Below are 133,041 nucleotides of genomic sequence, written 5' to 3' on the forward strand. Positions count from 1 at the left end.
TCCAATTTAAAGGAGCAGCTAGCTTTATTATTTCATTTCCAATTTAAAGGAGCAGCTAGATTTATTATTTAATTGCCAATTTAAAGGAGCAGCTAGCTTTATAATTTCATTGCCAATTTAAAGGAGCAGCTAGCTTTATTATTTAATTGCCAATTTAAAGGAGCAGCTAGCTTTATTATTTAATTGCAAATTTAAAGGAGCAGCTAGATTTATTATTGCATTGCCAATTTAAAGGAGCAGCTAGATTTATTATTTAATTGCCAATTTAAAGGAGCAGCTAGCTTTATTATTTCATTTCCAATTTAAAGGAGCAGCTAGCTTTATTATTTCATTTCCAATTTAAAGGAGCAGCTAGATTTATTATTGCATTGCCAATTTAAAGGAGCAGCTAGATTTATTATTTAATTGCCCATTTAAAGGAGCAGCTAGCTTTATTATTTCATTTCCAATTTAAAGGAGCAGCTAGCTTTATTATTTCATTTCCAATTTAAAGGAGCAGCTAGCTTTATTATTTAATTGCCAATTTAAAGGAGCAGCTAGCTTTATAATTTCATTGCCAATTTAAAGGAGCAGCTAGCTTTATTATTTAATTGCCAATTTAAAGGAGCAGCTAGCTTTATTATTTAATTGCAAATTTAAAGGAGCAGCTAGCTTTATTATTGCATTGCCAATTTAAAGGAGCAGCTAGCTTTATTATTGCATTGCCAATTTAAAGGAGCAGCTAGCTTTATTATTTCTTTTCCAATTTAAAGGAGCAGCTAGCTTTATTATTTCATTTCCAATTTAAAGGAGCAGCTAGTTTTATTATTTAATTTCCAATTTAAAGGAGCAGCTAGCTTTATTATTTCATTTCCAATTTAAAGGAGCAGCTAGCTTTATTATTGCATTGCCAATTTAAAGGAGCAGCTAGCTTTATTATTGCATTGCCAATTTAAAGGAGCAGCTAGCTTTATTATTGCATTGCCAATTTAAAGGAGCAGCTAGCTTTATTATTTAATTGCCAATTTAAAGGAGCAGCTAGCTTTATTATTGCATTGCCAATTTAAAGGAGCAGCTAGCTTTATTATTGCATTGCCAATTTAAAGGAGCAGCTAGCTTTATTATTTCATTGCCAATTTAAAGGAGCGGATAACTTTATTATTTCATTGCCAATTTAAAGGAGCAGCTAGCTTTATTATTTAATTGCCATTTTAAAGGAGCAGCTAGCTATATTATTTAATTGCCAATTTAAAGGAGCAGCTAGCTTTATTATTTAATTGCCAATTTAAAGGAGCAGCTAGCTTTATAATTTCATTGCCAATTTAAAGGAGCAGCTAGCTTTATTATTTAATTGCAAATTTAAAGGAGCAGCTAGATTTATTATTGCATTGCCAATTTAAAGGAGCAGCTAGATTTATTATTTAATTGCCAATTTAAAGGAGCAGCTAGCTTTATTATTTCATTTCCAATTTAAAGGAGCAGCTAGCTTTATTATTTCATTTCCAATTTAAAGGAGCAGCTAGATTTATTATTGCATTGCCAATTTAAAGGAGCAGCTAGATTTATTATTTAATTGCCAATTTAAAGGAGCAGCTAGCTTTATTATTTCATTTCCAATTTAAAGGAGCAGCTAGCTTTATTATTTCATTTCCAATTTAAAGGAGCAGCTAGCTTTATTATTTAATTGCCAATTTAAAGGAGCAGCTAGCTTTATAATTTCATTTCCAATTTAAAGGAGCAGCTAGCTTTATTATTGCATTGCCAATTTAAAGGAGCAGCTAGCTTTATTATTGCATTGCCAATTTAAAGGAGCAGCTAGCTTTATTATTGCATTGCCAATTTAAAGGAGCAGCTAGCTTTATTATTTAATTGCCAATTTAAAGGAGCAGCTAGCTTTATTATTTCATTTCCAATTTAAAGGAGCAGCTAGCTTTATTATTGCATTGCCAATTTAAAGGAGCAGCTAGCTTTATTATTGCATTGCCAATTTAAAGGAGCAGCTAGCTTTATTATTTAATTGCCAATTTAAAGGAGCAGCTAGCTTTATTATTTCATTTCCAATTTAAAGGAGCAGCTAGCTTTATTATTTCATTTCCAATTTAAAGGAGCAGCTAGCTTTATTATTTCATTTCCAATTTAAAGGAGCAGCTAGCTTTATTATTGCATTGCCAATTTAAAGGAGCAGCTAGCTTTATTATTTCATTTCCAATTTAAAGGAGCAGCTAGCTTTATTATTGCATTGCCAATTTAAAGGAGCAGCTAGCTTTATTATTGCATTGCCAATTTAAAGGAGCAGCTAGCTTTATTATTGCATTGCCAATTTAAAGGAGCAGCTAGCTTTATTATTTCATTGCCAATTTAAAGGAGCGGATAGCTTTATTATTTCATTGCCAATTTAAAGGAGCAGCTAGCTTTATTATTTCATTGCCATTTTAAAGGAGCAGCTAGCTATATTATTTAATTGCAAATTTAAAGGAGCAGCTAGATTTATTATTGCATTGCCAATTTAAAGGAGCAGCTAGATTTATTATTAAATTGCCAATTTAAAGGAGCAGCTAGCTTTATTATTTAATTGCCAATTTAAAGGAGCAGCTAGCTATATTATTTAATTGCCAATTTAAAGGAGCAGCTAGCTTTATTATTTAATTGCCAATTTAAAGTAGCAGCTAGCTTTATTATTTAATTGCCAATTTAAAGGAGCAGCTAGCTTTATTATTTCATTGTCAATTTAAAGGAGCAGCTAGCTTTATTATTTTATTGCCAATTTAAAGGAGCAGCTAGCTTTATTATTTCATTGTCAATTTAAAGGAGCAGCTAGCTTTATTATTTAATTGCCAATTTAAAGGAGCAGCTAGCTTTATTATTTCATTTCCAATTTAAAGGAGCAGCTAGCTTTATTATTTCATTGTCAATTTAAAGGAGCAGCTAGCTTTATTATTTTATTGCCAATTTAAAGGAGCAGCTAGCTTTATTATTTCATTGTCAATTTAAAGGAGCAGCTAGCTTTATTATTTAATTGCCAATTTAAAGGAGCAGCTAGCTTTATTATTTCATTTCCAATTTAAAGGAGCAGCTAGCTTTATTATTTCATTGTCAATTTAAAGGAGCAGCTAGCTTTATTATTTCATTGCCAATTTAAAGGAGCAGCTAGCTTTATTATTTCATTTCCAATTTAAAGGAGCAGCTAGCTTTATTATTTAATTGCCAATTTAAAGGAGCAGCTAGCTTTATAATTTCATTGCCAATTTAAAGGAGCAGCTAGCTTTATTATTTAATTGCCAATTTAAAGGAGCAGCTAGCTTTATTATTTAATTGCCAATTTAAAGGAGCAGCTAGCTTTATAATTTCATTGCCAATTTAAAGGAGCAGCTAGCTTTATTATTTAATTGCAAATTTAAAGGAGCAGCTAGATTTATTATTGCATTGCCAATTTAAAGGAGCAGCTAGATTTATTATTTAATTGCCAATTTAAATGAGCAGCTAGCTTTATTATTTCATTTCCAATTTAAAGGAGCAGCTAGCTTTATTATTTCATTTCCAATTTAAAGGAGCAGCTAGCTTTATTATTTAATTGCCAATTTAAAGGAGCAGCTAGCTTTATAATTTCATTGCCAATTTAAAGGAGCAGCTAGCTTTATTATTTAATTGCCAATTTAAAGGAGCAGCTAGCTTTATTATTTAATTGCAAATTTAAAGGAGCAGCTAGATTTATTATTGCATTGCCAATTTAAAGGAGCAGCTAGATTTATTATTTAATTGCCAATTTAAAGGAGCAGCTAGCTTTATTATTTCATTTCCAATTTAAAGGAGCAGCTAGCTTTATTATTTCATTTCCAATTTAAAGGAGCAGCTAGCTTTATAATTTCATTGCCAATTTAAAGGAGCAGCTAGCTTTATTATTTAATTGCCAATTTAAAGGAGCAGCTAGCTTTATTATTTAATTGCAAATTTAAAGGAGCAGCTAGCTTTATTATTGCATTGCCAATTTAAAGGAGCAGCTAGCTTTATTATTGCATTGCCAATTTAAAGGAGCAGCTAGCTTTATTATTTCTTTTCCAATTTAAAGGAGCAGCTAGCTTTATTATTTCATTTCCAATTTAAAGGAGCAGCTAGTTTTATTATTTAATTTCCAATTTAAAGGAGCAGCTAGCTTTATTATTTCATTTCCAATTTAAAGGAGCAGCTAGCTTTATTATTGCATTGCCAATTTAAAGGAGCAGCTAGCTTTATTATTGCATTGCCAATTTAAAGGAGCAGCTAGCTTTATTATTGCATTGCCAATTTAAAGGAGCAGCTAGCTTTATTATTTAATTGCCAATTTAAAGGAGCAGCTAGCTTTATTATTGCATTGCCAATTTAAAGGAGCAGCTAGCTTTATTATTGCATTGCCAATTTAAAGGAGCAGCTAGCTTTATTATTTCATTGCCAATTTAAAGGAGCGGATAGCTTTATTATTTCATTGCCAATTTAAAGGAGCAGCTAGCTTTATTATTTAATTGCCATTTTAAAGGAGCAGCTAGCTATATTATTTAATTGCCAATTTAAAGGAGCAGCTAGCTTTATTATTTAATTGCCAATTTAAAGGAGCAGCTAGCTTTATAATTTCATTGCCAATTTAAAGGAGCAGCTAGCTTTATTATTTAATTGCAAATTTAAAGGAGCAGCTAGATTTATTATTGCATTGCCAATTTAAAGGAGCAGCTAGATTTATTATTTAATTGCCAATTTAAAGGAGCAGCTAGCTTTATTATTTCATTTCCAATTTAAAGGAGCAGCTAGCTTTATTATTTCATTTCCAATTTAAAGGAGCAGCTAGATTTATTATTGCATTGCCAATTTAAAGGAGCAGCTAGATTTATTATTTAATTGCCAATTTAAAGGAGCAGCTAGCTTTATTATTTCATTTCCAATTTAAAGGAGCAGCTAGCTTTATTATTTCATTTCCAATTTAAAGGAGCAGCTAGCTTTATTATTTAATTGCCAATTTAAAGGAGCAGCTAGCTTTATAATTTCATTGCCAATTTAAAGGAGCAGCTAGTTTTATTATTTAATTGCCAATTTAAAGGAGCAGCTAGCTTTATTATTTAATTGCAAATTTAAAGGAGCAGCTAGCTTTATTATTGCATTGCCAATTTAAAGGAGCAGCTAGCTTTATTATTGCATTGCCAATTTAAAGGAGCAGCTAGCTTTATTATTTCATTTCCAATTTAAAGGAGCAGCTAGCTTTATTATTTCATTTCCAATTTAAAGGAGCAGCTGGCTTTATTATTTAATTTCCAATTTAAAGGAGCAGCTAGCTTTATTATTTCATTTCCAATTTAAAGGAGCAGCTAGCTTTATTATTGCATTGCCAATTTAAAGGAGCAGCTAGCTTTATTATTGCATTGCCAATTTAAAGGAGCAGCTAGCTTTATTATTGCATTGCCAATTTAAAGGAGCAGCTAGCTTTATTATTTAATTGCCAATTTAAAGGAGCAGCTAGCTTTATTATTTCATTTCCAATTTAAAGGAGCAGCTAGCTTTATTATTTCATTTCCAATTTAAAGGAGCAGCTAGCTTTATTATTTCATTTCCAATTTAAAGGAGCAGCTAGCTTTATTATTGCATTGCCAATTTAAAGGAGCAGCTAGCTTTATTATTTCATTTCCAATTTAAAGGAGCAGCTAGCTTTATTATTGCATTGCCAATTTAAAGGAGCAGCTAGCTTTATTATTGCATTGCCAATTTAAAGGAGCAGCTAGCTTTATTATTGCATTGCCAATTTAAAGGAGCAGCTAGCTTTATTATTTCATTGCCAATTTAAAGGAGCGGATAGCTTTATTATTTCATTGCCAATTTAAAGGAGCAGCTAGCTTTATTATTTAATTGCCATTTTAAAGGAGCAGCTAGCTATATTATTTAATTGCAAATTTAAAGGAGCAGCTAGATTTATTATTGCATTGCCAATTTAAAGGAGCAGCTAGATTTATTATTAAATTGCCAATTTAAAGGAGCAGCTAGCTTTATTATTTAATTGCCAATTTAAAGGAGCAGCTAGCTATATTATTTAATTGCCAATTTAAAGGAGCAGCTAGCTTTATTATTTAATTGCCAATTTAAAGTAGCAGCTAGCTTTATTATTTAATTGCCAATTTAAAGGAGCAGCTAGCTTTATTATTTCATTGTCAATTTAAAGGAGCAGCTAGCTTTATTATTTTATTGCCAATTTAAAGGAGCAGCTAGCTTTATTATTTCATTGTCAATTTAAAGGAGCAGCTAGCTTTATTATTTAATTGCCAATTTAAAGGAGCAGCTAGCTTTATTATTTCATTTCCAATTTAAAGGAGCAGCTAGCTTTATTATTTCATTGTCAATTTAAAGGAGCAGCTAGCTTTATTATTTCATTGCCAATTTAAAGGAGCAGCTAGCTTTATTATTTCATTTCCAATTTAAAGGAGCAGCTAGCTTTATTATTTAATTGCCAATTTAAAGGAGCAGCTAGCTTTATAATTTCATTGCCAATTTAAAGGAGCAGCTAGCTTTTATTATTTAATTGCCAATTTAAAGGAGCAGCTAGCTTTATTATTTAATTGCCAATTTAAAGGAGCAGCTAGCTTTATAATTTCATTGCCAATTTAAAGGAGCAGCTAGCTTTATTATTTAATTGCAAATTTAAAGGAGCAGCTAGATTTATTATTGCATTGCCAATTTAAAGGAGCAGCTAGATTTATTATTTAATTGCCAATTTAAATGAGCAGCTAGCTTTATTATTTCATTTCCAATTTAAAGGAGCAGCTAGCTTTATTATTGCATTGCCAATTTAAAGGAGCAGCTAGCTTTATTATTGCATTGCCAATTTAAAGGAGCAGCTAGCTTTATTATTTAATTGCCAATTTAAAGGAGCAGCTAGCTTTATTATTTCATTTCCAATTTAAAGGAGCAGCTAGCTTTATAATTTCATTTCCAATTTAAAGGAGCAGCTAGCTTTATTATTTCATTTCCAATTTAAAGGAGCAGCTAGCTTTATTATTGCATTGCCAATTTAAAGGAGCAGCTAGCTTTATTATTTCATTTCCAATTTAAAGGAGCAGCTAGCTTTATTATTGCATTGCCAATTTAAAGGAGCAGCTAGCTTTATTATTGCATTGCCAATTTAAAGGAGCAGCTAGCTTTATTATTGCATTGCCAATTTAAAGGAGCAGCTAGCTTTATTATTTCATTGCCAATTTAAAGGAGCGGATAGCTTTATTATTTCATTGCCAATTTAAAGGAGCAGCTAGCTTTATTATTTAATTGCCATTTTAAAGGAGCAGCTAGCTATATTATTTAATTGCAAATTTAAAGGAGCAGCTAGATTTATTATTGCATTGCCAATTTAAAGGAGCAGCTAGATTTATTATTAAATTGCCAATTTAAAGGAGCAGCTAGCTTTATTATTTAATTGCCAATTTAAAGGAGCAGCTAGCTATATTATTTAATTGCCAATTTAAAGGAGCAGCTAGCTTTATTATTTAATTGCCAATTTAAAGTAGCAGCTAGCTTTATTATTTAATTGCCAATTTAAAGGAGCAGCTAGCTTTATTATTTCATTGTCAATTTAAAGGAGCAGCTAGCTTTATTATTTTATTGCCAATTTAAAGGAGCAGCTAGCTTTATTATTTCATTGTCAATTTAAAGGAGCAGCTAGCTTTATTATTTAATTGCCAATTTAAAGGAGCAGCTAGCTTTATTATTTCATTTCCAATTTAAAGGAGCAGCTAGCTTTATTATTTCATTGTCAATTTAAAGGAGCAGCTAGCTTTATTATTTCATTGCCAATTTAAAGGAGCAGCTAGCTTTATTATTTCATTTCCAATTTAAAGGAGCAGCTAGCTTTATTATTTAATTGCCAATTTAAAGGAGCAGCTAGCTTTATAATTTCATTGCCAATTTAAAGGAGCAGCTAGCTTTTATTATTTAATTGCCAATTTAAAGGAGCAGCTAGCTTTATTATTTAATTGCCAATTTAAAGGAGCAGCTAGCTTTATAATTTCATTGCCAATTTAAAGGAGCAGCTAGCTTTATTATTTAATTGCAAATTTAAAGGAGCAGCTAGATTTATTATTGCATTGCCAATTTAAAGGAGCAGCTAGATTTATTATTTAATTGCCAATTTAAATGAGCAGCTAGCTTTATTATTTCATTTCCAATTTAAAGGAGCAGCTAGCTTTATTATTTCATTTCCAATTTAAAGGAGCAGCTAGCTTTATTATTTAATTGCCAATTTAAAGGAGCAGCTAGCTTTATAATTTCATTGCCAATTTAAAGGAGCAGCTAGCTTTATTATTTAATTGCCAATTTAAAGGAGCAGCTAGATTTATTATTGCATTGCCAATTTAAAGGAGCAGCTAGATTTATTATTTAATTGCCAATTTAAATGAGCAGCTAGCTTTATTATTTCATTTCCAATTTAAAGGAGCAGCTAGCTTTATTATTTCATTTCCAATTTAAAGGAGCAGCTAGCTTTATTATTTAATTGCCAATTTAAAGGAGCAGCTAGCTTTATAATTTCATTGCCAATTTAAAGGAGCAGCTAGCTTTATTATTTAATTGCCAATTTAAAGGAGCAGCTAGCTTTATTATTTAATTGCAAATTTAAAGGAGCAGCTAGATTTATTATTGCATTGCCAATTTAAAGGAGCAGCTAGATTTATTATTTAATTGCCAATTTAAAGGAGCAGCTAGCTTTATTATTTCATTTCCAATTTAAAGGAGCAGCTAGCTTTATTATTTCATTTCCAATTTAAAGGAGCAGCTAGATTTATTATTGCATTGCCAATTTAAAGGAGCAGCTAGATTTATTATTTAATTGCCAATTTAAAGGAGCAGCTAGCTTTATTATTTCATTTCCAATTTAAAGGAGCAGCTAGCTTTATTATTTCATTTCCAATTTAAAGGAGCAGCTAGCTTTATTATTTAATTGCCAATTTAAAGGAGCAGCTAGCTTTATAATTTCATTGCCAATTTAAAGGAGCAGCTAGCTTTTATTATTTAATTGCCAATTTAAAGGAGCAGCTAGCTTTATTATTTAATTGCCAATTTAAAGGAGCAGCTAGCTTTATAATTTCATTGCCAATTTAAAGGAGCAGCTAGCTTTATTATTTAATTGCAAATTTAAAGGAGCAGCTAGATTTATTATTGCATTGCCAATTTAAAGGAGCAGCTAGATTTATTATTTAATTGCCAATTTAAATGAGCAGCTAGCTTTATTATTTCATTTCCAATTTAAAGGAGCAGCTAGCTTTATTATTTCATTTCCAATTTAAAGGAGCAGCTAGCTTTATTATTTCATTTCCAATTTAAAGGAGCAGCTAGCTTTATTATTTAATTGCCAATTTAAAGGAGCAGCTAGCTTTATAATTTCATTGCCAATTTAAAGGAGCAGCTAGCTTTATTATTTAATTGCCAATTTAAATGAGCAGCTAGCTTTATTATTTCATTTCCAATTTAAAGGAGCAGCTAGCTTTATTATTTCATTTCCAATTTAAAGGAGCAGCTAGCTTTATTATTTAATTGCCAATTTAAAGGAGCAGCTAGCTTTATAATTTCATTGCCAATTTAAAGGAGCAGCTAGATTTATTATTTAATTGCCAATTTAAATGAGCAGCTAGCTTTATTATTTCATTTCCAATTTAAAGGAGCAGCTAGCTTTATTATTTCATTTCCAATTTAAAGGAGCAGCTAGCTTTATTATTTAATTGCCAATTTAAAGGAGCAGCTAGCTTTATAATTTCATTGCCAATTTAAAGGAGCAGCTAGCTTTATTATTTAATTGCCAATTTAAAGGAGCAGCTAGATTTATTATTGCATTGCCAATTTAAAGGAGCAGCTAGATTTATTATTTAATTGCCAATTTAAATGAGCAGCTAGCTTTATTATTTCATTTCCAATTTAAAGGAGCAGCTAGCTTTATTATTTCATTTCCAATTTAAAGGAGCAGCTAGCTTTATTATTTAATTGCCAATTTAAAGGAGCAGCTAGCTTTATAATTTCATTGCCAATTTAAAGGAGCAGCTAGCTTTATTATTTCATTTCCAATTTAAAGGAGCAGCTAGCTTTATTATTTAATTGCCAATTTAAAGGAGCAGCTAGCTTTATAATTTCATTGCCAATTTAAAGGAGCAGCTAGCTTTTATTATTTAATTGCCAATTTAAAGGAGCAGCTAGCTTTATTATTTAATTGCCAATTTAAAGGAGCAGCTAGCTTTATAATTTCATTGCCAATTTAAAGGAGCAGCTAGCTTTATTATTTAATTGCAAATTTAAAGGAGCAGCTAGATTTATTATTGCATTGCCAATTTAAAGGAGCAGCTAGATTTATTATTTAATTGCCAATTTAAATGAGCAGCTAGCTTTATTATTTCATTTCCAATTTAAAGGAGCAGCTAGCTTTATTATTTCATTTCCAATTTAAAGGAGCAGCTAGCTTTATTATTTCATTTCCAATTTAAAGGAGCAGCTAGCTTTATTATTTAATTGCCAATTTAAAGGAGCAGCTAGCTTTATAATTTCATTGCCAATTTAAAGGAGCAGCTAGCTTTATTATTTAATTGCCAATTTAAATGAGCAGCTAGCTTTATTATTTCATTTCCAATTTAAAGGAGCAGCTAGCTTTATTATTTCATTTCCAATTTAAAGGAGCAGCTAGCTTTATTATTTAATTGCCAATTTAAAGGAGCAGCTAGCTTTATAATTTCATTGCCAATTTAAAGGAGCAGCTAGATTTATTATTTAATTGCCAATTTAAATGAGCAGCTAGCTTTATTATTTCATTTCCAATTTAAAGGAGCAGCTAGCTTTATTATTTCATTTCCAATTTAAAGGAGCAGCTAGCTTTATTATTTAATTGCCAATTTAAAGGAGCAGCTAGCTTTATTATTTAATTGCAAATTTAAAGGAGCAGCTAGATTTATTATTGCATTGCCAATTTAAAGGAGCAGCTAGATTTATTATTTAATTGCCAATTTAAAGGAGCAGCTAGCTTTATTATTTCATTTCCAATTTAAAGGAGCAGCTAGCTTTATTATTTCATTTCCAATTTAAAGGAGCAGCTAGATTTATTATTGCATTGCCAATTTAAAGGAGCAGCTAGATTTATTATTTAATTGCCAATTTAAAGGAGCAGCTAGCTTTATTATTTCATTTCCAATTTAAAGGAGCAGCTAGCTTTATTATTTCATTTCCAATTTAAAGGAGCAGCTAGCTTTATTATTTAATTGCCAATTTAAAGGAGCAGCTAGCTTTATAATTTCATTGCCAATTTAAAGGAGCAGCTAGCTTTATTATTTAATTGCCAATTTAAAGGAGCAGCTAGCTTTATTATTTAATTGCAAATTTAAAGGAGCAGCTAGCTTTATTATTGCATTGCCAATTTAAAGGAGCAGCTAGCTTTATTATTGCATTGCCAATTTAAAGGAGCAGCTAGCTTTATTATTTCATTTCCAATTTAAAGGAGCAGCTAGCTTTATTATTTCATTTCCAATTTAAAGGAGCAGCTAGCTTTATTATTTAATTTCCAATTTAAAGGAGCAGCTAGCTTTATTATTTCATTTCCAATTTAAAGGAGCAGCTAGCTTTATTATTGCATTGCCAATTTAAAGGAGCAGCTAGCTTTATTATTGCATTGCCAATTTAAAGGAGCAGCTAGCTTTATTATTGCATTGCCAATTTAAAGGAGCAGCTAGCTTTATTATAAAATTGCCAATTTAAAGGAGCAGCTAGCTTTATTATTTCATTTCCAATTTAAAGGAGCAGCTAGCTTTATTATTTAATTTCCAATTTAAAGGAGCAGCTAGCTTTATTATTTCATTTCCAATTTAAAGGAGCAGCTAGCTTTATTATTGCATTGCCAATTTAAAGGAGCAGCTAGCTTTATCATTTCATTTCCAATTTAAAGGAGCAGCTAGCTTTATTATTGCATTGCCAATTTAAAGGAGCAGCTAGCTTTATTATTGCATTGCCAATTTAAAGGAGCAGCTAGCTTTATTATTGCATTGCCAATTTAAAGGAGCAGCTAGCTTTATTATTGCATTGCCAATTTAAAGGAGCAGCTAGCTTTATTATTGCATTGCCAATTTAAAGGAGCAGCTAGCTTTATAATTTCATTGCCAATTTAAAGGAGCAGCTAGCTTTATTATTTAATTGCCAATTTAAAGGAGCAGCTAGCTTTATTATTTCCTTGCCAATTTAAAGGAGCAGCTAGCTTTATTATAGGAGCAGCTAGCTTTATTATTTAATTGCCAAATTTAAAGGAGCAGCTAGCTTTATTATTTCATTTCCAATTTAAAGGAGCAGCTAGCTTTATTATCTAATTGCCAATTTAAAGGAGCAGCTAGCTTTATAATTTCATTGCCAATTTAAAGGAGCAGCTAGCTTTATAATTTCATTGCCAATTTAAAGGAGCAGCTAGCTTTATTATTTCATTGCCAATTTAAAGGAGCGGATAGCTTTATTATTTCATTGCCAATTTAAAGGAGCAGCTAGCTTTATTATTTCATTGCCAATTTAAAGGAACGGATAGCTTTATTATTTCATTGCCAATTTAAAGGAGCGGATAGCTTTATTATTTCATTGCCAATTTAAAGGAGCAGCTAGCTTTATTATTTCATTGTCAATTTAAAGGAGCAGCTAGCTTTATTATTTAATTGCCAAATTTAAAGGAGCAGCTAGCTTTATTATTTCATTTCCAATTTAAAGGAGCAGCTAGCTTTATTATTTAATTGCCAATTTAAAGGAGCGGATAGCTTTATTATTTCATTGCCAATTTAAAGGAGCAGCTAGCTTTATTATTTCATTGCCAATTTAAAGGAGCGGATAGCTTTATTATTTCATTGCCAATTTAAAGGAGCAGCTAGCTTTATTATTTCATTGCCAATTTAAAGGAGCGGATAGCTTTATTATTTCATTGCCAATTTAAAGGAGCAGCTAGCTTTATTATTTAATTGCCAATTTAAAGGAGCAGCTAGCTTTATTATTTAATTGCAAATTTAAAGGAGCAGCTAGATTTATTATTGCATTGCCAATTTAAAGGAGCAGCTAGATTTATTATTTAATTGCCAATTTAAAGGAGCAGCTAGCTTTATTATTTAATTGCCAATTTAAAGGAGCAGCTAGCTTTATTATTTAATTGCCAATTTAAAGGAGCAGCTAGCTTTATTATTTAATTGCCAATTTAAAGTAGCAGCTAGCTTTATTATTTAATTGCCAATTTAAAGGAGCAGCTAGCTTTATTATTTCATTGTCAATTTAAAGGAGCAGCTAGCTTTATTATTTTATTGCCAATTTAAAGGAGCAGCTAGCTTTATTATTTCATTGTCAATTTAAAGGAGCAGCTAGCTTTATTATTTAATTGCCAATTTAAAGGAGCAGCTAGCTTTATTATTTCATTTCCAATTTAAAGGAGCAGCTAGCTTTATTATTTCATTGTCAATTTAAAGGAGCAGCTAGCTTTATTATTTCATTGCCAATTTAAAGGAGCAGCTAGCTTTATTATTTCATTTCCAATTTAAAGGAGCAGCTAGCTTTATTATTTAATTGCCAATTTAAAGGAGCAGCTAGCTTTATAATTTCATTGCCAATTTAAAGGAGCAGCTAGCTTTATTATTTAATTGCCAATTTAAAGGAGCAGCTAGCTTTATTATTTAATTGCCAATTTAAAGGAGCAGCTAGCTTTATAATTTCATTGCCAATTTAAAGGAGCAGCTAGCTTTATTATTTAATTGCAAATTTAAAGGAGCAGCTAGATTTATTATTGCATTGCCAATTTAAAGGAGCAGCTAGATTTATTATTTAATTGCCAATTTAAATGAGCAGCTAGCTTTATTATTTCATTTCCAATTTAAAGGAGCAGCTAGCTTTATTATTTCATTTCCAATTTAAAGGAGCAGCTAGCTTTATTATTTAATTGCAAATTTAAAGGAGCAGCTAGATTTATTATTGCATTGCCAATTTAAAGGAGCAGCTAGATTTATTATTTAATTGCCAATTTAAATGAGCAGCTAGCTTTATTATTTCATTTCCAATTTAAAGGAGCAGCTAGCTTTATTATTTCATTTCCAATTTAAAGGAGCAGCTAGCTTTATTATTTAATTGCCAATTTAAAGGAGCAGCTAGCTTTATAATTTCATTGCCAATTTAAAGGAGCAGCTAGCTTTATTATTTAATTGCCAATTTAAAGGAGCAGCTAGCTTTATTATTTAATTGCAAATTTAAAGGAGCAGCTAGATTTATTATTGCATTGCCAATTTAAAGGAGCAGCTAGATTTATTATTTAATTGACAATTTAAAGGAGCAGCTAGCTTTATTATTTCATTTCCAATTAAAAGGAGCAGCTAGCTTTATTATTTCATTTCCAATTTAAAGGAGCAGCTAGATTTATTATTGCATTGCCAATTTAAAGGAGCAGCTAGATTTATTATTTAATTGCCAATTTAAAGGAGCAGCTAGCTTTATTATTTCATTTCCAATTTAAAGGAGCAGCTAGCTTTATTATTTCATTTCCAATTTAAAGGAGCAGCTAGCTTTATTATTTAATTGCCAATTTAAAGGAGCAGCTAGCTTTATAATTTCATTGCCAATTTAAAGGAGCAGCTAGCTTTATTATTTAATTGCCAATTTAAAGGAGCAGCTAGCTTTATTATTTAATTGCAAATTTAAAGGAGCAGCTAGCTTTATTATTGCATTGCCAATTTAAAGGAGCAGCTAGCTTTATTATTGCATTGCCAATTTAAAGGAGCAGCTAGCTTTATTATTTCATTTCCAATTTAAAGGAGCAGCTAGCTTTATTATTTCATTTCCAATTTAAAGGAGCAGCTAGCTTTATTATTTAATTTCCAATTTAAAGGAGCAGCTAGCTTTATTATTTCATTTCCAATTTAAAGGAGCAGCTAGCTTTATTATTGCATTGCCAATTTAAAGGAGCAGCTAGCTTTATTATTGCATTGCCAATTTAAAGGAGCAGCTAGCTTTATTATTGCATTGCCAATTTAAAGGAGCAGCTAGCTTTATTATTTAATTGCCAATTTAAAGGAGCAGCTAGCTTTATTATTTCATTTCCAATTTAAAGGAGCAGCTAGCTTTATTATTTAATTTCCAATTTAAAGGAACAGCTAGCTTTATTATTTCATTTCCAATTTAAAGGAGCAGCTAGCTTTATTATTGCATTGCCAATTTAAAGGAGCAGCTAGCTTTATTATTGCATTGCCAATTTAAAGGAGCAGCTAGCTTTATTATTGCATTGCCAATTTAAAGGAGCAGCTAGCTTTATTATTGCATTGCCAATTTAAAGGAGCAGCTAGCTTTATTATTTAATTGCCAATTTAAAGGAGCAGCTAGCTTTATTATTTCATTTCCAATTTAAAGGAGCAGCTAGCTTTATTATTTAATTGCCAATTTAAAGGAGCAGCTAGCTTTATTATTTCATTTCCAATTTAAAGGAGCAGCTAGCTTTATTATTTAATTTCCAATTTAAAGGAGCAGCTAGCTTTATTATTTCATTTCCAATTTAAAGGAGCAGCTAGCTTTATTATTGCATTGCCAATTTAAAGGAGCAGCTAGCTTTATTATTGCATTGCCAATTTAAAGGAGCAGCTAGCTTTATTATTGCATTGCCAATTTAAAGGAGCAGCTAGCTTTATTATTGCATTGCCAATTTAAAGGAGCAGCTTACATCATTACGGAGTCGTTGAAAGATTTTTTTTTTAATAATATTGGTACATCCTTCAGAACCAGGAAAATTTTGGAAAGGTAATCGTTTTCCAATTTTGGTGAAATTGACTAGACATATTGGATCGTGAAATAGACGTTCGCTAACCCTTGAGGGCCATTTTCTACATTCTTAACGCTATCGGGAAGACAAAAACTGTACGGAGTGTGGAAAAAATACTAGACAAATGACGGGTTTTATCTAACAGCTGCTCCAACGAGCGCGGAAAGAAAAGCCTTTGGCTATAGCGCTGATATTTATGAAACACATCCGTTTCTTGGCAACTGAGGAACGTCTCTGTCCTGGCTTCCGCGCGAACTTCGCCACCTCTCGTTGAAGTCGCGTCGATCCGCTGAAGGAATTGAGCTAGTGTCCGTCATCGGGGTGAGTCCCGGAGAGGCAGGTGCAACGTCTTCTCGCTGGCAAATGTAAATGTATACTCGGTTGGGGCCCCAAAGGCGCCAAATAAATGGCGAAGAAATTCGGGCGCTTCGCCGTTCGGTGAGATACGGCGGTATTACCACTCCATTCCGGGGGGAAATGTGATAAATTGGACCACACAGACCATTGCTGGAGGAGCGAAATAGATAGCAGTTTATCCTTTTTCATTCGACGACCCTTTAAGTTAGCTGATCGTTTTAAATCCATAACGCGCCGGCCGTTCGACAACGTGGCGTGGCCCTACGTCGTTGGTCGTTGTCGAAGTTGCGACGTACGGCGATCGGCGACGCCAAGAGCTTTAGTCTCTCGCGGGAGAAGACTGAGTTACGATTGTCTTTCGCTTGTTGTGTCTTCCTTAACCAAGTATATAGTTTACGGTTTATCGTGGTCAGTTGTTTATGACTATAACCTTTCAAGTTTTTTAATGAAATAAAAAAAAAATCTAATTTCTAACTACCGGATTTTCGTCTACTAAGCACACGCTTCGCGATTTCTCGTCTACAAACATTTTCTGTCTTCTTAGCAGACGATAAATCCAGCTGTAAATCGAAAAGGCTAATTAAAGACTAGCACTTCATTTAATCCTCACAAATTTTTCAATAAAAGGGTATTTAAAATAAAATTAAATGCACTGTCACGTTTATTTAAATGATTGGTTCTTACGATTCTCTTAAAAATTAAAAAAATCTTTAATTTTTTTATAAATTTGATAATTATAATATCGTAACTTACTAATTAAACTTTTAGGAAATTCCACCTTTTGAAAGTCTTTAGAAAAATCTCAAAGTTAGGGTATTCTTATTTTGTATGATGAAATCGTGGACAGTAAATTAAGAGGACAGGTTTTCGATACCCTTCCACAGTGCATTTTATTTCTCCCCGCGTATCAATCAGCTCGAGAGACTCCGAGGGAGTCTTACAAGGTCGTTTGTACCACGTGATCTTAAAATTTCAAAATGGAAATCTAACGCGGTTGATATTGTTACGTAATTTTTTGCGCTTTATATTTTAGAAATTTTTAATTTTGGTTTTTTAATTCAATAAAAACTATCAACTGATATTTAATATATCATATTTAATCTATGAAAACGTGAAAAAATACCTTTTGGCGTAAAAATGTACTTCGTCTTTATCTTTTTTCTATTTTCGAACAGTATCGTCCACTCTTAGCGATACTTGTTTTTTTCAAATAACCTTGGACGACTCCCTTAGTGTGATTGGTTTACGGGGGCTAAAAACCAGGCTTTTTACCGATCCTCTAAAATCTACTATCCATGATGAAATAGAGTGTATTATGGGCTCAATTTAAGATAAATTTCGAGTTACGACATTATTATTCTCGGATTACGATCTGTGAAAACCTTTTATATTGGACTATTTTAAGGTACGCTACTCTCTTTTCTCGGTCTCCACATGGAACTCATTTCCCGTCGTAAACCCGCAATAATTAGCCTCAGATTAAAAAAGTTCCGACCAAGTTTTTTTCCCATCTTCCGCTTTTCCTCTTTTTAAACTTGGAAAGCACTTTCAAAATTAATAATAAATATCGGAGTTTCCATTTCTCAGAGCTAAACTTTAAAGAGAAAAGCCAGTAAGGAGTTGCTTTTGCTAAGGCGCTTAATTTTTTAGAAAATGGGAAATTTTCTTCTCCATTTAGAACGTCCGCTAGCCGGCTGGAACTTGCATTTACATTTTTCTAGTTTATTTTTTATTCTCTAACTTTTGAATATTTAAGTAACGCGTTGTTATAAACTGCGAGTAAAGATTGTAAGATTCATCTTTTACATATTTTGAAAAGGGTACACGTGTTGAATCTTTATATCGAGAACGTATTTATGTTAACTAAGAACATGTTTGTTGTATTGTTGCTATATTCCACACAAATCATTTAAAATCCAAATTTAAAACATTAAACTATGTCTCCAAGACGCGATAGACTATAATTACGTAATTTAATTTGAACCTCTATGAATAGACAGGTTAAGCTACTTCGCGAAACGTGCAGAGGAAACTTGTAACTGATTGGTGTTTTTAATTTTCCGGAAAAATTCCCGGAAACTTTTTCGTAAATCGGAAAAATAAAAAATTGAAACATAAATTCCTTTTTAAGGGTTTTTAATTTGTTTAAATTTTTATCGATATAAAATGTCTAACATACTCCAAAACATTAATAGTGTTACATTGTTAATCAGTTTAAAGCTAGTCTAGAGGTTCAGTTTTATTTTAGATTCGAAAAAATTAGGCAAAAATGCCGCTTAAATATTTAAATTTGCAAACAATACTAGACTAATCATAGAATAAAAATTTTCCGACTTACAACACTATAACCTGTCTAATGTAATAATTATATCTGTATTTTATCGTTATTTTCAAATTACATAGCTCGAACGAGATCCGGTAGATGGCGATAGCTTCTCAGTGCAACATCGTTTAAGCCGCTCGAAACTTTAAATCAAGACGGATTTGACCCAAGTTCTCGTTAAGCGTAAATATGTTCTTGACTATTTGAAGGCGAGGTTCGTAGAAAAGGTTTTCGCTTAAAATATCGAAACAAAATGTCCCCTCGTTATTGGTATTCTTAGCCACGCATCTTTCTGTAGAGGGTAGTTTTTCATTATATTTCCGAATGCTCATTTGATCCGGTGAACGCTTAGCTCTGATTGGCTAACGAGTATTTCGCGTGATAGCTACGATTACAGTGAGCCGTTACGAAATCAATTTAGCGTAATACGCGCTGTGCCTTAATTCAAAAAGTAACTTTAAATAACGTATCTCTCTCGTTTGTTCACTAATAGTTCTGGCGATCATTTAGGGCCCGCAAAAAATTTAGACTCCAGTTTCCTTCGCTAAACCGCCTGTGATCCTTCAAATTAAACGACAGATCATTTGTTTCCGAACAGCGCCGCACTCGGGACGTTTTGGAAAGGGGGCGGGGGCGGTTGATCCCAAATCTCGGAAGCCTAATCGGATCTACGTGACTAAATTGTTTCACGAAATAAAAAATAAAAAAAGCTTCAAATCGGGGGGGGGGGGGGGGGGCTTGTGAGATTTTTTTCAATAATGGTAAGATTTATTATTTACTCTATGTAGGAATGGTAAGAACTATTGTTTATTTTAGCAAGAATGGTAAGAACTATTGTTTATTTTAGCAAGAATGGTAAGAACTATTGTTTATTTTAGCAAGTATGTTAATAATTTTGTTTTACTCTTGCAATAATGATAAGTTAGTGTAGGGGGCTGTTGGCTCGTACGCGTGGTATGCAGGGCTTGCTACCACCCTCCTACGCATTGTAACCCGGCCACCTGAATTAATGGATTCAAAAGTCGCTTGATGACTTAGGCCAAAGGTGGTGCCTTGGGTTTGAGCCTAGCTGATTATGATTATGATTAGAACTATTCTTCACTCTATGTAAGAATGGTAAGAATTATTTTTTATTCTTGCAAGAATGATAAGAATTATTGTTTATGCTTGCAAGAATGATAAGAATTATTGTTTATTCTTGCAAGAATTATAAGAATTATTGTTTATTCTTGCAAGAATGATTTGAATAATTGTTTATTCTGGCAAGAATGATTTGAACTATTGTGCACTCGTGCAAGAATTATTTGGATTATCGTGTAGTCTTGCAAGAATGATTTGAATTATCGTGTATTCTGGCAAGAATGATTTGAATTATTGTTTATTCTGGCAAAAATGATTTGAATTATTGTTTATTCTGGCAAGAATGATTTGAATTACTGTTTATTCTGGCAAGAATGATTTGAATTATTGTTTATTCTGGCAAGAATGATTTGAATTACTGTTTATTCTGGCAAGAATGATTTTAATTATTGTTTATTCTTGCAAGATTGATTTTAATTACTGTTTATTCTTGCAAGAATGATTTTAATTATTGTTTATTCTTGCAAGAATGATTTGAATTATTGTTTATTCTGGAAAGAATGATTTGAACAATTGTAAGAATTCTTACCGACTTTACGCACCCTTAAATACATATCAAAGTGTGTTTTATGTTTCCGTATTGCGACTTCCGATGTTAAAATTTTAACATCGCGCTTGATAAAACCTTTCACTATTAAAGTTACGCAATTTCATACAGTCTTACACCACTTAATCTTAACATCCGCAACAATTCTGTCTCTTTTTCGAAGTTCCCTTTGAAATCAATTAATTACACAGTCAGCGCGAGCGACCAAATAAGAAATCATTCAATTTCAGCTGCGTGCCGAGCTTGTTAAGAGCCGGAAATTTAAAAGTTAGTCGAACGCCACGGCGCTTTTAAAGTGCCCATAATTTGAAATACTCGCTGGGCTCAGGTATATTTCAGCGACCAATATTTTTAACGTCGTCTCCGTTGGGGTCTTCTTATCTAAAGGATGTATATGTATATATATATTTCGCGAAATTGTCAAACGCTTCCTCGAAGCCCGTCATGATCGATTGGCGAAATATCCCCCACAATGAAAAAAGAAGCAAAGTAGGAACCCCAATTCCCCCCTCCCTTACGTACGTTCCCCTTCGTTCGTAAAATTCCGACGTCAAAAACCACTCTCGAATGATAGCGCCTTATATGTCATCACGACAGTATGGCTTCTCGTACCCGGTATAGTTGAAATCCCGCGTTCGAAATTCGCCTTCATTTCAACCTATCATTGTAGCGTTGGCGACTGAACGGCCAGTTGGTTGGTACGGTTCGATTGGAAGCTAGCGACTCGTTTCGCGATGGTTGTTTTAATCGATTTTTAATCGATTATTTAGGTTTTTCTTATCTACTACGAGTGGAGGGGACGCGAATGGTTTTCTATACGGTTCATCGTGGTCCCCCACCCCTATTTATAACTGTGAATTGGTGAATTGCATTGGGTGGTGTCTGATTTCATTCGGTCGGTGTGTCTGTCTTATGTTAGGCTATTAGGATTCATTCGAAAAATATAACTGGCCGAGCGAAGCAACTTCTACGACTAGACACGAAATCATTTTTGGCAGTGTGTGTCTCAACCTTGAAATTTGCACCGCAGATCGGTTGATGTAAGTTGTTTAGGTACAGAAACGTACCCCACCAAACAGGGCCGTGCAGAGGCAAAATCCCCGGGGAAAAGGGCCAACGAGCGTGCTTTTTAAGGGCCCAGTATGATAAGGGCCCATCGCGTTGCTCTTCACCAGCAACTTTCAATTAGAAGGCCCGTGACGAGGTAATTTGCTCCGGGACCTGAAATATCTCGGCATGGCCCCGCCAATAAATTTGGTCACTTGGAAAAATGAACTACAGCTAGCATCATGAACCTTTTGACCACATTTATTTTTAGAAAATACTTATTTAAAGAAAAATTCTTAAAAATATTTTTTCGAGTGATAAAATGAAGTTTCTCCCCTTCAAATTCGAAATGAACGCTTCGCGAAAAACAAATCCCCCCTCCCTTTCCCACATTTCCTCCGTAACGTAGATCTTTTGAAAAAAAATTAATCAATGGATTGAAATCAGTCAGCCGCGAGTCATGGCGCTCGATACGAATTTTCATTTGCCCCATTTGGAGCAGCCCACGCTTCCCCTTAATACACGAGTGTATTGTAAGTTGTGGGGGAATAGAGTATTCCAGTACGGACGAAGGGGGCAAACAAACCAGAGGATCTGTGATTGGGGGGTGAATATTCGACGGGAATAGTGCGGGGGGGGGGGGGCGATCAACGAAATTCTGTTTTCCCCCAAAACTTGCAATACACCCGCGTGTTACTGGGAAACACGAGCTGGTCCTAGTCAGCAATGCGGCACCCACTGCAAAACATTTCAACATATTTCTAGTTTTACCATATGCACAAGTACGTTCTTAATTTCCAGTCTAGCAGTAGCTCTCGCTTCGCTTGGCCAATGAGAGTTCTAATTGATTAACTCGCTGACTTAACCTTCTCTTTTAATATTCTTACCGAAGGCTAAACTGGCCTTTGTATAAAGTAACATTGGCTTTCTTGTTTAGATGTATCGGGCACGTCACTCGTGACGTGGAAGTGACGTTTCACTATGACAGCCAATTGACACTAGCATAAACTCTATTTATGTCTTTTTCAACATGTTTAAAGTTCCACGCGCGCGTCTTGATATTTTAGCGTAAATGGGCTCGAGCGATCTCGCGCGTGCTCCGTGAGAAAAAAAAAATGCACGAGCCTTTTACGCTAAAATATTGAAGAGCGCGTGTAACATTTTAACCAGTTGAACTAGACATGAATTAAAATTCCACGAGCCACCCTTTTTATAAAGATCTAACCTTCAAAACCGAACTGAGCTCCTACGTATCTTGTGACGAAAACGATACAATAATACAAGTTGGGTGAGCGTAATGGCCATTGGGTTGGGAATATTAATCTAGAGGTCCAACCAAAACGTCGGATTTCAGTATTTCGCGAAACAAGTTTTTAAAAAATATTAATACTGCCGTCTGCTCCCAAATGACGAGAAAATTTTATCATTCTACCCGTGGTGCCGTCTATCTGTCAATGGTTCGTTCAAATAAGACGCGTTTTCCGGCAAAAATATTTTTTTTCTTCAAAAATAATGGATGGCGCCACGAGTCATATGATAACGTTTTCTCGTCATTTTAGAGGAGACGACACATTCGTAATTTTCAAAAACTTGTTTCGTGGGGAGCAGATTTGATTGGATCTCTAGATTAATATTCCCAACTCAATGGTAATGACTTTATAGAAAGGATTAATATATATTGCTTAGTTTTAAATCTCTGATCAAATCACGTAGAGCAGGTCGTACTTTTTACAGGACTTTTCTAGCTAAGCCTAACAAACAAATATTTATATTTTTTTCAGTTAAATATGTTTAGTCGCAAATTTATTTATTTTGATATTTTACAATACTTTAATTAAAAAAATATCTAGCGCTGTGTTGCCATCTCGATTCAAGCTTTGAATACAATCGATTGAAAAGTTTAGGCGGAGTTTCGGCGGTTTAAAACATCCCCTTCCCGCTCTAGTTGAAAGCGATACCATTTTGAGCAGGCATTCGAATCTAGAATGGGGAATACAGCTTTCATCCCCAATTTTAGAACCTCTTGGGGGACCACGAAACCTCTCTCCCCAAAAATCCATTAATTTTAAAACTAAACTTCATTAATTATTTGAAAGACTCGAGGCATTCTCTTTCAACTTTAATTAAATGTAAATATCGAAAAATACGACCTAGGCATTTTTAGCCTAAATCTATCACGCCAGAAGCTGTTAAACTTTTAAAAATGACTTGGTGAATAAGGACTGAACATTATGACGTCATAGAACGTCACCCGTGCTTTATATCAACATGGGAGCCATGGCTAAAGCTAAGAAGTGCTATTACCCTTTTGTATAAAGCTGTCTTTCCATTGAAATATTTATATATTAAAAGTTAACTTTTAATTTCTATATACACTATTTTATAAGCCTCGTTAAAATTATTTTGATAATAGAGTAAATAAATATGGTAATAAACCATATCCAATTAAAAATACAGTGTGAGTTGAGAAGTATACCTGTTTATGTCCCATTTTCCTACGATGAGATAAAAGAGCGCCAGAAAGCTTCAAAGTGTGGCTTACTAGCCCCTGGAAGTAGGCTGCAACAAGCGCAAAACCAAGCAGCAGGGACTTTAAATACTGCTTAGGTTTACTTTTTTACGCTGGTTACCTCGATTTGTTTACAAAGTCCATTTTTACCTATCACACGCGTTTCCCCGCTGCTTGGTTTTGCGCTTGTCAAACTTGGAGACAGACATAAATATAAAGCTAAAACCGCTGAAGACATCTGATTTCCGACTTAGGCGGTAAACCCGTCGTCCGTTGCCAAACTGGTTTCCGACTAGTCATTGATTGCGTTTTGTAGAGTCTTGAGGGAAAACGTACGTTCCGTTTCTAAGCCGGGAAAATATTGGAATAACCGGAGTAAGATCAAACTACAATAATACATTTATTTTATTTTAACGACTATGGCCGAATTTTCCCGGGCATGAGAGGGGGGAGGGAAAACGTCACAGACGCGTGCTTCAATCGCGACGGCAGCTTTACGAAACCAATGAGTTATCTGCCTGATTTGATTTTTTAGGGGGAAGGAGATTACGTAATTACACGTTCATTCTAATGTTGTAAGTCGGAAAATTTTCCGGAAAATGTTCCATATTTTTTTGTAAAAAATAAAAACGTTTTCATTCCAGGATTAGTGTAATATATTGTTTGCAAATTTAAATGAAGCGGCATTTTCGCCTCATTTTTTCGAATCTAAAAGTAAAATTAAACCTCTAGACTAGTTTAAACTGATTAACAATGTAACACTATTAATGTTTCGTAGTATGTTTACTGATATTATACATTTTATATCGATAAAAAGTTAAAAACATTAAAAACCCCTAAAAAGTAATTTATGTTTCAATTTTTTAATTTTTCCGATTTGCGGATAATTTCCGGGAACTTTTTATTTTTACGGAAAATTAACAACACTAGAACATTATCTCTTAAATTTAAATAAATTCTTGTCCCAAACAAATAAAAACTTGATAAAATACGCGAAAAAGTTGATTAGTCCATAATTAAAAGGGATAATATAGCTAAATCCTAAACAAAATTGATGAAATTAAAAAACTTACTAATAACTCGTACCAATAGGTCTTCGAGCAAACCAAAAACGCGAAACTCTGATCAAATAGATCTTCGAGTAATAAACAAAATTAAAAATAAATAAAATAGCCAGAAATTCCAACAGTAGACCGGTTTCGTTCTATTTGGAACTCATCAGTACCGTGCGGGAAATCTGGCTGGCGACTGTTTAGGATTTAGCTATATTATCCCTTTTAATTATGGACTAATCTACTTTTTCGCGTATTTTATCATCCTTCTCACAGATAAAAACTTACTTTCCACGAATTGGATCTTTCCCAAATTACCCAGAATGTGTCAAATTTCGTATAACTATTTCGTAAATAATGAAAAAAAAACTATTTTTGGTATATTACACTTTTTATTAGACGAAATTTGGTTTGAATATATTTATAAAAACATTCTGTTTCCTCAACTTGACTCGTGAAGCCAGTTGCTGCTTATACATTTTACACGGCCTATCTTTGGTCAGTTTTAAAACGTATACGGTATAACCCCGATATCTTTCGTCAATACATTCATATTTAGGAGGAACTTAGTTTTTTCATTTTTGTAATATTCTTTTTTTTTGGAAATACATTTTTTTTATTTATGAATACAAAAAACGAACGGGGGTTTTATAATTACCTTTTTATTATACACATTCACAAAGAGGAAAAATTATTTTTTTTTGGTTTTTTATAAATTTAGCTTTCGAAATACCCTGTTTTGAGGCTTTGCGTACAAAAAAGCACGGTGTACAAACATACTTGGACTATTATTTACACAAACGCAAACTTATATTTGTTATTTAAATCTTTTTTGTAAAAACTATACTTATAACTTCGTTATTGGTCTCCTTCGAAATGGCTGTCAGTTACCGGACGCTATTTAGTTTTGTTTCGTGAAAAATTGAACGTAGTTTACGTCAGTTTAATTACATTTTCGAATCGCATCCATCGAAGAATATTGATACTAATATCTTTAGCTTACGTTAATTTAAAATATTTCTAAATTCTTGATATAAACTGTCAGGTTAAATCCGCGTCAAATGTTTCGTCAGCGCCTTTGGTAAGCAAATTTACTTTCTTATCTGTTGTAATTAATTAAGTCGTTTTAAATGGAAATTAATGGTTTTAAACCTAAAATAAAGAAATTATTATAATAATAGGGAATTTTGAAACGTACGGAGGTATATAACAACTTTTAAAATTTACTCACGTCAACTTTTACTCTTTGCAAAATGACAAACAATAAGAACTTGTTAGGCGAACCGCGCTAATTCTCAAAGCGCAAAGATACCTTTTAAATCTCCATACATACTGTCAGACGTGTAGCTACGGAAGGCGTTAACTTACGAGCGAGTACTTTAGACGGTTGAAGTTTCGATTAGCAAACGGTAATTATCATAATGGGAAAGGATTTAAGATACGCCCGAAAACTTCCGAGATGAAGACAGTATTAATGAGAAGCCATTTAGACAATCGAAGACAACGGAGGAGATAAGATTGAGATTGAGAGGAACTGATTACGTAGTTATAAATATGATTATACGATATAACACATCTTAGCAATTTATATTAATATTGAAGCAAATACCCTGTTTCGAAAAATAGTTGAAATTCATCGCTTTCTACATTGGGCGAAAAAACATGTTCGCGTAACGAATTTACAATCGGAATTAAGTAGTATTACTCTGTCTATATATATATATATACGTACCAATCTTATTAAAGAAATATTATTCTCACAGCGACATAAGCCTAGACTCAAATCTGATTAACGCAACTTGAAATATAAATACATTTATAGTACCTAAGCCTGCGGACGCTTAAAAGTCTTCAAATGATTTTCGTCAAATTTCATCTAAATAAGTTAGCAACTTACTCGTTCCGTTGGTCGGCTGGTTGTCTCTTACAGTTGAAGTGATTGCTAATATGATTTCGAAAAATCTAATGTAGAATCTAAAATATCAATCCGGCTTATTTGACCGATTTAAGCCCCCATTTCAATCACCTAAGTATTTACATAATTAAAATTAAATATGAAACAGTTTCTATTTAAATCGCTAACTTATTCAGATAGTTTTTGATCACATTTATAACGCAACTAAGAAGCTAACTGGCATCATTTGAAAACGGGGTTCATTTGGCACGGGTTTATTAACTATAATTTGTTTTTTTTTAAACTATTTTACAATATTATTACTGTTTATACACAAAAAAAAACACAATATATATATTTTTTGGTCGTAACGCAACTAGTGACTTTTATAATTATGTTATTATTTTACACATTTTCTAAATATTAAAGGGGTAAAATGTACAATTTTTGCGTATAAAACACAGTTACAGTTTGAATACAAACAAATAAATAGGGAAATGTACAATTTATACGTATATTCGTGTTCTTACGTGCCTCGTTGATCTTACACAAAAGTTCGTTCTTGGGCCCTTACGGTAGAAATTACAAAATTATAAATTTCAATAATAATAATTCCTTTTTTTTTATCTCCGTTAAATTTATACATGATATATGTCGAGCTGCGTATATCGACTTCGATTTCGATGATTCGTTCCGTTTCAGAAAGACTACTCGAGTAAAATATAAGTACTATCTAAAAACCAAAATGGGCTTGTTTCAGATTTCATCGATTCTGGCCATTATGATAAACATCGCGGTGCCGCACTTTTTCCAAACAGCGAAGCGAAATGAGTCATGGCTCCGCGTTCTTCTATTTCATCAATTTTTCGGGATTCGGTGCCGCGGTTAGCGTAGTTCGGCGTTCATTGTCTTAGTGTCCTTTTGGTTGGTGAATGATTGTTTAAAGGTTCGACGAGAAGTCCCGCGCGTCAATCTCGTGATATTGCGTCTCGATATGTTTCGAATGTCGGTGTCGTGATTACGAAGATAAATGAACTGTCGCGACCGTAACCGTATCTCAGACGTGAGACAGCGGCATGTGTTTACCGTGGCTGGAGGGTACCTGCCCTACGTGACTCACGGGACTCATGGGCTTAAACGCCCTGATTTGAGATCCACTTTGCGGATCCGTCATCATGACGGCCGACGGAGTGCAGCCCAGAACGCCTCCAACCGGGATCAACCCGGACCCGGGCATTCCAACCGCGCCCATCACCGCGTGGTGGTGATGTCGATGGTCGTCGTCGATGCCCCGACGGCACAGTCGAGCGTGGAATCGTCGCCACGAGTCCAGCGTCTTCCCGGACCAGATCCAAAAACCGGACGTGATGCCGACGACCAGACACATGAAGTACTTGAGCATGAAGACGGAGTAGTCCGGCTTGACGTCGAGAGTGGTGCAAGGACAGTTCGTTTTCCGCTCCCAAAGCGGTCTGAAATGTTGCTCGTAAAAGTAGCAACCTATGACGATGGTAGCTGGCAGGGTGTAGAGAACGCTAAAGACGCCAATTCGAATCATCAACTTCTCCAGCTTGTCCGCCTTGGCTCTGGCTTGCTGTCGGATTACGTTGCGTATGCGAAATAGAGCCACGAAGCCCGCTAGTAGGAAGGATGTCCCCAGCAACAAGTAGACGCACAGCGGCGCCAAGACGAAGCCTCGCAAGTGTCTCAAGTCTTGGTTCCCTACCGAGCATATCCCGGCAACTGGGTCGCCGTCCACGGCGCCAATGGCCAGTATAACTATACTCTTGACGGTAGGTACTAGCCAAGCGGCTAAGTGGAAATATTGGGAATACCCAGCGATGGCTTCGTTGCCCCATTTCAGACCCGCAGCCAAGAGCCACGTCAAGGTTAGGATGACCCACCATAAGGAACTGGCCATGCCGAAAAAGTAAATTAACAGGAATACGACCGTGCACGAATCTTGGCGACCGGTGACGTGATAGCTGATGACGGGTCCGTCGCAAGCCACGGCTTCGTGTCCTAAGCCGAGTCGGACCAAGTATCCGATCGATATCATCAAATAGCAGCCCGATAAAAATATAATCGGCCTTTCGGGGTATCGGAATCGTTGCATATCTATCAGAAACGTTAAAACGGTCATGCTAGTGCTGACGCAACATAGCACGGCCCAGAGTCCGATCCAGAAGGTCGCGAAAGCCTGCTCGTCTTTGTTGAAGAACTTGCCTCGACACGGCACGGCGCAGTTCATGATCGTCCCCGTTTCAACCTTATTGTAGTAGCGATAATCGCTGTGGTCGGTGATCATGACGTTGGGAAGGCGACATTCGCAAGCGCATTCGTCCAGGATTCCCGACAGACCAGGAAGGCCCGGAACTTGAGGGATGTTCGGGTTGTTGCTGGGAACGAGCCGGTCTTGCCTACGAGAGAGATCAGAACGTGAGTGGCTGCTATTTCGCGACGAAGTTTGATTAGTGTCATACCGTTCGCGTCCTCGAAAGGGTCTTCCTCTGAACGCGGGTCGCCTCTCCTTACTGTCCTTGATACGTGGACGATGGGACGAGCCGGACCCTGGACCGGACCCCGTTATTCCGGGATCCGGATTTTCCGGTTCGGCTCCGTTTTTGGCATCCATACACAGCCTTTCCTGGTCGCCGAATTCCGGCAGTTCCTCGCAGCTCATTCGTTCGGGCCAAGCGAATCCGTACTGCAGCATTATAGGAGCGCATCCGGCTCTGGCCCGTTCGCAAACAGACCTGTCGGAAGAAAAGAAAATAGGAAACCATTAGCGTCTGTCGGCGGCTAAAGCGCTCGATCCCAATCTCGAACTTCGAGGTTTGCCAGCCGCGCGACCTCTTCGCGTCTCGACAATAACTTTTAAATAAAACTCCCTAAATTGAAAGAGATCGTCGCCTTCGACTAATTTCGAAAGGCGAGGTTGACCCGTCCTTTAAATAAACAGCTCCGAGAAGCGGGGTTTCGACGATAAAGTTATTAGAGAAGCATTTTCGGGGGTCCTAGGGGAACGCTCTCCCGGCCCGTTTCGGAGGTGGCTCGAGTCGCGACGTTCGTAACTCTCAATTTGGCCTAAATCTAACGCGTCTTGACTAGCGAGCTCGGAACGCATTAGCGGGCACCGGCTCGAGCCGGGATAAATTTAGGGGCCCTACGAATTTAACGGAAGCGACCTCCGCCTTTCAACGTGGAACGGTGGCTTTTAATGGAAGAGAGCCCCCGCGAGGTCTCGAGGGATCGCTACGAGAGGGCGCGCTTTGAAATCGATTCGTCAAAAGAGAATTTCGCGAGCGGAGCACTTCTCCTACTCTAAACATCGCGTTGTCGGGGGACCCGCTGCTGCCTTTGAAGTAAACAAACCCAAGAGCAGTCTACTTAAAAGATCGTCTAAGAGCGTCGCGGCTCTTTTTCTCTCCCGCTTTCTTATATTTCGGCCAAGATTGGAAAGCTTTCTTTACTCCTCGGATTATCTTCACCATCAGGCTAATTAGAGGCTAATCGCCATTAGACTCAGTCTCCGACTGCGGATAATGTACAATCAATTACTGGCTGCTATCACGCTCAGTCTAACCTTTCCAATAATAACAAGTCGCGTTGACGGATATTCGTAACAATTTTAAGTACATTTCGCAAATAAATGACAAAATGGTTTCATAAATCTTCTAGCGGCGAGGAGTCGTATTTGCCAAAGTAGTTTTATTAAAAGTATGGCTTTGAAGAAAAACAACTTGCGCGATATTAATAACGTATTGTCTAAAGTTTAATCGCTTTAATTAAGATTAATTTGAATTCTCAATTGTTTAATACAAAGAACTCAAAAGGTTTACAAAATTAAAATGTAATTTTACGAGTTTTCCATAAATTAAGCCGGATAAAGTAAATTAATTATCTATTTATCCCTTTTTTTACGGAGACTAATATAAATAATAGCGAAATTACAAAAGAATATTAGAAATTTAAACGATCCATATAGCAATGTGACACGCGATTTTGTATTCATTTGGGTACGTGTATTTTGTTTCCCCGAGTCTGATACATAATTTACAAGCAAAGCTGCATTTTCTTTTTATTCGTTTTTAAATCGCTATTTCACGTGACGGCTTTTCTTTCCTGTTATTCCCCGGGTCGGATAATACTCACGAAAATGAGTTGTGCATTTTTGCATTAATACTCGAATAAGGAAGGAACTATGAGAGGAGTGGGGGCGGCAGCCGTGCGGGAAAGTCCGACTCGTTACGCGGGAAATATTTTCTGTCGGCTGCAAATTTAGGGGAGCGTTTTCAATCAAAGTGGAAACGCGTGAAAAGTCAGAGCACGCTTTGGAAGAGCGAGATTCTCGAGCTGAGAGGCTGAGGCGTGATTGAAAAGAAGCAGAGAGGCGCGTTGTGGACGTCGCTGTTTTTAAGGGCCCGTCACGCTTGGTTTACGTCCAAATTTATTCCCCCTCGCGCCACTCATCAATTACCCGGAGCCGACGAAGCCGACTTGGGGCTAAAAGTTTACTTTTTTAGCAACAAATTGGGCTTGAAGATGTATTTAAAGAAGCACCCTAAACCTCGCCGCCCGTAAACTAACGACATCTATGGGCGTACGGGCGAATTAAGGAAGCCATTCCTCCGTCCCCCCCCCCTCAACCCGGGAAACCCTCTCTCTTAAGTCCTCGTTACACTCCGTCGCCGGCTTTCAGCGTGACGTCATCTTATCCCTTTCCCTGACCTCCGTCACGTCCGTGACCCTCATCTTGACCAAATACCTTTCAACACATTTCGGGTTAGTATTCTTACATTTTTAGGAAAACATGTGTCAAGGAAAAACTATAGGTAAGACCAAAAGTAACATAATACGAATAACAGGGTGACCAGGGAAAAGTTTTGGAAATTTTATAGGAAAAATAGGAATTTTAGGGGCGAATTATAGAAAAATACAGGAAACTAAATAGAGTGCTAGCAGTTGATGCGTTTTTAAAAGTTAGTGACGTCACAGCCGTAGCTTCGGTAGCGGTTGTCATGAAAACTCGCGTTTTTTCTCAATAGACGTTTAACATTGGTGACGTCGCAGGGTTTCAAGCTGCTGACTCTCTATAGGCGAATTATAGGAAAATATAGGAAACTAAATAGGCTAAATATAAAATAGGTGAATTATAGGAAACTAAATAGGCTAATAAAAATATGGGAAAAATAATAAGGTAATTATTGCATATCGGTATACTTTGACTCGAATCACCTAGAATATTGATAATGTTTTGTACACTGCATTATTGGATCAATTAGCGGATTTACAAAGCTCGTATATTTGAAGATTTTGTTCGAAAATGGCAGTATTTACAGTAGATGATGACACGTACAAAAAGTTCTTTCATTTTCAAAAGACCGTGAAATTATAGGAAAATATAGGAACAGGGTTGCCACAAAATTTTCAGATTCAAATTCCCTGACTATTCCCTGTTTTCCCTGACCATTTTAAGAGATTTTCCCTGACTTATTAAAGCCAAAATTTTTCTTTTATATTTTATTTTTATCAGAAGTTAATAAATTTGATGGACTTATATTTCAGTAAAAACGTTATTGCAATGTTGAAAAAATTAGCCAAACATTCATGGAAATAAATTATAATCGTGGAATTTGTCATAGATCTAGAGTTAAATTACCTTCAAAAAGTGCCAAGATAAAATTGAATTCCCTGACTTTTCCCTGAATTTTTACCAATTCTTAAAATTCCCAGACTTTATAGGCCTATTTTTAAAGTCCCTGACTTTTCCCTGATTTCCCTGTTTTCCCTGACGTGTGGCAACCCTGAGGAAAATAGGTAAGAATAAAGGAAATTATAGGAAGGCATTAAAAATATAGGAAAATATAGGAAATATAGGAAGTCTGGTCACTCTGGAATAAGTATGATACTCCATATTCTAACAACGCTAAGTTCTTTAATGATAGTCTGTTTCGAAAATGACCATATAAATCATTGTGGCTAAGGACCTACAATGCAATTGACCATTGAATTTACGATTATATTAAAGGGGAACGGCCAAGCTTTTCCAAATATGGCCTTATTTGCGTATCAAACGATCAACAAGATGTTCAATATACTTACACGTACCTTATTTTGTCTTGCAAAATAGTTTTTGGCCCATAAAGTTGAAACGAAAAATAACGCCAAGAATTTGGGTTTGAATTTTCGCCGCCATTTTAAGGTATATCGCCAGCGCCAGCAGGACCTTAGTGAGCGATTGGCAAACTATCCTAACTTTTAAAATCGCGCAATTTAGGCTTAGGTCTCGTATAACTGGAGCGCATCGCGCGTGCAAAACAAATCTTTCGCGTCTTCAGCAGCGCGCGCTTTTACGTTGTTTTTCTGTCTCACCGACTTCTCACCAGGTGTCGTGGCGGACGCGCGCTTTTCAATTTCCCGAAATTTTTTTATTTTATTAAAAATTAACCACTCAATATTTTTTTATGCGGTTTTCGCCATAAATTTTAGTTTTTAACAAGCTATAGGGCTATATCTAACTGGTTAAAGCTTGACCGTTCCCATTTAATTAGTTAGTTATCGAACATTATTTTTCATAACACATTACAAGATATTTCAATTATTATATTTATTTCTATACATATTTCTTTAAGGACATTATTTAGAGTACAGTAGATTATGGTTTTACAAAACTTTCCACGTAATTGTTTGGCCAAATTTCTCGCTTTCTTTACAAGGAAAATAGGTATAAAAAAACCTTAATTTTGATCACACTATCGGACGACGGAAGGCTAACAAAGACTGTTACACCCGATTCTGATGAATAGAATTATTTACTAATTTCCAGTCATTGCCTGTTTTATTAGTATAGAAATATAAAAATAGTCGAAGAAATGTGGAAATATTTCCCATTTTGAAAACGAAAAATATCCAGAAGTAAATATTTTCGGTTGTAGATGTAAATGAAACGTTCTACGCTTTTTTTTTGTCAATAGAAAGTTAAAAGTTTTGAGACCACCCCGAAATTTCGACGAATCGACTTTCCAACCTTACTTCGAGATTTGAAAAGTTACAACACAAGCTACTTCGATCAGCCACGCACTACGCGTGTAGGTACCTTTTTCCATATATTTTATCTCGAATCAAAGAGTGGGACGGCCGCCCTCTGGAAAAGGCCCCTGTCCGAATCTTTTGAAAGGGGCGTCTGTAATCCGTCTCTTCCGTCTTTTTCAGCGCGCTGGAAAGTTTTCTCGCGACCCAAAAGACGCCGGGGGGAAACATTTCTAAAACGAGAAGAAGGTACGCCAGGGAAGATAAACGGGACCCTTCCTGTTTTTGTCCCTTTGATTCCATTCTTTCGCTTCTGCAGGCGCCGTGAAAGAGAATGATAGTCCCCTCTACCCTGACAAAAGAGGTCTCATTATCGCTACCTAAAAAGCGCGGTTTCTGGGCGACCAATCTTAAGACGCAGTGAGGAGGACGCTGGGGCACTATCGGACGCGTCGCGTTAAGTTTCCGCTTTTAAAGAATGACATCCGATTAGTGCCGAGGTTTCTAGCTTGAAAGGGTGATTTGCAGTTCCATTAGTTACACTCAACTCTTTCCTCGCCGGACAAGACGATACCCGTCTTTGTACGGCGAAAGCGAAGTTCTTCTCCTTATGGCGTACTAGCAGCGTTGCCAGGTCCCAAAACTGAAATTTTAGTATCGAAGCCCAAAAATTATCGAATTTTCTAGAAAATTATAGTACACAAGTACGGCCAGCTTTGATTACTCGCTATACCATGGTAGCACTTTATCATAGTTGGCCGTTACTAACATATTTCGTTTTCGATAGGCTACAACACGCTTGATTAGTCAAGTCAGCCGTATTTTCGAGAACAAACCAAACACTCCGAGTATAATATTTCAATTCTTAGCCTAATTAAGAAACTGGAAACGCCGTTCTTATGTAAACAAAAAGGAACTTTCTAATATTTCTTAAATTATCGCACAAACTATAATACAATTATCGCAAAAAGCGTACTATATAGTACGCGATTGAAATTGTAGTACGGAAAAATTCGAAAGGTATAATTATCGAAATGTACTATAATTATAGTACGGTTGGCAACGCTGCGTACTAGGCAGAAGACGCTCCGTTGGAATGGGGTTTGTCATTCTTATCGTTGGACGCGTTCCACCTCCAGGCTCGGATGGATATTTGGGTTTATCGCGAATCGCCATCAACGAGAGTTAAAATTAATTGGCGGCGTACCGGTCTATCTTCGGCATTTAGAAATAGAGCTAAGACGCGCGTAGTTAGTTCTACTCGGAATGTCCTATCTCGGCAAAATTCGTCATCTCGGTTCTGGGTCACTAACTAGGAATGCGCGCCGTCAAAGACAATTTGAAGAGCAGCTTGCTCGTCTCCTCGCGCCGTATCTGATTATCTACCGAGACTCGACGTTTCGTTGCAAATTGCTGATTCGACTCGAAATGTCAAAAGACGCGGAATTTTCGATCAATTTGGCGATATTAGAGATTAAGCCGTGTACGTTAAAACGAGGAGAGAAAACGCGTGGAAAGATTTCACCGCGTCAGCGAATTGCCTCGCGATCATTAATTGGTTTAAAACTCGACGTATAAGGTTATTTAAATGAAATTTCACTAGAAATTGGGTTTCCTACACGTATTTTCTAACCAAGGGGTTGATCACTACAGACTATACAGCGGTGGTTAGCCCTTCGTTGGTAACGGACTTCGGGTATATTAATTAGCCATTTTTCTCGTTTGGGCTTTAAAGACCGTATCTTTACAACTCGCAATATACTTTTAACTTAGTTCATTATCGTCTCTAGATTCTCGTGTTTTAAACTAAACTACTAGTGTGTATAACTGCCATGTTAGCGAGCAAACTGTAACGCAGCGAATTCTATTCGGATTATTTGAAATCACAGAGTTAATCGTTTGGATGGATTAAAATATCGACTAATTACACGAACGCAAACTCCCCAAATTCTAACGTCGCTTTAATAATAATAATCAGCTAGGCTAATACCCAAGGCACCACCGAGAGCCTATATATACCGTAATCAAATTTGAATCTAAATCAAGCGTTTGAAAATCCGTAAAAGTAATTACCTGCAAGCCGGTAATCTCTCTTGGTAATCCTCCATACAAATGGGCGCGTACATGGAGCACAGAAAGAATCTCAGGTCGTCGGAGCATTGGATCTCGACGAGCGGCCAGAACTGGTGCACTTCCAAGCCGGCTTCTTCTTGGGTGTCGTGGTGAAACTGGTTGGGCATCGAGGTGAAGTTGTAGCCGATGCCGCGGCACATGGGGATGGTGATCTCTTCGCATCGTTCTCGAGTGGCGAGGCCTCCGCCGTCGGTGCCGCTGACGGCGGCTCGACCGCGAGCCGCCAACAACAAGGGGAGAAGCCGAAAGAACAGGGACGACGCCAGCCGGTACAGACCGTGCCCGGAATTCATCGCCGAGTGCGGGTGAAATTCGCGAACCAGTTATTACATCGGCGGTTCCTTTTAGCGCGCCACCGTATTCCAATTATTCCGAAGAGAATATCTCGAATTCCTATCGCGGATGACGCGAGCGCGCGTGTCGCTACTTCATCTTCCGAGCCAGTATTGATGCCAAAAATGAGAACGATTCTCTTCTCCGCGCTCGTTGTCTACTTTGGCGCTCGCCGACCGAGTTCCCTCTCTCGCCAGGAATCGAACTCGGAGGGGGGGGGAAGTCGTTTCGTCCAATGAAAAAAAGGGGATCCGGGGGGTCGCGAGGGGGACTTGAGGCGTTACCGTCGGGGTTCGAACCCGGGTTCCCCCTAAACCTTATCCCCAATCAATTGTCCGAGCTAGGTATTATTCCGGTGTATCGCGAAGCTGGTGGCCACCGTGGTTGGGTCGCTGGTGTCAGCTCCTGTCTCGCTCTTCCAGGGATTTACCACGTTCGCTACCTGAGCAAAAAACAAATCATAGAAAGAAAAAATGAATATTTTACAATGGATTCGTTACAAACGTGCTTTCGGAAGGTTTTTTTTGGGAGGGATTAGGATGAAGGGCCAAGCCTTCCTGAGAATGTTGGAATTATAGAAAAAAAAGCCACATTTTTCAATTGCCATATAATTAAATTGAAGTTTCAAAAAATTTTAGAATTTATAATGATATTTTAGCAACCTTAGTTTAAAAAAGTCGTAACTCTACCTTTAATGTAGCCCAAGTTACGGCTTTTTTAAAACTAAGGTAATGATTTTACAGGGGTCGTACAAAATTTCCGGAATTAAATTCCCTGACATTTCCAGGTGTTCCCTGACCAAATTGACAAATTTTCCCTGACCATTTTTGTAGAATAAATGAATGGTTTGAGGTAAAAATCTTGAAAATATTTTCTTTCAAATATTTATTTGCCTATTTTTTTTACTTTTCCCTGACATTTTGGAATAATTTTAAAATTCCCTGATTTTTCCCTGACCTTTTGGAAATCTTTTCCAGGTTTTCATGGTCGTGTACGAACCCTGTTTTACCTTAACGGGAGTAAGAAGTAAATCGAAAAATCGTCTTCTTACACCCACCCCGACTTCAATCTATCTAGCGCCAATCTACCTTAGCTTTTGTTAAACCTGGTGGAGAAAATGTGAAATTCGTTGAACGGTATAAATGTTCATATTCCCTTTCATCATCATTAAAATGGTTTTTTTTTCCGAGAATTAGCTTTTAGATCCAACTTGACATTATATTGAAATATTACCAGTATAAGATTTTCTGTTAAAATAAGTAGATACTCTTGTCAACATTCCGTGGTTAACTTAATCTTCGAGTATTAATATTTACTTATTCACGGCATCGGAAGGTATCGAGACATTGTAAGCCCCGCTGCTAAGCTACGCGACAAACGTAATAAAATCTAAAATCGCGGGTGTTCTCGAAAGTGTAGAGAATGGAAGCGCCATATATAAATTCACCGTTCTGACAGCACCGACCCGACTGCAGCGTGGAACGAGGGTCCGAGTTAGAGTGTCTTCCCACTATTACAGTAGGCCCGGAACAATTTCCGAGTGTGTCGAGCGGGGCTCCCCCTGGTGGGAGCCAAAGTAAACACGAATCAGGGGCAAATAGCGCCCCCCCCCCCGCCGTTATATTCGGGTGGAAACGCGCCTTTCCAGGGAGTTTTATACATGTATTTCGCTAATATAAGTGCAAATATAAGGGACGATGCTGGGATATTCTGATTGTTTGTCTTACAGCAGTTGTTATTCCTGGGGCTTTCGGAGTCCCAATTTCGCGTCGGCGCCGTAGTGTCCTAGTCTTTCAGATTAACTCGGAGCGCCCTCTTTACGCGAATATTGGTAATACCTTTTGTTTGGCCGTTGATGTCTTATATTAGCTTTACTCGTTGTTGCCAGACGCTCGAAACGCTTCGAAACACTCGGGATATTCAGTTAGAAGGCATTGTTCCAGGATAAAAATATCGAGACTGTACGGAAATTACGTTTCCTTTCATTTTTCGACGAAAACCGATGTAATTTATTTATAAATACAATTGGATTATACCTTGAAAAATTAGTCGAATAAACGAAACAAGATTTAACCAAAATAATAAATGGACCGTCTCTTTATGAACATTCTCCGAGAATAAATACCGGGTTCATACACCTAATGACAACCTTATTTTCCTGATATTTCCCTGAATTTTCCTTCCCGATTGCAAGATGACCACAATTAAAATTAAGATTTACAGAGTAACTCATTTCATGATTATCAGATTGTCATTTAAGCTAAATTGATTCCATGTTGTCATATAAAAGATTTATTATAAGTATTATTAGTGTAAAAAGGTAAATACATTTTTACAAGAAATCTTATTGCTGTAAATTGATATTCATTAGGGAAAAGTATCTGAACTCTCATAAAATTCCCCGACTGCCCTGATGTTTACAAAAGAATGGGAAAATCCCTGATATTTCCCTGATTTTTCTGTCGACAATCGAATTCCCTGATATTCCCAGGTTTTCAAGGTTTTCCAGGTCTGTAAGAAATTTGAAATACCTATTCCGAATTGTTTCTTAGGCCTATATTCTGATAATCGTTATGGTTGAACTATCGACGAAACGACAAATGATGTACAAGATTTTAGGGCCTATATACTGATAATGTTTATTGTTGAACTATCGACGAAAATGTCAATTTGAAAAGAATATTTTGATTGCTAAATGTAAATTAAAAACTGAGACTGACAAGGAGAGTACCCGAGGTGTGTTTATTGCCGATTTTGTTCAAAGTCGGGCGTAATGTAGATCTATATGAGATTTGAAATTTCCCAAAAGGAGACGCGGCACTACCCATTCGATTTGTCATGGCGACCGTAAATGTTTTTGACCACTTACAACAAAAATAAGATTTTTTTCTTATGTTCCCAAAAATTTCCAATTTACTCAGCTAAATGTTGTCCAAATAACCCATTTCGTGATTTTCAAATTTTTAAAATCCGAGAAAATCCCATGCTTTTTTAAATGAAGATTTTTAGTTTTAAGTGGTCAAAAACATTTTCGGTTGCCATGGCAAATCGAATGGGTAGCGCAACGTCTACTTTTTTGAAATTTGATATATCATATAGGTCTACAGTTACGCCCGACGTTGATCAAAATCGGCAATAAACACCTCGGGTACTCTCCTGTGAGTGAAAATAGATTTTGGAATATTTTAAGCACTAATAATCAAGATTTTCCTCTTGATTTAAATACTTTTGGGCTGATGTTAATCATCTTCGATTTGATTATAAGACTGTTAAGGTTGGTTTTCACTAGGTCAGAAACGCGACGAAGGCGAGGGCGGACGCAAAAATATTGTAATATTTTTGCGTCCGCCCTCGCCTTCGTCGCGTTTCTGACCTAGTGAAAACCAACCTTAACAGTCTAAGGCCTAACGGGGATTTTTTGCGTCGAAGCTAATCGTCGTGGCGTTTTTGGCCTAGTGAAAACTAGCCCTTAAGGAAATTGGTAAATTTTGAGGAATATATCGCGAAACATTCGGCGTAAATTGGAATAGTTTTTGCGCATCGCAATTGATTATCGTCCTAGGGATCTTGCCAGCACCCTGAAGAATATCGTTCTCGTCTAAGAAAACATAAGAGTCTCGGGGAATTGGGGTTGAAATATGGAAAAACGCGACGGCCACGCCGTAAATGGAGATATTTGCGTCAAAAAAGATGTATTTTTAAGGCTCGCGTCGGCAGTTACGATAAGGCGTCTTTACGAGCGACAAACGCCTTCGGATTATGAAGTAGCCGAGCCGCGAGAGCAGCCCGTAAGCGGTTCATCAGCCCCATCCAACCCCGCGCCAGCCCGGCCTAGGCCTATGACGGGGTCCCCCGGAGGCAGCCACAGCGCCACCGCCGAGAGCCAGGATCCTCCGGTTGGCATCGAAGCCTCTTCCGAAAGTGATGAGTTGTAAATTTCCCAAAGAGCTCCAGACATTTACGACTGGCTGCGGTTGTTTTGTGTTTATACGTTTCGACTCCGCAATCGGTGAAAGGGAGCCGGGGTTAACGGCTAACTAATGACCCCGTAAAAGAAGGAGGAACACCCCTCCTTCTTTCGTAAGTTTCCTCGTCTTTCTTCGATGGCTCATCGATATCCCTTCTTTTGGCTCTGTTCGAAAGCGAGATTGTTTGATTCTTCTAGAATACCTTCAATTGACCGAACACTATCACGATGGTCAAAAAATAGCCATTTTAAGATATTCTTCACGCGACTTCGTATTTTAGAAATGGTATAGCTTCGTGACGATGCTTATCTATGGTATTTTGTTTTGGGCGCTTCCAGAGGTAATGGAAGTAGCCGGTCCCGCTCACCCCTCCAGAAGCTGTCAGAATTGGACCAAGTCCTCGTCAAGCGCCAGTCGAGGGTCTAAAAGCTATACGAGCCCGGAGATTTGGCGAGGGGGGGGGGGTGGAGCCGGGAGGGCTCGAGTGACAGAATGGAGGGCTGCGAGGGGATGGAGGGAACCTCTACAAAAATCCAGAGAGAGCCCTCTTCCACTTTTTTTGCCTGAAAAAAGGACCCCCTTGGATTTGAGATCAGCTGGGTTCAATCGGGCGAGAGATTTTTAGATTTTACCCGAAAACGCGGCTACCTTCCTGCCCCTTCTTCGCTTTAGAACGAATAGGTTTTTTTACAATTTTGCTTTAAAATTGGAATTTCGAATCTGAATCTCTCTTTTGGAGGATTATCTGACTACAAACCTTACTGGAAATTCAATTTCAACGCGAGGCTTCTGTTTTGGATACGTCTCCTTTATTATTCCACAATTTGGTTCGCCAGAGTTGATCCTAATATCGTACTTCTTTTCGATCACTTCCACAATCGGAACTACAATTGGGGCCGGAACATTGTTTGGTGTAACCCCAATCTTTTTGCTAAATTACATAAATTTGAAGAATTATTTGAACTAAAATTATTAAAAATTAAATTATTAAATATTTAACCAATTAGTTACTGTATTTATTACGAAACCAAAACTCTTGGGTCTTAAGCAATAGCTAAAATCATATAGGTTGTAAGCTAAAATCTAATTCATCTTTCGATTAGCTAATTTAACTGTCAAAAATTGAAAATTATACGAAAATTTGTATAAGCAGAATGAAATAGCTAAACTCGGGATAATAGTAAATAAATATTGTAGACTTTCGCTAATGGGCCGTCGCGAACCAAGAAGGAACACACCTGACTGGAAGTAACCTTAATACGGATCAGCTCGGGGACAACAGTAAACTCGTGACATTTACGCTCGGAGTTTCGAGGTTTCAACCCAAAACGTCTTTCCAGAAAAATAGTTGTTCCTTCTACAAAGACCGTTATCAATAGGAATTCCACGGAGCGTAGAAACGACCCTTTTTAAAGCGCATTCTACGCCAGCAAAGAATTAGAAGGATCTGTCAATTCACCCCGATCTGGCTGGCCCATCTCTACCGAGAAAGCTTCTCCGCATTTTCCACCTGGAAGAGCGATCGCCTACCCCGAACCATGGAAGAAGTTACTGCCACAGCGAGACCCGCTTCGGACATTAGTCGTACCCGTTGACGGTCATCGCTTATTTTGACAGCGCCACGGTATTTCGTTCCTTTTCAGCGCGTCCAAATAACGCCGACCGCGCCATACAGATCGACACAATGAAATAGACTTCGAAAATACCCATTGTGCCAAACAAGAAGCCGCGTACAGCGTGTCCTAGCGTCGGTTCCATTCGAATAAGGAGTAGCCGAAATTTTTTAAACAAACTTATACGTAACCTCCAACTGATTCTATCAAACGGTTAATCATGAAACTAAAATTTCCCTAGCATTTCTTAAATTTCCTAAATAACTAAGAAAAGTGACTCTGTTGATATCGCGCTGGCTACTTTCGAAGACAGACACGAATTGTCCCACTAGTCGGACAGTCGCTATGATGGCACCGTTAAAAAGGTTTAATATTTTCAAGAATGCTAACTCTGAGCAATAAGGGAGTCCAAAATTCGTGGATGGAACGCTCGAAGTACTGGTATAAAGGGGGAGGGGGCAAGAAGTAAGATGGGGTGGGTAAGGATGTCGCGCTAATAACCCAGAGGATTGTCCTCCCGACACGAGTGCGTTAATTGAACCATTAGCGAGGAGCCGGCTCCATGCGCGGAAATTCTCTCAATTTACTGGCGAGGTACTTGAGAAGAGTCAACGTAGTTTGGTGGCAGGGCCATTGCAGCCCGCGGCGTGTCTGTTGGGTGTCGCTGTCTAGAAATCGAGAAACGGGACTCACGTACGAGATGCGCCGGTGCCGGAGTATCGCCGCTGCTTATTTATTAATGAGAATGGCTCGGAATCTTTGGCCCCCCTCGGGCCCCTATCCACTCCGCTTTTGTATAGTTTCCGGAGCGCGATAATTACTAGGCGGGATGATTAAACTAATTCGGAAAGGCCAGCTCTCTTCCGAATTATAAAGCGACGCTAAATTTGCTCGCCTTCTACGGAGAACATTAAGCGTTTTAAAAGCGAACCATTAAGAATAATCGCTTACGTTGTTTCTAGCCCAGCAGGGGACCGACAAATCTTCCGAGGGACGCGCTAGTATAGTTTCATCGAGACGGTTGCCTTAGAAATCGAAGCTATTCCGCGGTACGTTTAGCTTTTCTCAGTTAAATTGTACGAAATCTCTATTCTTTGCGTTCCGCGTATTAGAGAGGCGGGTCCTTCTAAAGATTTTTTGGTTCACGAACCGCCGCTGTGTTTATGGTCCAAACTATTACAGCGGTACTTATGGTCGAAGTCCAAGACGGGTATTTCTCCTCACCCAATTTAGGCAAAAATCTATTTACGTATAAGCGGTTTTTGTATTTAATTACTCGCGCTTAATGAGATTTAATTGGTTTAATTGGAAATGGACATGTGGACAGTTGTTGTCGATTTGCTGTGGTGAATAGATTTGCCCTCTAGGATAGGTTTTCGAGTTAATTTAGCGTGGTTGAATAAATTTTCCACCTAGAATAGATTTTAGAGACAATTTACAGTGGTTGACTAAATTTTCCACCTAGAATAGATTTTAGAGACAATTAACCGTGGTTGACTAAATTTTCCACCTAGAATAGATTTTAGAGACAATTTACAGTGGTTGAAATTTCACTTTTAGAATAAAATTTGGAGACAATTAACCGTGGTTGAATAAATTTGCCACCTAGAATAGGTTTTGGAGACAATTTATCTTCATTTTGGAGGTTGTACATCGTGGTTGTCTTTTGTGTCCCATACCTCCGCAACGAAGAACTATAGGACAGGGTGATCTCATTTAGCTTCAGTGTATTTGTGGCGTATGCACCAGACACACCCTGAATTTCTCGATTTTTATTTGTAACGCCAAAATGTATAATACGGCCTTGTATTTGAAGAAATGAAAAGTTGCTCTTGCGAAATCCCGCGACTCTAGATGAAAGAACAAACAAATGAAAAGTCCCTTTTAAAACTTGAAATGGCAGTTTCTGAAATATCGATTTTGAACTGACAAAGCGCGCCGTTTACGGGGGAGTTTTCTTTGGAGTTCAGTGTGAAAATCGTGCTTGGGTGTATTTCGTTGTCCGCCTCCACGGCCAGGGGGAGCTCGGGACAGGAATTTTAATCTTTTTCGAGTATTAAGCGGCGGCGGCGGCGGGGTGAGAGGACGTCGAGGTTTTTTGTTGATATTGGCAAGTTTGAGAGGCACACCTGCATACACAATGGCTTTTCCCGCTGCCACACTCGCCACGACTGAGTGGCAGGCCCATTTTTAAACCCACCATCCATTCAAAAGCCCGCCTCTTACGCAACTACGCGCGTGTGTGACTTCGTAATACTTTCATCAGTTTTGAAACGTTCACCTTTCCAAAGTTTTAATTTTTCTCAGATAGGAGATAGAGTTGTCCACTTTGAAAGGAAAGCTGAACTTGAAACATTGATAGTATGAACGTGAACTAATTAAAGTTCATGGCAAGAATTTCCTTCAACTCATTACCTTGTGTAATTTAGTTTAGTACTTCAAAAACGTTCCAATTTTTGTGGTCTCACCAATTTTCTTAGTTTTTGTATTTTCCAATCGAACAATTTTCTGTTGTGTTACCAACTTTATTTATTTTTGTATTTTACAAACGCATCATCGTTTTATTTAAAAGATGAGCCGGGTTCGATCCCAGCTTGTGCCACGGGGTGCAAAACTCGGAACTACTCCTCCTGCGAAGTTTGCAAGTTCTCTCCCCACTGGTTAAAGGGGTTTTCCCTTTCCATAAGAACTTGTAGAGGTTAACGGTAATAGTTAGTGTAGGGAGCTGTTAGCTCCCGTGGCACGAAGGGCTTGCCACCACCCTTCTACGCGTTGTAACCCGGCCTCCTGTTTAAAGGCATTATAAGTCGCTAGATGACTTGGGCTTAAGGTGGTGCCTTGGGTATTAGCCTATAGCTGATTATTACTATTATTATACGTGGATCGCCTTGCCACGGTTTCTACCAAACCAAATAAGATTAAATTTAACTATTAATTATTTCCAACGGCACTAGGATGAATTATCAATTACATAATAGTTTTAGTTCAAAATTTAACGCTTCCATCAAGATGGAGAAAATATTCTGAACTAGGCAACAAAGCGTGATTTAAATCTAGTTTCTTTGGGCCTATATAACTGCTAAAAATTTGGAACTCCTTTAAAAGACAAGTCACGCGGTTCTAGAGTGAGTTCATTTTGGAATTTTGTTTTTCAAGTTCTCGAAGTATATCGAGGAAAATATTTCGAAGGCCGAATTTTCTCCGTCAACTAAAACGCCATTGAAATTGTCCATAAACAACGCTCGAAAGGGCGAGACACCGAGTAATATATCTCGAGTAAAAATAAACCAAAATCGAACAAATTTGGAAGAGCCGCGGCGAAAGGCATCCGGGATAGTTGATGGTTTCGCGAATAAGACATCGGCAAATACCCACGCGGAATGCGCGCCCAACAACCAGAAGAAGAGAGCGTATATTACTTTTAAAAATAAAGTGACATTGCTGGTAACTCGTTTCATCACGTCTGCCCGATAACTAACTACTGACATCTGGGGTTTGCCAGCAGAAACTAAACCTCAGGATGGAGTAAGAGGGGGGAGGGGGTACACTCCGTTGATTCACCCCGCCGACAGTCGAAGTCGAGGGCTGCCCGCGAGGATAAGGCGAATGAAAGGGGGGAGATTTTTTAGGCCCTACCGTTTCGTGATTGACAGGTAGGAAGTAAAAAGATACGAAGGAGGAGGGGGGGGGAAGCGGCGCTTCTGGGGGGGTCGTCGACTTGAAAGATGTTGGAAAGGTTCGGTTAGAAAAACATTAGTGGGCCTACAAAACGAGAGGCTCCAGCCTTTTCCCTCGATCGAGGAGAGATTGAGACTGAGAGAGACAGCTAGGATTTCGAGATAGATCCCCCCCCCCCCCCCCAGCCATGCTCTCGAGTTTTCTTTGGGGTTCGAACGCGGGATTGTCTCTAAGACCCTTATTGCGTTGGTGGCTTTTTTGAATTAATAAATTACTTCTGCGAGGACTAAGCGTATAATACTTTCACGTCTGTATTTGTATGTTTTTGCCCTCGCGCTTCTGATGATGTATCGCGATTTTATAGATCCGAGAACCGACAACCACTCCATCACTACTCTAAATACATTCATGACTGTATGAACTTTTAATTATTTCAGTTTCACGCGTCTTTTGTACCATCCGACCACTAAGCCTGATCAGAAAGCCATTACCACCCGATTCAAAACCAGAGAATCACTGAAACTGATATAAAAACCTTGAAAATTTGATTAAAAAAACCAGAACTTACCAAACAAAAAACTATAACCTTTCATACCATCCAATCACTGAAACTGATATGAAAACCTTGACCATTTGATTCCAAAACCCTGAACTTGCCAGTCAGAAAACCATAACCACCCCTATCCAAAAATCAATAGCCTTTCATACCAACAAATGACTGAAACTGATATGAAAACCATGATCATGTGATTAAAAAAAACAGAACCTACCAAACAGAAAACTATAACTTTTCATACCATCCAATCACTGAAACTGATATGAAAACCATGACCATTGGATTCAAAAACCCTGTTAGAAACCATAACCTTTTATACCATCCACTAACTGAAATTCATACGAAAACAAGACCAGCCAATCCATAAACCATAATATTTTATGATAATGATGATTATTATTGTCCAATTAAAAATCCTCACGGTGTTCAAAGTAATATAAATTTAGTTATTCTTTATAAAATTATAAATTCACTAGTAAATTTTATATTAATTTCTTAATCGAAAACGATATTGATTTTTTTGGATTGGGACACTTAGCTTCTACAATGCCAGACTATTCATATTTTTCATACAAGACACCGAAAGTATCGATTTTCGAATTGGTATTCGGGATAAACTTTCCCATTTGAAAGTGACGAGATGTACTGAGCGCATTTTATGTATGAAAAAAAATATTGCAGATCATTCTATGGACTGGTAGGAGTGTTTCATACATAATAAAACGCAGCATGGGGAAGTTTTTTTGTCTGGCATAGGTTTTTGCGTATATTTTTTCTCTGTGGGTAGGGTCGCTCTCTCTATATTGTACTGAAGCGAACAGCATGGGGTCCTCCACTGAGTGAAGCGAGGATCTCAACAGACGTAATATAATTACGGAGATGTCATATTTTTCTATATCCTAATCTTTAAGCTTCAGAATTCCTTTATTGGGGGCCTCCATCCGTTTGGTAGTCGTGATCGTCGTAATACCTTAGAAAAACACGCGACTCTGCATCTGCCCCAGTGCGCCCGAGATTGATCCCTAAATAAGGCGTAAATCCAATTTCTATTCGGGTAGCGCTTAATTCGTATTCTTGCCAGAATTTGATGGCGGCCCATAGTGTACCCCCTTTTTTTGACACTGGGTGGTTTCCGATTACCGCGCGTCAAGCTGTTGCGAAATTAATGCGCCTCGAATTCATTGAAGACCTAAGCCCGATTCGTACTTAGAGAAGAGCAGCCGTAACTTACGGATTTAATTAATACTTTAATTAACGCTTTAGGAAAGTGCTTTTGTCAGACTTAAAACCAAAAACATATTGGATTATGCGCTAAATTTTGACTTTGCTTTAAGGATTTTCTGTATTTCCAAATCAATATTTGAATTTTCAAATAATCTAAATCAAGGTCAGAACTTGGATTTTTTTAATGACCGACCAAAATTAAAATAAGATATTAGTATCGTATTGAAACGTTAAATGCCGCATATGACATAATTTTACCGGATTACTGGTGATGGCGGTGAAATATCTTAAAAACGAGATAGACTTTTGTAGCTTTGAAACCAGGTATAGTAGTGTAGTCAAAAAGTCATCTAAGAGATGTTAAACATTTAGCGCAGTCAAAGCTACTCCCAAGAGCCCTTCTGTCGAAGCCACTGACCAGGTATACGAACAAGCCCTTGTATATATATTCATGCAGAAAGCAAATAATTCCGCTTCCCTTAACTAAAGCAAACGTCGTAGAAGTTTTTTAATTACTTAGCGGCGAGCGTCGAAAGGGGTCTATTGAGCAACGACCGCCTGGATGAACCTCAGCCTCTCTCCGCCCCCCGTAATAACAATAATAATAGAATGAGTGTGTCCAATGGCCGGATGACGGAGGGACCATATGGTAATTGAAATCATCTACGGGTGCGACGAGAAGTATTCGACCCGATCCGGGTGAAGTAAAAAAGGAGTTCATGCAGCCGGGCTTTCGCCATTAAAATCCGTCGCACTCTTTCGCTCCAAGGAACACCCACCCTTTCGCTAGCTGGCGCTCCACTCCATAAAAGACCATATTCCCAACGCTCTTTATCTCTATAGACGGCGAATACCTTTCCAGTGTCTCACGCAGCAGCGCGCGCCACGGACGGTTTTCGCATTTGGGGCACGTGGGGTAGGCGTGGCCCCCAGCGAAACGTTATCCCACATGTATACATTACTCCCCAAACCTTTGTTTTAGCCAAGTGATGATCATTAGGGTTTTAATTAATATTAGTGTATTCACTTAATCGCGTTACACATCTGATTGTTCAGACTCTACATTACTTAGATAATTCATTACGCCGGGATTATTAATTTTTGGACGGCATAAGGGGATTGCTTCCGAGTCGCTCAACCTGATTAAACATGTAGATTTTTTTAAACTATATTTTGTACAATAGACGGTTAAATAAAACCTGTTCAGCGATTAGCCTAGAAGTCGAAGCGGTTCCCCCTTCACTTTCGTCTAAAATTTCACCTTCGCCCTTGCCTCAGAGTTACGTTCGTTCCCTCTGTCTTTCCGAAATCGAATTTGAAAAGTATTTTCCCCTATATTTCGTAGGTATTACACGAAATCATTTGGTAATACATGAGTTTAAAATATTATGCAATAATTCACTGTACTATAAAATACTACATCATAATACACAACGTACTACACTTACTACGCGCAATATTACTTGATATTACGCGGTATTACACGGTAATTCACCGTATTACAAAATAATTCACCATATTACAATACTACGCTGTATTACAAAGTAATTTGTAGTATTTATTCATAATACAAATAGAAGTGTACACCTACTACACGAAGTGGTTACCCCCTCGCTAGAAGTAGTAATACAGAGAGCCAGGACATGCTTGTAAAATCGTAATAATTTAAAGCGCGCTGCTTAATATTTCAATTTCGAAGGGCTCGTTCAATAGACCATTCAATAAAATCCGTGCTAAGACGGCCAAATCGTTCGCAAAGACTTTAAAGCTATTACTTTAGGACTGGCAACTTTCATTATTCTTTGGTTTTAAGAATTTGGCTTCTGTTCCGTCCTTATTCGGGCTAGACATATTACATTTATTTAGTTATATTTTATATATGACTAGCCTACCAGTGTTGCAAGTTTGCCAGATAAAAGATAATAATGAGTCGCCCTGGTTCATGAGAAATCGGGCCAAGCCTTCTGCCTATCTATACACAAAAGTAAATAATCGCATAAGTAGTATTTTATAGAATGGTCTATTTCGCACGCGCCTCCTGACAAAAAAAAATGCGCGCGCTAGCAAGTTTAAATAAAACTAACATAAACACGTGACTATTTTACTAAATGTAATTTATTGAAGAACCTATTGATTGGTTAATTCCGGTTTTGCTTAAAGGGCGACTACATAGTTATTCGGTTTACTCTGTCTATCACTGGAAGCTAGACCGCTGCAAGACACATATGCTATGCAAGCAGCCAACTTACAGTGAAAAACAGAGTAAACCGAATAAATATGTTGTCGGGCTTTAAAGGGCCACACCGGCGTTTGAAAAAATTCGGCCCGGATTTAGCACGTGATAGCAGATACGACCAATGATATTCTGAAAAAAAAGCGCGGGAAACTGATTAAATTCAAACGCCGGTGTGTCCCTTTAAATAATTTTACTATTTAAAAGTACAAACAAATAGGTTTTAGGGTGCATACCTTTGCTGTAAATAAATTTAAAGTATGATACTTGATATTTGAAGTTTTGGAATATTTGAAAGACGAATTTAAGTTTTTTTGATCATTTTGTAGTAAGGCTACGCTTTTAATCGATATTGTGAAAATGAAAATACCTCAGTGAAACGTTTAAGACATTTCCATTATTATCCTCTCAAAAGGGCAGCTTCGCTGCTAATGCGTTGAGAAGTGTTTACGAAGCTTTCGCGTCCATCGATTCTATAAAATGCCCTTTTTTTAAAAATACATCTGGATACACAGACGCGCGATACTACAATATACTATAGGGGGAGAGTAAGGATTTAACAATGCTATTCCAAAATGCATTATAATCTAAAAGTGACGCGAAAGAATAGCGAGGGAAAAAATGGTGATAGAGAAAACGCTGAAAGAGTGCTGGATGACAGCTCGCGTTTGATCGAGAAGATTGCGTTAGAACTCCGAGTGTTATAAGTTTCCCTTCGTCATTCCTCGCAGTGACCCTCGAGCGTTGTGGAAGGCGGATTCCAGGCGTTCGCGAGTCGCGGTGTACGAGTGTTTTCACCCTTTCGAGAGCACTCATTCCTCGCAAAGAAAGAGACAGCCATTTGGATCAGCAAACTGTCTCTTTATCAGAGCTGGTCCAACCTAGCCCTTTCCGCTACCGGAGAGCAAATTATACCGAAAAGCTTTTTTTTTGGCATCACGAATAGAGCGTGTTCTTGAGAAATTACGCTTTTCTTCGGAAATTTTTCGGTTCTCACACGTTTTCAATAGACTCGAGTGTGTCAGGGGTCCAGGCCTCCTCTCTATTGTGGCCAACTCTATTCTGAGGGAATATTTATTTCATTAAAATGTCAGATCACGTGATAGGCCTCTTTTCATATTCCATTTTCTCTTCCGAAGTGTATCGAGACCAGGGTTGGCAATTTTTTTATTTAAAAAAAAATAAAAAAAATCAAATAAATCGATTTTTTTATTTAAATCGGATTTTTATTGATTTTTTTTATTCTTATGATTTTAATTAAAATTTCCAATTTCTATATAATTTAGTATCATAATTTTACATAAAATAAAAACGTTTTAATTTTTAAAGACTTAATCTATATATATGTATAATGAACTAATTAAATTTAAGTTAATAATCATATAGAAGTTTTTATTTTTTAAAACCTATTTTGGTACTTTACAAAAATAATTCGGCGGAGGCTCCACCTACAGGTAGATTCCAATGCAACATTAGGAGGGAAGTACAAGAAATATTAAATTTTAACCTAAATTATAGCAATTGGCGAGGTTTTTTCTTGTTCAAAAATACTATATAAAAATTGATTTAAATCCTGATTTAAATCCTGATTTAAATCAGCCAACCCTGATCGAGACTACCTTATTAAATAATATTATTATTATTATCCGATTTTATCTTAGAATTGACTCTTTGTAACTGGTTTATATAGGGTTATAGTCGTATCAGAAAAAGAAAATATTCCTTTTCTGTTTTTCAACGATAGCGAATAGAAAAAAAAGTTCCAATATTGTTTGTTCTTAGCCTTGGAAACTTTAATTGGTTCTGAAGTGCGGGTGTAAGATAAGCCCAAAGAAAAAGAGAGGGATTCAATCTTACGCTTGAGAGTATACGTCCTCCCTCCTTTTTAAAATTTTTGGAGCAAAAAAAATCGCCACTTTAAACATTGGCCGCGCGAGAGGCACCGAGGGACTCGCTAAGACGCCTTACGATATTGGGCTTCGCGGCTGTCTCAAAATCAATCAAATACGGGACTATTTATTTCATTCTATAGATTATATTCTACGTTTATATTTTAGTTTCTTTCAACAAAAATTTATTAAATGTTGAAATATTCTCTAAGATTTCGTACCAATACATTTTGTCAAGATGTACTTTGATACGCAATTGTTAAGATTCATTTTTAAATAATTAATTATAATAATGTATACTTTGATACGCAATTGTTAAGATTCACTTTTAAAGAATTAATTATAATAATGTATACTTTAATACGCAATTGTTCAGATTCATTTTTAAATAATTAATTATAATAATGTATACTTTGATACGCAATTGTTAAGATTCATTTTTAAAGAATTAATTATAATAATGTATACTTTGATACGCAATTGTTAAGATTCACATTTAAAGAATTAATTATAATAATGTATACTTTGATACACAATTGTTAAGATTCACTTTTAAAGAATTAATTATAATAATGTATACTTTGATACGCAATTGTTAAGATTCACTTTTAAAGAATTAATTATAATAATGTATACTTTGATACGCATTGTTAAGATTCACATTTAAAGAATTAATTATAATAATGTATACTTTGATACACAATTGTTAAGATTCACTTTTAAAGAATTAATTATAATAATGTATACTTTGATACGCAATTGTTAAGATTCACTTTTAAAGAATTAATTATGATAATGTAAACTTTGATACGCAATTGTTTAGATTCATTATTAAAGAATTAATTATAATAATTTAAACTTTGATATGCAATTTTAAGATTCACTTTTAAAGAATTAATTATGATAATGTAAACTTTGATACGCAATTGTTTAGATTCATTATTAAAGAATTAATTATAATAATGTATACTTTGATACGCAATTGTTAGGATTCACTTTTAAAGAATTAATTATAATAATCAGTCTATCTTTCTCGAGTTAAATAAGGCCCTATCAAGTTTCTGAACTTCAAACAATATTTCGTAGCAATTAATTATATAAATTAGGCTCTTTCTTTCCGAAATTTAGGAAGTTCGAGTAATTATTTAAATATACCTCGAAAGCTGGCGGGGATTTTTAATATAGCGATTTATATTTTTTCGGAATTGTCTTCTTCCTAGATATTTACAGAGATTAGGTATCAAATCCTTGGATCTTAAAAGCATCATTTGATTTGCAGGACTGGTTTTTTTCAATTATTTAAAACTAAAATTATATATAGTTAATAGCCGCGCGAAATAATAAATAATGGGGTAAATAAATAATCCGCAGTTGTTAAGATTCCTTTCTTAGAATTCCTTTTCAGATGTATGAAAAGTGAATTGACTGTCGAGCTAACGCCACCCCTAAAATCTTGCAGATACGCAAAACGAAGGTGAAAAATATTTTACTTAAAGGCCGACTACATAGTTATTCGGTTTACTCTGTTTTTCACTGGTAGTTGGCTGAGTGCATAGCACATTTGTCTTGCAGCGAGCCAGCTTCCAGTGAAAGACAGAGAAAACCGAATATATAGTAGTCGGCCTTTAAAGGGGAACGGCCAAGCTTTTCCAAATATGTCCTATTTCCGTATCAAAAGATTAACAAGACGTTCAATATACTAACACGTACCTTTTTTGTCTTGAAGAAATAGCTTTTGGCCCAAAAAGTTGAAACGAAAAATAACGCCAGGTGTTTGGGTTTGAATTTTCGCCGCCATCTTAGGGGCTGCCGCCAGCGCCCCTAACCACGTATGAGCGATTTGCGAACTATCCTAACTTTTAAAATCGCGCAATTTAGGCTTAAGTCTCTTATAACTGGAACGCGCCGCGCGTGCAAAACAAATTTTTCGCGTCTTCAGCAGCGCGCGCTTTTGTTTTTCTGTCTCACCGACTTCTCACCAGGTGTCGCGGCGGACGCGCGCTTTTCGATTTCCCGAAATTTCTTTATTTTATTAAAAATTAACCACTCAGTATTTTTTGATCCGGTTTTCGCCATAAATTTTAGTTTTTAATGGGCTATAGGGCTATCTAACTGGTTAAAGCTTGACCGTTCCCCTTTAATAGCACTAAAAGTAAATCTAACACGAGGTACCGAAAGTAAACAAATATTATTTTCGCTTGTTCCGGGATTTCGGAGTAGGGTAAGAAGAGTAAGGCGATGACGTCATTTTACTCCGATTATGTGGTGGCGAATAGTTTGAATCGGAGTAAAAACGTTTTTCCAAAATGGCTGCCGGCGGCCTTTTTAGTAGATAAATTCTGGCTAGGAAACGACAAAATCCGATTTACTTCTTTACACTTCCTTTTCGGAAGGAGTAAAAAGAATAGCTCTAATACTCCGGAACAAGCGAATAGTTTATGGGTGAAGGAACAACTCCTTCTGGGTCGAGTTTGCAAGTTCTCTCCCCACTGGTTTAAGGGGTTTTCCCCCGAGCTCTTCGGTTCCCCATAAAAACTTGTTGAGGTTAACGGTAAGAGTGAGTTTAGGGAGCTGTTGGCTCGCGTGGCGTGAATGGCTTGCCACCATCCTCCTACGCATTGTAACCCGGCCACCTGAATTAATGGCTTTAAAAGTCGCTTTATGACTCAGGACTAAGGTATTAGCCTAGCGGATTATTATTATAATAATTAAGAAATTATCATCCCCGGAACAGGCGAATAAAACATTTTAGGGTAAAAAGAGTACACACATTTAGTCCGATAACAGGCGAAAAGAGGGGTAAAAAGAGTACACTTTTACACCTATAGTATATAAATGTCTCTTTAGAATCAAATATTTAACGAACAAGAGAGGTTAAGTCCATTAGGAATAATTGAATTTTGTAAAATATGAAGGCATATGACGTGATAACGGAGCGGGCGAGTGAAAGGCAGCCTTCAAAGCGGGACATCTTGTTCCAATCTAAAACTTAAAAGAGTTTTAAAAACATTAACGAAGTGAAGGAGAGACGTGATCCGCAAGAATATTTTCTTCTCTTTCTCTGGTTGGATTTTTAGGGTTGCCTTCGTCGCGCGTGTCTCGAGAGTTCGGAAATCTCTCTAAAGACACTGAGATCGATGGAATTTAAAAAGCTTTCTGCTTACCGGGGATTCGAATTAAAGCGCGCGAGGGGAAACAAACGTGCAGGCGCGGAAACAAAGACTCCGGAGAAAAACGTCGCCTTCCCCGTCCTCGATTTCGGGTCCACTCTAAAGGGACGAGTTAAAAAGATTTTTTTCCCAAATTGAGTTTCGCAGTGCAGCTCTCCTTCGCCAGATTTCTCAGTCCCCGAAAAATCGATAAGGGAGCTAATTTCTAATTAAATTTCAAGGCTTGAGCGTACGTCGCTTTTTTAGGTGGTGTTTCGTCTACTCGCGTCGTTTCATATTCAGTTTATCAGCAGTTCCATTGTTTTCCGACTACTCAACGAATTATTTTCCGGTTAATTATGTTTTACCAGCTTGCCACTTCCGGGAAATTTGTCTAAAAAAAGGAAGTTAATGGCAAATTGCGTTAATTAGAGCAATTATTTAAAGCTAAGAAATCAATATCCTATATAGGCTTGTCAAAGTTTCAATCAAGGTGGTTGCACTCTCTGTAAATTTAACGGAACCCTTATCCGAATAACATTTAATTAAACCTTGAATCTTATCCGAATCTCGATTATAACCGTAAATAAATTTTCGTGGCACATCCGCTAGTTGTAATAGAATGTTGTAAGCGCTATGTATAGTGCATTTAAGGATTATTAACCCGAGGTGGCGCTCAAATTCGACAAATCCCCCTTTCAATTAAATTCTAAGATTGATTTACCCGTTCTTGAAATCTTATACCGATTGAAGCTTGAAAATTAATTATCCGCGGAGGTGTTATAGCCGGTAACGTACAAATGCGCGAATTAAATTGGATTCCGAGTGCTAGAGTTCATAGTTTGAAAAGCTCCGTCTAGTTTCTAAAACTTGAACGAGTGATCCAATGAGCTTTCGAACGCTTACAAATGGAACCTTATTAACCATCGCGTAACTCGCTACGTTTCATTATACGTTCTTTGGATTTAAATAATTGATTGATAATATTTTAATTATAAAATCTCGATTCAACCGATTATATTGATTAAATCGTGATTAAAATGATTAAATCTAATTGAAATGGTTAAATCTAATTGAAATGATTAAATATGATTAAAATTATTAAATCTGATTAAATCCTGATTAAGAAGATTAGATCATGATTATAATGATTAAATCTCGTTTAAATCGTGATTAGATTTTTAATCTTGATTACCCTGATTTAATCATTTTACTATGATTAAGACGCACCCAAAATGGAAGTGACCTGCCCCTCGACAAAAACAATACTCTAAACTAGAGTTGTAAGTCGGAAAATTACCCTAAAAATTACCGAGGCCTTTTGAATTTCGCGCCATTTTCGCATCATTTTATCAAATCCAAAAGTAAAACTAAACCTCTAGACTAGTCTAGAATTAAAACCCTTAAAAAGTAATATATGTTTAAATTTTTTATTTTTTCGATTTGAGGAAAATTTCCGGAAATTTTCCCGCATTTAATTCTACCGGAAAATGAACAATTCTTTTCTAAACTAGTGCGTTATAAGTTAAAGAACTTTTCAACGATTACTAGTACACTAGGAAAAAACTTCATGAAATTAAAACCACATGGCATGTTTCGGCATATCGGCTGGTGACAATTTTCCTTACCAAATTACCGTAAGACGAAAAACGGGTCACTCGTTAAAATTTTCACCGCTATGTGTCTCCACTGTCATCCTATATTCAGATTACGCGTACGAGACTTACATAGTACAACAATACATACATAATGTTTTAGCATGGGTCAATAATGATAAATCCAGGACATGACCGATACCTTCACGCGTACTAAATCGGTCATTCATTAAAAGATACAGGCGGTCATTTTAGTAGGGGGAAAGGGGTAAATAAAAACAATTAGGAGCAAAATTAAGCAGAAATTTCCGGTTTCCCGAACGCCATCTAGTGTTGACTAAATCGGAATTCGGAAATAAATGGCGTGTGTAATTAATTCGAAAATCATGGGCCACAAGGAGAACGCACCCCCTCAAAAGTCTTGCGTTTTCTCGCGTACAGTTTTCATTGGTTAGACGCTTTAGCGCCTGCTGCCGTCGGAAGGGGAAAATTCGGAAAAAAATTTTCCCCCTTTCCGTAAAACGTTCAGCATAATGGTTCGTCCAATGAAATTTGTACACATCACTGCGTTAGCGTGTTTAAAGGCTAGCTCCTTGTGTTTGTTGCTCCTAGCTGCCATGTTTGGCCCCTCATTTTTAAATTAATTTGAACGATTCTATTACATAATTATATATAAACCATATATATATATGTATAAAAATAAGTACTTACTTTAATAACCACACTCAATATGATAGCTGTGAATAAATATTCCAGGATATTTACTACGACGATCACGTGTATTATTTTGAAAACTGTCCTTAAAAAATGTTTCCCCCAAAATGACGTAGGTCCGCGATCGCGAGTTTTTCCCAATAGGGGGCACTAGTGGTCGGGAGTTAGCGCTATTGGACGGGTTTTTCGCATAGAGTCATGTCCTGGATTTATCATTATTTGGCCCATGGTTTTAGTTGTAGACATTTTCCGTAACAATACGACCAGTGAAGAGAAAGCCCTTATTTCTTTAATCCGAAATATTTAAAGATTTCTGGGGCTCGTCTCTCCGGTCCGCGCCGAGGCCAAACCAGCTCCCCTTAAAACGGTTCTAAGTGAGATGGACTCAGCCCATTTCGGGGGACCAGATCGCGCTGTAGGGAAATCCACCTCTCTCTTTCCGCAGCCCGTAACAACCATTGCCACCGGCGCCTCCGCCAAATACGCGATCGACGCCACTAGGCAGGGCGCGTCGGGGCCGTCGATGGCGCCCTTCGAAGTGGCGCCGTACAGTCAAGTGGCGCTGTCCGGCGAGTTGATTGGGAACCAGGAGAGGATTGTAGGCTAAGATGAGGAGGCGGCGAAGAGAGATGAGCGTTTACACGCGCTCGGGATTGTCGGAGGCTGCGGACGGGGATCCGAAATCGATGGAAACGCCTTATTCGCCTCCTCCCGTTTTATATAAAAGCAAGGCGGCTCCGTTGGCGCGTCACCCGAAAGCGGGCCCGAAAGCCTCTTCCGAGATTCGCGACTAAATTTTCAGTCGCTCTTTCTACCTTTCCGCCGAGTATCGAGTGACTTTTACCGCCGTTATACGCCGGGCTAAAGACATAAACGCGAGGCCCCTCGTTTCACCCCGCTGACATTTAGCAGCGCCTTTTTATAACGGCGAAAGGCTGGCCGGCGACACCTTGCCCGGGTACCGGAGGTGGAAGGCAAAGCGGAGAGGTGAAACGACGGATTGATTATAAGTCTCGCGGATTCGCCGCCCCCGCAGCCTTTCTTCTCCGTACAGCGCGGCGATAGTCGGAGGGGAGGTATAATTTCTACTGGTTTATGCATTTACATTCATGCCTATTGTATAGAGCTCGGGCGAACTCCGCCTCGGGCTATAGCCGCGAAATTACGCGTTTATGCGCCTATTTTTTTTGCGAGATAACAGCGTGGCGCGCGCTGCTGTTTACGTTATCGCGATAATGTCTCCCTTTAAAATGCAAATAGATTGTGGTTCTCACCCTATTTACGATCAATGTTTTTTTGGGGGATTGTTCGTATGATTTTTGAAAAATAGGTTCGACTGAAAATTTGACAGATGGCGCTACACGGCGCTAAGGAGAGGGGGCGCGTTCTAATTAACACGTGCCGCCGAGCGTGCGTCGCGCGCCGTTGTTAAATGGAAGCGAGAATGCCCTTTAGTGTTGTGTAGCGCCCTTTTCAGCGTAAAAGACTTTATCATTAAATGTGGAACGAAAACGTCTTATCTTCCACGACAGTTCAAGTAGCTCAGTTTAATCTCAGCAATTTTCATATTTATCACTGCTAAAAGAACTTACAACTGATCCTAAGATCGATTAATGCGACGTGATAAACTGCGATTTAGACTTAAAATATTGATTTTATTCGGTTGAGAATACCGGGTGTTTCAGAAGGTTATGCAAAAAATTTAAGGAGTTGTAGGGGGTGTGTTGAGAAGTATGCCTGTTTTTTCCCCCATTTTCCTGCGATGAGTTAAAAGAGCGGCAGAGAGCTTCAAAGTGTGGCCTACTAGCCCCTGGAAGAAGGATGCAACAAGCGCAAAACCGAGAAACTGAATAACTGGAAAAGTCTTAAAATTGTATACTTAGTTCCAATTCTGGGTTCGTTTCGCCTATAAGTCATGGACGTTAAGGGGCGTAAAATATGTCTTTTTAAGCACTGTCGCGGTGGATAGTTTAATGGAAGAGGCGCCCCCACGTGGCCAAGGCTGACATCGCCGGGAAAAGCGTCCTAGTGGTTTTTAGTCCAATTAGGAAGAAAAGTCGTTTTTCCCCAGCATGCTAATTCTCCAAAGCGTTTTCGGCTACCCCTGATTCCTCCACGTACCTACTTCCACGCCCGCGTCAACTTAATCTGGCAATTTCCCCCCTTTCATATCCGCTATTTCATCCGGTTGCAAACCCGGTTCGAAGTTAAGTCGGTGCTGCCAATTTGTCAGAAGCGCTAGAGTCGGCGTAATATACTTTACGCTGACAAATAACGTCGAAATTACGCGGAATGGAGAAGCGAGTGAGCCAAGGAAACGTCAGTGAACGCCGAAGAAGAGTCAAATGAAACGAGTTCTCGTATTTTGTTTGTTGGCGAGGCGAAAGATCAAAAGCATTCTTGGGGCTCTCATTAGAATCTCCGTTTTGCTGCCCCCTGCCGCTTACTTCCACCCTCCCTCCAGTCGTCGAAATCGCCTCCTTCTGGGAGAAGGAGGGTTACCATGGCGACGCTTGTTAAAGGTGGATAAAACCGGCAGCGAGAGAGGCCTCTCTTCTCTCTATTTATGGAACTGACATGTTCTCTCCTCTCCACTAACGATTGGGGTTTTTTAGCCATACAATAGGAAAAACATATCGATCTCGTCCCATTATAGAATCTCTTCTTTGGCCGATATCGTGACCCGAAATATTCCCGGGGAAGAGGAGTGGACGCAAACAGACAGAGCTTGACAAATGAACGCTCCCCGACTCACTTAGCGTTGAAAATTATTTCCTTTTCCTTTCGCGTACATGGTCGAAAGGAACGATAGAAAAATTCGTAACTTTTCGCCGGATCGAAAACCTACAATTTGCGCGCGCTATTGTATATTGGGTTTTGACAGAGTTATAACCGAAAACCATTCGGAGCTCTCAGTTGATTTTAGATTAACTGCTTCAAAAAGTCGGGTTTCTCATCATTTCCCAAAAAACAGTCATACGTTTTATATTTCGCTGTTAAGTAGGGTACGTTATCATACCATATCCCTACGCAGTGTAATTTTTGCATTTTACACCTTTAAGTGAAGTAATTCGCGACCGAAACGAGTCTAGGTGGCGTAACGGTGCTAGTTTCTCCGAGGTTGCGCCTATGATCTAGCATCTGTTACAGACAAATTAAAAAGTCAGAAGAACGTTTTCTTAAATATACTTATCAAAATATACGAAAATGATGCAAAAATTATATTAAAATGCTAGTATCATTATTTAGAATGTCAAATTTACGAATAACGATGAGGAAAAGTAATAGCGTCTGCTTTAGCCGCTACCTATCAATGACCAACTAAAGGGGGCGTAGCGATAGTTTTCGGTTGCGAATATTGAAAACAAGCATTTCTGATTCTAGGCGAAAATAATAAGTATAACTCTCCCTGTTTTTGGCTTATGAGTTGACCGAATTAGTAAGTTAGCCCAATAGGGCGAAAAACTTGGACGTCATACGTCATCATGACCTCAGTGACCAGTGACGTCGGCTTAGGTTTCCATTTATTTCAAAAATTACCATACAAATAGATACTTTTAAAGCCGATAGATGGAATTGCGGTTATTAAAACTCTCTTATTCCATCGTTTTTTCCGATTTGATATTTTCTCTAGATTTTGCAGACGAAACACTTAAGCAAATTTCATTAATAATGCATTTATTTAAACTTTGAAAAAATTACTATGTAGTTTGAGTCAATTGTATTTAGTACCTAATTATACTGAGAAAACAAATTTTCATCTAACAAGTTAAGTTATTCAGCTTTATATCAAGAGCCTAAAAAACTGGAATATTGATTTTAAATCACAGGCTTAGCAATTAAATCTTAGTTATATTAAAACTATGGTCTTATAATTCTTTATAGCTGAGCCATCTGTAGCTTCATTTAAAAAAAAATTATATTATTTTCGGCTCAAAATTAAGAAACGTTATTTTGAAATAAAAACGAAAATACGTGACATCACTGGTTGAGGTCGCGAAGAATAACCCCGCAAAAAATAATTCACGTAATTAAATATAACTTTTAGTCAACGTAAAACTGTTATCGTAACTCGCGATCTCAATTTAGATTACAGCGATTCACTGTTATAAAGATTTGGTAGACAATATAAAGAAATGGTTTGGAGACGAATAGCAGGAACTGGAGATAAAGCTTCTTATTTTAGGTTGGCTTAAAAATATCTCTCTCACAGACGCTCGTGTTTTTGTTAATGAACCTAATGATGGCTGATAAAGTCAACGGGGTAACTCTGCGAGTTGAAAATTCGGTTATTCGCTATCTCTCGAGATTGATTTGGTTTTTACTAATGCATCCGACGATCAAATATACGATAACTCGCGCCTTCCCTGGGAAATCCTTGATTACGTTTAGTGTTTTTTTTTTCGGTAAATGGAATAAACCGCGTTGCAGTGGGCCGTCTGGAAACTATCCGGCCCACTTCTCCAATCAATCATCAACCCTTTACACGCCAAATCTATAAACACGAGAGCGATTTCATTTCAATGTTTACCCAAACGACTGCCAGTGGACGTTTCCGACCGTTCTGTTTAATAAATTGAACGACAGAAAAAAACACGCGTTATTTAATGACAAAAAAGGGTTAAGATGATTAAATTTCTAACTCTCTTCTCTTTTAAGGGTGGTTTTCTATTTTTAAACTGTAAAAGAAAAGGGATTGATGTTCCGTATACGATTCGCCACCCAGATAGCAACGGCGGTTTGGCAAACGGAGGGAATAATATATCCTGGAAACGCGGCTGGTATCTAGCGGGGAATCCCGGTTCTGCTAAGGATTTTTAGCATCTTAGTTTGACGTCGCTTCTTAAGTGCAAAATCCGCAACGGATGATTGAGCCTTCTAAACATTCCGGGTCTCGCTATAATCCTCGACGGAGATTTTTTTAGTGGCTGCCTTCTTACCCGAAAAGCGCATTTTGCTTATAAATATCGCGCTTTGACTGCGGCCATTTATATCTGCCAATCAAAGGGCTGTTTGTTTTAAGGGATAAAATGTACGGAGAAATATTTGTCTTCTTTAGCAAAATCTAACGGCTTGATGGAATGTTGTTTTTAGTTCTTAATCCCCCTCCCTGTTGGCTTATATATTTCTTTTTCAATTTCCCTCGGAAGTTCAAATTTATTCTTTGGTGATTTTGTTTTTAGAATAGCTAATCTGTGGCTTTGTTTCAAATATGATTAAAAAAAGATTAAGTTTTTAATCACGATTGTTGCCGTCATCTGTCCAACGGTTTGTTTAGCAATTGAACAACTTTTTCCACAGGAAAGAATTTCTCTAATATGAATGTACAGAAATAATATTTAATCTTTACAAAATGCAAGATAAAATAATTATTCTATTAAATAATAAAGACAATGATCAACTCGTAACTTTCTACTCCATCAATAAACCGAAATATTTCTTAAACAGGGTTGCCACAAAATTTTCAGATTCAAATTCCCTGACTATTTTAAGAGATTTTCCCTGACTTTTTAAGGCCAAAATTTTTACTTTATATCTTACGTTTATAAGAAGTTAATAATTTTAAATGGACTTATATTTCAGTAAAAACGTTATTGCAATGTTGAAAAAATTAGCCAACTTTGAAGGAAATAAATGATAATCAAAGAATTTGTCAAAGATCTATAGTAAAATTACCTTCAAGAAGTGTCAAGAGATCGAATTCCCTAACTTTTTATAAATTCTTAAAATTCCCTGACTTTTTATAAATTCTTAAAATTCCCTGACTTTTTATAAATTCTTAAAATTCCCTGACTTTTTATAAATTCTTAAAATTCCCTGACTTTTTATAAATTCTTAAAATTCCCTGACTTTTTATAAATTCTTAAAATTCCCTGACTTTTTATAAATTCTTAAAATTCCCTGACTTTTTATAAATTCTTAAAATTCCCTGACTTTTTATAAATTCTTAAAATTCCCTGACTTTTTATAAATTCTTAAAATTCCCTGACTTTTTATAAATTCTTAAAATTCCCTGACTTTTTATAAATTCTTAAAATTCCCTGACTTTTTATAAATTCTTAAAATTCCCTGACTTTTTATAAATTCTTAAAATTCCCTGACTTTTTATAAATTCTTAAAATTCCCTGACTTTTTATAAATTCTTAAAATTCCCTGACTTTTTATAAATTCTTAAAATTCCCTGACTTTTTATAAATTCTTAAAATTCCCTGACTTTTTATAAATTCTTAAAATTCCCTGACTTTTTATAAATTCTTAAAATTCCCTGACTTTTTATAAATTCTTAAAATTCCCTGACTTTTTATAAATTCTTAAAATTCCCTGACTTTTTATAAATTCTTAAAATTCCCTGACTTTTTATAAATTCTTAAAATTCCCTGACTTTTTATAAATTCTTAAAATTCCCTGACTTTTTATAAATTCTTAAAATTCCCTGACTTTTTATAAATTCTTAAAATTCCCTGACTTTTCCCTGATTTCCGTGACGTGTGCCAACCCTGTTAAAGGGAATATAACCTCAGGTATTTGGTGTGGAACACCAACGTTTGCAGCTCTGGCCGCTCTTGCCTTTGGCTTTAAAATATTTTGGCGCCACTGTAGAGGGAAACTTGAAAAATTGAAGGGGTCTTCCATAAAGAAAGAGCTAAAATCTGGTGGCATTTTCCCAGTCATTTTCTCCGGAGAATTCGCTTCCTCTTTCGAGAACTTTCACGCCTGTTAAAAGTTCGAAACATTCCAAAGGCGGAAAATGAAACAAATGTTAAAAGATTGACCGCGAAATATTTGCTAAGAATAAAACTATTCTATTTACAAAGTTTCACCGTAAAGTCGAAAAGAGAATTCTTTTGAAGAAACGCGCGGCGCCCGTCGTTCGCCAAGTGAGCTGTCAAAATCGAAACGATGTCATTATTACCGTTAATTTACTATTTGTTTAACTTCGCGTTAAATCGGGCTAACTTTAAACACATGGCCTTCTTCAAATACAAACGCTAAATAAATCTACGAGAAACTGTTCCCTCTTCTTCGGTACAACGAGAGGGTGGGCCAGCCGGGATTATCCCATGAATCACCGTTGAGAAATGAAGAGCCATGGCTGCCGGGGTAAAGACCCCGGCTTACTTTACGGGCGCTGTTGGAATAAAAACAATGTCGACGCGGAAACGAATTATTTTTGCCCTATTCTCGCAAAAAAGGCCAACTGATTTACGACTCTTTTTGACCCTTTCTTCGGGGAATAAATATAGTGGCGTGTACTCGCGTAATTGCTAAAAATGATCGTCGCCAAAAGAAACAGCCAGCAATAACTAACCAGATGAAACCGACCAATCAACGCTTCTCCGCGCTCAACAAGAGCAAGTGCCACCAATTGGCCGCCTAAGAATAATAATGTCGTAACTATGTTTTATACAGTTCCCAAAGATATGGAAAGAAAATGGCGCATTCTGCATTTAGTCACTGGAAACTAGGAGTAACAAACGCAAGGAGAACGCCAGGGTTGGCAAGAGCCTGGTTTAAGCCAGATTTAACCACCAAATAAAGTCCATGGTTAAAACCACTTTTTTTTAATTAAAAATAAATTGATAAATTAATTAGAAATATTGAAAAAACTAAAACTTAACCTTCACTTTTTGTCGCAAGTAATGAGAACTAGATATAAGCAATTAGGGGATCTTCAAATTCATTTTGCGCGTGAAAATACGCCGCCGTGTTAGGGTATAAAAGCAGGCAAGTAAGTCTGCTATACCTCACAATGTAAAGGTACTTTCACTCGCAAAAACGTAATTTTGAAATCGGGCAATTTGAGCATTTTTTATTAATGGTTTTAACAGGTTTAAGCCACCGGCGAGGGGTCGGACATTTACCAAAATCCCGTACACTTTGTCTAAAATCGCAAAATCTTTAAACTCTCTCTATAGTAAATTAAAATTGAAATCCCAAAATCACTTCAAAAAGTAATGATAAAATCGCCAAAATCTCTACGAAATCCCGAAATCCCGTACAAATTTATGGCAAGTGTCCGACCCCCGGCCACCGGTTACAATCGGTTTTAACCATACTGGATTTTTAAATTTAAAAAAAGCCGGTTTTTTGCCAACCATCAGAACGCAGCTAGCCTTTAAACACGCTAACGCAGTGTTGTGTACAAATTTCATTGGACGAACCATTATGTTTTACGGGCGGGGAGGAAGACAATTTCCCAATTTTCCCCTTCCGACGGCAGCAGGCGCTAAAGCGTCTAACCAATGAAAATTGTACGCGAGAAAATGCACGACTTTTGACGGGTTGCGTTCTCCTTGTGTGGGGTGCTGTGTTTGTTGCTCCTAGCTGGAAAAAACGTGTGGTCACAGCAAGGACTTTGGGTACCTTCTTCGCGTATTAAGGGATTGACAAATAAACGAACGATAAATCGCGCACGTATCTGGCGGCTAATTAAGTCAGTGATTTATTTAATTTTATCGAACCGTAGACTTAAAATGAATGTCGCAACGCCATCTGTCCATACGTAATCGTATACAAGTAATTTTACGAAGATAAAATTTTCTTGTCGGTACAATTGGCGCTACATACCGATCGTTCGGACGCGTCTATTTCGGAGTCTCTTTTAATTGTCGCTAGAGGACGCGATATTTGTCGAAATGGCGCGTCGAAGCGTCGTTCTTTGTTTCGCTAAATCCCCGAATGCGGCGCGCAGGAAAATAATTATAAATATAGACGCGCGAGGAAGAGGACATTGCAGGGGCAATGAAGCTTTTCAGTGTCATAGAGCTTTAATGGCGAAATATTAAGCGTCGTCTGCGAAGAGCCGTTTCGAGAAATTACCGTTAATTTAGAAGGGAGTTTTCCAGTCGGCCGCTCCGGAGGTATGGCGTGACCGTCGCCCGTAAAATCAAAGGCATTAGTAAGATGTCCCCGGACAGCGGCCAGACAACAAGTAGCCCATAACTCAAATCCGCTAATTCGTGGCCAACCCAATTTCGCCTTTACAACCCCACCCCTTTCCGCGTCGCCCCTGTACTGGCCATTTGCACGAATGTCCAAACCAAAAAGATTCGCGGAAGCGGAAAATGTGCCGGTCATTTGGACTAAGTGGACGATAAAGACTGCTAAGCTCTCTTTGCCAGCTAGAGGATTTTTTGACAAAATGCTGGCTTATAGTTTCCTCGGAACAAACAAAAACGAAATGTTAAATGTGTTTACGAATTTATTTCCGGCTTTTTAAATATAGCCTTAACGGTTTATCCTCAAAAACGTTGGATTTGTCACGAAAACTAATGGACAAATCCAACTATACTCAGTTAAAAACCAGTTTAATAGCCATCGATTAGACAATAAGACGGTTTCAATATAATAATAATACCCAAGTCATCTAGCGACTTTTAATGCCATTAATTCAGGTGGTTGGGTTGTACCGCGTGGGAGGGTGGTAGCAAGCCTTTCACGCCACGCGAGCCAACAGCTCCCTACACTTACTATTACCGTTAACCTCTACCATTTTTCTATGGAAGGGGAAACCGAAAAACTGTTAATTTCAATAAGAAAGAAACTTCTTCTCGTTAAAATTACTCTCTGTTGTAGGTATACGTTTGGAAAAGAGTAGTAAGCGCTTCAATAAAACGTTTTCAAGGAAATCGCCATTTTATCCGAGAGCCAGGACCTGCAAGTTACTGTTTATTTGGTGCCTTAATATGTCAAAAAAAGCTGTTTGGTTAAAAGGGAACTCTTATATAGCATACCGTAAAGATTAAAAATTTCCATTATTTCAATAAGCACCAAATAAAAAATAACTAGCAGGTCCTGACTCTCGGATATATTAGTTCTTGGCCATTTTCTGGAAGATGTTTTATTGAAGGGCCTATTTCGTGTCCTTATTTTATGTAGATTAAGACTTTGTTAGTCTTATAGTTTTTTAGTTTTTAATATTGGTCACTATGGAACAGGCCATATTAATAACATCCTTGTCCACATGCATGAAAATAAAGATGCCCACTTTACCGCGTAATGGGACGACCCAGGTTGTCCTCGCAATAGGCGATATAATAAAGTAACGTGGCCTTCTTGTTTTGATGGGAAAGGCTGCCTTCCACTATGCTTCCATTAGCTTTCCCACCAAAGAGCCTATGAATTCATCCGTAGGCTTTAACTGTACTATTTCATTATCCCATTTTAACAAGTTGAGCAAGCATATCTGACTTTATAATATCGCCTATTGTTATGTAACACTTAAGGGGGAAGACTACAGTGGCCATTGTCTACTTTCGCGCTATTTCAAGATGCACTCTTTTAATTTTGTATTTTAACTTATAAAATTAATATTTATGTGTAGAACAGCCTCTTGTTTAGTGCTTAAAATAATTTTGACGATTTTAAATTTAAAAGTAATTACGTTATTACGTTTTAATTCGGACCCCCGAAGCTAAACAAATTGGGCAAGCGCCCAAACTACCCTTTAGTTAGGACCTTATATCTCGTTAACTATTAATATTATAATTATAAAAATTATTTTAAGCACTAAAGGAAGGTTTAGCCTAATAATAAAAATATAATTCAATTATGTAATTGTTAAAACCGAAACGTTCAGCTTAAACGAAACAGAGGTTTTTACTGTATTCTTACCCCTTAAGAAAAGTTTTTCGAGCGAAAGCTCGATATTTTATATCGATTTATGTAACATTTGCAAATTTGGCCCTAACCGTTGAATTTTATGGGTCCCGATTGTCCAAATTGCTATGGCGATTACGGGTGCTTCAGCTCCCCTTATCAATTGATGTATCATATCATTTCTTGCCCTAGAGGTCTCGGAAATTTTAAAGGACCAATTATACCGAGGGCGGTTTTCCACCCCTTTTAGGCTATTTCGGTGTGGTACCTTTCGGTGCCGGTCATTTCGGTGCGTAGGCCATTTCGGTGCGTAAAAATAAAATAATTAAAAATAAACGCAATATAAATATCGAGATAGCGTAGGCAATTAAAATAAAATAAAATAATTAAAAAGTAAACATTTTTGCGTTTAAAAAAAAGTAAATAGTAGAATATAAATATCGAGATTCTCCAATTTCAATTTATTTTAGCTATGGCAGTGTTCCTTAAAAGTAAGCGTGGGGGTGTAAAGTTAGTAATCGATAACCATGAATACGTTAAAGAAAGGAAACTAGGAGACAAGACGTATTGGCAATGTATACAATAAATTTGTATTATTTTTATTCATTTTTATGTATTTTTATTTATTATTATTAATAATTTATCTATATTTATTTGCACCGAAACGACCTGCGTACCGAAACGACCAATGCACCGAAACAGCTACACCAAAATTGCCGGCAGCGAAAGTGCCCACACCGAATTAGCCTAGACCCCTTTCAATACATTCCTGTAAAAAGTGCCGTCCCCCCAACCCCTTGCTACCCCACTGATATTTTGACCAAACTGAGACAATATCATGGTTGAATAGTGGGAACTAATACCAATCGAACAATCAATTAAAAATCTATCAATTTCCGTTGAGGATAAATTTACCTTTCGCTTGGGATCAGTTGCATTTTTATTTTGGGGGACAAAATCCCTCTTTGTTTATTAACAGCGGCGCGGAACTGGAAGGGTTATGCCTAGATAGAGGAAACTAATACTACTCGAACGACGTATCAATTACATTTCTATCGATTGCCATTGAGGATAAATCGACGTTTCGCGGGAACCCAAACGGAGCAAGTGGCGCGCGGTGTATTCACCAGCAACGACAACGACAACGTGGAAAATAACATTATCTTTTCCTTCTATGAAGGAATGAGGCTAAAAATACTATCCTCATGGTACGCAGACACAGATAATAAATCCACCCTATTTAGCAATCATGGCTTGATTAAACTTTATACACGGTAAACAAAAAAACTATCCAGTGCTAATAAGTCAAAATTTAATTTTAGTACGGATTTGAAATTTTTAGATCACGTAGTTCGTGCAGGGGGAGATTTGAAACGGAAAATTTTAATTAACTTGAACCACGTGGTCAAGGTCATTTACAATTTATCTCAAGAACCATTAGAGATACAAAGTTGGTTTCAATTAGAAAAGTGTTCCCCATCAAATTTTAGGTTTAAATGGCTTTCAACATACCTAATTTGACAAGTAACCAGTCGAGGGATTTTAGACAAAGCAAGAAGATTGTGATGAAAATAATGTTACTAGAGACCAGGTTGAACGGCTAATAACTCGAAATGTACTAATGCTAGAGTATAAAAATTTGCTAGACATTCTCATCTGGTAAGGGGTCTTTAGAATTTGGAAACACGGCTGACCTTCAACTCATGGTTCAAGGTCATTCGAAGTTTATCTCGAGAACCAATGATTTTGAGAAACGGTCAAAGCTATATTGACTTAAAATGTGACGGGGAACACTTTTCTAATTGAAACCAACTTTGTATCTTTAATGGTTCTCGAGATAAATTTCGAATGACCTTGAAGACATGTTTCAAGGTCATGGAAATTTCCGTTTCCCTACACGATCTATATGTCCCTAAAATTTCAAATCCGTACTAAAATCAAATTTTCACTTATGAGAACTGGATAGTTTTTTGTTTACACGCTGTATATAAACTTGGAACTGAGGTCAAACTATCTTGAATAAAATCAGGTATTGTAATCCCTAAACTCCTTTTCTTAACATTTCTTTAAAATGTGGTAGAAAGGGGGGTAAAAGATGTTCACTACAGAAGGATGGATTTAGTTTAATTTTTCACATTTCCCCGTAGCTTATAGTTAAAAGGAACCACCTATGGACTGCATTGTAAAGGATGATAAAATTAGCGAATAAGTAGATTAGTCCATTATGAAAAGGGATAATAAAGCTAAACCCTAAACAAATTTGAAGAAATTTAAAAACTTACTAATAGCTCGTACCGATAGGTCTTCGAGCAAACAAAGACGCGTAACTCGGACCAAATAGGTCTTCGAGTGAAAAACTAAATTAAATTAAATAAAATATCCAAAAATTCCAACGGTAGACCGGTTTCGTCTTATTTGGGACTCGTCAGTACCGTGCGGGAAATCTGGCTCGCGACTATAACACCGAATAGAGAAACTAACCCTAAATATTAAAAATTTCAAAAAGAAAGCCGAGACCTATCGGTACGAGCTATTAGTAAGTTTTTAAATTTCTTCAAATTTGTTAAGGGTCTAGCTTTATTATCCCTTTTCATAATGGACTAATCTACTTATTCGCTAATTGACGGATTTTGAAATGACGTTTTAGCGCGCGACACTACAGGTACATGTCTTGGGCACACAGCCTTCTTTGCGTGCTTTTTGACCATAACATGTAGAGGTATTTTCACGCCCAAATTGAATTTTAAAAGCTGTCAATTTAATCATCCCTGTAGCTTAGAACGTACAAAAATGTATAGTTATCAGCTCTGGAAAGAGCAGCTTTGACGCAATTACGGGTAATCATAAGCGCGAGTCTCGCATTCGCGAAACCGAAGGATGTCCGTCATCGTTCCCTTAACCGAATTAAAGTTCCATTTTAAACGCGCGAATCCGAATATCACGCGGAGGCTTGTCTCTCGAAGCCAGTTGAATTTCGTAAAAGCTACGAATGGGAGGAATTTTTGACAAATGGTTTCCGATGTTATCGGCTGTTCCGATTCCAATTGGATTCCTCCCTCCTCCGCGAGAGTACTCGAGAACTGAAATTTCGTCTCTTTGGTAATTTGGCTCGTTCATCATGTCCCTCTCCGAATCATAGCTCCGTTTTCGACCTTTCTCGAATATTTTTCGCTTTTCCCCGATAGATGTCGCTCCGCCGAATTCATCACCTCGACAACCATCGAAAAAGGGCTCGAAATCGGGGGATGGTGTAAGTGTTTGGGGAGAGGGGGCGTTGGCAGATAATTTGGTCAAATTGCTTCTCTTTTATTCCTTCCAATACCTCAAATGGCTTAATTGGAAAGTTTTTAATTAGGGAGTCGTTTTTCCTCCTCCGAACGATTTGTTTAAACTGATCCGTTTTATACTGAGAATTAACATAAATTTTCACAGCGATCTCAAAGGATAATACAAAGACTTTGAATTATTTTAAATGAAATATCGTGTTTTGTTGATTAACAATCATAACCTAATTAAATTTATTTTAAATTAATTTCACATTAATTTAAATCAAAAGTGGTGACATTTCTTACCACCAAGCAGGGTTGGCACGATTTTGCCAAGGGTGAAAAAAACCGGATGGAAAATAAAAACAATTTTCGCAGCTTTTTCCACCTGTTGTTTTGCTGTTAAAAACCGTGTGGAAAAACATATTTCCATGGTTTTTTCCACATCTAGTGGGAAAATTCCATAAAAAATAAATAATAAAAGTAGTTATATTCTTCTATTCTATTCATCAGTAACTCAATAGATATATAAATGTTCAATTTAGCCTGAAAAGTGTTTTTTCCATTTTTTTCGGTTTTTGCCTGTTTTGTTTTTATGTCCCGGCCAAAACCAATTTTTACCGTTTGTTTGCCAATCCTGCCACCAAAGCTTAGTACCCCTTTTGGATGCGGGTTTGTGCTACGGTAAATTGACATTGATTTTATCGCGGTCTAACAATCACTAACAGTTAATTGGATTTAATATTACGTCTTTGTTCATTTTAACGATCGACAACGCAAAAAAGCGTGTATATACCAATCTTTCAAATTATGAAGTATTAAATGTGAAAACGGGTCGTTTAAAAAGACCGAGAGTACACGAGAAATCTAATTTAGCGCGGATATATAGCAAATAATGAAATCCCGAGTCGGTCGAGGGCGGTTGTTCGAAGTTAATCGTTTAGCACACGCTCTCTTATTGTTTGATCATTTCCCTTTCTTTAATGTCACCGACAACATTCTGGCTCGTAAGACGATGCACGCTGCCACAGAGAGGCGTTGATCGCCTAATCGGCTTCTTTTTACAACGACAAATGCCGAACCTTGATTCGCAAAGAGGGGTCCAAAAGGTGGGGGCTCACCCGTTTCAAATCGATTTCATAGTTTTTCTTGATGTCGCTTGTTGATGTGTTCTCTCGGCTACTGCCCAATTCGGGAGTAATGAGATCTTTGAACGACCGCGCTCTTTTCGCAACCTCACGTAATCGTTACGTTTTTAGACGATTTCTCACGTGAATTTTGTTTGGCATTAAGAATAGTGAAATATCGAAGCAATATGACTATAAAAAATTGTATACTGTATTCGCATTTTGAGATTTTGCATATTACAAAAGCTATTAGGCTTTGCGGCTGAAATTTAATGATCTATTTTCTTAGAAAATCAATAAAACGCATTACACCTAATGACATTCGATAGAAAAACACGGAATTACTATAGAAACAAGGTGTTATTGCGGAACATAAATATTATATTTGTTAGCGCTTATTGCATATGCCACAAAAACGTCCTTCCTTCAATAACAGAGTCCTGTGTTACGTTAGTACTTTAAATGGAACCCAAATTTCATACCATTTAAATAATAGCAATAGTGTTAGATGAATTGGAAACTAATACAATGACACTTCATATCTTTTGATTTCAAAATTAGAACGTGTGTTGTAGAAATTTGTTTATAATGAAAATTCGCCAACAATATAGGTGGAAATGTTTCGCTTGTTCTGGGAGCGACCCGTTCCGTACGCCCCTGGTAAGAAAAGTTACCCTATATGACGTCATTTTACTTCGATTCTGCGGTGGGGATAAAAACGTTTTTCCAAAAGGGTTGCCTGTGGCCATTTTAGCAGACAAATTCTGGATAAGTAAATGTTACTCTTGACACCTCCTTTTGAGGAGGAGTGTAGTCAAAATACTCTGACCTTGACCAATAGTTCACAGCGTAGTGCAATTCTCAACACCAGAACAAACGTAAAATATGTAAAGCTTTTGCTCCAGAACAAGCGAAAAGTATCCGAATTATACTTTTATAACACATTTATGCTCGTGTTGTACGTAACTTTGACGAAACCTTTGTTCCTCATTTAATCCTCGCTCGCATAGGCTTTTCTCCTTGAATCCCAGTCAGTTAGTTACTCGGTCGTACTGAAGAGGGCGGGGTCCAGACTTTGCTGGTCGTAATGACCCTTATGACTGATGGTCATCGGGGCTTTAAAGAGTAATTATTGCAATTTGGGCCTTCCGCACGCCGTAACCCCCGACGTTGCCCCTCCACTTAAAGAGCCGCGTGAAGTGGATTAATGGTCGTTATCCACTTCTTCATTTGCAGAATTTTAATGACCAGTGCGTTGCAAAACTGGGCCGCCGATCCCTCGTCCGGGTTCCCAACAATTGATTCGTTAATTACCATAATGTTTCGCGACAAAAATTTAATTAGCGAGGGATCGAATCCTTGTTCGAAAACTCGAGTACACTTTCTACAGGCGTAATGCGATAAAGAAATTTGCAACAACAAAACTCGGCGCGTTCAGATCGAAATCTGGCTTTGGCGCGTGTAACAGACGTGTTCTATCGCTGTACGGCTTTGTTTACTTTAACGATGATTGATATCCTTCCACAGCCGCGCACGTACTATTTTCGCTAAATTTTTTTATTAATATTAGCAAAAGTGCTGCCAATTCTTAGTCTACGAGTGACGTCATCAAATCTTTTCTACGCGAATTTACGTTTCCATATTGACGATCATGTTGCGAACACGATAAAAGGTTACCACCGTGCTCAATTAGCTTTTGAAGAACATTAACTTTGCTCTCCGCGTTATGAAATGGTAAGTTTGACCAGAAGTATGTAAGATATATCTTACGAGGGAAATATTCAGTTACCTATTTGCTTTGCTAATACTAAAGATACAAAATACGTAGTTGCGACATATCATCCGATGCGACCTCGATTTCCCAAAGGTCTCGTCCTCGTCCTTGATTGGTATAGATCAGTAACTCTTCTCACGGAAAATTGATTATGGTTGTCATGAAAATTACCCATATTTTTTAACTCTTAGCTTTTGCCGGCTTGTTTGTATTGACGGAAATAAATTTTCTTAAATTAGGGACGTCTTTCAATTATCCAGTAAAAGACAGACCGAATATACGTGTCAATGGCTGCGATAAATAATTTTTCTTCAACTATTTTACCATCTCGAATCAACTCCCAGCAGCGTCTACATCAGTTGAACTGCTAACTCCGGAAGTTCGAGTGCAGATTCTTGGATTGTACACCAGGGTGCGAAGTTTCTCCGCCATCGGGTCATCTAGAGGGCGCTATATTTCTCACTATTGTTCTATATATCGTCGTACGATTTTTAGCTATAGAAAATGTCAACTACTACACGTATGAATTCTTATAATAAGACGCCATAGAAATATTTGGAATTCTCGGATGTCAGTGACGATTGGAGATGTCCCCGGCGCTTCTGGCTGCGTCGGATTATAACGAGGGCGCCGAGGAGATATATGGCCCTCGAAAAATGTCCAATTCCGCGCGACGACGACCCGCTGAAATGTGATTGACGATTTCAGAATTCCATCTCTTCGAATTTTTGATCGAATAAAAATAAAGCGATGAGGGTCGCGCCGTATACATTTTGCTTCATTTTGGCTGGATCTGCGCGTAATCCCGCCTTGTGATTTCTATTATTGTCACTGGCAGCTCCTTTTAAAATTAAATTATTTCTACGGTAAATCAATTCACGAGCACTCAAAACGGGGATAATATTATTTAAAATTCAATGGGCATAACGCTTATTATATTTTATTAATTTATTTTATTTTATTAAACGCGTTTACAAAGATTACACCAAAAGTAAAAAAATCAGGAGCAAACTTCCCATAAGAGTAGGCGTGGTCTAAGCTTGGATTAACAATAGTAGTGCCTACCTGGATATATCACTCTATCGTTCCGCGTGCATTTGCTAAGTGTTTGTTACGGGTTCTGCCTTGTAGAAGGCTACGTGTTACGGGAGTTTCGGAAATTCTCCGTTAACTTCGCCGAAGCGGCGCTGCTGTCGCAAAATCCATTTGCTGGTCAGATTTTTTCCAAGTGATATATCCAGGTAGGCACTACTATTGTTAATCCAAGGTCTAAGCGTTTCTGCAGTTGTTGTTTTGAACAGTCCTAGCGCACTAGGTCACTGAATGCAATTTTCCCGCGTAACACGTAAATGGATAATAGGCCTCTGCAAATTCCTTCTTCCTACGACTCTAAAAGCGATTCTACACAGTTTTGCATAAACTTAGAATTGAGGTTAGAAACGAAACGCGAAACCTTTCTCATCCGAGACAAAGACGACATAGTGCCGTGCGAAAAAAAACTTTCCCTCGAACGTTTTCTTTAATCTCTAGTCAGACAATCTTATATTAAATTTCCTTCTCCCCTACACGTACCAAAGACGAGGCGAGGGGTGGGTGTTACGAGTCGCTTTTTCCACATACTGCCGAAAGTCGCTGCCCTTATCTTTGAACTAGACGAGTAAAATATTGCGAATTCGAAATTCCCGTCAGACGATTTTAAGACTATAAAAACTTTTTTTTGGGGGGTTGGAAACGACCAAGGTCGAAAGCTCATCCGAATATTCCGTTACATTATTTTTTCTCCTTGTCTTTCCCTCGCCTTTATACTCGGTATATTTAGCTGGTTTTTGAAGAGAGCCAGGTACTTGGACCTCGGTGACAAGAGACAGAAGGTGGGAAAAAATGATTTTTTTTTCCTTCATATCGGGCCAATGCGTGGTTCCATTACCCGATATGGCGTGTGGTGTGACTACGGCTCCGAATATTCGCGAAATGTATTTGTGTATCTGGGTCACGTTGCCTTCTAGCTTTATGAAAGATTTTTTTCCCCTCAGCGCCGTTTCTAACTGATTTCTATCGCTTTCTAGAAATATTTTCCGCGCTAGAGAATGTTCAGAATGAAAATCCAAAAATGGTTTCGTTTTCTTTTAAAAGAAACCAATGTAAAACCTCGTTCCGCTCCTTAAATACGCTAAAATGATATAAAAACTCGTTCCATTCTGATTTTCAAGTTTTCCAATTTATATTGTTGCCCTGGTATGCGAGTGGACTTAAATAAAACCTTTTTTTTATTAACAAAACTTATACCGAAAATATTTACAGACTGGCGACGTGGTCGAGATACGGAGAACCCAATGGATAGAACCCCTCCGGTAGAAATTCGAGGACCTTGCCCCACGACCAAGGAGCTCTCCCATTAAAACAGAGTTGCCACAATGTTTTCAGATTCAAAATCCCTGACTTTCCCACGTTTTCCCTAGCCATTTCCAGAGCTTTTCGTTGACTTATTTCAAACCCAAGTTTTACCATTTTGAACTTAAATTTTAATAAACGTTTTCCATTTTCCATGACGTTTTTACTAGTTCTTAATATTCACCGACTTTAGGCTGAATTTTGGAGGCATTTTCAGACAATGTGGCAACCCACTTATAATTTCTGGGCCGAAATTTTCGGCATTCCTCACAGTTACCAACAATTAGTGTGTAATAAAAAATTTGCAGTTATACAATTATACCGATTTCATAAACGTCCACTGCATGTGAAAAATTTTCACACATTCAAATGGTCATTTGCTTGAGATCTAAGATCAATTCGTGTTTTTAGGACTTCCACTCCGAAATAAAACGAGGTAAAATGAATGAATTTAACTTCCAAATCGTCCAATTTTCTTTCACAGTCCCTGGCGTAGGGTTTATGGCGCCCGGTTAAAAAGTTTCAAAATGGCACCCCCCTATATACAATTAATTAAATAATAATAAAATTATAAAATAGCTTTGTATTTTTGTTATTAAAGACCAATAGTTTAATATCGTCGTTGGTACGGTCTTACTTAGAATTTTATATAACCTATCGATTAATTTACCAACCACAACATTAGTCCGTCCTTCGTAAGTTCGATTTTGGTCTGTATATATCATAGATATGATATATTGCGATAAATTTTGGAAAACCTAGAAATTGTTTTAGATAGAAATCTGAACAACTGAAAAATTAAAATTCTATTGAACGAAGAATCAAAATTATCACTGGTTGAAGGAACAATTGGACATTAAAGATAGGAGTGTTTTGGCACCCCCTTACACGATAGCCAGCTTGGCGCCCGGTTACATATTAACCCCCTTAACCCGGGTCGGTTCACAGTTTCTCCTTTTAAAATGAATTGAATCTAATACTACTTCGGTTAGCAACGGTCCTAAGCGCAAATCCTCAAGAACGCGGTAGTGGTAACAAAGGATTGGTCTCCGAGAAAGAATGTCGAACGACAATTATTCAACTCATTCTTTGCCATCATCATTTATTTGCACCGCCCTTGAGAAGTTTATAAATAATCTCCTCGGGGGGCGACCCGGGCTCTCAAAACCTTTTATTCAGCATCTTCGTAAATATTATATCGTATACGCCGGAGTAAGTTGTTTAGAAAGGTCACCCGCTTATATATAGGCGTATATAGAATGGCTCGACTGGTAATAGTCTCATCTGTTGCTTTAACACTAAATTACAATGCTGGCTTTGTTTTTAGAAGCGTGTCGGGGGTGAGTGAGACGGTTGTGGCCAGCCAGGGAAGTCAGCGGCGCGTGACCTAGTGGAGCTCGGGGTTTTCGGCGCGGACATCCGTGCCAGATGAGAGTGACACCGCGTGGCGGGGGGGGGGGCTTCGAGTTAGAAGAAGCGCGACTGATAAACGTCTTAAACATCAAAGATGGGAGCCGTAGCTAAAATAGCGTGACCAAGTTTCGCGGCGTCGCGACTGGAGTGGGCTTCGTCGGCTGCCCCGAAAAGCGATATAGAAGACGCCGGTATCGCGCACAGGGAAGAACATTGTGCCCAAAATAAACACAACCGCTCGTCTCCCATTTTTTAAATGAAATGAAAAATTCGCTTTCGCAGCGGCGGCGGCGGAGGGTAAGCCCGATTGCGCTTGATGACTCTCCACCGCGGAACGCCCAAGTTGTACGGCACCCCCCGAACCGCTCGCTTCATTGGGCGCCCATCCAGAAAACGGTTCGTCGTCACTCATTCGAGCTTCGCATTCTTCACGCTTTTTCCTTATTGTCAAAAAATTAACCTTAATTTTAGCCCAAATATGTCTCGGCAATCCCTCAAAATAAGTTCATAAGTATGGGCTCGTTTCTTTATCCCTCTTTTCTGCCGCGTGTCCGCCATTACCTACGTGCCTCCCCGGTGAGGTTAAAGGGGGAACTAAACATGGACGCGCCCAACAACATTTCACCCGAATGACGTGACGTCATTATCTCTAAAGGGCCAAAAATGTTGTCATCCCCCCTGTCGCGCTCTGCCTTTGAGCCGTGGCCGCCGTTTCGTCCGAATGTCTCGCGTGCCATTATTTCATTTTATCGTTCGCATCACGGAAACGACTTAGGTTTTATCTTACTTAGCAGCGAATCTAAATAGACGGTCTAGCTGGTAATCATTTACCACGGTATTTTATGGCTATTTATCAACAAAAAAAAACGTTGTACGATAACATCCAATTTTGTTTCAATCATTATGAAATAATTCGAGAGTAATCCATTCTGTTTACGCGTAAGAATAATGACGTGTTATTTCAAATTGCAATTTATCACGATAATTACGATTGGTTTAACTATCAACGAAATAGACAGTTAACGTCATCGATTATATTAAAGTGTTGGTTGCACGAAAAATCGATAGTAATAAAAACGAATGAATGCGGGCTTGTTTTGAAGCCCAGGACGTTCTCTTTCCAAAAATGTCATTGTCGAAACAAATTTCCAAGCCTAAGTGTCCGAAACTGACCTTTTTCGCTTCCCAAAATCCTGAAATTTTCGGCGAATTTTTCTCCTCCGTAGCACGAGCAATTTGGGGCAAATCAATGCTGTAGTTTTATTCCTAAAATAGAAGGAACTGAAGTGGAGGGATTCTGTTTACTTGTAGAAGTTTACAAACCAGAGGTTTTTAATCATAATATTAGGCTAATTATTGAAATAAAAAATATTTTTTTACGAGCGCGACCCGACGTTTTAAGAAGAATTTACAAGGAGCCTTCGGTTTCATATCGTTTTTACCTCTCCGAGGGGACTTTGTACCCTAGGAGGGGTTATACAACCACCGTGTCTGTCTGTGGGTCTGTCTGTCAGGCCTGCGAACACGTTCGCATTTTCGGGGTAAAGTGTAATCACTGCGTACGCAGTTTCTTAGAATCAGGGAAAAGGTTTTTCTGTAGTAACTGCTTCTGCCTTTGAAGGTCTCAAAAATGAGCGATAGGTGGCGCTATATTCTCGGGAAAGCCTCATTGACAGGAGAGATTAGTCAGAAGCTTAGTTCCCGATATGAGCTATCCTCCATCAATAATCGAGTCAATGAAACTGCGGCGGTGTCCCGAGAGTTCAAAAGGTCACTTGACCAAGTATAGTTAATAATGCCCCGCGTTGCTAATGTCCCTCAAGGATATGGAGTTTTGAAATTCATCTGACGGTTTCAATATAATAATAATAACCAAGGTACCACACTTACAAGGAGACATCCCGAATTGTAACCCACCGATTTTGTTCAAACTCGGGGGATTGGTAGACCTTCGTGTATCATGAAAAATCCTAAAGGGAATTTATTCAATTGTCCGTTTTGCCATGGCAACGAAAAATGTTTTTGACAACACAAAATATTAAATTTTCCCATTGAAAGTAACATGGGATTTTGATCTCAAATTGATCAAAAGTTGATCAATTTTGATGTTTTCTTTATTAATTTTTATCTATTTTTTAAATTTTGGGCATTTTCTAAATTTTTAAATTTGTAAAAATTTTTCACAGGGGGGTCCTAGGAATCGGTCAGAATCCCATGTTATTTTCAATGGGAAAATTTCCATTTATTGTTGTCAAAAATATTTTTCGTTGCCATGGCAAAACGATTGCCCATTGAATAAATTCCCTTTATTATTTGTTGTATTGATGTCTCCTTGTTATCCCAAGTCATCTAACGACGTTTAATGCCTTTTAAATCAGGTGGCCAGACTATATCGTGTAAGAGAGTTATGGCAAGCACTTCATGCCAGGCGAGCCAACAGCTCCCTACACTCACTATTACCGTTAACCTCTACAAGTCCGAAGAACCCCTTTAACCAGTGGGGAGAGAACTTGTAAACTCAACGCGGGGATGGAACCAGGGTTGGACATAAGGCACTAGTCACGGCATTTGACTACTAAAATAAATGCTCTGACTACTAAAATTATTCGAAATCTGGGGGCTCACTAGTCAAGTTGACCAGTCAAAAATATACCAAAATATTAATAAATAATGGCGAATATTTCGTTATCATAAATTCACCATTCATCAATCCCATTTTATTTAAATAAAATTGTGATCGGCCAATGTCACCTAACTCGAGTGATAATAAATTCCTATTTTAATTCAGACGGGTAAAGAAAAATGTTGGCAGCCCATTTTGTTATTATACCCCCATTTTTACCCCCACTAGTCAGAGACTACTAAAATAAATGAAGATAGGAGGCTCACTAGTCATATAAAAAAATATCCTTATGTCCAACCCTGGATGGAACCCGGGTCCTCCGGCTGCGACGCGAAAGTGCTAAGCCCTCCGCCCCGCCACTGCTTCTAAATGAAGAATTTTGCATCGCATTTTGCTCGTGATAGTTCGTATCTTACGACAATATTGAGTATAATTTAGGCGCCATAGGGATTCCGTTAGTCGTCCGAAGTGAGAAATTGCAAAGCCTTTTTAGTTGTAAGCTTTAGTAAATTTATCGCGCGACTTCTGTTAATTATCGGCTACTATATCAGCGCTCGGCGAAAGCTCATTTAGAGCCGCTACATCTATTCTTAAACGAAGGGCGATAGCGATTAACAGCTAATTATCAACGGAAAAGGCTTTCATTGATACGTACGATACTTCCTCGTGTGGGCAACGCAATCTCGCGATAGAAGCTCGAGGCCTTATCTCGAAGCCCAATAATAGTTGCCACCGTATTCTGACAGTACAAATACAAACGGGCCCGATTAGATATTGCCGGATCCGATTGCGTTTCCAAGTGTAACAGCGCCAAAGGACAGATTTGCCTTTTAGCGTTTGCTTAGGCCATAATATGCCAATCATTTGATGGGCTGGCAGACGGATAACTTATCTAGTTTTGGAGATCCGCTACTTCGACTCGAGAATTGGCACCTGTCTTCTTCATACCCTATTGTTTCTCGTTTCGGCTTGCTTTGACATTTATAGATTGCACGGATTCTTTTTGCCAAAATGGAAATAAATAACACCTTATTTCTAACGCGAAAGATCTTAATTGTAATTTGTTATACGCAATCGCTGATAATAATAATATTGTACGCAATGTGCAACTCCAAACTAGTGTAAAAGTTACGCGAAGGAATGAAAGACATCAACGATTGTTAAAATATTTTAACAAAAAAAGCGCGACATGTTTCGGCTTGTGGCGAGTACGCCGCCGTTTTCAAACGCAGTTACAAGTCTAATTAGACTTTTTTAGTTGAAGTGTTTTAACAATTAAAATATTTTAACGATAAATTTGCCTTATAGTGTACTTTTAATCGTTGATGTCTTTCATTCCTTCGAATAATATCGTAGACTCGTAGTTTGAAAAATAAAATTTTTTGAAATTCCGTTTCAAAGTTATGTTTAAAATTGCAATATCTATTGTCGGTGTGATGAAATAGTTGATATTATGGGATAAAATAATTAAAATTACACCTATGCCCGTTTTCCCAACCAGCTAAAATTTATTTTAAAGGATTTTAACTTTTGAAAATCTTTTCTTCGTAATATTCTCAAAAAGAACGTTAACAGAACTGAAAATGATGGGCAATTCCCCACTTTAGTCCCAAAACCAGGTATCTCAAAACATTTAATTTGATGAAAAATTATTTAAATATTAAAAATAGAACTACGAATTACCCTGTAAAATATATATATTTTTTTAAAAATGGGATACTTATAAGACTATGAGCGTTATTTTCAGAATTTTGGGTATAAATCGAAGGGCTGACCACTATCCGTAAACGGTGTACAAGCCCGTAGCTTTGACTGTACTAAAGTGATTACGTAATCGATTACAGATTTAGCACTACCAAACGCTGTACTCGCGGTAATCGGGAAGTGGTTAGCCCCTCGGTATAAGTGAAGGTTAAAAAGAAAATTATTAGATAGAAGGATAACTTTTTCCTATTACCGAATTTCATTTAGCACTCTAAAAGCACTCCCAGAGCCCCCTATATTCCATAGAAAATATAGAAGAGGAATAGCAACTCTAGCTTTGACAAAACATTAAAATAGAAGAGGATGATTAAGCTCTATAGTTGGGTTCTTCCGATTAATTTATATTTGGATAGACGAGAATTAAGTCATAACATTACCGGAAGTTATTAGACGTAAAATGTCCCATTAGACGTAAAATGTCCCGATCAGTCGAGTTGCTAATCCTCTTCTAATGTAATTTGAATTACTGTAGCGCTTGCAAAGCGAAAATGAAATTCATTTTCAAAGTAGCATGCAGTCAGATAAAAATAACGCGCTAGTTAAAATACTAATTTAACTTGAAGGTCAAAGTGGAGCAAAATTAATTGTTATTTGTTTGACTTGGCTAAATAACTATTGGGCTAAATAATTTTTTATCCGAAATAATATACAATATATGACGTGTCAGCGTATAAAGAATGTTAGAAAATTTTAACTACAGCGAATATATAAAATCGTACGGAATTGTCATATATCGGGAGAGGGTCCTTGAAATCGATTTACACCATAAATCAAATCTGTAATAATAATTACGCGCGGTGGAGCGTAAGAAGTTCTACCATCCCCCTTCCTCGGATCAATATTGAAGCTACCTGTGGTGTCAAATTAATCATATTTAATATACAGGGTGTTTCCCCGTCGGACCTTTTGAGCCACCGCTCCCGTAATGTAGGCTAGCTCATTCCAATATGCCGGCCGGACCCCGAACGTGAGAAACGGCTTACCTTTTAAGGTGGACTGCCCGTAATTGGTAGAATTCAGGGGTGGAGGGATCTTGGCAACATGGCCACTTCCTCGGCTCTCCCGGTTAATGGCTTCCTTGGGTTGTCTCTTCCGCCTTTAGCCGCTCCAAGCCTCTGGAAGCCGCCGACACGAAGCTAGACGAACCTCTGACGCTTTTCTTGCTCGCTCGCTTTTCTCTCCCGCCACCGAAAATCGATTCCCGCCTCCCTGTCCTCCCCCCTCAAAAACGCTCGCCGCGCACTCTACTGAGCGGGAGCGGCCACTCGCCGCCTCAGACCCTCTACGAATCCCTGCCGTCAGCTCAATATCCGCCTCCTCCGCTTTTCTACTATCGCGGTATTATTCCTTAGTACGTTTTCTACTAAAATTAGTAGTTTTCTTACTGACTGAACTAAATGATAATGCATTTTTTCCAGGGAATGATATTTCGATGGTAGTTATTCTACTAAGACACGAATAAAATACACCGCGACGGGGGATTATATACTGGCGGTTATTTGGTTGATTGATTTTTTGGCACTTTATGTAGAATTTATTACGGCTACCGGAGCATTTATAACTGAACGATTTTAGGAAAGGGAAACCAAGAAAAACGTGATTGCCAGACCCTACCACAACAAACGCCTGTAAATTAACTTCACCCTGAACACCTTACCGCGATTCATTTAACGTACTCGCATCGTTCTAGAACGAAATCTCTTCAACACTGTCAACTGAGATTAATTACAAAAACTCCGCCAAATCGAAAGCTAAAAATACAAAATTATAGAAAAATTAAGTTCAAAAGAATTTCTTTCAGGGATGGTCAATAAAGAAAATGAGATAATAGTAGGCAAGATAAAAACATCGTCTGCCTTTATGGCTCACTTAGGATAAAAGCCTTTTATAATAAGATAATCCGTCGTGCTCAATTAAACGGGCACCAGTAGGCAGGAGCTCCTTTTTATCAAGTCCATTCTTTTATCAAACAATAAATTCACGCAAACGGTATAAATTTTCATAATTAACTTATTGCTCTAATAAAAGTGCCAGAAACTGGAGTGCCCGAAAATCCCCAAAATTACGACCACCCGGAGAGGGGCCACCCTTTCTTCCTCTCCCCCCCCCCTTAGGGCGTGCGCCACCCCATTATCCCTCCGCTTCCAAATCGAGCGGGGGGGGGGGGGCGCATCCACCTACTTCAATATCACGGCGATAAAATGGTAGTCGAACACCAGTTAACGCGCCATAAAGTTCTTAGAATAGCCACCAGAGGGACGGAAAACCGCGTTTTGTCTCGAGCTCGGGACAGACCCGGGGCTTTTATGCCTACTAAGCCTAACTTAATGTGTCCCGGAGAACAGGCGAGAACCGCAATAATACGTTTGGCAGCGGCCGTGCAAATATTACGAGCGCCCCGTTATCTAATCTATTGGCGAAAAGGGGAGGAACTTTGCTAAAGCATTTAAACTTTTAAATGACCCATCCCCCCTCCCCCTACACTAGCGCCTCAGCGGGAAAGAATATAAACATTGCGGGGTTTAGTTCGGTAATTTTTATAATGACATCGTTGCGGGGTCTTACAAACATTTTAAATATTTCAAAAGGAATTTATGGAACTAAATTTACAATCAAATAATACCTTTTTACTTTTTAGTGTCGTCTGCTTCGGTTTTGTTTCAAATTAATAATAAAAAATGCAATTAATAATATATCAAGAAATTAGTATTTACCGAATACCGGAAAGTTTATTTTTTCGTAAAAATATTTTTTAATTCATTTGCTGAAAGTACAAGCAGTGGCGGCGTAAGGGGGGGCGAGGGAGGAGGTCCGCCCCGGGTATCAGGGTATCCAGGGGTGCCACCGGAGAAGCTCGAGAAGGGGGGGGGGGGTGCAAATCAGAACGATTAAACTTGAAGAATGTTTTTGGGCGTGAGGGGGGGGGGGGGTTCTAAACGAAGGACCCGTGAAAACTTCTGCGTGGTCCTGGGGGTGTCACAGAACATTGCCGCCCCGGGGACCCAGCCTTCTTAAGCCGCCACTGAGTACAAGTAACCTAATAACAATAATTTTTTTTTTATTTAGTATCATGTCCCTGCACATGTAAAAAAAAATTATAATTACAATAAGTATGTCATTTTGGAAAAATTATCACCATACTGATTTTTAGAACTATTACACATTCTAGGTTTAGTTCTCAACACAGAGCCCTCTAGTGTCCAGAATCTCCTTAGTTCGAGTGCAAGTCCAAGTCGAAGCTTGGTGAGAATGTCAGTGTCAAATAAATAGTTCGGTCACGAAATGAGCATTTACACAATAGGAAGTGTCATACTTATTGTTATTATGTTATGTTGAAAGATTTTTATTTTTCGAAGATAATGTCAATTTTTTTCTCAAAAGACTTTATTTCTGTAAAATAATTTAAAAAAAAACCCTTTTGTAAAATATAATTACAAAAATAAATTTCATTTTCTTAGAAAGAACTTTCGATTAAAAAAATTCTAAAAAGAAAATTCATGTTATTATTTAATCTATGATTAAAAAGTGATAATGTTATTTTTGCGTTAAGCAAATTCAAATCCAAAAAAATATGCCGGATAACAAAGATTTGAATTCACATTTTTCTCCACTGAATTTCTCCATTTTCTAGAAATTTAACCCATTCAACATTGAAATGGAGCAGCCTTAGCCTCAGGCCCAAAGTACCCTTATAAAAGGACCATTTATTTCGAAACGAAACCATAAATTGCAGTTTCATTTCTTAAAAAGAAAATAAAACAGAAAAAACAATAGTTAAATTTTATTCATCCTTAAATTATCGAGAGTAATTTCAAAGATAAATTTATTTTAAACTCATTTGGCTGTTTCCTCTCCCCCCCCCTCCCCTTTATTTTGAAAGCATTTTCCTTATTGAGAGCGTTTTCCTTTTTTTTTAACGGTAAAGGGGGGGGGATAATCGGGGGGTATCCCTCGGAAAAGAGGGAGGGTCGGAAATGGATGAGCCCCCAGGGTGCGACAAGCGCGTGAGGGGAAGCGAAAAAGGGAAAAAAATATTCTTGCATTAAAGACGTTCGAGTACGGAGGGGGGAGGAAGGGAAGATGTCAGTGAGGGGGGGAACTTCCCGCCAAAATGGACGTTTCCGCCTACGAAGGGACAGACGAGAAGAGGACTGGGGGGGGGGGACGTGAAAACAGAGGAGAAATAGGTAGGCTAAAGGGGCTGGTTTGGTCGGAGGGGGAGGGGGGCGAGCGGAAGACTGAAAATCCCGCCAAAATGAACGTTCTCTAGACTGGCACGCGCTGAACGCAAATGAAGGGAAGAGAGAAGATGCTGATATCGATTTTTGTTACCCGTAGACTGAACGCCGGCCGGCTTACGGTGTCACCCCTCAATGTCTATCCGCGCGCGTGGTTTGCATTTATAATTTATGTAACCGGAAGGGTGGGGGGGGGGGGGTTATTTGCTAAATGGCGCCTTCATTTGCGATATATATTTTGTTTTATTTATTTTGTTGGTGAAAATTCAATACAAACGTTTCGCTCACCTTTTTGTATGTCTAACATTTTGTGATTTGTTGGTTGAGCACGTTACCCGAAGCGCCCTGTGTTTGTCCATAAGAGTAAGCCTACTTTCAGTTCAAAAATCACGGTACATTATCTGACAGATGTCATGAAGTTGTTCAAATTTTTACTTCCACGTAATTCTTACCATTTCAAAGAGTTGGAACTTGTAAGTGGTCGTCCAGGGGTTTTATTTTACTATACCTTATGAGTAACCAATGGTAATACTTCATTAAAGCGTCCCTAACGAAGTTCACTTTACTAATTTTAGCGTATGGTTTAACGAACTATTAAATCTTTCTGTTTCGCTTTAAAATTGGTTTTCAGTAGGGTAAAAATGCCTAAAAAATGTATTAGGCCTAACGCAAATGTTTCGCGTCAAGGCGTTTTTGCTCCGGTGAACTCCAACTTTTAACGCGTTATTGGTCACGCGACCTCTTGTACGGGGTTGCCATCAGCGACTCTGCTTGCTGGTGTATAGATTTAGTTGCTCGGTGAATGGACGCTGGTAGAGTGGCGTATGGTGTCTCGGCGATGAGTCGTTTTCCACCTGTTTACCGGCAAGGAGGAAGCCAGGGTCACGTGACCCTCGAGGACCAAGCTCTCAGACTAATGGAAATATCTCCCAACCCATTTGCGCATTTCTGGGCCTTATTTTTTCCTTTCGTTGTCTGACTTATCACTTGGAACGGGAGACGGAGTCACGGAGCTGCACGCTCCACCTTACAGACTCGCTCACTCGGTCACTCGATTTCCTGGACTTCACCTTGATCGAATTTCCAGAGAAACTCATCCATTCAACTTCTTTGATCAAAAAAGGGTTAAAAGGCGGGGATCTTTTGATAAATATGTATCGTGGGAAGATTTATTTTAGCCAGTCTTTGAGCGATGGATTTCATTTTCATGCGGAACTAATTTGATGCGCGCAAAGTCAGTAAAATACTCTCAGGACATTTGCTTTTCCGTGTCTTTGACGGTTCAACGGAAATAATATATAAATATCGTTCTATAGTTTTATTTTTTTTCCCCGCCAGAGAGGTTTAATCTCGTAACGCGGGATAAGAACAACGCAAAGACCCCAGATAATTTTCATAATTTTTCACTTGACAATAGTTCTTTATCGTTTGAATAAGACACCTGGTGGTGTGGCCTGGAACTAGACAGGGAATTATGGGAAATCTCATTTTGCAAGAGTCACTTGCCGTTTTAAAAAAAATCGTCTGCTTAGATTTGACCGTTAGTTTTAAAAAAAGTTTCTGCTTTCTTTTATTAAAGCATGTTTTAAATGACGAAAATGGATAATTAAATTTAGGTATTTCAAACATTGTGACAATTTTGAATTTTCAAAAAAATTCAATATTTAAAAAAAAAATCTCAGTATGATAATGTTCCAAATATTTAAATTAACAATTTTCTAAATTTATCGCTTGATAATTTTCAAACATTTTCGCTTGATCACTAGATTTCGTTGCCACGGTAAACCTTTTAAATAGCACAAGGATTGTAATAATTTTTGATTTTGGGGTCCACTTATTGGATGTTTCCGTGCGAAACAAAGTCTTATTCGACGATTTTTCGATTATAGAATAACCACATATATTTTCAAACATAATTTTATTTCTCGAATTTTAAAACTAGTTACTGTAATTATTTTACCCGAAAATGAAAAAGATAATAAGATATAACCATGGACAGTAAATTAAGAGGACAGGTTTTCGATACCCTTTCACAGTGCATTTTATTTCTCCCCGCGTATCAATCAGCTCGAAAGACTCCGAGGGAGTCTTGCAAGGTCGTTTGTACCACGTGATCTTAAAATTTCAAAATGGCAATCTAATGAGGTTGATATTGTTACGTAATTTCTTGCGCTTTATATTTTAGTAATTTTTAATTTTGGTTTTTTAATTCAATAAAAACTATCAACTGATATTTAGTATATCATATTTAATCTATAAAAACGTGAAAAAATACCTTTTGGCGTAAAAATGTACTTCGTGTTTATCTTTTTTCTTTTTTCGAACGGTATCGTTCACTCTCAGCGATACTTGTTTTTTTTTTTCAAATAACCTTGGACGACTCCCTTAGTGTGATTGGTTTACGGGGGCTAAAAACCAGGCTTTTTACCGATCCTCTAAACTCTACTATCCATGATATAACGATATTACCATGATTATTTATAATTTTAATCCAAATAATCCTAATCAAGGTTCAAAAACTGCCATTTTTGAGTCTACTTATTGGATGTGAAACAAGTTCTCATTGAAATCTTCTAGTGTTGTAAGTCGGAAAAGCTAGTCTCCGCGGAAAATGACCGAGGCCTTTTTTCCGGAAAATGTTCCGTATTTTTCCGAAAAAATAAAAAAAAGTGTTCATTCCATGATTAGTCTAATATATTGTTTGCAAATTTAAATAAAGTGGCATTTTCGCCCCATTTTTTCGAATTTAAAAGTAAAACTAAACATCTAGACTAGCTTTAAACTAAATAACAATGTCACACTATTAATGTTTTGTAGTATGTTTACTGTTATTAAACATTTTATATCGATAAAAAGTTAAAAACCTTAAAAACTCTTAAAAGTAATTTATGTTTAAACTTTTATTTTTCCGATTTGCGGAAAAAATTTTTGAAATTTTTCCGCAATTTATTTTTCCGGAAGATTAACAACACTAAAGTTTTTCTATGGAAATGTTAGACACGGGTATACTTATGAGTAGCTATGTTAAATATGGTACCACGCACTCGGAAACAACAACGTCTATTAGAATTAAAATCATCCTTTGTTAGGATCGAGAGAAATCAACGAGTTATTATCTGTAAAAGCGCCGCCCTACCCAATGTAAATAGCAGGAGAAAAAACACGTTGGTGCGGATCTAACGGAGTAGTATATATGTAGATGGGAATAGACGAGCGTTTAAAGACAGTCACACAATCCGAAAGAAAGGGAAAAAAATTGCTGGCTCGGCTCATCATTTCTCGCTCCGGCAATTTTCACCCCCCCCCCCTCATCTCTCTCTATTTTTTGGAGCGTGCATTATGCATGCATGAAGGATCTTCCCTTTCTGGATCTGCAGTAGCAGTTTCGCCTCCTCTCCAGCACTTTCCGAATCCATTTTTGCGTTACCTTATTTTGGGAGAAATACACAGTAGCTGCGGGAAACCGATGAAGTTGGCCCGCCGCTCTGCTGAGTTCGCGATACGCGCCTCTAGTTTTGCTTTTGCGCTTTCTAGACACTAATGCAATTACGAAAGACCTTTGAATTATCTATCTCGAACTATTACACTTTAATCGTAGCCGCTATTTAAGAGAAACGCGTCACATTTTTTAATTACTTTTCTGAAAAGCTGACAGTATGCAATTTCTTACAATAGGTTAACGGTAATAGTTAGTGTAGAGAGCTGTTGGCTCGCGTGGCATGAAGGGCTTGCCACCACCTTCCTACACGTTGTAACCCGGCCACCGGAATTAATGGCTTCAAAAGTTGTTTGGTGCCTAGCTGATTATTATTATTATAATAATTATTATTTTGTGGACAGTTCTGCCTTATTTGGGTAGTTCTCAAATTGAGTACTTCCCAAAATTTTCAATCTGAAAGTCATTTTGGATAATGGAATAATTGGTTTTGCAAAATGGACAAAATAACCAATCTTATCCTAATTTTGGATCCCTTTGGGTGTTCTAAAAAATCCTTAAAATAGGCACTGATATACAGGGTGTTTCAAAAGGGACTTTAAATACTGTTTAAGTTTACTTTTTTACCTCAATATGTTTACAATTTTTTTTTATCTATCACACGAACCCAAACCTTAATGTTCAAATTTCACTGCTGCTTGGTTTTGCGCTTGTTGCAGCCTACTTGCAGGGGCTAGTAGGCCACACTTTGAAGCTCTCTGGCGCTCTTTTAACTCATCGTAGGAAAATAGGAAAAAAACAGGTATACTTCTCAACTCACCCCCTATAACTCCTTAAAATTTTTGTATAACCTTTTGAAACACCCTGTGTAGGAACGCGTACTAGCTACTAGGAATGGTCATTTAGTGGTAGACGTTCTCTCACTGGGCTACGACTTAGATCCACCCCAAAACGTTTCGCTAGCAACTTGACGTAAATATTCTTTATTTAATATATAATTTCATTGGAGCTAAAGATACATTTCTTTCGTTAATAGTAGTATACTGTTATACTTATTCCTAGTAATTTCCCGCGAATAATGAATGTAGCGGAAACTTTTTTCTTTTATTATTATATTTTTCAGTTGCGAAGCTCTTTTTCACTAAAGTAACTGGTTTATTTGTTTTAGGAGAAAGGACTTTTTTTATCACTGTCAACTACAAAAGAGTTTCCCCAAAAATAATTCGTACTTCTTATTGCAGTTTTCCTAATGAAAGCGCTAGTACGGAACTTTTTATGTAAATTGTTTGACTTGAGAAATCCTCGCGAGGGGAAATACTTTAGAAGCTTTGCGGCGAAGTTGAGATTGGGGGACACTTTTTTTTCCGTTCCTTTTTTAGTGTTCAGTCGGCGATTTTAGAAAAGGGGATTTTTGATTTCCAAGTACTTTCGCCCTTTTCTCTGGCAGTGTCTTTCTGGGCAAACAAAGGACCTTACTGAGCATTTTTTCTCCGCCAAATTTCTCTCTTTTTTATCTTTCCTTTAACTAAGCTACTCCCGACTTTAATGGCCAGTCTCTGTCGACTAAGATCTGAGCCGCAGTTCTTATCGGAGATTACGCTTTTCGATTCGGCGTTATTCCCGGCGCCCTTCTCCAAAGCTTTTAATGTTTCGACGTTTTCTCGCTGCCAAAAAAACTTCCCAATGCTGCAATATTGGCTCGTGTCAGTCTCGCTTCTCAAAAATACCCGACACGTATAGCAAAAACCATGGTTGGAAAAAACCCCCTTTTTTTTAATAAAAACCCAAAAAACCGTTTTTTAAACACTGCTTTATTTTTCTTTTAATCTTTTTTTTTGCTTTTGTTTAACCGTGCATACATATTACAAATCAACTAAAAATTAATAAGAGTATTATTACAAGTCTCACGTGATCAGAACAAAGTTTTAGTTTTCGTTTCGTTTTTCACAAATTCACCAGAACGAAGGTTTAGATTTAGTTTCATTTTTGATTTTGTATAAATGCAGGGTGACCAGGAAAATGCATCGAAAATGTTTAAGAAGAAATAAGAAATATTCAACCGAATTATAGGAAAATATAGGAAAAACCATAATAAAAAATAAGGACTCTTTTCGAAAAACAGTAGATAAAATAAAGTAAATAAATAATACATGAGAAAACCAAAGGAATTTATAGGAAGGTATTGAAAATATTGGAAATGTGGTCACCTGTAAATGTTTTAGAAATGTAATCATTCCAATAAGAAAATGTACAAACATCTTGGAATAACTTTTAGTTAACTAAAAAAAAACCAAATTATTAAAAAAAACTATTAACACCATTAGGTTTTAAACAAATAACTTTGTATAAACTATGGTTTATGCCAGTTTGGTTTAAACTAGCCAACCCTGGCCAAAAACAAACCTTATTTGATAAAACAACTTTTTATTTTATATCTAGCTTAATATCAGTAACAACATAAGTAGCGTAATACCATAAGTGTATAATATTTTGTATAAGTGTGACACTTCCTATTCTTAACATGCAAAGGCTTTACTGAGGGCTTTTCACAAGACAGACTGCATTACGGGCTTCATCGCCGTTTTGCGTCCGCTTGCTAACGCGTCACACGAAGCCTTTGACAGCGCCTCTTGTGATGACGTCACTCCGTTACTAGCTCTCTCTAAAATATGCTCCAAAGTTACCAATTTATGGAACAATATTATAAACTTATGGTAATGGAACGGAATTAAAGGGTCCTTAATTAAATGATAAAATCATCCACAAATTGAATAATATTATCCAAGGGATTAATTTACCACAAATGTCAAATAAAAACCACACTAAATAGGACAATTATTGGTGATAGGACATTCACTGCTAGACACGTATTTGTGCAATGATTGAGACATGTTTACAAATTGATTTTTCGCAACAGACTAATGAATACTCAATCATACTGCTGGAAAATATTATTTATCGGTTATATTTTAATTGTGGACTATTGTATTTTTTTTAGTGGTTTTTAAAAACGTTTTGTAGAAAAAACTACCCGTCGTTAAAATCATTCATTTTGTGGATAAATTTTTATTTTTTTTTAGGATAAAAAGAAATTATATCCATAACATAACAATAAGGATGACCATTAGCGGAAATTATCACCGAATTGATTTTACAAGTTATTGCGCAATTGAGGGTGAGTTCATCACCGCAGTGTCTATAAACGACCAAGGCAAAATAAACTACTACCAAGGATGATAATATACTACTTTAGTCCAAGTCGAAACTGGGGGAGAGTGTCAGTGTCCAAAATAGTTTCTGTAACGAAATTAATATTAAGGCAATAGGAAGTGTCAGACTTAAATAAATAAATAAGTAATCACCTTGGCTAATACCTAAGGCACCACCCTAGGCCTTATTATTATTGTTACTTATGGTAACAATCTAGGAATTCAAATGTACAAATGAAATTAAAAAAATTAAATTGTAGTAAGCCTAATGTAAAAACACCGCCGAATGTATTTAAAAAATATTGACTACGAAGCGGGAAGTGGACAGGAAAGCAATGCGCCCCCCAATATTTGGCCTTGAAGCTCAACCTTTAGGTAGGCTAAAATTTTAATATTAACTATTTAAAGATATTAACGGCTTAATGAAGGCAACAATAATGGTTAAGGTTAAACCCTAGTAACGTTTTCTGCCACCAGATGAGGTAAGGACTCCCTCGGCATCTTGCTGTACTGCCTAGAGTTACGTTCTATTAAAAAGTCTTTAACCAAGCACGCAACTAAATATCGTCTTTTAATTCATCTTTATAATAAGCAGATCAAAATGTGTTGGAATAAATAATATAAAAACAGAGCCTATTAGTCGACACAAGTATCGGCAATAGTAATCACTATGAGTAATCACTTTAGCATTAAATAATAATAATGAGCTAAGCTAATATCCAAGGAACCACATAGGCCTGTAAAGTCAATTACCGGTGGCCGGATTAAACTGCGTGGGATGGTGGTGGCAAGCCCTTCAAGCCACGCGAGCCAACAGATCCTTACACTCACTATTACTTCAGCCAGTTTTTTATGGAAAGGGGAAACCAAAGAACTGTTCTACGAAATACCAAACGCTAGAAAAACAGATCCATTACATTTTCATTATTCTGGTGACCCCCTTTACGTTGTTAATTTTCAATCAATAAATAGAAATTCTATCAATTCTCATTATTAATACTTTTCCGTACATGGTGATTGGGATTTTGGGGTGTTGTTTTGTATACGATCCTGAAACCACGCTTTTCTAAAATTACAAAAATAACACAGCAACTTTTATAAATATATTAGATTTTTAAGCTACGTCTTCACTTCGAAGTGAGCATACCTGCGAAAATACGTAATGCTCTTTTGAAAACGTTTGTTGTTCGGGAATTTACAATCGCATTCTAGAGTTGCTACTTATCCGGACTGAATACTGACGTTGGGATTTAGTATTTTTAGAATGGGCGATGCATCGAGCCCGAGTAATTGTTTGTTCGGCTCAAAAACAATATCCCTAACCAAATCTTCTGTTTGTTCAGTAAAATCCTTCTTCGTATAAATTTGACAAGCAAGTTTCATTTTCAAAGTTTCTAACTCATCCCTTATATTATAAATTTGCATTTATTATTATATATAAATCAAAAATAATACATTTGAAAACCAGTTACTCAACTTCGCAAAACAAATAATTACGGTTTTTATCAAAAATTTAAAATTAATGTCATTGAAAATCAATCTATGATTTTACTTCTTTTGATTTGTATTTGGAAAAAAATACTATGCCCCATTTTATAGTAATAATTGGAGTAATTAATTACGAAATATTGAATTATACCACTAGTAAAAAGATTTAATAGACTTTTGAGAGGATATTAATTTAATTTTTCTTGGAAAATAATCACGTAGTTGAAAAGCCAAAATTTTTAAAATAAGGGGTAACTTACCATTTTTCAAACAAGAACAAAACAAATTGTTCATTTGTCTTACCAATTTATTTTTTATCTCTTTGGTGCATCTTTCGTAGGATGCTAGCCCGAGATGGACCAGATACTCCTTTCAAGTTCTTGATTTATCCATATCAATTGATTTACGTAATCACACAGACACAGGGTATTCGAAATATACGAGTAAACGATTTGAGCGGTGTGGTCACTAGCAGCTCGTAAAAGAGAAAAATGACCTTTTTCGGAAACATTTTGTAAAAACTTCCGAGGAGCATCCCGCTGTGGGATATAAATGTAAGAGTGACCAATTTTTGGATTAGGAACCTCTGCGTATCTTTGCTGTCACTCTATCACTGAATTCTCCATTCCCAAGGTTGGTAGAAGTAAGGTTTACCACGCAGACGTATAAAGCTAACAAACAAGTATGAAGTGAAATTTGAATAGCCCATAGTCCGCGTCGCACTAGACAGTACCTACGTAATTAATCAAGGCCCGTGCATGCTCGAAAAAAAAATAATTTGCTTGATGTTAGCTCCATCTCTTTTTAGAAAAATAAGAAATGCACCTTTGGGGTAGAAAATGGACTCGCGAAAGTGCGTTTAAATTTTCTAAACTCTAAACTAATTTCATTTTAAGCTTAAACCCCCTAAAAATTTTCAAAGGTAATAAAGTAGTCAAAATTGGCCATTTCTTGGGTTTCTATTAAATACCTTTCTAGCCTCCCAAGCGTACCCCAGGGGTATTGACCCCTCCAACTTCTCAAACGGTCCTACGCCCATGGGCCGTGCTTAACTCTCTCTACTTTTACTAGCTAGCGTGGTTTCATCCGTAGTTTCAATTTTAGTCGACGGTAGAGATATTTTTTCTATGGAAATTTTAACCACTTACAGATTGAACATAAAATAAAATAAAATAAAATATGAAATGATAGAAATAACTTTCTATACAAAGAAATAAGTAATGGTAAATTTCAATACCATTTTATTGCAGGAAAAAAAAAACATTTCTGCCAAGGCTAAAAACGAAATGTTTGTTTAAAACCTTATCCCTTGTGTTTTCTTATTTTGAATTTCTGAAAGAGTACGTGGAATATTGTATATTTCCAGATCAGATTCGATTAAATTCAATATCTTTTCCTACAATAAAAAGCGAAAAAGGTTTGAAATCGGTAAAAGTGACTTTCGAGCTATGGGACCAAAGACAAACCTCGGGGGACTTTTGAAGACCCACTAGGCTTTATAAGCGTGTATCCTTTTGGACGTCTAAATTCCCGACTACAATGTTTGCGCGTAAGATACTGTTGCACGAATTATACAAAATAATATAAACTTGAGACAAACATAACATTTCTGTCTTTTTGTTTTAAGAATCGGGCGTCTTTGACAGATATTTAATGCTTTTAGACTTTAAACGTCTGACTCCCTCCAACGTACAGTCCGCTCATAAATATTAACGTCGGAAGGAAAAAGATACAAACAGAAGGTTTCGCAGCTTTCCTCTTCTTTAAGAACACATTATTACAGCTGAGAATGGGTTCAACCTTAAGGTCAGGCACTTTTCTCAAATATACCTCGAAGTAGATATTTAAATATCTGCGAGGCTATTTCAAAAAAATTTCAAATTCACATTTTTTCCGTGTTACTGAGAAATTTGTAGCTCTATAGTTAGGGGAGGGTTAAGAAATATGTAAAGGACCACAAAATCATTTGAAAAATTCATCCACAATTTTAGGTTGCTCATCCCTTTTCGTATCGTATAGAATTTCTACATCTAAAATATTTTCTTACTTGGTAGAGCAGCTACGCTCGGGTTGATAAATGCCACACAAAACGCGTCTAAATCTCAAATTTGAAAAATAAATACCTTCAGAAACGCAACTCTTATTTCTAATAGCCAGTTTTAGGTTCTGATGAATCATTTGGCAAAGATAAGTGTTAATTTTAAGATTAAAAGCGATAAAAATGTTAATGAGCCTTGGCTACGGTGCTAAGGGCTCGCGGCGGAGATTTCTTTGAAAACATTCGCGCACGGCTTGTGCGCATTCACAATGCATTTCGCGAAATTTATTTAAGAAATGCATAGTTGGGGACGTTGCCACTAGGAGGTGCTGATTTTGAATACCTGCCTCTTAATAACCGGTATGTGATCGTAAAAATTTTGCCTAGACCTTTGCTTTTGGGGACATTATGATAGGCTTATGATATCACTTATGTATAAAAATTTCTCTAATGTCACGAAAGATTCTTGCCACCACCCTCCTACGCATTGTAACCCGGCCACCTGATTTAAAGGCTTTAAAAGGCGCTCGATGACTTCGGCCTAAAGTGGTGCCTTGGGTATTAGCCTAGCTGATTATTATTATTAGCCTAGCCTAGCTGATTATTATTATTAGCCTAGCCTAGCTGATTATTATTATTAGCCTAGCCTAGCTGATTATTATTATTAGCCTAGCCTAGCTGATTATTATTATTAGCCTAGCCTAGCTGATTATTATTATTAGCCTAGCCTAGCTGATTATTATTATTAGCCTAGCCTAGCTGATTATTATTATTATTAGCCTAGCCTAGCTGATTATTATTATTAGGCTAGCCTAGCTGATTATTATTATCAGCCTAGCCTAGCTGATTATTATTATTAGCCTAGCCTAGCTGATTATTATTATTAGCCTAGCCTAGCTGATTATTATTATTAGCCTAGCCTAGCTGATTATTATTATTAGCCTAGCCTAGCTGATTATTATTATTAGCCTAGCCTAGCTGATTATTATTATTAGCCTAGCCTAGCTGATTATTATTATTAGCCTAACCTAGCTGATTATGACAATCAGACGTGAAATGTTGTTTTCATGGGTCTCAAGTTTAGAAATAATAAACGTAATTCGTTATCTTTTCAGTGACAATTAAAATGTACAAAGCGTATCGGCAACACCGCGAAGTATCATATTAGGGTGGAATAACCTTGTAATAAAGCTGTAATTGTCCGTTAAAGGTAGTTTAACTAAGCCAAAATTGCATTGTTCACCACCACTAGCGCGTAATACAACACGAGCCTCTTAATCTCGCGCGATTCTTTTTCACGTCTTCTTAGTGCCACCACTACATCCCCCTCTCATAAAATAAAGCTAGAAGTGGAAGATCCATTTTTAAGAATTCGTTGAAAGACAAAATATACTCTTCGTATCTTATTTCGCGCCCCCCCCCCGCGTGCATATAGTTAAAGAGAAGGGGACGGGGGGGGGGGATAAGGAAAGAGTGAGCGTCGGACGGGACTCATAAATCACGACAATTCCAGACGCGTCATGGCCCCCGAGTTCCCCATCTGGGCCTCCGAGAAAGAGGTAAGGTATCCGTATCGGATTCTTAACTCTTTCCCGCCAGCCTTCGTTCTTTCTGGGCCGCGTTTCGAGACGATATTCCAGCCTTTACTCCCTCGTCACTGGCCGTAATCGCCCCTAAATTAAAACGGAAGCCATCCTAGTAATATTTAGGCGCCCCCCCCCCGACCCTTTGTCCAAATAAGCCAAGCTTTTGTTAAATAATATCTATTTTTCAGCTTTGAAAGTTTGAAATTTTATTGGTTTCGCCCTTTGCCGAAGATTCTTAAAGCTTGTAACTGTAGATTTAAAATTTCCGTAAAGTCGGTTTCAAATTACAAATGTCCGCGTCGGTAAGGCGAGTCCTAGATGGACGTGTAGTTTAAATTGACAAGGCCTTCACGGTTGTTCAAATAACCTAATTCCAAATTATCTGGAAAATTACGCAAAATGAAAGGGGTTACTTTATCTTAGGCTCAGTCTTTTCTAGAGAGCTGCATTGAAAGCCGAAACGTTACCATTTCCACAGGTCTATTATCATTGAAACAACCATTCCCGGTCCATTATTATTATGACCAGAGGTAAATTCCATTCCCGAAATTCCCATTCTCGATTCAAAGTATTATGACCAGAGGTAAATTCCATTCCCGAAATTCCCATTCTCGATTCAAAGTATTATGCCCAGAGTTAAAATTCCCATTCCCGATTCAAAGTATTATGACCAGAGGTAAATTCCATTCCCGAAATTCCCATTCCCGATTCAAAGTATTATGACCAGAGGTAAATTCCATTCCCGAAATTCCCATTCTCGATTCAAAGTATTATGACCAAAGGTAAATTCCATTCCCGAAATTCCCATTCCCGATTCAAAGTATTATGACCAGAGGTAAATTCCATTCCCGAAATTCCCATTCCCGATTCAAAGTATTATGACCAGAGGTAAATTCCATTCCCGAAATTCCCATTCTCGATTCAAAGTATTATGACCAAAGGTAAATTCCATTCCCGAAATTCCCATTCTCGATTCAAAGTATTATGACCAGAGGTAAATTCCATTCCCGAAATTCCCATTCTCGATTCAAAGTATTATGACCAGAGGTAAATTCCATTCCCGAAATTCCTATTCTCGATTCAAAGTATTATGACCAAAGGTAAATTCCATTCCCGAAATTCCCATTCTCGATTCAAAGTATTATGACTAAAGGTAAATTCCATTCCCGAAATTCCCATTCTCGATTCAAAGTATTATGACCAAAGGTAAATTCCATTCCCGAAATTCCCATTCCCGATTCAAAGTATTATGACCAAAGGTAAATTCCATTCCCGAAATTCCCATTCTCGATTCAAAGTATTATGACCAAAGGTAAATTCCATTCCCGAAATTCCAATTCTCGATTCAAAGTATTATGACCAGAGGTAAATTACATTCCCGAAATTCCCATTCTCGATTCAAAGTATTATGACCAGAGGTAAATTACATTCCCGAAATTCCCATTCCCGATTCAAAGTATTATGACCAAAGGTAAATTCCATTCCCGATTAAAAGTATTATGACCAGAGGTAAATTCCATTCCCGATTCAAAGTATTATGACCAGAGGTAAATTCCATTCCCGATTCAAAGTATTATGACCAGAGGTAAATTCCATTCCCGAAATTCCCATTCTCGATTCAAAGTATTATGACTAAAGGTAAATTCCATTCCCGAAATTCCCATTCCCGATTCAATGTATTATGACCAGAGGTAAATTCCATTCCCGAAATTCACATTTACATTTTTCATTTATTCACTAACCAAAAATAAAATTTTATTGTCATCTCCGAGTAGTGCTCGGCATTCGATTAATATTTATCCACGAATAAATTAAGCTCGGCGATATTTAAATAATTTTTATTTAAATAACCAATAGTTGAAGAAAAATTGTAAAATGTTTAAATAATCGAAAGTGAATAAGCCTATTATTTAAATAAAACAAACAATTATTTAAATAAATACCACTTTTATTCAAATAAATGCTTGGTTGCGTAAAAAACATAATTAAATAAGTTAAAATGATATTCTTTATACCAACGTTTTTTAAATAAATCGGAAAATTTGTGGATAATGAATAAACAATTCCGAGCACGATCTCCGCGCCCATTCCCGCGGTATTCTTACGATTACCATGGTAAATGGTAAAAACACTTTCCACGCAGCTCTCTAGTCTTTAACGTCAATTGAGCGTAATAAATCCATAATTGATTATGGACAAAATTCGTTTTAGAAGGGATATATTGAAAAATAGCAACAATTTGCGTCAGTGTAAAAAATAAATTTCGAAATTAAATAAGGTCCTTTCAATGTAAATTAGATTATATGGTTGAAATTTCGTGGCATATTTCAACAAGCATATGTTCCTAAACTTAATAAAAAAGAAAATTTTTGGCAGGATAACAAAATAATAAGATTTCATTGCGTATATGATCCCTTTCATAATTATGAGACGAAATCCCAAAAGGATTTGTTTTAGTTTTCTTAGGCAGCAGCGGCAGCAACGTTGAGTTTTTTCACCACCTTAACAAGACACCAACGTGTTTCTGTTTTCACCTTAAAGCTTACGCGTATAAAAGAAACTCTTTTTAAAGGCATTTTCCCCCTTACATCCCAAGAATATATTTCCTAACGTGGCAAGAATGAGCGACGTCCTCACCTTTTTTACAACGTTGTTTGAACCGGCTCGCGAATAGATTGGTCCATTCTAAGCTCCAGATCCCTTACGTATCTTTCCGATTCATCCTCCCCATATTCTCTCTTTCTTTTATATTATTATTCCTGTTGGCTTTCGCCGTCAAGGGCTGGAAAGGGAGAATGAGATCTTTATTATGTAAAATCGTTTTTAATGAGTTTCGCCCGTTTCGGCCGCTAGGGCTCGTTTCGGTGTACACGGGGAAAGAGAAAAGAAATTGAACAGGTTTCGGTGCTTGTTGGAGCGAAAATGTTTTGTCTAAAGCAAACTACAATACCCTTTTATATTAAATTTTCAAGCGGAAGTTAGGGATTAGAATGCGATGTAAGGGATATAAAATTGATGGATTTATATGTATAGGACATTTAATACGGTGATTGCTAAAAAAATAAAAGAAAAACTGGATTTTACTTTAAAATAGATGTGTACTTTGCATAATTAAAAGTGACTCTTTGAAATACGTATTGTTTAAAATTTATGGTGGTTTACTGAGAACAGAAGTAAGTTTGTTTAGTTTGCCTAATTGTATTTTTTAAATGAAAATGGGTAAAGTAATTAAATTAAAAAACTCAATAATGGACATAATTAATCAAATAAGACGTTAAAATTTCAATAAACTACAGAAATAAGACAAATTTATAAAATAAGTTATCATTTTAAATTATATTTAGTGGAATTCGTTTGGAGATTTATTTTCAAGAGAGGATTTGAGGGGCTGGTAGCGTACGTATAAAATGCATCAAGCACTAACAATAAATAATATTCACGGTGTTTATCGCGTCAACGTCAATGATTGCTTTGAAATATGGTGAAGCCATCTACGGGGAGCCACTATATTTAAAGGGTCTTATGACCGTCCGAAAGAAGGGACAAATTGTGTTTACTAACGCCCAAGAAATAGCGTCTCGCAGGCCGCTCCGTCCACAGACAATATAATATCTGCCGGAATAACTCACGGCAATATGGGTTATTATAATATAAAAAGAGCCTTCAGGGACCAGACCCATAATGCATTTCGCGCCGGCGCCAGTAATTCGTCCATTATAGCCCCAAAACGGCTCTGTAACTTAATCCTAACGACTCTTCCAACGGCCGTCCGCAATCTCTTACCATCCTCTCCCGCCAATATTATCAAGGTGCCATTGCCCACGCGGAAGCCTATACCTAAACCGCGCGACAACGTCTCTAGTCGCAGTCATTTCGTAAACCGAGCCCACCATCAGCCTCCGTAACGGTGACAACAGAAAGGGCGCGTTGGTCCTCTATAGTGGTCCTCGGGTGTAGTAGAGTGCCGGTATGGGGAAAGAGCTTCAATGGCGGGGTTGGGCGCAGTCATTTTCTTTCGGGGACGAAACGCCGTGTTTTTATAAGAAAAGTGGTAGCTATTCCTCGACTTAGGGCTGGATCGGACGATCGTGGTGACATCTCGGGGGAGTCGTTCATCATTTTCGCGAGGCGTGAGCTCTCAAAATGGAGAGGATATCTGGCAGTCTTTGCAAAGAGGCCGCTTTGGATATTGGCGGCCGGGTGGAATGGCAACGACTAAAAGAAGCGACCGGGATATTTATACAGCGGAGAGCGCCACCTTCCCAAGCGCAATATTCTCCGTCTTTGATGGACTCTTTCCATCTAATTGCTCCCTGTTTATCATAATGGTTCCGAAAGGGAAATGCGCCACTTATTTCTATCCCCCCCCTCCCTCAATTCTCTCGAGACAACGTTATTCAAAGCGTGTACTCCTAAATGTCGACTGTCGCGCGTTACTTTGGCGTAAGGCGTGTTGAACACTTCTACAGGCGTTTTTAGATCAAAAATAGGTCTTTTCGGGCAGCTTTCTTTTTGGTATTTTGATTGTATATTATTGGCTTTTATCGACGGGCAGCTCACTCCAATGATTATTAGGACACCCTCTTATGATTAAATCATGGTAAGGTTAGATTAAAATGAAATCTGTAGCTTTGGCTTTACAAAGATAAAAATGATTAAATTTTTAATCATGATTATTAGGACACCCTGTAACAAAGTGATCTGCCCCTCGGTTTTTATTGATGGTTAAAGTGATTTTAACATACCAAAAGCTTAAGATGATTACAAAATAGCGATTCATCGCTAAATTAACATAAAAGGGACGTGGATTTCCAAAATGTCGAACTTCGCTCCAAATCATTGTGCAGAGGCATGTTGATCGCGAAAATAACAAGACTGAGTTCTGTTTTTTTTTGAGTGGTCTAGGCAAAGATAATTTAAAACTCCGTACATTGGATTCGAATTCCGAGTGCTTTCCGATTGACGGTTTTGTAACGAAGCGATTACCCACTCCCATCACGTGACCTCCATAAAATCGTCCAGCATCGGTTGCTGTAGGGCGCCATCTATAGTTGGTTATTCGGTGTTCCAGCAAACGATATAGGCGCTTCAATAAATGTTGCTCCCTTTTTAATTCATACCCTACGCGCATGCGCGAGTCACTGAATTAAATAGTTACGTGTTTATGTTAGTTTTATTTGTAAGGCTACAGACCACCTACCCCAATAAGGACTTGCATCAACCTCGAAAAAAGGGTATCAAAAGAGACGCAGCTTTTTCTTTTTTTTACAGAAAACAGAAAATAGCGCGTGAAAATTCTACAATACATGTACCTTTAAAACTGCCTCTACTTGTCGTGAGATGTCGCGTAAAAAAGCCGCATAACATCAAAGATAATATAAACCTCGTACCCAATATAGATTCTAAATAACTGCCTCGCGCGTAATTAATAGCGTTTACCCACTTTCTGCCGGAACTCACAAAAAATTTGCTCCATAGTTACCATGGTAATCAACTATAGATAAGACTACTGCCAACTTTCATAAAATGCTGTTCGCGCAACAGTGCGTCATCGAAGTTGGCCATGATATGACCATGGATTAAATAACCTGACAGGGATAGTTATCTCTAATACGTTTTACTATACTACGAGTTGAATTAAGATGTTTGTTTCAAACGAGACTGCCAGATATTTTTGCCGTCCCCTCAATTTTACCCCCTTTACCGATACAAATCTGGAACAAGATTTCTTGACACGTCGCCATCTCGCGGCGGCTTTCGGCGAATTTAATATTTTTACAACGGTTTGTTTTAATATAGTGTTGTTAATTTTCCGGAATAATAAAATGCGGAAAATTTTCCAGAAAAGTTTCCGGAAAATTTTCCTAATTGCGGAAACTTTTCCGCAAATCGGAAAAATAAAAATTTGAAACGTAAATTACCTTTTAAGGGTTTTTAATGTTTTTAACTTTTTATCGATATAAAATGTCTAATATCAGTAAACATACTACAAAACATTAATAGCGTTACATTGTTAATCAGTTTAAACTAGTCTAGAGGTTTAGTTTTACTTTCAGATTCGAAAAAATGAGGCGAAAATACCGCTTTATTTCAATTTGCAAACAATATATTAGACTAATCATGGAATGAAAACTTTTTTTTATTTTTTCGGAAAAATATGGAAAATTTTCCGGAAAAAAGGCCTCGGTAATTTTATTATAACATTTGAAATGGAAATATCCAATCGTGGTCAGTACCTTAGTGGCTCTGGAGCTTCCTGGTTGATTGTGGGAAATAAATGCTGTAAGCGACCTTTTCTTTACTGTTTTTGGGCCATTTATGTATATCACCTAATTTTCCGTTTAATTGTTTATAGGCTTTCAAACTGTAAACAAGTTTTCCATAGATAGGCCTTGGCCTACAAAAATAATAATTTCATGGAGCATGCGTATTAAAAGGTACAAATAATAGCAGAATAAAACGAAATCGCAATTTTCCCCCCGTGTATCGGTAAAATCGAGACTTCCGGTCGTTGACAATTCTGGCCACTAGGGTACGTCTGGAGCAAATATTGTACCCCAGAGAACTATCCCTGTAAGGTTATTTAATCCATGATAGGACTATAGCAGCGATCGATGGAGGCCGATTTTTTTAGGTCACATTCTGGAAATTGGTAATCGTTTCGTTACAAAACCGTCAATCAGAAAGCTCTCACAAAATCGAATGTAGGGTACGGAGGTCTATATTATCTTTGATCACATTCGAGACATACAAAAATTGAAATTTCTACCAGCGATACATGTCCCGCTGGGCGTAGGTGGTCTGTGGTAAGGCGAAAGTTGATTAGAGGTCGGGGACGGTTAATCATTATCCATTTTTAAATTGATTTTTTCGGGAAAAAAATGTAAACAAAGAAATTTACCAGTTAATATTTCGGAAAATGATTAAAAAACATGTATTATTCGTAAAATTTGAGCTTTTTATCGAAAAAAACGTCGTTTTTCCGATTAATTTTACAAATTTATCAAAAAATTAATCGTATAATACAGAAATATAAATTACTTGATCAAAACGTTTTACGAATAATTTTGCGAGCTTTATCTATTGAATAAAAGTTAACCTCTAAAGTTGATAGCGCGCGTAAAATTCTATATTTCAAATATAAAACTTTTAAAAGTATGTCCTGGTTCTCTGTATTACTATTTCTAGACAAATCGCTGAACATTTTTTATTTAAGCTTCTATTGACGACACGTGATGCAGTGATTTCGAATCTAGGGTACAAGGTCTACTTTATTTTTGGTCTAGGGCAGTAGCTAGGCTCAAAAAAGCACGCAAAAAGGCAAAAACAATAGCGGATTATAGCCACCTGAATTAATGGCTTCAAAGGTCGCTTGATGACTTAGGCCTATGGTGGTGCCTTGGGTATTAACCTAGCTGATTATTATTATTTTTATTCTATGAAATTATTGGAACTTGAGTTTCTAGCTCAATATCGCTTTCCCCAAATTTTTCTTGTCACATTTCTTCAGACCCAAGGGCCAATTTTGATCACAATTTACGAAACACAAAAAGTGCCCGTCATTGTATGTAAGAATAAATTACAATAGGAAATCTTTTAACTTAATACTTTGGGTATATACAGTGGGTTATGAATTTATGACCAATGATTACCCCTATTAGGCTCAATAAATGTCAGTACCTTTCGTAGAAGAAGAACAACTATTAAATAGCCGATGACGTAATCACAGGACCATTGTTTTAAGTTTGATCGAAGTCAGGAAGGGTATTCTGTAAAAATCAAAAATGGTCAAAAATGGCAATGTGCGTGTGGAGAAGGGGCGGATATCTAAATATCCAACTATCGATTGTGTTAATTCAATTTTAAGTAGTGGCAGTATGTTACGCTATATCCGGTATTTGATTCAAATCATAAATTAAATGCTTAAGCGAACGTAAAATATTTGTTTTTTTTTGGTGCCCAAGACCTAAATTGGCACCATAGGCTGTATGTCGAATCATTTCATTAAAATCACTTATGTCGGCATTACAGACCGCCACGATTTTGAATTTGACTAATACTATCGATAGTTTGATATTTTTGATGGATCATGATTGTTTGGTCATTTTTGATTTTTACAGAATAGCTTCCCAGAAAAAACATTTAGACAATTTCAAAATTTTTATTTTCAAATAATGTTTTTGCTTCCCAAAGTATTGATATGGTTAATTTTTTAAATGAGAATTATTTTCAGAAAATGTTGGCTTATAACAGTTATGAAACTAATTTTCGTTGACTATTTTATTGCTATAAAAGATAATAATAATCAGCTACCCATGGCCTCAATTACTATTACCCTTAACCTAAACAAATTTTATTTTGTGCAACCTCTCATGCTTGAAAAACTAATGCGCTGCCTTATAAGCTTTTATTATAAAAATATATATCATTAAAATTTTCAAAACGATTAAACTGTAAAAAAATTCCACAAATCTAACAAACAATAAGAGTAAGAAAATTTTGAATTGTGTCAAATTGCGCCACAACGGGAAGAAACGCGAACAGACAATAGCCACGTGATAGTTTTTTGCGTCCAAAACCGAGCTCTCCCATTGGTCGGTGACTTTGCGATACAAGTAGTCGAAAATAACAGCGTCACCGATTAACAGGAATTGATACAACGTCTCTGCACCGCGATTTTGATTGCGAGGATCGCCAAATATATCTTCGACACTCCCTATTGCCCCTTGGACTAATTATGTACTAGACTGGAATTTAAATTTAGTGCTAGGTTCTTTTAAGGTAGAGCTGCTCACAGCGCCTCGGTGTCTAATATCGGAAACATTTCCAACACAAAAATGAAACACCAAGAGGAAGATTGGAACGTCAGTCAGGCGGAATTTTGAAGCCTACCCGTTCAAGGTTCGTAGGGGAGAAAAGCTCTTAAACTCAGTTTAGATCCAACAAAGAGAAATAAAGTTGATGGAACTAGCGACATCCGTATGATACGGGTACATAATCTAGTCAGAAGCAAAACATGTATTCGATTAAACGAGATCATACTTATTGGAAGGAATATTTGGGAGATTTCCAACTGTAAGAATATCAAGGAAGATTAAAGAATCTGTAATTAATCTTCTTTAATCTTCCTTGGAAATATTTACCCACTTTGAGGCCTTGGCCAATCGCCAAAGTTTATTCTTTAATTACTTTTCAATTTTAGATCCGCTATACAATTCGGAATTTTTAAAAGGAAATTTAAAAGAAAATTAAAAGAATGCTCTAACATAAACACACAAACTTTGCCCATTATTTAAGATTAAGATGAAACATACTTTGTGAAAATCTATAGTTTTTACACGCGAAAACTCCGAGAAAGGTTTAGATGTACGAAATAAAATGTAAAATATACACTGCGTATGGATATTTACTTCTTTTTTAAACCATATTTTACCGAGAAAAAAGTATTAGAAAATTTAATCTATCGCAAAAAAAAACGTAAGCTTCTATTAAAAACCAAAGACCAGACGTTTTTTACTTACGTAGTTTGTTTTTGAGTGGAAACGTTTGGTGATTCTCTCAGTAGGAGCGCTGTTGCCAAATGCAATTTGAAGTAGTTTATTTATCCAAGAGTGAATTACAATGCATTCTGCGCGCTGACATTTGAAAACGAGGAACTAGTTTGGTGTTCGGTAACAGTTACTTAGAGTTAATTTATTTTAATAAAAATAATAAGTATTTAAATTTTAAATTAAATGTGGGCTTTATATTTTAGAACATTTATTTTAAACACAGGCAGCTGTTCAGACTCTTATATTAGGCCGTACTATTCGACAACAAATAATAAAAGTAACGGGATTCTTTCGAGTTGGTTGCTTAGAACATATCCGCAGACGTAAAGCAACCCTTTGTCATTCAGGCCTCAAAAAAGGACAATATCGACTCTGAGTTTGTTACTGCATATCCCCACTCGAATGACATCTGTACGTCGAAAACGTGCCAACGTATCATTGTGACGCATAGTCCCTTAGGACTATCCTAATAACATATGTAACATAATTATTCATAAGTATGCCACTAGCTCTATTTCTTCACTAACGGTTTGTTTCACAGATATTTGATGTCATATTTGACGTCATCGAATCTCAAATGCCGTCGCCCAATTAGCTCTACGTCTGATAAACCGACGGCCATTATTTTGGTAATTACCCGGTTTGAACAACCAAGGCTTAGGAGCTAAAATGAACTACAATATAGTGTCAAGTTCTGTTAATGTAATTAATTTGCAAATTAATGAAGTTCTCGGAGACTCACGTTCTAAAATAAATTTGCATTGTCAAATAAAAGAAGCGGGTTTATTGGAAAAAATAGTTGAAATTCAGGTCGAGCTTTTCTGGCGCATCTACAAGGCTGGAGTCTTTGCAGATTCTTTTGAGCCTAGGCCTAACTCTTTTACGCTTGGTATGGGTTTTAATAAAGCTGGTGGAATATCCCACTTCGACGACTTGTTCCATTTTCGGAAAGCGATCACTTATTGGTCATTTTCCCCAACCTTTTATTGTTCTAAATTACTCATTATTTGACTTCATCCGCACCAACCGAGCGAGTTTATAAATTTCAATAAAGCTACATTGGGCTGACTAAAATTTCGACGCAAAAAATTCCTTCTCAATTTAGAGGTTTTCCATTGGCTTAAATAAATATGTTAGTAGCCAATAGTGTGACTCCCAAAATTACTAGGATGAATAAAAAGGTTAAAATCTAACGTAGTCCACCTTTTTACTTAGTCGTAGTGAAACAAACCGTTAGTGAAGATTTTTGAATGGAATAAAGGTACAGTGGCATACTTATGAGTTAATTATGTTACATATGCTAATAATACTAATAATAAGCTATACTAATTCTCAAGGCACCACTTTAGGCGCAAGCCCTTGATGCCACGTGAGCCAACAGCTCCCTACACAAAATATTACCGGTAACCCCAACAAGTTTTTATGGAAAGGGGAAAGTTAAGAACTCGGGGAAAATCCCTTTAACCAGTGGAGATAAAACTTACGAATTCAACCCAGTGTCACAATCCTGAATCGAACCCGGATCCTCTGGCCACGAGGAGAATGTTCTAATCACGCCCCACTGTACTTCCCTATAACGCCTTGAGTACGTATTCCAACTTCGCCATCTTGAATTCCCAATGTGGTAATCTACCCCGAAAGCATTGGGATTACAAAACATTTCAAGAGCAACGAGGACATCTTATTTCCGGCGAAGCGTCAACTATAGGCGAAAACTAAAGAAATTTATCCAGAATTCTTATCAACTCTAGCTGGCTCGTAACTCCACGGCACCCGATATAGATCCAAGGCCCGATCTGACCTGTTCCTCTACACTGTTTGAGCCTTTATAAATAGAATAAGCCTATAGCCGCCGTACGTTATAGCGGGAGCGGCTTACTGTAAAGCCGCGTATGTTTCGTAATTACTGGCTTAGCGCTGCAAAGTGTTTTAGGGTGAAATATGGGCGGTTGAATTAAGCGTCTGTTAATAGAAGAGAAGCTGCAACGACGCGAATCCCCCCTGCTACGCCTTGTGTGGCCGCCATTGATGATGCAGAAGCGAGCGAAGGGCCTCGGCAGGAGAAGGTTTTATCTTTTAGACCAGGATTAGAGAAGCGTCCGCCTAAATTGCGGATACAAAGCCGAATATAACCCTCTCTCCGCTTGGAGGACGTCGTACCTCGTGATATTTTGCAGGTACTTTATTATAGTTAATCACTTTCAGCCCCGCAGAGGCGAAGGCAGGCTGAGAGTGCAAGGCGCTACTCTTCTATCAACCGCTAGTTATTTTCGCGAGGATAATGCGCCTCCGAGTTGAAGTCTGCGAGCCGCGCATCGCCACCACTCCTTCACTACGAATGTTTGTTATTTTACTGGTAATTGCTTAACATAATTGTATGGAATTATAGCGCCGCGTATTTATTTTTTGTAGGGAAAGGGTGCTTAAGCCATTTATTTTAGCCCACTTTAAAATCCAAAGTTTCTGGCGCAAATTGGGTTTAGTGAAACGCGACAGGCACGACTCTTCGTTAGTGATTAAATGGAGCTTATTTTAAGTCCTATACCGCAACATTTATATTTTATATCCAGTTTGTTAATCCAATCCTGTTAAACAAGTTCACCTTATCGGACAATTGTCGACCAACTTATCGGTAGCGGCGCTAGACCGGGCTGAGGTATGCTATAACCATCGACAAATATCATAGGGACTCATATGGTAAGCCAAACTCCCGGCAGGGAAATTTCCCAAGAATGGTTACGCTAAACCATGGACACTGTATACAGTGTCCATGGCTAAACTACTGGATCGCCACCTCCCGAATTTTTAAGGAAACAAAAATATAGGACAATATGGCTGCCTCCTAGCTCTGTTTATTTACGAAAAATTGAATTTGTTTAGGTATAATGACGGTAAAAAGGGTTTTTATGGCGACTGCAAGAATGATTCAAGGCGCGAAGTTGAGGGAATTAAATACTATAGGTTTCCAAACCCTAAAAAACAATTTATAAAATTTGAAACGTGGTTATTGAACACAATGAACAGCGGTTTGGACTTGGCCTATATTGATAAATTCGACTACAAGAAGAGAGCCAAATATGTTTGCTCACTACATTTCATAGGACAATCTGGACCAACTATTTTAAATCCACATCTAGTTCCACTAATTGGAAAGAAAATTAATCAGTCCGTTTATAATATTTCACATATTAGGTTTTCAAAATCGTTGTTAAGAATACCTGAATAAAAACCTATTAGCCAAGGCCTAGAAGTCATAAGCAATTATCAAAAAAAAAAATTATAAACACAAGGCTAGAAAGATTCATTTAATTTTCTAACTATTCCAAATTTATTATTACTAACACAACATTAATTAATCCTGTATCAAAATTACTCAAAAAACATTTTTTACCTTTTATTAGCGACTTCTCGTTGACTCGTTTGGACATTGCCATTTTGTCCTAAATTTCTTACTCCAGAGAGACGCGCGTCGTTAGTTAGGCTAGACAGAAAAGGGCAAACATTTCTATGCTTGCCTTATGAGTCCCTATGTTATTTGTCGATGCTATAAAATACCTTTAATTTCCAAATATTTGATGAAATGAGACCAAATTTACGTAAGTATACACATCAAAACAAATTTAAAAATAGCAAACACTCGATGAAAGTATACCATAACAAAATCAACATATTTTCCAACGTTATGTTTTTCCGACACAAAGTTGGCATCAATTACTGAACTAGACCAGTTTAATTTTTAACGTTTTGCGTTGTACATTTTTTCCGCTTAACAAATTAATTTGTTCATTTCTCCGAAATAATTTACACGCAATTCGCTACGTGGTAAAATTGTACTTGGAAATTAATATAGAGGAAAATATGTAAAAATAAAAATAAAATTGTTTATTTCCGGAACATTGGAGCAGTGCCAACAAGTGAAAAACTTGCCTTCTTATATTTTTGTATACATATACCCCCAATGACAATATTTATCCGCGCCTTCGTTGTACACTAAAATTCTACACTCCATTTCTTCACATTAAATGGAAAACTTCGTATTAATGTATTGGGTTTTACGCATAAAGGTCTAACATTTTTTATACATAAAAAGCCATATATGAATAATTTTTCAATTTAAAAAAATAAAAAATTTAATTTTTAATTTTTTGCGTTTTTATGATAAATGAATAATTTTTTAAATTTAAAAAATAATAAATTTATTTTTTAATTTTTAGCGTTGTACATTTTTCCCGCTTAACAAATTAATTTGTTTATTTTTTTCCTTAGTACATTTTTACCGGAAATAAAAAAACGTGTAAATTTTTTCTTTGCAAATTTTTTCCTGGATTCGGCTGTCGTAGTTTGAATATACCTTTCTACTCTTCCTTAGACCAAGGTATAACACGTCTCTCGCGCCACGTTGTTAATAACTAAAATGACTTCATTCGCGAAGGTTCATTAACATTGGCTATTCCGCATTCACTTCACACAGTCGCTCTCGCATGTATGAAATTGACAAAGGCATTTTCGCCAGACAATAACAACGCTTGTAAATAAAGCACTCCCGACGCGTCCTTTCGTAAATATTTCATAGCCTTTTCAATAAATTGTAGTCAAAAATGTTAGATAGCGTACCCATTCGGTACACGCGTCGTACGGCTATACAGTCCACGTACGAAACGAGACAATTAAGGTAACAACCCCTTTTACGCCTTAAATCGCTCGCGACACGTTTTTGTACAAACAAAGGTTCCGCTTGCCAATTCGGCTCACGGAAAACCGGCGAACTCGCCCGTTTTATTAAAATCAGGCAAAGAGCGGCGGACGCGGAAGACAATATAACAACGAGGTAGAGCTAATGTCAGGACGTGTGTTTGTTCTAGTGGCGTTTTAATCAGAGCCTCTTCAGCCGTCAAACTGGCCGCGAATAAAGTCGTCAAAAGCGGTCAGCCCCGTCCGGAGCCCGGCTCGCGCGTGACAAAAGGACGTTTATTCGTCCCCTCCCGAAACCTTCCAGCGAACGCGTCTCGTACGGGCTAAATTATAGCCTATTTAAAGGTGGTAATGTCTGGCTGGGCTGGCGAGGAGCCGGATCTCTCAGTGACGCTTTATCTAACTGCTGACTGTCACGTTTCGCCGATAAATATTTGGCCTGATTTAAGGTTTGTAACAAGTGGAACCTGGCAACGTAATGCCCCGCCGTTTCAAAGTCACGTAAATCGGAATTGCCCTTTCCACCTCGCCCCTACACAGGTGGCAAATCTCTCTTTCGCCACTGGTAGAGACGGCTAGTCTTATTTACGCGGGTTTGAACGATTTCCGTGTTTACAATAGTCGGATTTAATTTATAAGCGTCGCGAAAATAGTCTTCCTTCTCTTCCGTTGCTGATGTACCTCAGGGTCAACCAATTAGGAACAAAAGGTAGAATCAAGAGACACAAGCTTACTTATTTCTGGATTTTAAACGTAACTGATCCTGTCAGTGGCGAAATACTCAAACACTTGTATAATATGCCTTATGGCTAGACCTATAATATCAATAAGGTAGTTCTTTTAAAAAACGCGGGGCTGGACTGGCTAGTAGTTGGCCCCACCGGCTACGCAATCGTGTAGGCCCCATTTCCCATAAATGCAAAATATTTACTCTTTGGCTCCCAATTTGAGTTGGCCCCGATCTGACCGGCGATCGGGTCAGTTCGGACCTGAACTAAAAGTTTTGAGACTAAAAGTTCATAGGTCAGCCAAACGCGATATTATCTTCGAGTATTTTTTCGATTCATATTCTAACGCTGGGCAACTGTGAATACTCTGCAAAAGTAAGAAACGCTTTGGTATCTAAAAAGTAAAAACTAAGAACTCGTTCTCATTATTAAGTAATGGCCTGTGGTCAGTTATTCAGTCATAAGAGGGCGTGGTCATCAGACGAGGCCTGCGAGTCTTTTATTTCTCGTCGGGGCCCTCGCGATAGGCGTCTGCCTTTGCAATTTGACATTGTATCTCGAAATCCCCGCCAGGAACGCTCGCGTCGCTTAATTTGCATGTACCACCACGGCTCCAATCCATCATTCCGCTGTCAGATACGCGCGCCACCCCCTCGCAGCGGCAGAAAGGGAAATAAGCTCGCCCTCCAGCACCCTAGCTACCATTCAATTCCTCGCCAGCCTTGTTACGGAGCAGGAAACACGGCTAATTGCCCGCGACAAAACTGCCTGCTTAAAGTGGCGCTCCGATAGCTAGCCACCGGGTTTCGACTCCCTTTTTGCCAGAGCTTCGATTGATTGATTCGAGTCAATTTACGCTGGCACTATGGCCAGGGTCGAACGGCTAGTTGGGAACGTTTAGAGTTTGGCACTTTTTTAAGTAATGGCGAGCGAAGGCTGGCTACCTCCAACTGCCACTATTATTCTTTCCCGGCTCAGCCCGGCTCGCGAAAAATGAAATCTAACCGATATATAACTAGGGTTGAGAATGAGTTGGCCCCGTGTTGAGAGTACTCGAGGGGGGAGGTCGCTACCACGGGGGCCTTTGAGGTGTACAGGCATCCTCAGCCTCGTTCGTGGTTGCTTTGCGGGAACAGCAATAGGCCACGCCGATAGCTAACACCTGCTTTCCTCTTGGCGAGTTCTCCTTGGAAGTCTGTAGGTGATCCAGAACGACATGTTTGCGAAAACCGAGATCCCTGTACGCCTGGGAAAATATTGTACATTTTGTTTTGACTCTCTCTTTATACGGGGTCAATGAATGGCCAATGGCGTTCCAAGATGTCGCCTTTCAACCTCAGGTTTTCGTATTTTGAGAAAAAAATATTTCGTTGGTTCCCCGAAATTTCAAATTACACTTTTTTACCCGAGGTGTTACACACCGATTTTGTTCAAACTCGGTGGATTGGTAGACCTTCATGTAACTTGAAAAATCCTAAAGGGAATTTATTCAATGGGTAACGGTTTTGCCATGGCAACGAAAAATGTTTTTGACAAAATAAAATTGAAATTTTTCCTATTTAAGCCATATCGGTTCATTTTCAGCCATTTGGTTCAAATTATCAAAATGTGATCAATTTTGATTTTTTTCGTCAATTTTTAAATTTCTTTTTATAATTTTAGTATTTTAAAACTTTTCAATTTTTTAAAATCTTTCACAGGGGGGAGGGGACCCTTGGAATCGGTCCAAATCCCATGTTATTTTCAATGGGAAAATTTCCATTTTATGTTGTCAAACCGTTGCCCATTGAATAAATTCCCTTTAGGATTTTTCAAGTTACATGAAGGTCTACCAATCCCCCGAGTTTGAACAAAATCGGGGTGTAACACCTCGGGTCGTCTCCTTTGTAAGTACACTAATGTAACTAAAATAAGTCGTTGATTTAGATGAAGTTCAATTAATAAATATAAAATTATTAATAACGATGTAAGACCTTTTGAAATCGAAATACAAAATCAGACGTTTCCATAGTATGTGGTATCTTTTCGCTTGTTCCGGGATTTCGGAGTAGGTTAACAAGAGTAAGGCTATGACGTCATTTTACTCGGATTCTGTGGTGGCGAATAGTTTGAATCGGAGTAAAAGCGTTTTTCCAAAATGGCTGCCTGTGGACTTTTTAGCAGATACATTCTGGCTAGCAGACGACCAAATCCGATTTACTCTCTTGACACCTCCATTCTGAAGGAGTAAAAATAGTAGCAATAATACTCCGGAACAAGCGAATAGTTCATGGGCAGGAGTAATTATCATCCCCGGAACAGGCGAATAAAACGTTTTGTTATAAAAAGAGTACACTTTTAGTCCAAGAACAGGCGAAGATAAACTATTATTGAAATGAAACACATAACGACCCAGACTAGATACCGACAGATCCGACATTCTTACAAATCCCGTACACTGTAGAGAAAAATGATTTTAGAAATCTTGAAATAAACTTGAAAGTACCGAAATCTCGGCGAAAATTAGTTGCAAAATCTCGAAATCACATTGAGATTCAAAATCCCAAATTTTAAAATGTCGCGTTTTCCGTTGGGCGCGAATTTTTATCACCAAATTCCCAAGTCTATTCGCGACCGAAAACTATCACTACGCCCCCTTTAGTTCGCCATTGAAACCCAGATAGGTAGCTGCTAAAGCAGACGCTATTAGTTTTTCCTCATCGTTATTCGTAAATTTGACTTAATAAAAAATGATACTTGCATTTCAATAGAACTTTTGCATTATTTGATTATATTTTGATAAGATTATTTAAGGAAAAACGTTCTCATGATTTTTAAGCTTGTCTGTAACAGATGCTAGATCATAGGCGCAACCTCGGAGAAACTAGCACCGTTACGCCACCTAGACTCGTTTCGGTCGCGAATTACTTCACTTAAAGGTGTAAAATGCAAAAATTACACTGCGTAGGGATATTTAGTTATTGATAAAATATATTTTTCCCGATGAAATAGTTATATAAAATCAACATATGACGGTCTTCACACTATTTTGTCTTCCCAAACGTGTTTTGAAAAATCTACGGAAGCCTGTGTTTTTCAAGCGAATAGCATTGGCAGGATAGGTAGATGAATACTTTCTCTCGTAAGATGTACATTATATACTTCTGGTATAACGCAGAGGTGGACCGTTAACTTTGGGGCCCTGGACTAACCCAATTAACCCAAGTTGAATTTTTCAGGGTTAATGGAAAATTTATTTTTTCTTAAAGGGGAACGGGCTTTTCCAAATATCGCCTTATTTGCATATCAAAAAGATCAACAAGACGTTCAATATACTTACATGTACCTTATTTTGTCTTGAAAAAATTGTTTTTGTCCCAAAAAGTTGAAACGCAAAATAACGCAAAGTATTTGGGTTTGGATTTTCGCCGCCATCTAAGGGTGTATCGCCAGCCCCAGCACGACAACAGTGAGCGATTTGCGAACTAGCTTAACTTTTGAAATCGCGCAATTTAGGGTTAGGTCTTGTATAACTGAAACGCGGCGCGCGTACAAAATAAAAATAAAACAATTTTGCGTCTCCAGCAGCGCGCGCTTTTATATATTGTTTTTCAATTTTAATCAAGCAGGAAGTGTCTCACCGGTTTCTCACCAGGTGTCGCAGCGGACGCGCGCTTTTCGATTTCCCGAAATTTCTTTATTTTATTAAAAATTAACCGCTTAACATTTTTGGATGCGGTTTCCGCCATAAATTTTAGTTTTTAACGGGCTATAGGGCTATATAAATGTTTAAAGCTTGACCGTTCCCCTTTAAGTCTTTAAATTAAATCGTTTAATTTTTATTTATTTTTAACTGCGAAGAGCGCCCTATGACTGAACGGGGCCCTGGGCTGCACGCATACAGACCACGCGCTCGGACCATACCTAAATATATATAATATCATAAGTAATATAATAACAATAAGTATGACATTTAACGAGATTTACAACCAAACTGATTTTCATAGTTATGGCGTAATCAAGATGTTTTCTCAGCACAGAGCCCTCTAGTGTCTAAAATACGCGAGACTTCCGCTAAGACGAAATATCTGCTTTCCGATAGATAGGCGGTATATTAGGCTAAAATGATAAAAATTTAAAAAGTTTTTCTCGGCGCCACGAGCTCATGTTTTTTTATCACACGTGATTCGCACGCGGGCTTCAAAACAAAGCCAAAGCCCCTCGAGACTCCAGAACGTGCTCTCCGATATTAGGCTTACATTTTTATCAAAACGTAGTCATCCAAAACGGTAAGTCGCGAGTCCAAGTCACAGCTTGAAGAGAGTATCAGTGCCGAAATAAGGTTCGGTTAGAAAATTTGCATTAAAGCCATAGGAAGTGTCATACTTATTTTTATTATGTTACTTATGATAATATTAAATTCGGTGGGAAATTTCGGAAAACGTGGGCTCGTTTTTCCGAATTCGGTACGCGAACAAATCAAACTAATGACGAAAAGGTTTAACAGTAATTGGGCGACGCACTTCATTACTCGGATCGCTCGTACGAAAGTTGCCAGAATGAAAAGTTCGCTCGGTATCATTCCAACGCTGGGCCCCCTCATCTGTCTTTCTAGCGGGTACAAGTAGGTGTCCATTGAAAATTAAGCAGCCACGAGGCCCGTAGGTGGCGCCGGGGTTGGGGGCGGGGGCAACCGAGTCTCCAAAGTGGTCTCTCCCTTCTCTCCCGGGCATTCCATATCGCGAATGAAGAATAATTACTTCGAGAGAGGAGACCTTTTTCCGATCGAATTAATCACTCTGTAATGCAAATGCTATAGATTAAAGGGTAGAGGAACTCGTTTGACAAGCTCGTCGAAGCCTGGCCCCGTATACGCCATCCCAAGACGCCCCAAAAAGTCATCAGCGAATCATTAGCGAGGTCCCCCCCAGAGGAGCCGAGGCCCAAAAACTGCGACGCCACCTCGCGCCACCCTTTCTCCCCTTTCGCGCATTTACATTTTAAAAATCACGGGATGAAAAAATAAAAATGTTAATCGATTATTCGTCGTTTGGGCGCGTTCGGGGACTCTCATATTCCACTCCAATTTTTGAAAGTCTGCTTTGAAATAAGGCGACAAAAAACTTCCTAATTTTAATGCAATTTCCGGCAGGCTTAGTTTAAAAATCGTTCGTCTCTACGGATTTATGAATATTACTTTGTGATTATACGACGAAAAAATGTCAGTCCCCAAATTTTAATGACGGGAATTTTCATTATTATTATTATATTCGACGTTGTTTGGTTTTAAAATTAATTAATGGAAATTTTTAATGGTGTGTGTATCAATTTTGCCTCTAATCACACTTTGTAATTGATTTACATATTATCAGCGCTTAAGCTTAATGAAAATATGTACATTTTATTCTATCGTATCGCGTACCTAATAGTTTGATTTTTCACAAATAAAAACTATATAAACTATAAACTATATAAATTTATTGTATTTATTGATTTTTTAACAATCTATGGCTCTTTTCCAATCTAATTGATGGATACTTTGGCTTCTAACGGTTATGCAAACTAAAATTAAATTAAATAAAAATTAAATTTAATTACTATATACTATACTTATCATAATTGCCTCGTGTTGAAACTGTTTTGGAACTTAATTTTTACCATTGAAATACATTATGGGATTTAAATCAATGTCTTCAAAATAGTAACTCTAAGTCAACATTTAAATAACTATTTAAATCAAATTAATTCTTCATTTAAATCGAAATCATTCTTCATTTAAATCAAACTCATTCTTCATTTAAATCAAATTCATTCTTCATTTAAATCAAATTCATTCTTCATTTAAATCAAATTAATTCTTCATTGAAATCGAATTCATTCTTCATTTAAATCAAACTCATTCTTCATTTAAATCAAATTCATTCTTCATTTAAATTAAATTCATTCTTCATTTAAAATATGATTTAAATTAAATTCATTCTTCATTTAAAATACGATTTAAATTAAATTCATTCTTCATTTAAAACACGATTTAAATTAAATTCATTCTTCATTTAAAACACGATTTAAATTAAATTCATTCTTCATTTAAAACACGATTTAAATCAAATTCATTCTTCATTTAATACACGATTTAAATCAAATTCATTCTTCATTTAAATTAAATTCAAATTAAATTTCATTACTATTTAATACTTATCATAATGGCTTCATGTTGAAACTGTTTTGGAACTTAATTTTTACCATTGAAATACATTATGCGATTTAAATCAATGTCTTAAAAATAGTAACTTTAAGTCAACATTTAAATAACTATTTAAATCAAATTAATTCTTCATTTAAATCAAATTAATTCTTCATTTAAATCAAATTCATTCTTCATTTAAATCAAATTCATTCTTCATTAAAATCAAATTCATTCTTCATTTAAATCAAATTCATTCTTCATTTAAATCAAATTCATTCTTCATTTAAATCAAATTCATTCTTCATTTAAATCAAATTCATTCTTCATTTAAATCAAATTCATTCTTCATTTAAATCAAATTCATTCTTCATTTAAATCAAATTCATTCTTCATTTAAATCAAATCATTCTTCATTTAAATCTAATTCATTCCTCATTCAAATAAAACTCATTCTTCATTTAAATCAAACTCATTCTTCATTTAAATCAAATTAATTCTTCATTGAAATCGAATTCATTCTTCATTTAAATCAAACTCATTCTTCATTTAAATCAAATTCATTCTTCATTTAAATTAAATTCATTCTTCATTTAAAATACGATTTAAATTAAATTCATTCTTCATTTAAAATATGATTTAAATTAAATTCATTCTTCATTTAAAATACGATTTAAATTAAATTCATTCTTCATTTAAAACACGATTTAAATTAAATTCATTCTTCATTTAAAACACGATTTAAATTAAATTCATTCTTCATTTAAAACACGATTTAAATCAAATTCATTCTTCATTTAATACACGATTTAAATCAAATTCATTCTTCATTTAAAACACGATTTAAATTAAATTCATTCTTCATTTAAAATATGATTTAAATTAAATTCATTCTTCATTTAAAATACGATTTAAATTAAATTCATTCTTCATTTAAAACACGATTTAAATTAAATTCATTCTTCATTTAAAACACGATTTAAATTAAATTCATTCTTCATTTAAAACACGATTTAAATCAAATTCATTCTTCATTTAAAACACGATTTAAATCAAATTCATTCTTCATTTAAAACACGATTTAAATCAAATCCATTCTTCATTTAAAACACGATTTAATTCAACCTACCCTAATTTATAAGTTGTAAAAATTAAAGTTGAAGAAAATTTGCCAATATATTTTAATTTACATTTACGGTAGGCCTAATATCATACGTGTACTCGACATACAATTAGAATTTAAACAAATTAATTAAAATTATTTCTCTAAATGGGCCACCTTTTAGCGCAGCCAGCGTTGTCCCAAAAGACCACGTCAAATTCAATGCCAGAACTTTCGCATTTTATTTTTTCCTCCAAGGTCTACAGGCCGGGGTGGGGGGAAGAAGGGGGCAGGTGCGTTATAGTGGTTTCTTTGAATTAAAGTTGAGAAGCAGGGGAGCACTGGAAAAGCGGGAGGGAACGCAAACTGGTCTGGCCGTCGGCCGAAAGTTTTCGCCTCCGTTCCCAGGAAGCAACGAATTTTCGCCGACAGGTTTTACGGCTGTTTGAGTAGGTAAAATGGCGCTCGTCGAAGACCGCCGGTTCAACAGGTAAATATCTTTCGCTTCTTTATTCGCGGGAAACCGCTTTGTTTCGACTTCGGTTTGGTTTTAAAATATTTCTCGTTGTTCCGCGGTTGATATTCGAATATTAGCGAGACTAAGCCGCGTTCTGTAAAGTGTTTGTCTAAGTCGAAATACATCCTACCTAAATCTCTGAAAGTTAAGCCTTTGAATCTATCATTGACACTTGTCATTGGTACTTCCGAATTCGATTTGGAGACAGTGACCATTTCATTCCTAATGCCCTTTTTGGCGAATTAATTCGGCGATTGTTATTATCACTTGTCTTTTTGTCCTTTTTTGTGGTTTTTTTAAATATTTTATTTCAAATTTGGTCGTGTAATGACGAAATAAACATTCAAATTTAAATAAAATAATTTTAGCGCAATACCGAGATTAATATTTTACTATAATACACTTAGAAGAACGATAATTTCGCCAAATTAAATTCAAATAAACGTTATTAGCGTTATCCTTACGCGTTTTATTGTACACACTTTAATAAACAATAAGTATGACACTTCATATTTTACAACGCTAAGTTCTTTAATGATAGTCTGTTTCGAAAATGACCATATAAATCATTATGTGACTAAGGACCTACAATGCAATTGACCATTGAATTGACGATTATATTAAAGGGGAACGGCCAAGCTTTTCCAAATATGGCCTTATTTCCGTATCAAAAGATTAACAAGACGTTCAATATACTAACACGTACCTTTTTTGTCTTGAAAAAATAGCTTTTGGCCCAAAAAGGTGAAACGAAAAATAACGCCAGGTGTTTGGGTTTGAATTTTCGCCGCCCTCTTAGGGGATGCCGCCAGCGCCTCTAACCCCGTATGAGCGATTTGCGAACTATCCTAACTTTTAAAATCACGCAATTTAGGCTTAGGTCTTTTATAACTGGAACGCGCCGCGCGTGCAAAACAAATTTTTCGCGTCTTCAGCAGCGCGCGCTTTTACGTTGTTTTTCTGTCTCACCGACTTCTCACCAGGTGTCGCGGCGGAGGCGCGCTTTTCTATTTCCCGAAATTTCTGTATTTTATTAGAAATTAACCACTCAATATTTTTTGATGCGGTTTTCGCCATAAATTTTACTGTTTAATGGGCTAACTGGTTAAAGCTTGACTGTTCCCCTTTAAGTCTTCACCACAAAACGCGTAGATAAAACGTGCAGGATTGCAGACGTAGCTTTTTTACGCGCAGACTGTATCCTGGACTTCTCCCCTACGCGTTTCCTGGCGCCAGATTATCCTCTCTACTATTACGCATAAATATGTAATCGAATTTGCATTTAAGATACTCCGTAAGCGTATGTAAAGTATTAAAAGAACAAGGTAGGACACAACCTAACGTAAATACATATTTCGGCGGTATTATTAGAAATGTTAAACATTATTCAATACAGGGCTGCGTTTAGTAACTCCAAGAACGTATATATGTATAAGAACGTTAAACGATCAAATTGGCGCCTGGTGCCATCGGTTACAGAATAACTCCGCCCAAAAAACCGCGTGCGGCGCGCGCTAAAGGTTAAAACTGTTTCTAGTTCAAGCGCGCGCTGCACGCGGATTATAGGGCGGAGTTATTCTGAAACCCATTAAATAATGGCCCAAGGGTAACTCTCAACAAAGTATTTGAAAAATTAATTTCGTTGACCCCGTAGGATCTTGTTGAACGCTTTTTACACTGCTTGTAAATTTTGTAAAATATCGTCTGTGCGACGTCTGCAGCTGGCTTTACTCCGCGCTGCGACGTCACGTGACCGACCGTTTAGCAACGGAAAAACCTGCTCTTACAGCCGATGACGGGGAGCGTGACGTCAAAACCGGAAGTAAAAAAACCCGTTCAGTAAAAAACCGCTGAGTCAGCGCTGAGCATTTTTAGAGTTACTGAACGCAGCCCAGGTAATTAAAAAAATTCTCAACCCCCTGTACCTTTACCGAATTTTAATTATTGAGCAGGCTCGTGGGCGGAGCTAAAGGCGGGGTCAGAAGGGGTCAGGTCACTTCGGCAGACTTTTAAAGAAAGCCGCGGTCGGCCGCGAGGGTCATTTATAAAAGCGTCAGGCGAACTTTGTAGTCGCGTCAAAGACACCTGCCTCGGTTCGACCTCCTTTTCAGGTAATTAATGGTCCCCTCCTTTGTCTCCAGCTTCCAAGATAGCGTGACGCGTCTAAAGGGAACCTTTTTGCGAGACGTTCGGTAACGCCTCGAAAGTGGGCTTCCCATTGTCACTCGCGGCCCGAGTTGAAGAATAAAAGATGGAAACTTCCAAACAGTCCTCTTCTAAATGGTTTGGCAGCCCTCCGAGCGTTCCCTCTCATTGTAGTCCTTCCGCTCTTTGTCTCTAGAGCGCTCTGCGTGAGCGAGAGTCGTTTCTGTTTTAAAAAATAGATCAGTTAACCCTAATGTCTTTTTGCCACCATGCCCGCGACACGATCTTTCAGCCAGTGTCACCTGGTTCTTCACGTCCCCTTTTCGTAAAAGGCTCGTTCGTTTATTAAACTACCGGGTTAAAGTATGCAAATTGTTCGTGATCCAATCCATTGGATTCGTAACGTATTTTGCTTTATATCCGCCATTCGGAAAATGCGTCGAAGACGATGTTACTATTTTCTTTCGGCGTTTCGCGTGGCCGCTGGTGAAGCGCCCTTTTTGTCTTCATCCGCCGAGTTCGGTCGAGAAATTGATTTTTAAATATTTTGTTCCGGAGTATATCGTACTGGACACGCTATTATTAGATGATATTTTGATGACGTTCTCGGTGCGCTTAACGTGTATTGATGTCTTTTGGCGTCGGTCGGTAATGGTCGATTGTGTCGTGATTGCTTTACGCGATGTAATTAGGGGTTTGACTCGTTAAATCATTTGGTCTATTTTCGGCATGGAACGGAAATTACCCGTGGCGCCGTCGCCGCCGCGCTCGTTCTAATCTATGTCCTCTAATCGTCTCCCGCATGATTTTGTAATTAGTTTTCGAGTTTGTATAACTGTTATTTCGAAAAAGGTAAACAGGGTGAAAAACTCCAAATTGATTAGGTCGCTGTATAACGCCGAGTTAAATGTCGTTAGGTGGCGCCTGGTACGTGACTGAAAACGTAATCGGGTTAATAGTGCCTAGCTTAAATGGAGTATATACCCTTAGCGGGGAAGGCCTCTCTTCTAACGAGTTTCTATTGGCGGAAACCAGACCTTTCCTGCTAAGGTTTTACTCCCTTCAAAGCACGGTTTTCACTTGGCCAAAACGCCGTGACTGCGAGTGTTGACCCAAAAAATCTCCGTTAGGCCTAGTAAAATTTGTTTGCATCGTCACTCGCAGAACTTTGTGGTATTTTTGCAAGGTTCTTACAAGCGGCACTATGGTATTTTTGCACTAGTGAAAACTAAACTTTAGACCTAATCATTTTTTGCGTCGACGTTCGAAGTTACGGTATTTTTCCCCCAGTAAAAACCAGCCTTTAGGCTATAACGTCGACATTTTGTCTCTAGTAAAACCAGCCTTTAGGCTATAACGTCGACATTTTGTCTCTAGTAAAAACCAGCCTTTAGGCTATAACGTCGATATTATTACCCTATTATATACCAGCCTTAGGCTATAACGTCGACATTTTGCCCTATTAAAAACCAGCCTTTAGGCTATAACGTTGATATTTTGTCTCTAGTAAAACCAGCCTTTAGGCTATAACGTCGACATTTTGTCTCTAGTAAAAACCAGCCTTTAGGCTATAACGTCGATATTATTACCCTATTATAAACCAACCTTGGGCTATAACGTCGACATTTTGTCTCTAGTAAAAACCAGCCTTTAGGCTATAACGTCGATATTATTACCCTATTATAAACCAACCTTAGGCTATAACGTCGACATTTTTGCCCTAGTAAAAACCAGCCTTTAGGCTATAACGTCGACATTTTGTCTCTAGTAAAAACCAGCCTTTAGGCTATAACGTCGATATTATTACCCTATTATATACCAGCCTTAGGCTATAACGTCGACATTTTTGCCCTAGTAAAAACCAGCCTTTAGGCTATAACGTCGACATTTTGTCTCTAGTAAAAACCAGCCTTTAGGCTATAACGTTGACATTTTGTCTCTAGTAAAACCAGCCTTTAGGCTATAACGTCGACATTTTGTCTCTAGTAAAAACCAGCCTTTAGGCTATAACGTCGATATTATTACCCTATTATAAACCAACCTTGGGCTATAACGTCGACATTTTGTCTCTAGTAAAAACCAGCCTTTAGGCTATAACGTCGATATTATTACCCTATTATAAACCAACCTTAGGCTATAACGTCGACATTTTTGCCCTAGTAAAAACCAGCCTTTAGGCTATAACGTTGACATTTTGTCTCTAGTAAAACCAACCTTTAGGCTATAACGTTGACATTTTGTCTCTAGTAAAACCAGCCTTTAGGCTATAACGTTGACATTTTGTCTCTAGTAAAACCAGCCTTCAGGCTATAACGTCGACATTTTGTCTCTAGTAAAAACCAGCCTTTAGGCTATAACGTCGATATTATTACCCTATTATATACTAGCCTTAGGCTATAACGTCGACATTTTGCCCTATTAAAAACCAGCCTTTAGGCTATAACGTCGACATTTTGTCTCTAGTAAAAACCAGCCTTTAGGCTATAACATCGATATTATTACCCTATTATAAACCAACCTTAGGCTATAACGTCGACATTTTGTCTCTAGTAAAAACCAGCCTTTAGGCTATAACGTCGATATTATTACCCTATTATAAACCAACCTTAGGCTATAACGTCGACATTTTGTCTCTAGTAAAAACCAGCCTTTAGGCTATAACGTCGATATTATTACCCTATTATAAACCAACCTTAGGCTATAACGTCGACATTTTGTCTCTAGTAAAAACCAGCCTTTAGGCTATAACGTCGATATTATTACCCTATTATAAACCAACCTTAGGCTATAACGTCGACATTTTTGCCCTAGTAAAAACCAGCCTTTAGGCTATAACGTTGACATTTTGTCTCTAGTAAAACCAACCTTTAGGCTATAACGTTGACATTTTGTCTCTAGTAAAACCAACCTTTAGGCTATAACGTTGACATTTTGTAGATTCAAATAACTTTAAACCTGTTCCTCTATTCAAAATATTTAATCGTAACCCTAAACTTCCAAACAAACGTTTCTTTTAAAAAATCAAATCTCAACTGAAAACATTTTTTAAAACGCGGGTCAAAACTTTAAAATTTGACTTGAAATTTATCACGCGCATATTACAAATCTACGATAAACATTTTTCTTTAATATACAATTTTGATAGTAGTCCAATTAATCACATAACAATATTTTACTTCCCATAAGTTATTGGTTTGTAAAGAAATCGTATTTATTTGTTGAGGTCCAAGCCGGTAACGCTAAAAGTCGAAAAGTAGGAATGTGATTGCATCAAATTGCACCGATTTGACTGCTGAGCGTTACTGACCGTAGTCATATACAGGGTGTTAACTAAAAAACGATACAAGCTTATAACTAAAATGTGTTTTAGGTACTAATTTGAAATATTAAGGGTGTATAAAGCGTGTAAGCGGTCATTCGACAATGAAAATTTCAATGACCTTGATTCATGTCTTCAAGGTCATTCAAAATGTATCTCGAGAACCATTAAATATAGAAACTTCGTTCCAATTGTGTTGAAATGGTTTAAGCTCGACGTAATATGACCAATGGGATCCTTAGTAATTTGACACTAAGTGCAAGATGAGGTATTGGAGTGGTTAGCGTTTTTGCCTCGCAGCAAGAGGAGCCGGGTTAGATCCCAGTTTGTCTCACTGGGTGAAAATTCGGGACAACTACTTCCGCGTTGAGTTTGCAAGTTCTCTCCCCACTGGCTTAAGGGGTTTTCTCCCGATTTCTTCGGTTTCCCCTAGAGTTGTTAATTTTCCGGGAAAATGAAATGCGGAAAAATTTGCGGAAAGTTTTCATTAGTTCAAGGTCATCAAAAATGTATCTCGAGAACCATTCCTATTGGTTCCAATAGTCTTAGTCGATAGCTATACGCCGCAAAATTTTCGATTTGAAAACGAAAACATTTGAGAGAGTTGGCCGTTTTCGGTCTATCGAAATCTGGCAGCCTTGCCTGCCTTCCGGCCTGTATCTCCATACCGAAAATGGCCGACGATTACGCCGCCGACAATATTTTACTAAACTGATCAGCGGCGTTTTTTACCGTTATTTTGAATTATCGACTAAGACTATTAGAAAAATGCGCCTTCTGGTTCAAGCGTTATGTCTGAATTAGCGGATTGTGTGTAAAAACCGCTTGGGTACTAACAAGGAGACTACCCGAGGTGTTACGCACCGATTTTGTTCAAACTCGGGGGATTGATTCATGTAACTTGAAAAATCCTAAAGGGATTTTATTCAATGGGCAACGGGTTATTTTGACAACATAAAATAACATGGGATTTTGAGCGATTTCCATGTGAAAATTTTTTAAAAAATTTATCAAAATGTGACCAATTTTGATTTTTTTCGTCAATTTTTATCAATTTTTTTTATAATTTTGGTATTTTAATTTTTTTTCAATTTTGTAAAATGTTTCACAGGGGGGACCATTGGATTCGGTCAAAATCCCATGTTATTTTCAATGGGATAATTTCCATTTTATGTTGTCAATAACATTTTTCGTTGCCCATTGAATAAAATCCCTTTAGGATTTTTCAAGTTACATGAAGGTCTACCAATCCCCCGAGTTTGAAGAAAATCGGTGCGTAACACCTCGGGTAGTCTCCTTGTAAGTCGGATGAATGTTTGAAATTTTCCCCCGCAAGATCACGTCGTCTCAATTTACCTTTTTCTCCGAATTTCGGAGTGAGAATTTTGCTAGAAATTTCCGGTCGTAAACGTGCAATTACGATCCCACCTCTTTGTACCCGACCGGTATGGTAATGGTATGCGTTCAGATTTAGCATTATGTCAACACCATTCCTACCTCACTGTTGAACCCGGCTCCTTTTATACATTTATATTGGAATTTCCAGGCAACCGCGTGAGCTGACAGTGGAGGGAGAGTTACAATTTGGTAGGACTTCCGCACTCTCGAAGTAATAGGTTATCTCGGGGTCTACGGCAAAAGTTGGGAACAAATCTCCCAATATTGAAACTAAGTGACAGCCCCCTCCGCTACTTATTCGAGTGCGGGGTTGATTTATCACTCGCCAACGCTGCAGTGTCTGCGGTCTAATTAAACAGTGACTCCCTCTGGTCGGCTGGGGACTGCAGTCGGGGCTTACGGTCGGGACCCCGAGACTTTGCCAAAAGATGCGTCACCGGCTTGATTAGGTATGCGAAAGAATTTTGTCTCTTCCAGAGCAAACAAAACTCGCGAATGTTGTACAAAAGCTCTACCAGGAAATTATAGTACGGACAATTCTAATGGGAATTCGAGGGTTACCCCCGCAACATTTCCCCTCGATTGACATTCGCGAGTACAATGCAATGCCCACCCGGCAGCTTCGGAATTAACGAAATTAACCTTCTTAAAGAGGGCAAATGGGATTGCCGCGTACTGTAAGTGGTTGCGCCAGTTTAGATTTTCAGTTTGTGAATAACTTTAGGATGTTATTTTACACAAAAATTCGGTAATCGTATTAAATTTGACAAAATTTAATTAATCCATAAATTTATAGTTTATATAATTCGGAAAATCTTTTTAGCCTCGTGCTAGAGTGTCAAGTGCCATCTAGGAGCAACAAACACAGCACCCCACACACGGAGAACGCAACCCGTCAAAAGTCGTGGATTTTCTCGCGTACATTTTTCATTGGTTAGACGCTTTAGCGCCTGCTGCCGTCGGAAGGGGGAAAAATCGGAAATTGTCTTCCCCCCACCCGTAAAACGTTCAGAATAAAGGTTCGTCCAATTAAATTTGTACCCAACACTGCCTTAGCGTGTTTAAAGGCTAGCTGCGTTCTCCTTGTGTTTGTTGCTCCTAGGTGCCATCTAGTTTTAAAAACTCAAACGAGTGGCAATTCCTATTAGTCAATGTGGATCGAATTTATCTAAAAGTAGATTTAGTTGTGCGCCTTGTGGATACCTCCTTTGCACAATTCAGTTTTTGTATTTTCGGATCTTTGGAAGGTGGATCCTTTTCACTTGTTCGGGTACATCGGAGTAGGGTAAGAAGAGTACCCCAATGACGTCATTTTATTCCGATTCTGTGGTGGAAAATAGTTTGAGTCGTGGTAATAAGGGTTTCGCAAAATGGTTGCCCGGGCCCATTTTAACAGATAAATTCTGGTTAAGCAAACGATTTCTTTCAATTTACTCTCTTTACACAGCCTTTTCAGGGGTAAAAAGTATAGTCCCAATGCTTTGGCAAATAGTGTAGAGTAATTATAATAATCAGCTAGGCTACCTAGGCACCACCTTAGGACAAAGTGATCTAGCGACTTTTAATGCCTTTAAACGGGTGGCCGGGTTACAATGCGTAGGAGGGTGGTGTCAAACCCTTCATGACACGCGAGCCAACAGCACCCTACAATAACTATTACCATAAGTGTATAATATTGTTACATAAGCGTGACACTTCATATTCCTCACGTGCAAAAGTTTTACTGAGAGCTATTTACAAGACAGACTGCATTACGGGCTTTGTCGCGTTTTTGCGTCCGCATGCTAACGCGTCACACGTAGTCTTTGACAGCGCCTCGCTAGGGGGAGATTTTCTTCTTGTGATGACGTCACTCCGTTACTAGCTCTCAGTAAGATATTCCACAAAGTGACAAACTTATATATTATAGTTAAACTTAACAAGATTTTATGAAAAGGGGAAACCAAAGATCTCGGAGAAAAACCAATGGGGAGATAACTCGCAAACTCAACGCGTAAAGGGTAGTTCCGAGTTTTCACCCATTGCCATAAGCATGGATCGAACCCAGCCCCTCTTGCTGCGAGGCGAAAGTGCCAACCACTCCGCCACTCCTACAACTGAATCAGCGAATAGAGTAAAATATTTACATCTTTTGTTCCAAAACTAGCGAAAAGTGTCCACCTACAGGCCCGACAAGAGAGGGGGAAAGCCGGTACAATTTACCGGGGTCCGTACAGCCTAGGGGCCCGGTTTTGAACAATCCAGGTATACTTCACCCTGTTTTATATCAGAAAGAATATAGCTATGTACAGTACTAAAGGCTCTCTTTTGGGCCCGGAATTTATATTTTACCGGGGACCGGGCCCGCTCTCGGCGGCCCTATCTATTTTATTGAGATAGATTAAAAATGGCAATTAGTTAATTACGCGGCCTAATTAAACTATAGCCAATTCATCTGTGGCAATTTTTGTCGTTCAATTAAAATTAAGAATGTTTCATATTTGTTTTAATCCGAAATTAATTATTCTGGTATTTGAACGAGAAGCTCTCTTATCAGATCTTTTTTGGGAATTGCGGATGGGGGTGCCGAGGAAGGGATGTTAATTCTCGGGAGAATTTTTCAACATCCGTCCATGGTAATTAAGAACTGTTCGAGCATTGGATAAAAGGGCGGGGCGCTCTTTAGTTCATTCCTTGGAACACCCGAGCTGGTTTTTTTCTCCCTTTCTTTTCCTCGGCCTGTGTCTTCCCGCTCCCAGGGCGATCTTTTTTATTTATCTGGGAAAACCGTATTGCTCCCTGCTTTTAACATCAGATGCGTCAGATTGGGTTGCCATTGGCAACCCCATTTCAACAAGACGTCGCCGGTAGTTTCGATTGTTCGAAAAATGCGATTTCAGTTTAGCCGTATAGAGGATTACCACCACAAGATTTCTAAAGATTTAAAATCGTGGAATGGGTAAGGTATGTGTTAAACTGAAGACGGTATAAATATTCTACGGAATTTTACGACAAGAATTAAGCTATTCGAAAGTGTGATTTTTTTAAAACGTTTATGGAAATAGCGAGTTTAAAATTTATCGAATAAGTATTTTAGAATTAATCTAGGTCATTATTTAGAATTTATCGAATGGTTATTTTAGAATTTCTCCAATTCCTCGATTGGAATTTCACTAATACCTCTTTATGAATTTTCCAAATGAATACCCCGTTTGGAATTTCTCAACCACTTCTTTAAAAATTTATCCAATAATTCGATTAGAGTTTACAAATTATATAATTTAGAATTTTCAAAATATATCTTTTGGAATTTCCAAAATATATCTTTTAGAATTTCCAAAATGTATAGTTTTGGAATTTCCAAAATATATTTTTTAGAATTTCCAAAACATCTTTTAGAATTTCCAAAACATATCTTTTAGAATTTCCAAAATATATCTTTTAGAATTTCCAAAACATATCTTTTAGAATTTCCAAAATATATCTTTTAGAATTTCCAAAATATATTTTTTAGAATTTCCAAAATATATCTTTAAGAATTTCCAAAATATATCTTTTAGAATTTCCAAAATATATCTTTTAGAATTTCCAAAATACATCTTTTAGAATTTCAAAAATATATCATTTAGAATTTCTCCAATACCTCGTTTAGAGTTTCTCTAATACCTTGTTTAGAGTTTGAGTTTCTAAAATATCTCGTTTAGAATTTCTCCAATACCTCATTTGGAATTTCTCCAATACCTCATTTGGAATTTCTCCAATACCTCATTTGGAATTTTTCAAATACCTCGTTTTGGAATTTCTAAAATATATCCTTAATAATTTATCCAATACCTCGTTTAGAATTTCTAAAATTTATTGTTCGGAAATTCTAACATATATCTTTAATAATTTATCCAATACCTCGTTTAGAATTTTTTAAATATATCTTTAATAATTTCTCCAATACCTCGTTTAGAATTTCTAAAATGTATTGTTTGGAATTTCCAAAATATATCTTTTACAATTTCTCCAATTCCTCTCTTGGAATTTGTAATAAAATTTCAGGAACACCTCCTAGCTAAGTGGAGAAGTTACTTAGATCTGTAGGTGAACCGTACGAAGTCCAAAACCCACTGCGAGTACTACAGCCACCTTTCGAAATTGGGGATTTTTCCAGACCGACATATTTAGCCCCGATGATACCACCCCTTTAATTTGATTTTGGTGTGAGGGAGCTTTTGAATGGGCAGAAGGATAGTGGCTTCCATTATTCGTGGTGGGGGTTTGAATTACCAGAGCTGGCAGCGTTAGCCCGCTAGCGGTGTTTAACGCGTGTAATGTAAAAAGATACCTTCTTGGGATCATATCGTTATTTTTTCTTCTCGTTTGGTTCTTCGGTACAGAGAGAGAGAGAGATGGAGGCTATCCCGCATTATCGGGCCCGGCTCCTCTTCAATGTTTGTTCGTTGTTAATGAGGTGATGCCCAATTTAGCGTCCAGGGTTATTTTTTATGATTATATATTTTTTCTTCTCATCCGGTCGACTGATAATTTATCGTCTCGTGTGGTTTGGACGCTGATACTCTTTCTTCCGAAAATTTTATTAATGCCGTTTTTATGAAGGGCTATTTGCGGTTGATAAGCCTAAGCTACTTCGTCCCTTTGGGGAACCTAATAAGGCCTGAAGATTTTCAACCGATTGTTGTTTGATATCCAGGGATGTTTTCTCGAATTAGGACCGACCTTTTTTTAAATAAAAGTATTCACAAATTATTTATTTCTGCTCGTAGATTATAAAGTTAAATATTTATCGTACATAAATCATTGAAATCAAAAGGTACTTAATTAAAGAGTAAGTTGCAAATTATTTGTTACCGCTTTAATTTTGTTATTAAATGAAGCGCTTACGTTTAAAGGGAATATAACCTGCAAAGCAATCTTTACGGAAGACCCCTTCAATTTTTCAAATGTCCCTGTACAGTGGCGCCAAACATTTTTAAAGCCGAAGGCAAGAGCGGCCAGAGCTGCAAGCGTTGGTGTTCCACACCAAATACCTGAGGTTATATTCCCTTTAAAATACCCAAATATAATGTTTCGTTGCTTAAGCGAAGCCGACATTGCCTGATACCGGTATTAGAAAGTATTTAAAAAAACATTAAAAAATAAGAAAATTCTCGATTAAATAACTAATGATAATATTTGATTTGATTGGCCGCGCCACGTACGCCAGACTTCAGAAGCTAGATCATACCTGTTTTTAGACAGGAGGTTACGAGTGTAAACAATTAAAAAACAACGTTATTCGATTTGTGATATAAAATATGTATCAAGTAAAATGAAAAGATATGCAAACGTTTTTTCACGAAAAATTAGAATTAAATGGTATGACAGTGAACCGTCTTTTTCAATGATTTTATCATACACACTACTGTTATGTTACTATCGGCCGGTATTATCGGGCACGAATAGCCGATATATCGGCTGTACCCATATCGGTGCATCCCTAATTATTATTAATAATTATCAGAAGTAAATGAACCGAAGTTATCAGACTGCTCTACTCCTCATGTTGGTGGCGTTTTCCTTAGGAAGTTACATTTTTACCTCGGATTTGAAAAAAAAAGATTTTGTTTTTATGAAACCATTTTTTAAACATAGAAATAGCTATACCCACAATTCCCAAGGGCAATTTATCGCGTCCAAAGACGGGGATGGAAATTAGCTTTTAGTTGACTCGATTTTCATAAGGAAAACGCCCTCCGAT

The 133,041-nt window shown here is 37.2% G+C and overlaps 1 protein-coding gene across 2 annotated transcripts; it reads right to left on the reverse strand.

Moving 5' to 3' along the window:
• Positions 1-27,650: 27,650 nt before the first annotated feature.
• On the reverse strand, positions 27,651-82,859 carry LOC149947524 (frizzled-5-like). 2 transcript variants are annotated; one of them, XM_090171474.1, is made up of 4 exons: positions 82,690-82,859; positions 35,738-36,572; positions 29,116-29,388; positions 27,651-29,052 (listed from the first exon to the last, which is right to left on the reverse strand). In XM_090171474.1, exons 2-4 carry the CDS (start codon positions 36,088-36,090, stop codon positions 27,690-27,692), a joined length of 1,989 nt encoding a protein of 662 aa, XP_090027600.1. In that variant the 5' UTR covers positions 36,091-36,572; positions 82,690-82,859; the 3' UTR covers positions 27,651-27,689. The 2 variants fall into 2 exon arrangements, with proteins under 2 accessions (XP_090027600.1, XP_090027601.1); XM_090171475.1 differs by lacking the exon at positions 82,690-82,859 and adding an exon at positions 71,736-71,784.
• Between the last annotated feature and the right edge of the window lie 50,182 nt (positions 82,860-133,041).

Source organism: Leiobunum rupestre, chromosome 4 (assembly GCF_980474605.1).
Source record: "Leiobunum rupestre chromosome 4, qqLeiRupe1.1.hap1, whole genome shotgun sequence".
Taxonomy (NCBI): domain Eukaryota; kingdom Metazoa; phylum Arthropoda; class Arachnida; order Opiliones; family Sclerosomatidae; genus Leiobunum; species Leiobunum rupestre.

Coding starts and splice junctions, on each gene's coding strand:
- LOC149947524 (XM_090171474.1), bottom strand. CDS start 36,090: ATGAATTCCGGGCACGGTCTGTACCGGCTGGCGTCGTCCCTGTTCTTT. Junction 29,389..35,737: donor GAGAGATTACCGGCTTGCAG/GTAATTACTTTT, acceptor TTCTTCCGACAG/GTCTGTTTGCGAACGGGCCA. Junction 29,053..29,115: donor CCCTTTCGAGGACGCGAACG/GTATGACACTAA, acceptor TCTCTCTCGTAG/GCAAGACCGGCTCGTTCCCA.